We start from the raw sequence: 132,706 nt of genomic DNA, 5'->3' as shown, positions 1-132,706 counted from the left end.
TGTCCTCTGATACTGCCTTACTGCTCGACCAAGCTACCACTTTAGAGAGTAAGGTTCTATCTAACTTTAACCTCTGGAGACTCTTGGACTCTATACACACTGTACCTCACTTTGGTGCAGTATATATAGAGCCAGTTTCTTACAGGAGGTCTTAAGGCTTTTTCAAAGGCAGGCTGTCTTCCACGTTTCTGGAGTCAACAGCTGCAGGACGAGTCGACTTTGGCACACTTTTCGATAAGGGATGTAAACAGACCGGCAGGGTTGGTACCAGGTAAACTGCTGCTTCTCTGCTTTTGGAGCCCTTCGCTGCCCTCTCTCTTCTAAGGCCATCAGGATCTGCTTCTCTGGTGCCAGAGGCTCCCCTAAATACTGATTTAGTGGAGTGTAGGGAAGAAGACAATGGGCTACTGACCCTTAAGGTCACTACACCCCCTATATGACCAATTCCTGTGGGAAGTGGGCATAACCCTGTCCCAGAATTCCTAAGTATGCCATCACAAAGACGGCTACTTCTGAAAAACCGTGTCCACCTCACAGTGGCCCACTTTAGGGGTGGTACTAGCCTGGTGGAGGCACGCCTACCTGGCTAGTTAATTGTCCTGCCTGTCCAGGTGCCAAGGGGGCTCTGGACAAGGGGTGTGACTTCCTGTCCTGTGAGGAGAGCCAGATTCACATTTCAAAGGCAGCAGCATCTTTGAAGGTCGCCGGCCCGAGGGGACTCATCAGCAGGTCATCCTCTGGAAGGGGGTGTTACACCCTCATGTCGGACAGGCTTTTGTTCTGAGTCTCCTGAGAGCAAAGGCTCTCACTCTAGGAGGTCAGAACAGTGTCTCAGGTGACAGCCTGACAGAAACCAGTTAGCAAGGACACCAGAGGCTGGTTAGTGTTTTAGGGGGCACATCTAAGGTGCCCTCTGGGTGCATGTATTGGTAAATCCATTCCTGGAATCAGTGTGGGTTTACCAATCGAGATGTTTGATACCAAGCATGCTTATTTTTAGCAAGGCCATCATGTAGCTGGGGAACTAGTTTTTACCAGTGTCCAGCACATTTTAAAATGGCTTTCCTGGTCGCTTGAACTGGAAGTAATAGGTCAGGCGATCACAGGGGCACATCTGCTCATTCAGGTATGCCCTCACATGTAAAATTCAGCACCCTTCTATAGGGCTGTCAGGCTTTGTAGGGATGACTTATAAATATTACATGCAGTGTTAGGGTCATCGCACACAGGGATGTGTGACAAGTCGTGTTTCTACTTTTGTCTGCACTAAGGCACGCAACCTGCAATGGCAGCCTTGCACATGCTTGGTGAGGGGTCCCCTAGGGTGGCACAATTCGTGCTGCTGCCATTTAGAGACCCTCTTTAGTACTTCAGGCCCTAGGTATCAGGGTACCATTTATCAGGGACTTACTGAGGCTGCTAAAGGGTTTGTCAACTGGGGGAAATAATTGTAGTTTTAGGGAAAGAACACTCACACGGGGGTCCTGGTTAGCAGGAATCCAGTATACTTCAGTCAAAGTTGCACCAAATACCAGGCAAAAAGTGTGTGCAGGGAGGGGTACTGCAACAAAAACCCAGTTTCCTACATAGAAACATTACAACACATTGCAGATCTTCCTGAGATGTGTTTCGCAATTTCATCCACTCGATATCCGTCTGTTAGTGTTCAGCTTGCCCTCCGAAGCCTGTGTGAAATAGGTGTAGCTAAGCAATCGATGTGGCAATTATTGACATTGACTGCGGAAGCGCAAGTACCAGGTAATACTGCAAGCTCGAGTGTAGCAAAGTCGAACAGTCATGGCTTACTCTCGAAAGTTGGGGAGTGGTAGATATCTACATCAGAGAGCACATTTATTATGCACAAAAATAAGACAAAAATGGTGTGATCCTTTAAAGCAAATGTTGCCACTTTAAATTCAATGCTAAGTAACAAATAATCTTTATTGCATAATATTTACTGAATGCTTACCTTATTACACAGTAACCTCACTTACCACGGCAAGCATGCTCCTAATTAGAAATACAAATAATGGGATGATTATACAACCATAGCCTTATATAGAATCTGGCATTGGGTGCTCTCGCCACCACTGTTGTATTCTGGATTCAATTCTTAGTTTCTATTGCAGTTCATGTGGTTAGGTCTCACCTACGCAGCGCACATGCGCTGCATAGGAGGGTCTTTAGCCGTCCCTCTGCTCATTTTCAAGCACACACTCGTGCTTGTGGCAGCATCCACCTTGCGGGAGTGAGCAGGGGTGCGCCACAAGCACGAGTGCAGTGCTTGAAAATGGGCAGACTGCGCGCGCACGCACCACTCCCAGGCTCACCTCCTCCTCCCCCCCGCTCTCACGCAGATAAGCAGAACAAAATCAATTCTAAAACAGAGCCGTTTTTTCAATGCTAATGTCTGCCTCTGAAACAGACCTTGGTTTGCATTGTATAGTTAATTAATGTTTACCATCAGAAACATGTCAGAAAGGTTTCGCTGTTGTTTCACCAAATCCTTTATTTCATTACTGACAGAAGGTTCATAACTTGAACACACTTCAGTTTTATTCTGTTGGGACTCTGCTGTTCCATGAAATATCCTAGATTCCGAGTTTTGTGACTGCATGTATTTCACAGATGACATGGACATAGACTCCATGTGGTGGTGTAAATTAAGTTAATTCAGGCTGCTGACTGGCACATGCGGGGAGCTGAGAAATACAGCCAGGTTTCACAAGACAAGTCAGTACACAAGATTTCATCGAGCGCACACGCACCTGAACAAACTGGGCGTCTAGATAAAAGGAGCTTAAACCGACTGAACACCGGAGGCAAACTTGTTTCTTTTCTTTGTGAGCCACTCTCACTGCAGGCACGATGTGTTTTTTTTTTTTTTTAAATTAGAGGAGCATTACGTTTTAATGCGCTTTAAATTTTATTGGATCTAATATTCGGCCTCTTTCTGTTCTCCCATGTGCCCCCTTCGAGATCCTTTTCTCCATCCGCATTCTGCCAGCACCCTCCTACCCCAATAGTCGTCCACCACCACCACGTCCTCCACCACCACCACGTCCTCCACCACACACTACGTCCTCCACCACACACTACGTCCACCACCATGTCCACCACATCCACCACCATGTCCACCACCACGTCCAACACCACCACCACGTCCACCACCACCAGGACCACCACATCCACCACGTCCACCACCACCATGACCACTACATCCACCACCACCACCATGTCCACCACCACCACGTCCACCACCACGTCCACCACCACCAACCGTGACAGGTAAAGTGTCACTGGGGGGCAGGGGTAATAGGAGTGTCAACCCCGGCTGTACATGGGACATTTAAGGATGCATAGGGTGCGAGAAGACGGGAATAGGGGCTAAAAGTATTACAACAGACCCAAGATACATTTTGAAGAGGCGCAATGTCACAGAAGCTCATGTAAAAGCACTCGCAGCATCTCTACCTCACAGTGGCATACCTGAACGAGCCACTCACTCAAGACAAGCATTGGCATAGCCAATAGGTCTCGCCTTTAGGACCTTATAAGCGTTTAGCCATGCAACACTTGATGTTGTTGCACCAAGGATATTGTGCTGAATAACTAAACACTTAGAAGGTCCCAAAGGCGAGACCTATTGGCTATGCCAATGCTCGTTTTTCCCTTGCAGCCTGTTAGGTCACACTGCTAGGCACTGACAGGTGTGAGCAGCAGCAGTGTTTTCTTTTACCTCTAGGTGTGGAAATCACAGTTCGGGGGAACAAGCATGGACGCAATGGTGGAGGCACACGGATCCTCCCACACAAGTAGGCACTCGACAGGGGAAGGGGGTTTGCAGCAGCAAATTTGGAGGTGCAACACTTGGGCTGCACATGGACATCAGGTTGCTGAATAAGGGGTGCACAATAATGATGCAGCAACAAGTACTCAGGGCTTACGCAGACCTTCACTCGCCCGAAACAATTACGTGGACAGCAATGATGTGACAACAGAAGCACCTAGGGAGGAGTTTACAAAGTCTTACACAGCATCAGCACCACTTGCAAATTAGGTATTAGTTTAGTCTGGGCAGCAGGTTGCAGGCTTCCAGTTTTAGCAGATTGGGTCCTTCCTTCATCCTCTCAGCAATGCTCGCAATTCAAATTTCAGCTCTGGGCAGAATAATTGTGGTCTTCGTCATGTAGAACAGACAATGTCCTTGATACTTTCAGATGCAGTAGAAACAAGTTCTTTTTCTCAATCGCATGGTTAGAGTTCTTACCCCCTAAAAGTCAAACAACTAAGATTTCTGTCTTTGTTCCTCACCTTCCGCTAAACAAGTGTGCAGACCTCATTTATTGGCTAAACCAAAAGGGTCTGCTTATATCCAGCAGTTATGGGAGATCTGAGCACAACTGCCTACTCAAATCAAGGCTAGCTCCAAACCTTGGGGAGGACCAAGCATGTTTCTTTCAGATGTGAGGCAGCTCCAGGGCAACTAGCCACTTGGGAGCTGTAGCTCTCCCAAGTTGCTACCATACTGCATGCTTACCAATCATTAAAGTGTCTTATCTTTCCAGCAGAAAAGAACAATGGATGTGGAGTTGGGTAGGTAGCACATTTCTTTGTATAAGGAGTAAAGACTTTAACCAGGTGTTGTTCTTGTCCGGTCACAGGCTGACCTGCTGGAACTGGGTTGTTCCAGAGTATCAAAAAGCCCTTCCTGCTCTATCCACTTGGATGTACATGCAAGATACTTGCACATGACTTTAAAAAGAATTCTCCAAAAATGAAACAGGTGAAGACCCCACGATGTTGAAAAACTATAGACTAATCTCTCTTCTCTCCTATTTAGCAAAACTACTGGAGGCCCATGCGGCGCAACATCTATGTTCCTTCTAACAGGACTCTGAATTCCTCAAACCCTATTTGGAGGCTTTTGACCCACCCACTCAAAAGAAACTGTCATTCTCTCTGTATTGGACGGCATGAGAGAAGAAGCAAATAGAGGCCATACCCAGGCACTGGTCTTCTTCGATTTATCAGCAGCCTTTGACACACTGGATCATGCGATTCTGATCGACCGTGTTGAGGCCGCTGGTCTAAAGGGTGTTGCATTAGATTGGATGAAATCTTTTCTCACAGACTGTTCCAAATCAGTCGGTCTCTTTCTCTATTGCTCATTCAGGGTCTAACTAAATTGTGGTATACCACAGGAATCTTCCCTATGCCCTCATCTTTTTAATGTCTACATTCGTCCTCCGGTACAATCTATTCAGCAGCGGAAGGTGAAAATATATAACTACGTTGACAATATGCAGCGGATTTTTACCATTGATAACACCTTGGAATCCATGGAGCTCTTCCAAAATACTATGCTATGCATTAGAGAGTGGATGAATAGTCCTAATGTGAAGCTGAACTCAGACAAGACAGAGATTGTTGTTACAAACAACAAGATCATCCATTGGAATTCCTCAAACTGGCTGCCGAAATGAGATCCCCCCCCACCCCATAAAGAAGTAAAAAGTCTGGGAATCAATTCGATGAGGATCTTTCCATGAAGTCACAGATAGGGGGCATTGATTTCCACACGTTTTCTTGAACTTAGGAAAATGAGTAAATGTTTCACGTTTGAAGTCGCCATCGAAGTCATTATTGCCTTAGTCATATCAAGAATTGACTATGCAAATGCTCCCAATCTAGGACTTCCAACTATATGAGCTTCAGGAAGCTCCTGAAAAGCTGGCTGTTCAAACACGCATATGGCTAACTTCCTGCTAGATGTCACCTCTATATAACTCAGCGCCAAAAAACCTGTTTGGTGTTCGTGCGCTATACAAATGCCGTGTAACATAACATTAGGCTAGCTGGCTGGAGGGAGAGGGGGTTACATGCACGGATGAGGCAAGATAAAAGCGCTGATCTCCACTAAAAGCTATGGAGTGCCATACAACACTAGGTCTATAGACAACCAGGGGGCCTCCAGCCCACAGGTACCCCACCTTCCATGTACCCTAGCACTCATGCACACTCCATACAATCATGGGGAATCAGGTCCAGCAATGACATACTACCTGGATCTACCAGAGAGAGCCACCAGGCAGTGTGTCCACTGGGTAAAAAAGGATTATAGACACAAGTATAATCCGTACCACAAACCGTTGAAATGTCATGATCTTGTCACCCAAGTAGTATCCACCAATGTTAGGAGTGACATTTGGGCAAACCACTATCACCCAACAGAGGGAAGACCTGTTGGTAAATGCATGCCAAACTCATGTAGAGTATGACTGTCAAGCTACTCCTTGATGCATGCCGCCTGCACTAGAAAAATAAATTTGGCAGAATGAACAAATCGGTAAACCTGGTTGTCACATGGACTTTCTACCATACAGTGACAAAAAGGGAGAACCTGGTCACAAACGTCCACGAGGTGATCCAGGGTTCCACTCAACTATGCTAGACTACGGAAAGTCACCTCATCAAAAAACCCCATTTACATCAGCCTAGATTCTCACTGTATCTTTTTTTGATGCTGAAACCCAAAAACAAATCAGATTTCTAACCTGCAATCAGATGCTCTTTGCAGTAATGGTATTCAGTTGCTTAGCAACTCACCTCTCAATAACTCGCGATGACCAGGGCAAGATGGAAACTGGTCAAGCAGTTTAAAAACAGATCTACATGGAGATTGCAGTTTCCGAGAATTGGAGTGCTTTTTCTGATTTTTAGAGACTAACATAACACTATTTGGGAACAAGATGTCTTAATCAAGGCATAGCAGTAGGAGTTGAAGATATGAAAGTGGTCTTTGATGATATTAAGTGGTAGAAAGTCGAGATAATAGTTGAAGCAGTTAAATAATTGATGACAGATCATTCTTGCTAATTCCAATGAAAGAGTTTCAGGATTCTGTTGTTTTTGAGGAGGGAGTCAAGTAAGGAGAGGTTATTTCGAACTTATGTTGTATGTAAAATAAGAGGGGAATTTTCACAATTTGGAAAGATTCTGTTAAGAGTCCATGCTTCCTTCTTACTTGCTGGCCAATGAACATGACCAGTTGAAATAAGCGTCTATCAAGTTTATGAAGTCAAGTAGGTAGCCCCATATAGCAGGGGAATACATTCTGGAGGTTCACTATCCAAAAGTGTAGGTTGTCAGGACATTATTATAGAATCACATTCCAAGATCAGTCTCCATTACCCTGATGACTTGAGAAATTTCGAGCATTACAAACATTAGTTTCTTTGCCTTTTGGGGAAATCAGTTGTTTCAGCAGAAGGACAATTATCTATTTTCTAAATCTGAATTGCCTATTGAGCATTTCTTGGGTGTGTTAGAGGTAGGTTCTTTATAGAATCCCAATGCTTTGTAGTTCCTTGAAATATACTGCACTTATTTGTAGGAGTATATGCCTTCCAGCAAGCTTCCAGTTACAGGGAAGGTGGACCGTGAGTCACGCCGGTTTACCTTTCTTCGTTTTTTGCGGAGTAAGATTGTTTTCAGTCTACTGGTACCTCAGGCATATGTCTGGGTTGGTTGCTGACCATGACATTTGTACGAGTAGAACTTTCCCTGAATATCTTCCTCTGATACCACAACAAGTAATGCCTACTTGGATCAGGGAGCCTAACAATCAGATTGGTCTAGATTGCTGGTCTTTTTTCCAAAAGGTTCCGCATTGTCACACAGAATATCTATAGTACAAAATTCTATACCCACTGTTATTTACATGGCATAGTTAGCACCCAACTTGTCTTCTATCAGGAAACCACTTTCTTTTGCACTTCTCTCTTTTGATAGATAGTCCGGTAGGATAGTCATTCTCTTTCATGTTTCTTTATAATATTTGGTACGATTGCAAAAGGATTGGTGGCAGGACGGCAGTAGGTTCTGTGGCTGTTAATTCTTTTCTCGTCTGTTGGTAGAGAACACAGCTGACTGGTAAACTAACTACTCATACTGCAGTGATGAGCACCAAATAGATCTTGGTCTCACCTATTTAGGGTCAAGCTTTATATTTCATTGCGTTTTTCCAATGATGGTGTGCAAAATACAAGAAATATCCTGTAACCATCTATAGATTGTGGACTAACGGTTGTGACTCGAAAACAGCTTTGAACAAAAACAGCTTGGAAACGTCTGCATCCAACACTAGACGGAGTACGCAGAACATCTGTAGCCACATAAGTTATTAATTTAAATTTTGCAGGCTCCCTTGGGGCAATGTTGTAGAACTTCAGTCAAGGCAAGGGTAAAGGCTCTGCCATAGGAACATATATGAACTCACATTTTGCAGGTGTCCTTGGGGCAAGGTTAATAAACGTTGCTCAAGGCAAACATAAAATGTAAAAAAATAAATAAAAAAAAGGTTTTTCTGTAGGAACATATTTGTAGTTGTGTTTTTAAGTTTCCTACTGCACAAATCAACTACCTACTACTTTGACCAGTTGATGACTAAAGAACAGAAGGCAATTCTAGAGAAAATATACCTCTTTCAGAGGCCCAGGCAGTTATGTCTGGAAAGTTGTTGTGGACATCAATCAATCATGGTATTTGTAAAGCGTACTACATACCAGCGAGGGTCTCAAGGGGCTGGGGGGGGGGGGGGGGCGTGAGGGGGCAAGCTGCTATTGTTTGAAGAGCAAGGTCTTGAGAAGTCTTCTGAAGGTCAAAAGGTCTTCGGTCTGCCGCAGGCGGATGGGGAGGGTGTTCCATGTCTTGGCGGCGAGGTGGGAGAATGATCTGCCGCCGGCGGTCACTCTTCGGATGCGGGGGACGGTCTGCAGAGCGGAGCTGGCGGGTGGGGGAGTAGAGGCTGAGTCGGCTGTTGAGGTACGTTGGTCCGGTGTTGTGGAGTGCATTGTGTGCGTGGATGAGGAGTTTGAAGGTTATCCTCTTGTCGATAAGGAGCCAGTGTAGGTCTCTCAGGTGGGGTGTGATGTGGCTGCGGCGAGGGATGTCAAGGATCAGGCGTGCAGAGGCGTTCTGGATGCGTTGAAGCCGTTTCAGAGTTTGGCCGGGTCTCTTGCATACAGTGCGTTTCCGTAGTCCAGTCTACTACTGACGACGGCCTGGGTGACCGTCCTTGTTTCGGTGGGGAGCCACTTGAAGATCCTGCGAAACATGCGGAGGGTGTTGAAGCAGGAGGAGGAGACGGCTGTGACCTGCTTCGTCATGGAGAGGGTAGGGTCGAGGATGACCCCTAGGTTGCGTGCATGGTTGGAGGGTGTTGGGGGTGTTCCTAGTGCAGTCGGCCACCAGGAGTCGTCCCAGGCCGAGTGGGTGGATCCGAGGATGAGGACCTCCGTCTTGTCCGAGTTCAGCTTCAGTCAGCTGTTCCTCATCCAGTTGGCGACGGCCTTCATTCCTTCATGGAGGTTGGTTTTGGCAGTGTGGGGGTCCTTGGTGAGGGAGAGGATCAGCTGGGCGTCGTCGGCGTAGGAGATGATGTTGAGGTCGTGCCGTCATGCGACGTGGACGAGTGGTGCCATGTAGATGTTGAACAACGTTGGGATGAGCCTTGGGGTACGCTGCAGATGATCTCGGTGGCTTCGGAGCGGAAGGGGGGGAGGCGGGCGCTCTGTGTCCTGCCGGAAAGGAAGGAGGTGGTCCAGTCCAGGGCCACCTCTTGGATTCCGGCGTCATAGAGGCGTGTTCGTAGTGTGCGGTGGCAGACCATGTTGAAGGCGGCTGACAGGTCCAGGAGGATGAGGGCCGCGGTTTTTCCGTTGTCTAGCAGGGACCTAATGTCATCGGTGGCGGCGAGGAGGGCAGTTTCGGTGCTGTGGTTGCTGCGGAACCCAGACTGGGACGGGTCCAGGATGCTGTTCTCCTCGAGGAAGCTGGTCAGTTGTTTGTTGACGGCCTTTTCGATGATCTTCGCCGGCAACGGGAGCAGGGAGATGGGTCGGAAGTTCTTGAGGTCCTTGGGGTCCGCCTTGGGTTTCTTGAGTAAGGCGTTGATCTCTGCGTGCTTCCAGCTCTCCGGGAAGGTCGCTGTCTCGAAGGAGATGTTGATGGTTTTCCGGAGATGGGGTGCGATGGTGCTGCTGGCTTTGTTGAAGATGTGGTGTGGGCAGGGGTCTTCCGGGGATCCGGAGTGTACGGTGTTCATGATCTTGATGGTGTCGTAGTCGTTGACGTTGGTCCAGTAGATCAGCCGGGTCGTGGGAGCGGGGGTCTCAGTGGTTGCCGGGGTGGTGGTGGCGTTTAAGCGGTCGTGGAGGTCTGTGATCTTGCGAGGGAAGAAGGTGGCCAGCGAGTCACACAGGTCTTGTGAAGGTGGGATGTCATTGGTGTTGGAGCTGGGGTTGGAGAGTTCCTTCACGATGTTGAAGAGCTCTTTGCTGTTGTGTGCGTTGTTGTCTAGGCGGTCTTTGTAGGAGGTCCTTTTGGCGGATCTGATGAGGTGGTGGTGTCTGCGGGTGGCGTTGTTGTGGGCGGTGTAGCTTTCTGGTGTTCGTTCACGGATCCAGGTCTAGGATCACAAAATACTTTTTGAAGTCTTAGATTATTTTATGAAACAGAGTAGTAAACATCTGGAATAAGTTCCAATGGTTTCATGTAATAATGCCTTTTGGTAGTAGGTTGATCTCTCATTCTCTTCTGCACGGAGCACATGTTTTCCTCCATCCTGATCCTTCTTCAGATCCCACCTGTTTTTGTGGCTTTCCCTCATCAGGATTTTCATAAAATCATAAAGTTGGGGACTAAATTTTTTAACAAAGTGCTAGTTACATTTTGCAACATTTATAATGTGTATACCAACTTTAGTTTCATGTTAGTTTTTGGTGATTTTCACCTTGGCTTATTGCCGTACAATCCAAATTATCTAAATGTAATCTGCAAATTGACCTGTAATCCTGCTTTCAAATTCAAACTTGCATCTAGAGTTCACAATAATGTTTGGTCATGGCTCATTAGAATTGGAATAGATTTATTAAAGGGTGCAAGAGGTGTCCTTACATTCTTTGCATCAAGGCAGCCATCATGCTCTTACAGAAAAGGTTTGGCCTTAGAAAGTCATTGAAGATTTCTTTTTCGCATCAGGGTTGGAGGGAGTCTGTTAACCATTCTGCCAGGTATTATTTTGGCATAATACAAAGGGCAACAATCTTAAGTCGACAGTAACGGCCACAAAGAAAAACCTATATTTAAAAGAACTAGCCCCTCAGAATATCTACAGACCTGGTTCAGTGATTTGGGTAGCTAGCTGCAGCACAAGTGAAGCATGCAATATGGCCTTAGAAATAATTTTAAAATTTGAAAGAGGTTTAGGATTCTGAAAAGGTTGGTGGGCTAAAAAAGCAAGATGACGCTATAGGTAAGCAAAAGTTAATTAAGAGCAAAAATAGAAATCGAGAAACTGCAAAGCCACAAAGTAGTATATTCTAAGTACTTTGGCGAATGTTACCTAAAGGAAGACCGATGGTTATGGCTGCTTAACATATACTAGAATGTGATCAACAGCCACTAAACGCATGAGAAGAAAAACATGGGAAACTAGACAAATGTGAACAAGAGTCACACATTGGGGGGAGGGAGATATTAATAAGGAAAACACACAAGACAATAATTCACATATGTTTAATGGTTGCAAATATACAATTAGGGACTATAAAAAAAAAGTACATCTTGAATTTGCCTTTGTTCCACAGTTGATAAGATGAAACAAAAGGCTTTCTCTAACAGGGCGGCTAAAGCTTCTAGAAGAGGAGAACACTGCTAACCCTAGTGTTATGTAATGTTACACAAAAACATTCTCACATTTTTGACTAAAACATTTTCTAAAAAGAAAAATCAAAAACACGAAATATGGTCAAAGAAAAACAAACCATGTAGAGAGGTTGAGGTTCAAGTAATGCACCCACTTTATAAAGTACAGTCCAGCTACCGCCAGCTCTTAACAATGTCTTCCCCCCCCCCCCGGGCAAGTCTCCTTCGCAGTAAATGTCTGTGAATCCTACCATCCAATCAAGATCAGACAGCAAAAACTAGGCTCTGTAGGATGGCTTTACAAATACTGAAAACCTGCAACTGGGACAGTACATGCAGCTCGCTATGGCAATGAAGCCAAGAGGGGGCCTATACAATCTTTCAATAGTCCTGGATTCTTCAAGAAATTGAATGAAAAGTATACCCTTAGGTGCACAGTATCTGTAGTAATTGTGACAAAAATAATAAAAATAAACAATATGTACAAATGTGGTGAGCTTAGAATAGCAGAAAGAACAGAGTATACGGGAATACCAGGGCAAACTGGTAATCAGCATTTACATTTTATTCGTATTTTAATTATATTGTATCCTACCCGCTTATCTGATAAACTGGCAAGGAATTCCTGCATGTTAATGAGATTGATAACACTTGCTTTGGCAACATTGGCAATACAAGTGCACCCCTTAATGGCCTCACTTAACCGTAATATCAGCACTTCGCCTGTTCTCTGCATCCAAACACATGAAATTAAAAAGACTAACACTCCAGACACATATTCAAAACCTGAAGGTTATCTTGGGACTGAGGAGCCAACTGCCTATTTTCCAAAAATGTAAGTATCCTTGGATGACACAGATAATCACTCAAACAGCATAATTTAATCAGCCTTCACCCCAACTACAACCGGTTTTACCCATAGTAAAAGAATGTTAAAGTATGTGCCTCCTTGGCCAGTTGGGCAAGAAACAAGATACTAAGGCCATACCAACAACCCACTGACTTTCTTGAATGAAAGGGACGAGAGCTAATTTCTATTTTTGTAGAAGTAGACTATCCTATACAAAAAACAAATTTGCCAAAATCAGTGGCAAGATCCCAGCAAGAATGCTAAATGGAGGCTGGTGCCCTCAATCGCCTGGGTAACCCGAACCTAAGCAGAGAATGAAGTGAAACCCAGGACTTGAGGCTCGATTTGACAAAATTGGTACATTTTGAAGTGAAGATGATTGGATTTGAATTGCAGTCTCTCTACCTTCAAAGTTTACAAAGAATGCTGTCCAGGAAGCTTTATTTGTATACTCTATCAGTGAATACTTTGGGATAACTACAACATTAACCTCTGTGTACATGCCCTAGCACCAATATTTTGATTTCTTTAACTATCCATCCAACCTCATCCCACAGAACTAGAGGCCTTTGGGAAATATTTCTCACCTAGTTTACAGTTTTAATTCAATTAAAAAAACATTCATTTTCTAGTAAAAAATAAAGAGCCATAATATAATCACAGGTGAGAGCAAATTTACAGTCCAGGTTGTGTGGTGAAAACGTGTGGGCGTCTGTGTATCAAGCTCAAGTGCATGAAAACTTCAGAATTCTTCAGTACAGTGCTGCAGGAGGCGTCACAGTAGTGTTTTCTGACAATTAAATCCAGCTCTGCACAGTCCCGCCTCAGTGCCGACATCACCTTCACAAACAATATAGTCACTGTAAACTCCAGGGTCATCGAGCGTAACCTCATAATCTCTGTATAGCTACCTCCACTTGCGGGCTCTCAGACTTCAACGAGAACCCAAAAAGTTCTTAAGTTCCCAGGACGAAGACGACTGGAGCACTTAGAAGGAGGAGTAGAGGGACACAGAACTAGTCCAAGAGTGCAACGTAGGTACCAGCAACTTTACAGGAGTCGGCCCCTGCACTCTGTTGATCCACAGCAGCACAAAAGCACCTTTCCCTCGACGCTGCCGACATCATAGTTATAATCCCAGGTCAACTCAGTTCCTGCACGTATCCTCCTAATGAGAAGAAATAGGAATAGTGTTGGTATTTTCTTTCAATAAAAAGTTGGCTTTAAAGTAAATATGATTAACAACTGCTGTTTGCACAAACATTGTTTAAACATAAAATGACAACTAGCCATGGATTTTGTTGTTGTTGCATTTTAGGTTATTATATTAGGAATGGGGGAAAAAGAAATCAGTTATGTTTTTCACAAATGTACAGCACGAACCACAATAGTTAAGTTACTGTAGTGCATTAACTATATGGGCTACTTTGCAAGCGGATTTGGGAAGGCCCTTAGATGCAGTTTCTAAATGGCACAATGAGGGCAACTTTAACAAAGTAAACATTCTTTACAAAACAACCATTCTTGACATTTTATCTCTGAAACACATGAATTGCCCTCACTAGGTATAATGTTGAACCTTTGCACACACAAAAGTACTCTTGCTCCCTGCCAGCCTTCATATTTTAAACTCATTAAAAGGTCAAGAAGTGCCCCTAAAGGTAAAACTACTTGTGCCCAAAATTCACTTTAAGCTACTGTAAGGATTCTTCCCCTAATAGACTATGAAACAACATTTCACTGTTTCTATACCTCACACCTGCTGACCTCCACCAGCCGGCTATTTTTTAAATTTTATTTTAGGGTACTAGATTTCAAGTGCTCTTGCCAAGGTAAAAAATGCACATAGTTCGTAAAGAGTCAGCACCGAAACCCTTTATGCAGGTGCTGTGCACAGCTACCTACCTGGGAAGTACACAAGCCATTGTACGGGCTAGGTGAAGGAGAAACATTAGAACCTACAACTGACCACTATAGAAGCACAGGGCCATGACTAACGGGAGCTAGGAGCAGAGTGGAGTTGGGGTTTACACTAAATCTAAATTCCAGATTTGTAAAGCGCGGCTTATCACCCCTAAGGGTACCCAGGCGCCGTCGGGGAGATGCCGTTGCTCAGAGTCACATGATGCTGAGCTGCCGCCAGGGATCGATTTGCGAGTCCCGCGGTCTGGAGTCAGCCGCTCTGGCCGCAGCGCCACATTTCACCTGCGCAGAGAGCTCACTTGTACTGCTTGATATGGTGGAGCTATTTATTTAACATTAGTATGCTTTAGCAGAGGTGGTGGGGAGGACAAGGGTAGGTATGGGGCAGCAGGAAAAAAATGGAAAAATAGAAGTACAAAATAAATTATGCAGGTGGAGACAAATCAATTAAGGGTGAAAATAAAAATGCCCAACAAATCAGGCATATTCACGGTCCATATGTCTTAAATAGAGTGCTTAATTGGTGTCAATATTAAAGATTTTTCATGTAAATCTTTTCTGGCTTTATAGGCTCATATAACATTCAGAATTTATTTTTTTAACCAAAGAACAACCAGAGCGTCTTGTGTATGTTGCGGTCACATAAGCATGCTGGATAGCAGCACATTTATCATTGAATTTAAATATTGAATCCAATATAATAATCATATATGAGAAGTATCCTGTTACGCCAATAAATTATTTTTTTTTCAAAACTAACATGATGCACCAATGCCCAGTTTAGCCTTCAGGAGGCTGGTTCACTGCTAAATACGTGTCAGCTATGGCTGATCCTATGTTACAACGATAAATACATTTAAAAAGCCTTTCTCCTACCCTAGAAGCACATGGTAAGTCGCTTGATTGATTCCGACTTCTGCCACCACATCAAAGACTAAACAAGAATTTCCTCTAATTCTAGAAATGCCTTAAAACTCACCTCTTTACTGAGGCCAATGATTCACCTAATCTTTATTATAAGTAGGCGACTATTTACGGCTGACTCAATATTGCATACTTGATCTGATGCCTGAGACTGGGTAACTGCTTCTTCATCTAAAGGTAATTAGGATGCGTCTTGTATGTGCTAATACTTCCGCATCTCTTTGGCTAACAAGGCATACAGCTTATATCATCAGTATCACTTGACTGACTTCTTCAGCTGGAGTGTTAGTGATTGTACATAGAATACTGTTCTCAACTGGTCAGTATGGCAAATTTGGTTGAGTTCAGTTTGGTTACGGGATCCCTGTGAATCAGAAGAATGATGCCAGGTATTTGGAGACTGTTTACTTTTAGGGATGTGGTCTTCAGCAAAGTGGGGGGGAGCTCAGAGGGATTGAAACTATCGTGGGTATGATGGCACGATTTGAGGGGCATGGACTAACAAGTCAATGCCCTTCAAACCATGCCTAATGAGTCAATGCCTCTCAATCAGTGCCATCATACCTATGACAGTTGCATGAAAACTGCCTCATACATCTCTTTGCTCTTAGGCATTAGAAATAACCCTGCTACACTCCTCTCAAACTCACCTCCCTTTATTCTACATTTCTCCTAACATTCCTAATGATTCCTTTACTCTTTACCTTCTCTCGCACATCTCCCACTTGTAGAAAAGTGCCCCTTTTTAACATGGTCCCCCACTTTTTGCCTGGTATTTGATGTGATTTTGACAGGAAGTGCACTGTGTTCCTGCTAACCAGGCCCCAGTGCCACATCTTTCACAAAACTGTGCTATTACTTCTCCAATTGACAATACCTCTAGTACCCTCTGAAATCCCTTGTAAATGGTACCCCTGGTACACAGAGCCTGAGGTACTAAAGAGGGTCCCCTAAGGGCTGCAGCATGAATTGTACCATCCTAAGGGAGCCCTCACCAAACTCATGCAAGGCAGCCAATGCAGGCTGCGTGTTTTGGTGCACACAAAAGTGAAAACAGGACATGACATATCCCTGTGTGCCATGTCTCGTACCACTGCATGTAATATTTGTAAGTCATATCTACAGCAGGCCTTATAGCCCTAAGGCAAGGTGTCTTATAGTACATGTGAGGACATATCTGCATTAGCAGATATGCACCTGTGCTGGTCAGATCAATTACGGCCAGTGCAAGTGAACAGGGGAGTCATTTTATAGCATGTGCTGGACACTGGTGAAAACGAGTTCTCCAGCTACATGATACCTTCACTGAAAATAGGGATGTTTGATATCAAACACCTCATATTAATAAACCCACACTGATGCCAGTGTTGGATTTATTAATACATGCACACAGAGGGCACCCTTGGAGGTGCCCCTGAGAACCTACCAGCGTCAAGTGTGCTGACTGACTGGTTTTCCCCAGCCTGCCACCAGAGAAGAGATTCTAACCCCCAAGGATGAGGGCCTTTGCTCTCTGGAGGCCAGAAACAAAGCCTGCTCAGACAGAGGGTGTTTACACCCCCCTCCCATAGGATGACCTGCAGATTAGCAATCCAAGGCAGGGGTGCTTCAAAGAGCCCACTGCCTTTGGTATGCAAATCTGGCTTCCCCCACAAGAAAGGATGCCCCCCATCTTGTCCAGAGCCCTTCGGCACATGGAAAGGCAGGAAAATTAGCTAGTCAGATAGGCGTGTCCACCATCAGGCTAGTGCCAACCCCAAGGTGGGCTACCTAAAGTGGAGCAACTTTTCAGAGTTAGCCATCTTGGTGATGGCAAACTTAGGAATTCTGGGACAGAGTTATGCCCACTTCCCAAAGGAAATGGTCATATAGGGGGCATAGTGACACCAGGGAGTCAGTAACCTACACTAACGCCCCTAAATCAAGTGTTTAAGGGAGCCCGTGGCACCAGAAAAGCAGATCCTGCTGCCCTACGAAGAAGGACACTGAAGAGCTGCGAAAGCAAAGACTGAAGAAGGAGCAACCTGTCTGCTGTTGCATTTGAATAGTGCCAAAGTCATCTCATACTGCAAGCTGTTGTGCCTCCCAGAGCCTGGGAGGACGGCCTGCCTTCATCAAAGACCCAGCGACTCCCATGGAGCAGTAGAGCTACTCTCCTGCATCCTACAGACACCCACGAAGAACTGCAAGGACTCCGGACCCGCCAAAACCAGTCACCGCCAAGCACCACTACACGCCAGCCCAAGTCAAAGTGGACCAACGGTGTGAACATGGGCCTCAAGTCCTCAGGAGATAGAGTCCACTTTGATTTTGCCCCTTGCAAATGCTCAGATGCTGCCTGCAGCCTATGCGTGCAGGCCCCCCTCAACCGCGAAGTCCCCAAGTCAAACCACTCCTATACTAACCTGTTTAACATCTCCATTTTATCACTCAACAGACATACCTACCCCCTCTGCTTATAACTGGATAAGTTTCTTCCACTATACTAAAAACAGCCCTAGGTCCCTGGTAGTTTGCCCCTATTCCACTTCTCCACCTTATAACAAATTATGGTATGATTACTTTTTCAGCATCTCATCTGCATCATCATAACCTACAAGGAGCCCCTTCAGTCTGGATTCTGTGCAGTCTGCTCTGCAAATACTACCCTCTCCCACTGGTCCAACCTCTGTCAAACACAATCACTGCTCTTCTGTTCTCATACTTTCTGATGTGTTACTGGCATTTGATGCCATTCATCGCCTCACGCTACCGTCCATACTCACCAACTTTGAAATCAGATTCAGCACTCAAGTAGTTTTCAATCTCGTCCTCTGTCCCTAACAACTATGCCTTAGGGTGTCCTACAGGCTCTATGTCTATGCAGATGATATTTCAATCGTTCTATTATTTCATAGCAGCAGTGCTCACAAGCATAAACAGATCCCAAACTGTCTCACAGCCATAAACTACTAGCTTATCTACCAACTTATAGTGACTTTGACCAAAATTGAAATAATCTACATAGCTGCATCAAAACCTGCCTCCCTCTCTCTCTCTTCATTTCCCCACGACCCTCTGACCAATACATCTTCAAGTGGGATGGAAAGCACCAAACTGAGGACATCCTTCCCAACTTAATTACTAGTGTAACAGTCTTCTTGTTGGTCTTCTACATATTCCTTTACCACTCTGGTGGAGGTTGTAAACTTGGCAATACGGACACCTTACATTTTTGCCAGACGCTTACCCACCTTTCAGTTAGGTCACTAAGCTGGTCCACTGCCAGTTACAAATAGAACTCACTATAAACTACTGATCCCAGATTTCAAAGCCATAAATGACTCCATTTCGAACTACCTCTCTGTAAATTTGAGTCTTTATGCCCCAACACCCAATTTACCTTCAGCCAACAAAACTTTCCCACTGCAAACAAACCACAATGTGCAGCATCTACGTTCCGATAGTTTTACTTATTGGCTTGCCTGAATTCTACATTTCTTCATGCTGAATGTGCCCAATTTCTCTGATCACATTGTTCAAGCCTGCTCCCAAGGAACCAGTCATCAAGCAGAATCATCTAATTAACTGTAAAATGTATTTTTCCATACTGTAGATATGTATATATGATAAAAGTATGTTCTGTTGTGTTACTGGTAAACTTCCATAATTCATCTAATATATCACCTTTTGTACATGCAATCCACAATGCATGGTCTTTCTGGTTGAAATGTTCTAACAAATACATAATATAAATACTGTGTCGCCACACCCATTCATGCTTCTTTCTTCACCTCCTACACCATGCAGATTACAGACGTCCCTAGAGGACTAGTCCAGTGATACTCAAAGTACAGCCCGGGAGCCGCATACGGCCCTCCTGACCTTTACATGCAGCCCCATGGGCAGCAGCAGCACTGGACTGCTGTTTACTCGACTCAGCACTAACATGGAAAAAAGTTTTAAATATACAGCAAGCACTTAATTAAAGGTTAATTTCAGTTAGTAACTAGGGCCTTAACTTTGGGAACTCCTTGATTTTTAAGGACAGCCACTAGATATACATGGTTTGGTTCAACTACACACACTTTACACCCCCAGCTGGCATCAGTGCAGCCCTCGGGCACACCATAGACCAAACTTTGCGACCCCCTGGGAAAATGTTTGTGAGTACACATGCTCTAGGCTCTCCAGGTCAGGTATCTCTGCTAGCTCCCCATGGGTTTTTGGTTCCCTGGAAGCATGAAAATAACTATAAACATGCTCACTTTAGCTCCAAAAGTGATGATCCACATCCGATAGTCAGAATTAGTTGAAAGATGCAATATTTCAAAACGGACCATTTTGGTCCTCTCAGAGCCATTTCCTCAGGTCGTGGGTCATCGATTGTTTTGCATGAAAAATCAGACGTTCTCGCATGAACATGAATTACCTCTAAATGTTATTTATATCACTTCCCGCAGTGAATAAACACGTTTAAGTAACGTTGTGCATCTTCAAGTTCCCTAGTGTCAATCTTTCCTCTCCATCATCTCACTTACTTGCTCGCAAAAAATGCCACCCAAGGGAAACGCAGGTCATGGGTGTCCACAAAGACGTTCTGTACAAACAAGTTCGGGCTGCAGCTATGCTGTAATCAGAGATGGCAAAAAATAAAATCAGCATAGACAAACAGTTCAAATTAGTAAATAAAACATTGAATTTCATAAATAAATCATTTCACTGCATTTTTTCCACTCACAGGTAGCAAAGGTTTTAGATGAGCAGCTATGGCACAATTTGAGCCAAGATAAAGGTGTCCAAATTATTAAAGTGTCAGAAACAAATAGATAGTCTACCCCATCCTGCTCAACACATTTGTCAACCAACAGAAAATATGCTATAACTTCACACAAGGCATCTTACCGCCAAAGAGGCCCCCAGTCTAAAATACTACCCTTTCCTACATTGGCCAAACATCATTCTTGGAACAAATATTTACACAGAAGCTGCTCATATATGCAGATGGAGCACCACAACACCGCAAGAGGTGACCACATGTGTACCACAACAGAATAGGAGCTGTGTTACGAACACAAACTTACATTCAGATAACGGCCAAGATTCCCTTCCAGTTTAGCATCGATGATATAGCAGGATTCCTCACCGTCGTAGAACTGACGAGTGCTTCTGGGTACCTGCTTAGTGTCTCCCCGGTCTGCCAAAGCCATGTGGGTTTTTATGGTAATACCGTGCGTGGATTTTAGGGCAAACCCACGGGTTGATTTCACCGCAACCTGACGCTTGTTGGGATCTGTTGAGGAAGAGCTCATCATAGGACTCATCGATATCTTTCAGTCACAATCTTTGGCTTTGTCAATCAATTACACTGCATGCAGTTTTATAAACAATGAATAAATATTTAAAAAACCACCGTAAATACAATGGATAGATGCAGAAAACAAGGCATATGATGAGATAAACATACCTTTATGGTACCGCTGTGACTCAGCCTGTAGGCTTCCCCCAATGATCAACACAGTGCATATCACGCCATCCAACAGTGGATGCGAAACCTAGGGCTAAAACGGTTAAGCCGAAGCTTTACATCCTAGTACTGCACAAGCACACATATGTCTTTTGAGCTTGCTCCTTCCCTGATAGTATACAGGCCTTCCCCAGCTTCCTTCTGTAAAGAAAGGAGCTTGAGGCACGGATAAAAACTGTATGCAGGCAGTCTCATCCTGGATGGTGGAACATTTTCTGAAATTGAACGGGGAAAAGACCGAGGTCTTGATATTTGGTAACCAACTGGACATCTGGTCCAACGATTGGTGGACGGATACGCTTGGCAGCTGTCCCTGCCCTGTATCCCATGGGAAAAATCTAGGGGTCATAGTGGACAATTCTCTTTCTTTGAGCCTGCAGATTAGTAGGACAGTGTTCACCTGTTTTGGGATAATTAGGATCCTTAGAAAGATTTCCAATTTCCTTTTGTTTGCCTCACGAAAACAGCCTGTTATTGCCCAAGTAATGCCCAGTGTAATGCCCTCTATTTGGGCATTAACAAAGGCCTGGTGCGATGTTTGTAGCTTGTGCAGAATGCTGCAGCCAGGCTGGTGAAGAATCTTTCAAAATACCACTCAGTCTCGGCTTCCCTCATCACGCTGCACTGGCTTCCTCTGGACCGTAGAATTGTTTTTAAAACCGTTTGCCTGACCCATAATGCCTACTATGGCCTAGGCCCTGAGGGTAATAAAGCAATATTTCAGCGTTATGCTCCTACCAGGCAGCTTAGGTCCGCAAATAACAATCTATTAACAGTGCAGAGGTTTAAAAAGGTTAAATGGGGAGGAAGAGCTTTTTCTACTGCAGCTGCTAAGCTGTGGAACTCCCTCCCTGAAGATCTCTCTGGTCAGGTGTCACATTCTCTCTTCCGTAAGGCCTTGAAGACCTGGCTTTTCACACAGACTTCCATCTGAGCATGTCATCTTATGTCTGTACATTAGTCCCGCTATAGCACCTTGACGCCCTTGGGCTAAGTTAGCGCTCTATACGTTTAATATTCATTAATTCAGAATGGGGAAAGCCTGAAACAATGTACTCTTGCTCAAAACGGGTGTAAAAAGAGTTACCTACCTATAACAACTGTTTGTCAGCATTCAGTCATTTACATGTTCGAAATATTACATTGCATCAGAGTGTAGGATTGAAAAACTGTTTATGTGCAATAGTACAAACATGCAACTCAATGAAAGATGCAGTTTAGGAGAAGTAGAGTGTGTGGCAAAGGTGAGACTGAAAGTGGTAAACCACTTTTCTTTTGAAAAGGCTGTTTTTGAAAGAAGGGCCATCTAAGTATCTAAAGAGGAACACTGGATTGCAATGTGTTTCCAAATGCCTGAAAGATATTTTTGATGAATATGCAGTAATTCAGGTTTTAAAATTAAATGTTCGCCTGGTATTCTGATGTTTTGGTTACTGGAGGTGATGAATAAATTGGTAAAAAATAGCATTCAGTTGAGAAGAAAGAATGGATTGAACTGGAAATGTGTTGTGGAGGACAGCATATAGGGATCTCGTTACCACCATTAACCCCCTACAGGGCAGATTCTGTGGAGTTAATGAGGACTAGGTTACCTGGCAACATCTTGAAACAGGCAAGTGGCCTACAAGGGAAGGTGAAAATCAATGAGGACGTTTTTTTAAATAGGACAATGGAGATGAATACAGAATGTAGGAATGTTTTCAAAGTTAAGTATGGTGTGAAAAAATAAGTCATTTTTCAAGAGTGGATTAAAGTGACAATATTTATACAAGGGAGATCTAAGTTTTTACAAGCAGATAAGGTCAGCAAGGAGATCTGAGGTGCCTTTTGTGCTACAAATAAAATTGTTCAACAAAGGAACACAAACAAAGAGGCCTAGCAGAAACAACAATTAAAGAAAGGCGGTATTACAAAAGTTTCATGAACAAGGAAGGCAGAGCTGTTTCAGAGAAAGTTTGTATGCATGTTTAGGGGGCCCATGCAGATGATGTCAATCACTGCAATTTGGGAGATTAATAGATGTATTCCAAGTTGTTAAGCTCATTCCCACAGGTCTGCTACCTGCCTACATAGCTGCAGAGAGGGTTTGCACCACTCCCTCCTAATGTAGAAAAGGGGCCAAGCAATTGTCTGAATGGATCATGGCAACCCTAAATCTTCCCATTGGTAAGAAGGCTTTCGATGCTAGAAGAAATGTTATCAGCTGCCAAAGAACTATGTGGAGTTATAACCCTGACCTGTCCTACAAGGTGGCGATCAGGAGTCCTCCACAGTGAACTTCCCTCCAGTACTCTGAAAAGGTGGTCCTGACCACGAGCAGGAGACGTGTGTCTAGCACTGTAAGGTTGTGACCAAGAATAATAGGACTTATGAAGCCTTGAATTGGATGGAATCCATCAACTGGCCTCAGTGCTCTGCCAAATGGGGCTGCAGGAAAGAAGTAGAGATGCATAACTCTGACTGTCGCAGAAGGTTTCGGAATTATCAGTAAGTCAGGGTCTCTTTGTTCAGGGAGAGATCCTCATTTGGCTGTTGGCAGTTACCCTTTTAGGGGAACACAAAATAAATCTCCGAAAAACGTGACATCCAAACAAAGCTGAATGCACACGAGACCAGACTGCTATCTAGATTAATACCACAAAAGGCAACCTTACTCATACACTCCATGTCACCCTGAATCATAAACAAAAGATAGGCACATTTCCTAGCTTTAGGGCAATTACTAACAAATGTATAATGTATACAAATAAATTATAAGTATTGGAACACACACCCATAGTTAGAAAATTATGCATGCAACACTGACTGGTCAGCACAATCAAGGTCCCATAATAGGATAAGATCTAAAATACATTGTAACATTTTATGAATTCTGTCACGTACAAGTTTCAAAATTCAGAACAAAATACATTTTAAAAGTAGCACATTAACCCAATATCCAATCTCAAGGCTGATAACTTCTGTAAATGAAATATCCCCAAACATAACAGAGAAAGAGTTGACCTGTTGGAATACATAACTACTGTCGACAACGTTGGTATACAAATGGGGTAGACCGTTCCAGGTAGTGTGCAACGCTTTCTCCACCAGAATACAGAGACTCTACACCAGTGGCAAACAAGAACCTCTTTTGTGATCCAGAGTTGGGGTATCCATTGCCAATTCCCCTTGCTAGGTTTGAGACCCCTACATGTGAAACTTCGACATGGAGCGGGCACTGGCCTTTTTGGGTGGTGTGGGTTTTGTGTTTGGACTTAATGAAGAATGCAAGCTGCAAAATCCTCCAAGCTCTGAGGATCTCAACTCCACCACAGCCTCCTCAATAGGTACTGTTAAGGACATGGCACAGCTGACAAGAATCAAATGGGATTTCATAGCTACTAGAGCTGCGGCTATAGACCCCATTTGCAAAGTTGTTCCAATATATTGCATGCTAAAGAATGGTTTGAGATAACTATGAATTTGGTAGAAAGTCTTTGGGATGATGTAGTGTTGTAAATAAAAGCCAACATAGGATACATCTAAGAGGAATATTAAATCATTAAAAGCACAAAATATGGCATTAGCAAGGACACAAATAAAACTGTATCTCCATCTGTCCACTTCTCAAAAAGCCAACTGTTGACTCTGTAGAGTAAAAGAACTATCGTCCGATATCGAGACTTCCTTTTCTAGAGAAAGCACTAGACAGACATCTAAAAATCTTGCACTCTACATACCTTAGACCAGAATGGCCTTCTGGACAATACCCAGTTCGGCTTTAGGAAAGCCCACAGTACTGAAGCTACGTTGGCTGCAGTTTCAGAGGAGGTCAGGGACATACTGGAACATGGAGGCAAGGCTGTGGTGGTTCTTATGGACATATCTGCAGCCTTTGACAATGTAAGTCACAGGATTTTGAAACATCAGTTAATGTCCAAAGCTCTGCCTTCAAGGTAACTCTGCTCCTTTCTGGACGAAAGGGCGCGAACTGTCAATATGGGAGATTTCAGTTTCAAGTCTTTCACTGTATCCTGTGGTGTCCCGTAAGGGTTTTCATTAAGCTCCACATCATTTAATATATATGTGGATCCTCTACAGGGACTGATAAGGTCGTACTGCGTTTCTACAGTTTCCTACACCAACACCACCCAAATAATCGTCACCATAAACAATGACATAGAAGAGGTGGCTTCTCAATTAAACAAATGCATGAGCGCAATTTTCAACCAGATGAGTTCCGACTGTCAAATTCAATTCTGAAAAGACAGAGGTCCTCCTCTTTGGACAAGATACCTGCTTTCGGAATAAAACTTGGTGTCCGCAATCCCCTGACTCTCTTCCCAGCCCAGTAACCAAAGTGAGAAACATGGGAATAATTTTAATTCTTGTCTCTCTTTTAGAGATCTAACAAATAAACTTACCTCCTAGTGTTTCCTCTTTTTAAAAACTCGGAGGAAAATCCTCCCTTTCCTAGCATTCGACTTGCAGAAAATAGCGGGACTACAGCAATTGGGACTACTGCAATGCCCTCTATGTTGGAGCTCAGGAGGGCATTTTTGAAAGACTTAAGAGACTGCAAAATGCAGCAGTCCGTGTTCTAAAAAAGATTAATACGTTCAACCAGTCTCAGATTTACATGCATATACGGATATAGTTGCAAAGCTCTATGCAACTCTGGTGTTAGGAGAACTTTGTGTATGGATCCAGAATGTGCTGGTAGAAGCAAAATGATAGTCTATAGACGCACGCCTTCTTAAAAACACCACTGTGGCCCCGTCCCCTAGTTTACAAGTTCTCAACCCCCCCAATTTCCCTCACCCTGACCCAATTCCTTTTACTCCCACTAAGGGCCCCCTTCCCTAATATTTCTCCTCACTGACCTATGGATGTAGGTGAGTGTATGTGCTCTATAAAGTTCCAATAAAAGATCTGAACCATAAAAACTCTGCTGTGGGGAAAATGCTCTACAAGCTCTCACCATTAAAGGACCCCCTGTGCCTACATTTGGCGTCCATCGCCTTCTTCATAACAGGGACACATATGGAGGATGCAAGTTGTGTGTATATGGTTCACGGACAGACTGGTGAATGGTTGTTTTACTTGGACCTGCTGCCTGAAATGGTGGTCTCTGGTGTGTTGAGCAGGCTACACCCATATCGTACATACAAGAATGCACTTATACCCTTCCTGTTTCTTTTAAAAACCAAGTAGTATATTGGAGGTATCCAACCAATAACTTCCAGAATGAGCTTCCTCTACCTTATGTGAAACTCGCCCAGCCCAAATTCCTGTGTTGAGGCCAGGTCCTGTGAGAAGGGGAGCATAATCCACGCAGAGTCTTAGCACCAACACGCATATCCCCAAAACCAGTCAGAATTAGTCTGACCAAGGGACTCTGGGCTCAGAACCCTGAGAAATCAGCCCCGGAGCAGACAGATTGCTCCTCCCGAGATTTCAGGAGCACAATACTTTTCAAAAGTTGCAGACTCCCTGGTTTGATCTGGTATCCCACCTTGACACCACTGGGTTTAATGTCCTTGGCCCCTCAACAGGTACAGAGGTTGTTCTTCGTCTGGGCACCAAACAGGCACACAAACACAACAGTGAAAAGGGCAAAAGTACTAGAGTGGAACCACTGCTAGACGGCAATTCTCCTACCAGACTGGGTGTAAGTCTCAGGAGCCTGTTGTCGTGCATTGCTGCAGTGACATGCAAAAAGAAGCTAACATAGCTGATTGCCAAGGAGCTTGATAGAACCCTTCAAGAGGTGCAGAACTGAATCACATGAAGACCTGAACAAAACTCCAAAGACTATCAGACCTGACACCATGACAGATGGAAAGTCACCAGGAACAGCAAGGGCATATTTGATCAGTCTCCAAGCATTACGAATATATAAGATTTGGGGACATAAAGCCCACCATAAACTGCTAGTGCCCTTAGGTTTTCTAAGGTTTATCTTATATTTAACTGAACTAGCTACTTGTCTGTTAAATACAGCCTTTTTGTTTTTTCTTAAGAACTTGCTGTATAATTATGTTGAGTGTTACCAACAGTGTATGTTTTTGTCATAGTTTGGTTGTTCGTGCCATTTACTCGGGTCTTAGATAGCCTTGTTTGCAATCTTGAAACGGGAGTATAGAAAGTCATCTACCACACTATGTGAAACCTCGGCCTTTCTGCATAAATTATCTGGCGATCATCTAAGATCACGTTGCGTTTTCACATTATTGATTTGAAGTACTTTATCTATAAACTTAATGAATGGTGACTGAACATCAGAAGTCGTGTCAAGAATTTTATCGTATTCCTCGGACTCGAAGGCTGCATTGTGGAGCCAGGTGTAGTGCTAGAGGAAAGCAGCGTTCAGAAACTGTCAAAGTTGGTAAGAACAGCGTGCGTTGAACACATAAATGAATGATATAGATGTCCATTTCAAAACTGCTCTGGCTATTGACCAGTAGTTCTCAATAAAGAGAGAGCTGTTGTTCCAAAGCAACATCCACTTTTCACTTCCTTTATCTGGTAACACTGTCTATATAGGACTACAATGTTCTATATGGGGCAACAAACAAAGGTCTCCAGTCTGGTAGCTAATGTAAATTCTACAATTTGTGGCTTAAAATGAAAAAGCGAGATGAGATAGGATGCAAGGCCAAAGGGGGAAAAAAGCTTCTAACAAATCCAAGATGGCACCACAGACCAAACTTTTAGTGGCAAAAGTAGAACTAAAAACTTTACTGAGAGTGGAAAGCAGAATAAGTGCTGTTACCAACCTAACATAAGGTTGACAAACAGTTGGTAATGCACAAGGGAGGCGAGTGACACAAGACTTGAGTGCAGAGGGGTGCACTAAGGTAACAATAATTCAATATTTGTAAAGTCACAGATTTCATGTAATAGCTTATTGTTCACTATAGTGCGAACAATGCTCCGAATGGGGTAGGTAAGGAGAGGCAGAAACATTCTAAGACGTGGTCCAAAATGTAACCTGGTGGAGTTTTGGTTTACAACCGAGGGGTGAAGGTGATAATCAAAAAACGTAATTGATACTGGCACAAAAAGCATTTATTGAATCCAATAAAAATATCAGATATAGTTAAAGTCTGATGCAGCAGAAAACCATCCTTGACAACTAAGTAACAGAGCACCACCTACCAGCGTTGGCCAATTGATTCTTCTTGTCATCCCCTTCATCGTCTGAGCCAGAAGAGATGGTCTGAATATCATCACTATCATTGCCCGCAGTTGCAGCTTGCCCACCTGGTTTGTTCTTTGTGCCAACCTCACTGTCATCACTGCTTGACAGTGTCAACACATCCTGGGAAGAAAGTTAAATAAAGTTATTCTGTGTTCTCACGAAACCTCAAACTCAAGAAAGAACCTTTAAGGGTAACTGGAGTTATGTTTCATGACACTAAACAACATTTTGAGCCTAAACTTGTGTTACAGTTAGGAGAAATACAAAAGCTTTATCACCCACATGAATTTGCTATTTCCTATGCTATATGGCATAGCGTTATGACAGCCATGTACAATGAAGACTAAAAAATTAAGAGTCAATATGAACCACAATATTAGGCTGACATTTAAGAATGCATTTTGCTTCAGTTTCATCGTGAACCAGGAATATCCGAAAATGACAAAATTATTTCTAGGAACAACAGGATGATTTCAGAAACTGATAGAATTTCAAGTGTATTTCAAGTAATGGTCATAGTAAACTCAATAACTAAAGAACTTTATAGAAAGGCCAACGTGATAACTTATGATCCTAAAACAATTTGTAAGAACAATTCAAATTTATAATTTAAATTCATAGAATGTAATGTTTCGGCCCACAAATTCATATACAAGTACAAAGAACCACCAACTTCACTTACTCACCAGCATTCCTTTACTACAGTCATGAAAAATTACAACTCTATTAACCGTGGACCATGACAAATAGAAACGTCAAATTAAAACAGGGCTATTAACTTGCTCATCTTTACCTGTATAATGTCTTTGTGCCTTCCAGTATTTATCCTAATATACTTCGAAAGACAGCTTCAATGTAATGTCTTAAGAGTTAGAGAGGGATGTGGCACTCAATAGCCAATCCCCTGAAAACTGTAAACACGTCCCTGGCTCACTCTTGTGAGATTTCAAGTAATATAACCCAGGTTTCATTTGGGGCAAAGAAATTTAGAGTTAGCTCATAAATGTAAAATAAACCATGAGGAATCAGTACTGTAATGGCTGACATGGAGGCTTGGATAACACTCACATCATTGTTGGGCTGTGAGACAGAAGAGTGTCTTCTGTTCTGGTGCATAGTGGTTTTGCTGGGGGGCCTTTTAATTCCCTCAGGTTTCACAGGAGCTGGATTGTAGCCGTACATCCTACTGCTATCCCCGGCCCTGAAGAAAGAAAAGATCGTGGTTGTATGTGTAAGCAGATACAAATCCCACTCTACATTTATCTGAGCCTAGTATGTTTGAGACGGACAAAGAAAAGAGACAAAAAATGTGGGCAAAACCAACGCTGAAGAAGCCAGGAGAAATTTCTCCTATGTCCCCATCCCTATCTAGATGATCTATAAAAGACATGAAAATGTAGCTGAACCAGGTAATCTTGACACGCACATTGTGTGCACGTGCAACATGCACAGCATTTATAATGCATTAGTGAAATTTAAAATCAGTTTAAAAAAAAATAAAAAACTGAACTGTGATAATCACCACAAATCTAAAGCAACTTTTGTTTGCATTGTAAACTGTATGACATTTTTTGCACCTTAAAAATAGAAGAAAGGAGGAAATGTGTGAGGGTGGCTCTGTGCATGTGGGTTAAGAGTCTGAAAATGTTACAAGGGAAAAAAATAAAAAAACGTGGAACACACCAAGTTCTACCAAGAAAAGACAAGAGGATATGATCAAGATAAATACAAGTATGAAATAAACATGTCAGAATGGGCATAGCTTAAATGCAACCAGAAAGAGGTAGCTTCCACTCTAAAGACTCAGTGTGGTATCATTGCTGGACCCAGGATGTTACACCTTCCCACGCTGTCCAGTAAATACCCCAGTATAGGCTTTCCCGTGGGCATTCTTGAAGGGCATTTATTCATTCCTGATTCACATCCTTGAATTTCATAAAGTATCCTTCAGGCTGTAGTAGAAAGAGTGCACATGATACATTTATTCAGTCAGAAAAGGTAGGGTATGTCTGATAACTCACAGCTAAAGCAAGTACACGTCTAATATTAAACCTTCACGCCAGACGGCCAGAAGTTCAGAGAAAGGAGTGCAATTTGTGAAGCATCCCAAGTCTGGTTTATTAAATCATGATTCATCTTATACTTCTAGGACAGTTCAGCGGATGGTGCACTGTGGAGTGCCCAACTCTGCGTACCAGGCTCCACCACCAATCAGAATTCTATCCGCTTAAGATTCATGGAATTCTGTAGCAATTCAAAAGTCAGAGATGAGATATAGTTTTGAATGAAAAAAACATTATATATTCTATCTGTTCAGCAAAACAGAAGACAACTTGTGGCAGCCACGGCACACAAGAAGAGTAGACCGATCCTCCAAAGCAAAACAGGTCTGCAGTTTCTGCAAGGTTTTACAGTGCAAATAAAAAAAAAGAAATGTATTAAGGGTATTTGTGGGTTAAGGAAAAAAAAAATGTTTTTTTTATTTTTTATTGGGAAGAGATTAAATAAAAATGGGAAAATAAAAAGGGAAAGAAGGGTAAAGAAGGAAAAAAAAAAAGAAAAAAAAAGAAAGTAGGAAATAACCCAAAGAAAAATATCTTCTTCTAAGTTCCTCACTTTATGCTCCCCTGTGATTGTTTATTTTATGGGGAATCAGAAGGGTAGTTCGTGGATCATGCAGTGGGGGACGAGGTTACTGCTCAAAGATGCAAATCTGACAGTCCAACAGGTCAGAGGAAGTAAGGGAGGGTTTTCCAGGGGGGGTGGTGGGAAGGTGTGGGTGGTGGTGGGATTAAATCAAAAATTCTCATTTGTCAGTTCTCTTTAAGACTAAGATGTCCCCAAGCTTGGCTGAAATTTCAAGTAATTTTCAATCGTGCACAGTGAGTTAGATGGAAGGGATGGTTAGTGTGCCTGGGTGGTGGGTAGTTAGTTGGGATTATGGCTGTTGTACAGTTTTTATCCTGGAATGTTAATGGTCTGCGCGTGAGGAACAGAAGAGATCGTATTTTTCAGTATTTGAGAGATTCCCCCGCGCAGATTATTGTTATCCAGGAATCACATCTCCTTAGGACTGAAGCCTCTGAAATTCTAGGGAAACCGAGATGGATCGATAAATTTATATCCACGGACCATAATGCAAATATACGTGGGATCATTATCATCTTTAAAAAATCAGTGAAAGTCCAAATTTTGGACCATAAAGAAGACCAAAGTGGCAGGTGGCTTATAACTCGAATTCTGGTACATGGGTGGGTGTACACATTAGTAGGATATTATGGGCCCAATCAAGATGATCCCTATTATTTGGATTGTATAAGAAACCATCTGGTTACATCTCAAGACCCTATAATATGGATGGGAGATTTTAATATTGTCATCAATACCAAACTAGATAAATCAATCAGTTCCAGAGCCCAAGTTCTATCTAACTCCAGACAAACATTGGTGTCAATTATGACGCAACTGGGGCAAGCGGACATTTGGAGAGAGCGATCGGGAAACAAACCGGGGGTTTCCTTTCGGAACTCTAAGTATAAGCATAAATCCTGAATAGATTATGCACTATTTAGCTTTTCACTTAATAATTCGCTGATCTCAATAGACTATCTCCCATCTCACTTGTCTGATCATTCGGCCATATCTTTTTCTTTAAGAGGCGACCAGCAGCCTAGACATGCTATGTGGTCTTTCGACCGTACGATATTATTAGATAATGATGAGATCAAGCATTTAGCAGCTGAAAGTAAGATCTTCCTAGAGATAAATCTGGATTCTGCTGCAATAACTACGGTGTGGGAGGCATTGAAAGCCTTCCTTAGAGGCGTTATTAGATATATAGGGAGAAGCTTACAGCTTTAGAATCTGAGATGAAGGTAGTAGAACAAAATCTTGGCCTCTCTATGGGTTCAGTTGCTGAGCAAGAGAGGCTCTTGGATCTCAAGAATCAGATGGAATTTATCCTTCAAGAGAGAGTTACAAGGAGGTGGGAGGCGAGTAACCTTGCCCAGTTTGAGCTCGGCGAAGTAGAAGGAAAGTTGCTGGCCTGGAAAGTGAAAGCAGATCAGGCTAAAAACTATATTAGAGAGATAAAAGTGGAAAGGGAGACAGGCCTTAGATCCTCTAATTTAGACATTGGCAACGCTTTCCTGGAATTCTTTAGGGATATCTATAAAGAGGATATCGTTGAGGACCAAGATGTAAGAGATCTTTGGCTGGGAAAAATACTTTTGCCAACTCCTACCGAAATTCAAAGCAATTACTTGGGAGAAGGAAATCTAAGAGGCTGAAGTCATCAAAGCCATTGATTCACTTAACAAGCATTTACAATGCAATGGTCTCGGCATTGGTAAAGTTAGAGCTATTGGCATTGCTCATGACATTATTTTTGTTTATGTTTTTGTTTTTAAAACATGTTAAGAAACGGCATTGTTATTTACAATGTCAATAGCTTAATCACTCTCAAATGCGAGACCTATTGCATTTGCACCCACACACAGAGCCACCTACACACACACTGATTAAGCTATTGACATTGTAAACAACAATGCCGTTTCTCTACATGTTTTAAAAACAAAAACATAAACAAAAAGAATGTCATGAGCAATGCCAATAGCTCTAACTTTACCAATGCCGAGACCATTGGCTCCAAGATCTTGTGTAGCCTCAGTACTGCGAAACTGTCATTCAGTTGTAAAAAGCCGCACGTCAGAGAAAGTCGAAAGTAAAAGGTCCAGATCTGATAACAAGTGCAAGGGGGCAGGGTGTGGCATTTCTGTTCGGCAGTGCACAGCCCTGGTAAACATATTAGAGAGAGCTGCAGCACAATCTACACTGTGGTGGCATTTCCAGAATGCTGAATTTAACGAAGGGACAGTTTAGTCTGCTAGCAATTATAAAACCCCAAACGATTTGGAGAAAAAAAAGAGGGCGGAACACATTCAACCATGTATATAAACACGATATAAAAAAAAAAAGAAGCAAGCGAATGTACAGAGATGAGACTTCGAGTTTAACAGAGAATGAAGAATGTGCTATGAGCAGCCGCCGCCCGTGCAGGTAAGGGCGGTGAGGCCGGGTGTGGGGGGACGGGGGAATTTTGCCGGACGATGACGAGGAAAAATTAAATAAATAATTTTCTGTTTGTCGAAATCCCTCCCACCCGGCCTCACCGCTCTTACCTGCACGGCCTCGGCCGGCTATGAGAGAGAACACAGAGAAAGAAACGGGGGGGGGGGGGAGCAGACAGCCAAAAGATAAACAGCAGACAAATACAAAGACAAAGAGAGGCAAATTGGCAACAGAGAAGTGGAAAAGCTGAAGAGCCAGACATGTAGAAAACGAGAGCTATTCTGCTGTGTGTGGACAACAAGATGGGAGGAAGGGAGGGCAAGTGTTAGTTAACAGGACATCTCAAAGCAAATCCTGTCTTCGGCTCAAAACATTGTGATTCTGGACAAATCACGTAATGTACCTAAGCTAGTTTTCGCTAAATAAAAATTGCAAAAAAAGTTCCCAGAGGTATAGAAGTGATGTGACCTCTGTGCTGTGCTTTACGGCTCGTTACTCTGTGCACGTTGACATTCATGCAATGCAAGAGTCTGTTTCAATTTTTAGCATTCTCCTGACAAGTGCAGCAGATGGCTTGCTTTTTTTATGCACAGTGTAGTGTTTCGCGCTGCACTCTCCCCGCGAGCTACATTACCTGAAGATGTGTAATGGTTTTCAATAACAAGTGCTCCCTGTTCCCTTATGGAACAAGTTCCTCAAGAAGCAGCAATAATTATTTTTCATCTAGTAGTACCTTTAGCTTTAAAGTCCTGTACTTTTTCACAAAAATAATACACACATTGTTTGTACTAAAGAAAGCAAATTTCTTTTAACAGTGATAAAAGTGGAATGACGTGCTTTTAAGCTCAAGACATTAATAAACCCTCATGCTGTATGGCAATTATAGTTTCAATTTTCGTTGTGAGAATAATTCTAAACAAAAAATGATGTGCTACAGGCAGCATTCCGTCAAAACGGCTTCCTCTTGTTTAAGCTACGCTTTAAATCCAAAATGGCAATGAGATGGTGACGTTGCAAGAGCCTTCATGCGGGGAAGGAGAGCGAAGAGAAGGAAGAGCTGCAATAAGCTGGCATGTATTTAAAATGCGCGCAAACTCCAAATTAAAATAATTAAACCTGCGATGGTGAAAATAAAAGCAGGTGTGAACTTAAAAGGCAGTGGCCTCCAAAATAAAATAATGAAACCCGCAATGGTGAAAATGAAAGTGGGCGTGCACTTAAAAGGCGTGTGGCATCCAACAAAGTTTGGTTACACATGCTACCTTGTGTCAGCTGAGTGGCGAGCGTGTTTTACTCTAGAGCATTCTGCTGCGAGGCGTGCCTACCTTGGAGTCGTTCTCTCTCCTCAGAGCTCCCTGCGCTCATCTCCCTGCCATTACTGCGGGAGTGTAATTCAATCAGCAGCAAAGTGATTAAATAGAGCCACAGGCGTGGGAGGAGTCTGCTTTGGAGGAAAGCCAGTAAACAACATTTCAAGCACACGAGCCGAGGCAATGTAAAACAAGGGGAGTTCGACAACAGTTCAAACTCACCCCCCCCCTCCCACCCCCAATGAGAAACAAGGCAGAGCAAAAGGCACACCACCGCCTTTCTCCGAGGCAGAGCAGAAATGCCTCGGAGAAATGCAGCGGCATTTTCGGATTCGGGGGCGTGTTTGTCTTTTCTCTCCTCCAGCCATTGGCTGGAGGAGAGAATGAGACTTCTTGCAAAAAACACGCCCCCGATCCGAAAAGGACGGGGCCTGATCGGAATGACTGACCTCTTCTCCAATGGCTGGCCAGCATTCAAGAGGCCAGCCAATGGAGAACAGGGGAGAAGAGGGGCGGGTTCAAGCCCCTCTTCTCCAAGTCATTAAATCTCGCGAGCGAGACTGCGCAAGCGCAGCCTTCGCTAGCCGAGACCTAAAAAGGAGAAGGCAGCCGGTCCCGATGGCCTACCTGGTGAGATTTTCCGGGTGCTTTCACCAACTTTGGTCTCAATACTCACGGCCCTCTTTAACGAGATTTTAATAAAGGGCAAGTCTCCTCCTCAGTCTTGGAATGAGGCAATCATTGTGCTGATACTTAAGCCAGGCAAAAACCCATATGAGCGTGGTTCCTATCGGCCAATTTCGCTCCTCAATAGCGATTATAAAATCTTCGCAACTATCTTGTCAGCAAGATTGGGGAGTGTAATTGGGTCTATTATACACCAGGATCAGAAGGGCTTCATTAAGGGGCGACAACTGGCTGAGTTGACAAGGGAGCTGGTTGGCGCTATTGATATTGCCACCGCTTTCTCCATTCCCTCGGCAACCCTCACGTTGGATGCTACTAAAGCGTTTGACAGGGTTAACTGGAGCTACCTGGATGCGGTTCTGAAGAAATTTAATTTTGGTGAATATTTTTGTCGTACTGTTTCTTTGTTGTATGGAGCACCATCAGCTAGACTATTCATTAATGGGGTGTTGACAGAACCTTTTATAATAATGAGAGGAACTAGGCAGGGCTGCCCTCTTTCTCCCTTACTCTTCGATCTATATATAGAACCTTTTGCGCAGGTTCTGAGAACTGACGCGAACATTCCATCATTTAGATTCGAGGGGTGGGAGAGGAGGGTCGCTCTGTATGCAGATGACATCCTTATCTTAACATCTGACCCGGATCTAGCATTCCCAACTGTTATTAAAAGGGCTGAGGAATTTGGTCGCTTCTCTGGCTATGAAATTAATCCTGGTAAAACAGAAATTATGGCATGGAATATCGCCAGTGAACATCTGAAGACGACTTCCTCTATGAGATACCTTGGGATTTGGGTAACACAAGATATTGAAAGTATCGCACAAAGCAATGCGGACCGGGTATTCAAGGAATGTCGGAAGCTCTTAAAATCATGGGCCCATCTCCAACTTTCTATCATTGGGAGGGTCAAACTCATTAAAATGTCTATTCTGCCCAAATACATATTTCTCTACAATACTATCCCTTTGGTTTTTGACTCTAAAATCTTGAGTAGATGTCAGAGAGAGATTAATTCTTTTATTTGGAACTATAGAGCTACTAGGCTTGCATGGAAAAAGCTGAGGAGGAGAAGAGAGAAGGGGGGGTTGGCACTGCCTGACCTGGAATATTACGCATGGGCTTTTACGTTGTCTCATTCAAGGATGCTCTTGAAGTCTCCATCTAATATCTCAATGGGGTCAATGTATAAAGCAATGCTAGTTGGTGCGGATCTACCATTAGATGGATTTATGTTTAAATATGGAGACCAAAAATTCTTTAAAAAGGTGAAATTAAAAATCTTAAAATGTTTGGCTAAGGCCTGGGCATCGATTAGGAAGAACCTGGGGCTCTCTTATTATTCCAGCTATGCACCAATTTGGGACTCCCCAGGCCTACCGGCCTGGCTGAAAGATCGTTTGGCCACACCTTTGAGGGATGCAGGAATTGTAAGGTGGGGGGAACTTCTGTTAGAAGGTGATATTATATCTTGGGACGATTTGCAGGGTAAGGTCGGATCAGGACTGGCAAGATTTAAGTATATACAACTTGTAAGCTGGGTCAGGGCTCTTGGTGAAAAAGGAGTCCCTTTGGGGGTTTTTAGTAACTTGGAACAACTACTGGTAGAGCGGCAAAGGGGGGGCAAAGAGGTTACCCTGTGGTACTGGAGATTGCTCGAAGATATCGATGGCGAATTTACCCTCCCTGGCGATCTCTGGGGAGAAGATCTGGGCTCTCATTGCAAAGATGACTGGATTAAATCCTTCTCCATACTATACAAAATTGTGAAACCTGCATGGCTTAGACGGAATCATCTTTTCACAGTACATCGGGCCTACCTCTCCCCGCTAAGACTTTCAAAGTACCAGCAAAATAAAAAGTGCAATAAATGCAATCTTCCCAATGCATCGGATGTTCATATGTTCAAAGACTGCCCTTCTATTGCCCGGTTTTGGGAAGAAGTTATAACATCGCTGAATTCCATTCTAGATGTCAACCTGATTCTAACCTTGCCATTAATTGTTTTTGGTTTAGACCAGGCCAGGTTTTTTTTATTTTATGCAATACTCTTGGCCAGAAGACAGATTTATAAAGTCTGGGTTGACCCATCTGTGCTTCAGCATGCTGGCTGGTTGACGTCCCTGATTGAGACATCAAAGGTGGACTTAGCCAGGCCTGGTAACAAACGCAATCGAGCATTTTGGGCCTACTTGATCCATCGCAGATAGGGCGCCGGGGTTTTTTTTTTTTTTTCCCCCGGGTCCCATGATTATGCCTAAATAAACTCCAAGGATCTAGGGTCTCCAATCACCGGCTTCTCTCCATTTAGATCCTACAGCTGGCAATAAACCCAGTTGGGGTGTGTCTCCACTTCTGGCTTATCATCATCCGCCAATATGTTATCGTGCCTAGGCTCGGTTGAGAAATTAATCTTGTTCTCTACTGGAGGGCACGCTAGGTGGTCGGTGTACGCGGAGAATGAGGGATTTGGCAAATGAGGACAAAAAAAAAAAAAATAGAAGAAAGGAGGAAATGTGTGAGGGTGGCTCTGTGCATGTGGGTTAAGAGTCTGAAAATGTTACAAGGGAAAAAAATCAAAAAATCATGGAACACACCAAGTTCAACCAAGAAAAGACAAGAGAATATGATCAAGATAAATACAAGTATGAAATAAACATGTCAGCTCCCAAAGAATGGGCATAGCTTAAATGCAAGCAGAAAGAGGTAGCTTCCACTCTAAAGACTCAGTGTGGTATCATTGCTTGACCCAGGATGTTACACCTTCCCACGCTGTCCAGTAAATACCCCAGTATAGGCTTTCCCGTGGGCATTCTTGAAGGGCATTTATTCATTCCTGATTCACAGCCTTGAATTTCATAAAGTATCCTTCAGGCTGTAGTAGAAAGAGTGCACATGATACATTTATTCAGTCAGAAAAGGTAGGGTATGTCTGATAACTCACAGCTAAAGCAAGTACACGTCTAATATTAAACCTTCACGCCAGACGGCCAGAAGTTCACAGAAAGGAGTGCAATTTGTGAAGCATCCCAAGTCTGGTTTATTAAATCATGATTCATCTTATACTTGTAGGACAGTTCAGCGGATGGTGCACTGTGGAGTGCCCAACTCTGTGTACCAGGCTCCACCACCAATCAGAATTCTATCCGCTTAAGATTCATGGAATTCTGTAGCAATTCAAAAGTCAGAGTTGAGATATAGTTTTGAATGAAAAAAACATTATATATTCTATCTGTTCAGCAAAACAGAAGACAACTTGTGGCAGCCACGGCACACAAGAAGAGTAGACCGATCCTCCAAGGCAAAACAGGTCTGCAGTTTCACCAAGGTTTCACAGTGCAAATAAAAAAAAAGAAATGTATTAAGGGTATTTGTATAGGGTATATCAAGCCACACTGGCCACTGAACATTACACAAGTTTTGAATAAACTACAAGAGAAACTGTGGTAACAAACAGAGGCAGAAATAATGTCAGACGTTAGTGAGATGCTTTCGAAAACGCAATCAGGTTACAAAAGTCTGGAGATCTATCTTGAAATTGCCTTGAATAATTAAGATTGACCTTCTAAAGTTCTTTTTTATTCCTTTTCCCTCTTGCTCTATCACTCGATACAGATGGCAAAGCACACAGTGCATTTGAGCTTGAAAATCCATGTATTTAATATCAAACTGTACAAGACAAAAAAATTATTCATGAATATATGATGGTAAGCATATAAATACCCTGATGTGGTTTGGGTATTATGTTTTGAACCAGACTGTTCTGAGGTGGGCATATGTTAAACGTGCCAAACATATTTTAACGATTTTCTATTGTAATATAGAAGTTTGAATGAAAAACAAACAGTATGGGTGTTTATTTTCAATGAATACAGTCAGGAAGATTAAGTTTCCTATATGGGATTCATGATGGACTATGTAGGTCACCTTGCATTGAATTTATTTAAAGGCCTCTATTAGTACACAGCAGGCATCAATAGATCCTGCTGCATTCTACACTTCCGTCTCATAAACTGGACTGAGTGCTGATGTGCACAAAACCTCACTTTAAGATAAGGGACTGGTACGGGGAAGAGGATCTAGGAAAGGCACTAGCTTTATCTGTTGAACGGTCATGAGCAGGAACATTTGGATGTCTATGTCAAAAAAACACTTGGAAAGGCGACAACATGCGTCTAAAGTGTAATACATTATGATCAAATAACTAATGTGGCAACAGTGAAAGATACAGTTGCACTCTGGCTGTCACTGGAGATCATAGGTTTATTTTTTTTCTATTTTATTTTTACCGTCACTGTGCAGTTTGTTTGTGATATGGAAAAGTCAGACAGCTAAGAAAACGGCTGTGGTATGTCTTCATTTCATACATAGTGAAACACAAAAATACAGTGTAATCTTTCCTGCAGTTAAGAGCTAAAGCTATCTTCTTGATAACATGACTACCTCTTGTAATGTTCGGAGCCTTCTGATGGTAGGAAATGCAACATCACAAAGTGTGGGAATGGTAGACAATCACTCTACAATTTCACTTCATGGCCAAGCACCATGACCAAGTGGTCCCTGACCGGGGGTTCTGTGCTCTCCGCTTCCAAATCGGACATGTGAGAGAATGGATTATGCTTGTTTACAGATTCCTACACTTCCACCCTTTAACAGTTACTGTAATTGGATGCTAAATAGGTTTTTTTTTTTAAGCATTTAACCTCTTATAGTGCTGTAATAAAATGGTTTGCTGTTACTCAAAAGAATGTTACTTGTTTTACAGACTTACAAATGATGCCCCATTCACTTCTTTGCTTGATGGCTGCTCCAGATCCACTATTTAGGTTTGTTCCCACATCCAAAATGTTTCTGGGATATTACCTTTTCGCAAATCCCTTAAGTAAAAAAACTGAAGCTGTAGATTTCACAACCTACTCAATTCGATGTGTTTGACTTTGACTCTTCTCTCATGCATAAATTCTATTAGTTCCCTTTTTACGGAGATTGCCTCATAATTCCCTGCAACTTACATGTTCCTGCTCTTGTGACAGGTATAGGATACTACATTCGCTGATTGCCAATCATCTGAGACTGCTCCAGTCAGCTCTTCTCCGGTCTGCCTTATATGTTTATCGGCTTTATTTTAAGGCACTGAGGGACCTTTCAAATAATCTTTCTTTCAGCCTATTTCGTAGATTAGTTAAGCATGCATGTAAACTAGGTTGTTTCTCTGCATGATCAGAATATAAATTGGCCATGTTCACCGCACACACATACTAGTAAGATATGGCTGCATCACCTTGTTGATTTACTTATTCAATGAGTGATCATAGGACACTACTTTCGCTACCATGACTTTAAACAGGAACATCAAGATTTGCAGAAGTGTACTATATGCCCTGCAAAACCCCCTACCACACCATCCCCCCCCCCCCCCACCTTTCCCCTTCCTCCTCTTCCTCGGTACGGACCCCCCCAGGCGGGGGTATCAGAGCTGGGTGAGCGCCTGCCGCAGTTACATCGGCGGGGGTGGCCCTCCCGAGCAGCGGCACCAATGTTCTTAGTTGGTTGGGGAGTGGGGGGAGGGGGGTGGTTGTTGGGGTAGGGCTGAATTGCATATTATACTGATCTGCTCTCTGTCAGTGTAGTTCATACCACTCGGGTTACTAGTTGAGTGTCTCATTTGCTTATAACCATTGACAATGTGGGACAGGTCGTACCTCATCGTTGGAGGGGCGGATCTTTGTAAGTGGGATACCAGATCGTGGCTTCTTCTTAGAAAAATGCACAGATGACGCATGCATACGAGATGTAACTGTTTCATATTGTTGTCTGATGCTCAATAAAGATATTTTCAACAACAACAAAAAAACCCTACCACACCAAACTTCATTAAAATCTAAATCTTCTTTGGGGTATTCATGGTACACGTACAGAGGCCTAGCGTCAGGGAGGGTTTTACAAGTCTTATTGACCAAGCTACGCCCCTGCACACGTCACCAATAAAATAAAATTAGGCTCTACCACATTCAGCACTTTGGCAAGCAACAGCCAAGATAAACTAAAAACTTACGTTGGAAACTTGCTGTGGTCTTCAGAATCCTACAAAATAAAACCAGACACATTTAATAGCAGAATAGTATAAATACACACTGTGCAAAACCTGCAATGTGTACTTTTACATGTTCAGTCCTCGTTTAACACTTTCACAAAAACCATGCCGCATCTAAGAATATTAGGGATATCAGAGGTTGATGAGTAGATCAATGGTTAAAAACTATAACAGCAAGCTGGCAAACCTAGATCACTGTACAGTGACCACAACCAAACGTGAGCAGAGCAGTCCTCAGGGGAAGAAGGCGGAAACGTATCTGTGGCAACCTGAAAGAAGCAAGTAGGTCTTAAACTTGCTGCTGCAATGAGCGCTAAGCAGGGTAATGCAGTGCTCCGTAAATAGAGAAGGGTCCTGAACTGCACCTAACCCTGGAGAATAGTGCGAGATCAGCAGCGTCCAAGGACTCTAGAAAAATACCTGACATATATTACTGAAGGATTCCCTTTGTAGCTGGATTGTCAGAAAAAATGCTTTTCCAGCAGGGAGAGGAAGAACTTGTTCTGTACTACTGAAGGACATGCTCTACATCAGCATGAGCATGGCGGGTTCCACAGGACTCAGGTAAGGGTCTTCTGTACGCACCATGACTTTTGACTTTTTCAATCTCCATGAAAGTGATAAATGACTGACTGCTTTGAGACTTGCTGTGGGAGAGGCTGTGCTTGGGTAAGGATAGCAAGGGGTTCTGAATGCTTCACATTCTACAACTGATGTACATTAAAGCTGTGCATGTGTTTAATATAATACAACAAAAACTTAACACAAAAGGCATCAAAAGTCTAGACACTTACAAGGACAAAACATCATGGTGAGTCTTACCTTCCCTGCCTCTTCCTTTTTCACCCCCTTTGAGTGTGGGTCACCTCCCGTAGAGTCCTTCACCCCAAATCCGGAGATGGATGGCTTTTCTCCATCAGCTTGTGCCTCTACTTTAGCCTTGGATTCTCCCTCAGCAAGCCGGAATGAGGATCTGCTGTCAGAGTCCTGAAAGGAGTCAGCCATACTGTTCGAGCTTAACCATGATGCCACTTTGTTCTTTGACGTTTCCTCCGACACAGGAAGCTTGCATGCATTCGCCTCGTCATGGCTCACTTGCCTGGCAAGGCCTGAGTCCTTGGAGGCAGTCTCAGACAAGCCATTCTCTTTCTGCCCCCTGGTTTGCCTTCGTGTGGCATAGCTGCGCCAAATAGAGTTCGTGTTAAAGTCACCTTCCTTCCCAAAATTGTCATCTGAGCTTTCTTCATTGCTTTCTTCCTGCTCATCACTTCCAGTGTTCTCCTCTTCCTCTTCATCCTTCAAGTCTACGCCACTGCTGTCAGAAGAGGCTTTGGCATCACTTTCGTAGCCTTCCTTAAAGTTCTCCACACTCTCTATATAATCCAAATTAGCAAAGTACTCGTCGCCCATCTCCAGGCCCTCCTTGTCAGCAAAATCATCAGTCAGGATCTTTCCTGCATAAAGCAAAAAATATCAGGCCTTAGCAACACAGGAAGAGGAATGAAAATTGGCCAGGCAAAACTGGTAGGCATTGCAGCTACGACAAGGAACCAAGCTCTGGCCAAGGCCCAGAAGATCTGCTATATGACTCAAGTGCACAATGTTGCAGAACTGCTAAGTGGGAAAAAAAATCCTGCACTCCCATAGTACAAACAATATTGAGTTATATGACAAGCATAAGGCTCAAAATCCCTAACTTTCTTCTGCACAGATTAGTGCCTCCGGTACCTCTAAGGTCAAGTTGCTTCTGCACCTAAGTTTTAAACATCTTTATGTCCTTTCATTCTTCCATGGTTGGTGGATGATTGTCTGAAAATCTTACAAGAAAGCAGTATGCCAGATTACTTTACTAGGATACTTACAACTCAGAGCTGCCATCAACAATTTGGTTTTTACTATGGTACAGGTGAACAAGTTACTTACCTTCAGTGACATTTCTGGTGGATATTCTAACTAATGAACGATTCCCCACTTTTAGAATATCCTTAGGAGCCAGAATTGATCTGGAAAATTCTCCTAGCATTGTGCATATGGTTCCATGATGTCTCCATACTACACTGGAAATAACAAAGCAGAGCGACATATATGCATCACACCTGAGTGCCAATATCAGTTTCTTGTGTCCTTAACATTTTGGGCACTCAGACACCAAGCACAGAAAACACTGTCTGATATAGTGTACTGATTCCTAACTTGAGACTTTTTTTATAGTAATGAGGCAACTCCACAGAAGGAGGAGGTTAGAGGACAGTAAGGAGTGCCCACCAGAAAAAGCATTAATGGAGCTAACTTGTTCTTCTGACGTATACTTCTAATGACCGATTCCTGACACTTACAAATAGATTCCACACCGGTACATCTTAAAGTCAGAGGGTTTGGAGAGTGAATTAAGTGGGAAAAGACCAACCTGCATTGCAGAACCAAGTGGGTGAAGTGACCTTTCCGCTGGACTTGGTTGTTAAGGCTGTAGGGTCTTGTCTATGTATGCACCACCGCCATCAGCGCAGCCTGACGGACATCTAGAACATGCACCCCACGCACAAAAGCCAAAGGCCCAGGAGTAGGAGGAGTGTTGCTTCTTGGCCAGTGTGTACCAGATTTTAATAAGGAGGACTATCAACCTTGAAAGGGTCCTCTTTTGCAAAGTCTTTCCTTTCTTTGCCCATGAGAAATGCAGAAATACAGAAATAGCCGGTTATCCACTCAATAGTCTGTTGGTAGAGAAATAATAAAGTTCAGAGCCCTCTCAGGTTCACGTAGATGGAGCCCCTCCTCCTTATTACAGTGATGAGGCGAAGCAACAAAAAAAAAAAAAACACGGGCAGAGTAAACAATTAGCAAACGCAGAATGTCGTCAGAACCTTTGGTAAGAAGGCTGCCCTGGTCCTCTGTATCGTTCTGTCCGGAAACAAGGTTGTGTAAGGTCGTTGAACTGAGAGCAACTGTAGTCCACGCACGGACACAATGGCAATGAGGAAGTCCGTTTACAGTGTTAGGGGTAGTTAAGAATAGGCATACACAGGAGAAATGACAAGATCAAGTTCAGGTCCCAGTGATCCATACCAAACTGTCTGGGGGATACACATGCATGAAATAGTTTAGAAAATAAATCACAACCAATGACTTAATACCCAGTGTAGACTGACCCTGTGGACAGGCCCTTGGCAAATTGGACATCAACCACTTCCGTCAGCGAGTTAAAATCATTGAGCTGCTTCCTTTTAATCTCATGCATGGAGGTGTAGCTTATGCAAGATCAGATGTAGGACCTGACCCTGCCCTTCCGCTAAGACAGTGGATCCTACTGAAGTGGAAGCCTGATCAGAGGACAAATACTCAGGCTCCGAGTACCACACTTTCCTGGCCTTGTCCTGGGCAACGAGACTAACCTGGGCCTGGTCAGTCTTGATCTTCCTCAGAATACGAAATAACAGTGGAAAGGAGTTCAGGAACCCTTTCATCCATACCAGTCGTCATGTGACAGCTCACGAGCACCTTGGAGGATAGATCTAGCCAGGGCATGCCCCACCTTGTGATGGAGACACCATCCATGGTCTAACAGACTTGCATGCTCAGTTTGACCGCACTAGCATTCTGTGAACACCACTATCAGGTAGGTAACCAGGAATTTCTTCTGCTGTTACAGCCACCTCTAGAGGCATAATGCATTCTGGCACAGGATTCAGAACCCAACAGCGCACTGCTTGTTGCAGTACCACATGCCGGCCATGTTGTCTGTGAGAAACTGGATATTCCTCCCTTTGATGGACTGCTTAAAGGCTTTTAGGGTCATCTCCAGAAGAGTGATCTAAAGTGGCTCTCCCTCAAAGACCAGAGGCTTCTGATCTCCACTTCTCGCAGGTGGTCCCCAAACCAAGCAGTGAAGCGTCTGTCACAACCATGAACTCTGGGTGGAGGAGAGTGGCCTGCCTCACGTCATGTTAAAGTCTACCGACCACAACAGAAGATTCTGCGTTTTAACCTTTGGGATCTGAATGGAGTTATAGGGGCATTCCAGATGCTGGGACCACTGACATTCCAGGGTCCACTACAGGGCCTATTTCTGCCACCTGTCCTCAAAGCCATTCTCACCAAAACCAAAGACTGATGCCAAATCAATGGTTTCATATCCTGAATATGCCAGACTTGTGAGAAAGTGCCATCTTTCTTGCATGGTATGCCCCCACATTTTGCTGAATTGCTGAATGTACTTTGACTGAGTGTGCCCTGGACTCCTGCCAATCAGGTGCCCTGGGCCGATGTTCCTTCCCTAAAACCCAATTTGGCAAACCCTGGCCACATGTCAGCCCCTGGTAATGGGAACCATAGGTACCCAGGGCCTTGTGACCAGGGAAGGCCTCTAAGGACTGCAGCACTATTTGTGCCACCCTTAGAGGCCCTGTACCCTAACACACACACACTGCCCTTGCAGGCTGAGTGTCTGGGTACAAGACAAAACAAAGAGTCGACATGGCACACATCCCTGCGTGCCATGCCCACAACCTACACTGCCCTGGTATACATCAGCCACCCCTCTAGCAGGGTGCCCTATGCCAGTGGGTTGGGCACAGGAGCATGAGCTAGGTGCCCCTACAGTACCCAGGTCCATTCCTGGGCACTGTAAGTGTAGTGCTGCCATTTAAGAGTATATGGTGCTGGGAGCTCGTCAAACACAAACTCCACAGCACCATAAAGGCAACACTGAAGACTGAGAAGTTTGGTATCAAACTTCTCAGCACATTAAACCCACACTGATGCCAGTGTGGGATTTAATGTACCAAGCACTACAGAGGGCATCTTCGAGATGCCCCCTGAAACCTAACCTACAATCCACGTCTTGTCGGAGAGGCTGCCTAGGCTGCCGCACAGCAGACATGTTGCTGGACCCCTGAGTGGAGAGCTCCCCGCTCTCCTGGGCCTGCAACAATGCACATCCTGGGCAAGGTGCTAGGTCTCCTCCCACAGGATGGGCAGGGGGAAGCTTCAAAGGCATGCCGCCTTTGTGAGCTTCTCCAGGCCACTTGCTGTACGCAGCAACTGGCCCCCACCGGTTCTGACCCCCACTCTGGCGGGAAGACTGGCCGGAAACTCCAAGTAAGGACAGGGGATGTGTCAGCCCTGCCAACCCCATCCCTCAGGTGGGGGAGGCGAGGTGAAGCACATCTCCGGGCTCTCGCCATCTTGAAGATGGGGGGCTCTACCCAATCAGGACTAGGCCACTGCCCCCCTCCCACAGGAGTGTGGCAGGATAGGGGGTGTACCCACCCCAGGACAGGGACCCAGTGGTCTCTGCCCTTTACCTACCTGTAACGCCCCTAAATTTAGTATTTAGGGGCACCCTGAACCTTCCTTCCTCAGATTCCAGATACTAAACTAGCAAAGAAGAACAAGGAGAAAGACGACCTGCCGTGCAGCTGCTAAGAAGAGGAAGACACCAACTGCTTTGGCCCCAACCCTACCGGCCTGTCGACCCTCGAACCTGCTCCTGCTAAATTCCGGCACCTCCTGCGGCCAGCAACCTCACAAACGCCGGAGGACCTGGCTACCTTGTGACTCTGAGCACCTGGGACTCCCACGAGCAGTGGCTCTGCTCAAAGCAAGTTTCTAACCTCTGGCATCAGCCCGGAACCGCGAACCCTGCACACTCTGCACACGCCAAGCCTGGCCCGGAGTGTAATAAGACCCCGAGGACGTCCCCCCGGCGACTGTGACCCCGAATCCAGCACCCAAGGACCCACCTTGACGCTCCGGACGACGCCTGCAGCCTCAGAACCAAGGACCCCTCCAACCGCGACCAGCAGAGGGTAAGATTTCCTGACATCAAAAGGCACACCTGCACCCGGCGCCCTACGGGCCCCTGTGCCTGACTCCTGGGTACCTACCTATCCTCCAACTACCCACTTACCTCTCAAAGTGGTGGTGGCACCTGAAGAATCTTCGTCCCCGAGCTTGCAGCCTTTGTTCGTCCTTGAGCTTTCCCCATTGAAATCCATTGAGCGCCCGAAGGCTCAAAAGCACCCTGCACCCAGCCGCCCGAGGGGCCCTGGCACTGCAACTTCTACTCCTACCTACTTCCCCATTTGCCCTGAGCAAATGACCAGGAGCCCAGCTCCCACAGCCGCGTGGCCTGCTAGTCAGCAGCCACCAACCAAGGCCCCCCCCTGCCTCCCATAGGATAACATTGGGCCTAACTCACTCTGCACCCGGCTGCCCCTGTGCCGCTGAGGGTGTAACAACTGTACTTACCTGACCCTGGGAGACCACCGAGTCTCTGCCCAGGACCTTAACTCTGCCAGTCGAGTACTTACCCAAAAGCCGATAACTCACTTTTCTTCCATAGGGTAACATTGACTGGCTTCTCCTGAAATTTCTTCTAAGTGTGGAGTTTCTAAACTTTAAAATATTCACCTAAAATCAACCGAGTAACGAAAACGGAAATACTCACCTGCTATTAGGAGAGATCCCAGTGTTGGATCTTGGTGCCCAGCACTGACCCTGAAAAGTACCAACAACCGTACTTACCACTAACTCAATTTTCTCCCATAGGAAACCATTGACTGTTTTTCTGTGAAATTTCTTCTAAGTGTCGATTTTTGCAAACTACAAATATTCTTTAAAAATCGTACCAACTGTGAAAACGCAATTACTTACCTGTTTTAGATAGATGTCCCAGTACTGAGCCTAGGAGCCCAGCACTAAATTACTAAAGTAACGAGAACATACTTTACCCGTAACTTGAATTTTCTCCCATAGGAAACCATTGACTGTTTTTCTATGAAATTTCTTCTAAGTGTCGATTTTGCAAACTTATAAATATTCCTTAAAAATCGCCTGTGTAATTTAAACGCAGTTACTCAACTGCTTACAGGTGATACACTAGAGCTGGATTTAGGATCCAACACTGACCTAGAAAAAGTAACCATAACCCCACTTACCTGCTAAGTTAATTTCCTTCCATAGGATAACATTGGTAATTTGATTAGCAAAATTTCCAAGTGTCAACTTTTAAAATAGCAAAATATTGCAACAGTAACTAAAACGAATTTACTCACTTGTTTTCAAGAACTGTCCGAGGACTGAATCTAGGATCCAGTCCTGGAGTTAGAAAAGTAATCCTGAAAGTAATCAATTGCACATGACCTAAAATTCCCATTGAGCTCAATGTATTTGAAATTGCACATAACCTAAAATTCCCATTGAGCTCAATGTATTTGAAATTGCACATAACCTAAAATTCCCATTGAGCTCAATGTATTTGAAATTGTGTTGCTTATTGCAACAAAACTGTAACTATTATCTGCAAAAGTCAATTGCCTATTGCAAAGTATTTAACTAAAGCATCTCCTTCTGAGAAGGTATATTTTGATACCTATTGTTGGTTATAAAATAAAACAACTATATATGTTTTATATAAACCACTGGCCTAGAGTTCAGTTCTTGAGTGTGTGTGAGACCATTTGCTGACTGAGTGTGTACAACAAATGCTTTACACTGTCCTCTGATACTGCCTTACTGCTCAACCAAGCTACCACTTTAGAGAGTAAGGTTATATCTTACTTTAGCCTCTGCCAAACCTCTGTGGACTCTGTACACACTGTACCTATTTGGGAATAGTATATACAGAGCCACTTTCTCACAAGACTTGCATAGATGGAGGAAAGGCATTGAACGCCACCGTGTCCATTATTGCCACAATGAATGGAGGCCTCTGCGTGGGCTAAGGTGGGACCTCTGCTTGTTGATGGTAAACTCCAATGAGGTTAGAGGGAAAGCAGTCTTCCGGAGCAGGTCTTCGATGGACAGCAGTCAGCCTGCATTCAGCAACAAGTTAACAATATATGGGAATACACAAACTTCGGACCTCCAAAGTTAACCAGTGACCACTGCAAACACTTTTATGAACACCGAGGTGAGGTAAAAGGAGAGCATGTTGAACTCAAAGTGTCCCTGGCTTACTTTCAACTACAGGCAATTTATTTGGGACTGCAGGATGGTCATAAGGAAATGTGTCCTTCAAATCCAAGGACACAAGTACCCTGCATCCAGAGCGGACAAGATCTAAGACAGAAAGCGCATTTTGAACCGGTCCTTCCTTAGAAAGGCATTCAGTGCGTGGAGGTCCAAAAGAGGCCTGAGCTCGCTGGTTGATTATCTGCATCAGGATTGCCGATTGCTCCTTCAAGAGATGCTTCTGTGCAGGAGCAGTGGGGTGAGAGACAGAAAGAGCAGGGCATGCCCTCTTTGAACAATCTGTTGGAACCAAATATCTGATGTGATCGATTTTCAGCTTAGGAGAAAATTGTGTATTCTGCCGCTTACCAGCTAGGTATGAACCAGGGAGGGAAAACTAAGGTGTTTTGGCAGCCACTGTGGTCAGGGTGGAACAATTTGAGGACTGCTGCCCCTACTGGTTTGAAAGCAGTTTGCAGGTGCTCCAGGCCTGGAAGTACTGTTGCAGTAGAGGTTGGGAGGGATGGAGTGGTCTATATGCTAGCCCCCTGGAACTGGCTCTGATTTTTTTTTATTTGTGTGGGAAATTGCCTAGCTGGTGTCAATAGCTCTAGAGAACATGCTTTGGTGCGACTGGCCGGAATCGTTCCAGCACTGAATTACCTTATTCTCAGAAAAGCCCCGGCGATCGAAGGGCGTGCCTTTTAAGGATGCAGAATAAGTGTCCAGAAAAGCTTTGATCTCATCAAGGCATGGGTTTTGAGCACAACACTGGCGCCAATAGATCTGCAGTGTCCAGGCCAGCTGGGAGCACATCCCGACCATCATTTATCCTAACCATCATCTGGGACGGCCAGCAAGCAAATGCTGGCCACTTCCCATACTGCGTGGGTGTCCCTACCTAAGAGACAAGCTGCACAGGTACATCAAAGTCATTGAAAATAACCCCTTTCTGAAAGCATCAAGTCGTTTTTATTCTGTGTCTGGGGGATTAGTCAGAAAGGAATTTGGAATTGACCTTATTTGTTGAAGCTAAAACAATCAGGCTCTCTGGTGTAGTTTGCTTGGTCAGGAAGCCCAGGACACCGACAGCTAGTCTATGACGCCTAGACACAGGTCGCCTGAGAGGTGGGCATGTGCAGGACATGGACCATGAAGCCAGAATTGCATCTCCACCGCAAACAAAGCACTTTCCTCCGTTGGTGGCCCCATTGGGGAATCACGCTCTGTTTCAAGAGTTGGGTCTCGCTCACTGGTGTGTTGTAGTTTAAGAAATAATGCATCAATCATCAGTATAATGAGCAGATATTAATCTGCCCCCTCCTCATTATCATAAGTATCTGGAGAGAGATTGGCATCCTGCACCAAGTCCAAATCGGTGCCAGGAAGAGCCTGAAACCTTTGAGAGCAGAAGAACCAGAGTCACTAAGGGCCCAGTAGTAGGTCCTGGGGGGGACAAATGGTGCCAGGGGTAGACCTGCTGACAAAAGTCCAATTGAACAAAGCTGAGGCTCCCTGAAGTCTGAAGACGCTCCTGAGGTAGCTAGAATAGAACAACAATCTTCACCACATTGGGAGGTCAACAACACCACAGGAAAGATGGGGGGTCCGCCGGGTCCAACTGCAGGATATGTTTGGACCCAGGAGACACTGAAGTAGTGCAACCATAGTCATAGATCCCTTGCACCTTCTCACTTTCCTTCGAGTGGCAGGATGAGGTCTAAGATCCACTTGGCCTGCTTACGCTTGTGCAGAGACTTTGACTTACCAACAGACTTCAAGCAGAAAATTGTGTTTCTTCTGGAGAGGCTGCAAAACCAGGGACGCAAAAGAGTATGCTATGTGGGGCAAGACAAATCCCAAGATCTTGACGTCTTATGTGCAGCAACAGAGCTTAACCTTCCGGTACGGAATTACCTTAGGGTGCTTAAGAGCACACGTGTCTCACATCTTATAGCGGGGCTCGAGAACAAGCACCATAGTCATACCTCGTCCTGGTCTGTGACCAAGATATGCTTCCTGCAGTCTTGGTACTACTTGAAACTGGTAATTTTCGGTGGGGACATGGTTCACTAGCACAATGTGAAATATTTTTGAGGGTGGTCTGAACATTAACAAAATTAGAACTGCTACTCCACATTGTAGTCGAGAGGGTTTTAAAAGTAAGGTACGGATGTCAGTGCGCAGGAATGGTACTTATATGCTTCTCAGCTTATTAGGTGACCGAGGGAACAATAAGGTGTCACCTACTGGCGCACAGAACCACTGCTGCAAGAATTCCCTCCATTCAGTCTGGCACCTGCAGATTTTCTAATAGTAAGTAATCTGCGATTAAAAGTACCCAATTGAAACACAGAAAATATCTTATGCTTACTCCCATCATGCCATAAATGGCACCAGGACAGGATGCTGTCATACTGTTTTGCTTTCACCACTGACGGAAGATGCTACCCCCTAAGCAGAAAAGGGACATAACTGATTCTTAATCCTAGTTCTTCATAGAGGCTTTCATTTAAATCATGCGCACTGAACAGGTCTTCCTATGTGAGCGAGCAATGAACATGTATTCAAACAGATCTATTTCTCCCACAAAAGTATTTTAGAACCAATGGCCATCTATAAAGAACATTTTTTTTTGGGATCCAATAGGAATTAAAAAACAAAATTTGGGGAAAAATGCCTTTATATTAGTCAGGTTGATTAAATAGGTAGCTATACCGCTTTAAGGCAGCAGGCTGCTGTATAGACACTCAAAGAAGTTCAGTGTGAGGTAGTCACAATTCATTCAGAAATTAGGGGGAATGTAATCACCTCTTCTTTAATCTGGTTTTGCCTTTTGCTGAACTTTTTATTTACTTAAGATAACCAAGAAAGGTAAGGCTTACAATTAAGTTTCTTTACCTTTTTACAATGGCATATTCATTAAAGTTCAAAAATATTTTAAAAATAATAATAATGGCAAGCAAATTCCCCTCTTGAATGTGAGTAATTCAGTACAATTAGATTTTCTTTAAGCAGTCAAAATCTGTTATTACTCGAATGTCAAAAATATATTTGTTTCTGTATTATTGATACATTACATGAATATCATTTACCTTCGTACCCATTTAATTTCCATTAAATACATTAAATGTTATTCTAAATTTTAATTAAGCCTAAAATTAAATTACCTGTTAAATGACTAACCATCACACTACCCTCAACTGAAATTGCATTAAATTAAAATCCATCTTACTTCGTTAACTAATTTGCATTTGATTGCATATTAATTAATGCAAACGTATCCTTAATTTTAAAGTTAAAACTATTTATATTAAATAACTTAAACATTTACCTCAAATTTAATTTAATTAAATAGGTTTCCTTAATCATTACATCGCTTTTAAATGCTTGTCTATAAGATTATAGTGTGCTACTTTGTAATGGTTACACCGAGGTAATAACAGTGATATAGGTCTTAACCCCTGTTGACAATTACGTTAGTATAACTAGAAAGGCAAGATCATATTGTGACTATAAAATGTTTATCAACAGAGTCCAGAAACCTGCAACAACGACTGCAGTTTGTCGATAAAACTAATTAACAAAGCATGGAAATGTGAAATGGAATATATGCCTCCTCAACAAAGCTAAAACAACAGTTGATGAACAGAATGCTGAACAATGTCATTCACTCACCCCAGTACAGAGATCTGGGCCTAAATCCATCGTTTTTTGCTCACCATGCCGTTCCAGTTTGAACCCAGCCATATGCAAATCAGTCTTGACCCTGTGCCTCATGGGTACAGTCCAGCCCGAACTACCATCCAGGTCCTCCCTGGACTGGAAACAAGCATCCTAGGACCGGTTTCGGGCTTTCACCCCTCTTCAGCCAGGATAGCTTGAGTCCAGTGGCATGGAGCGCACGGGAACAAAGCTGGCCTAACATGTCAACTACATGTGTGTTGGTGAAAGCAACAAGATCCTGAAATGTAAGTCTTGCACAGTATCCATGCTGATAATGTTCAGGAAGCCTCGGACCTTTCTGAGCCCTAAAAGTAACAAGCTTCTAAACAAAAATGAATGGATTACCAACATGGTTTTCAAATCATTACTTGAAAAGCTTTTTGTTTGAAAAACAGGAGACAGGCTATATATCTGAGACCATATAAAAACAATTTATCGCGCACTAAAAATAGCTAATCGGACATTATACAACTCTTGCTGGAGTTTGTTGTCGTCTAGCCACTAACCTTTTTTCATTCCCTTCCCATTTTGTTGTGGGAACTCGCCTGCAATCGTCTTTTACTCCTTTTTTCGGCATCAGTGGATAGAGTTCAAAATATAAGAACATTTTTGGCGTAAGCTACACTATAACCTGCACATTTCCTTATTGTTGAATACTGTAGCCTTCTATGTAATACTACAATGTATATATACTCTGTAATTGTTATTTGTACATGTATTTGGAACAGTTTAATTTCGTGGAAATTACTCTCGAACTACAAAGCACAAGCTGTTTGGAAAGTGGCATTGTGTTACCACAGCAAATGCATGGTTACCACAGAGCCCAAAATTTCCATCTATTCCACATCACATACCATTTTAGCCATGATAATTCCTTATTTCAATCTTTCGATCTACCCCCAACTGGGAATGGCATGGTTACCTGCATAGATGCAAACAAAGGAGCCTTTGGCAATGTCGTCTAGGCATCGGATTCCCCAGCCCTTGTTCTGAGTTTTAAAGAGCTGTAGGCGTACATGCAGTCCATGCTGTACTAGGCGGTTCGTGCACATATTCATGTTGCATTTGCACCTCTTGTTGCACTCATACACCCTGCAAAGGAAACCAGGAAGCAAGAGTATTACTGACAGGTAGAGACTTGCTGGAAGAACAGAATTCCTACCTGTAATGCCAAATCTCCTGCCCTTGCATCTACCAGAGTCCCATGCTTTTAATAATATAACCCACAGTGAAAAAGAACGGCTTTTGGAAGATTTAGAAAACAAAAGTTAATTGATCACAAATTGATATTGCTCATATGGAATGGCATGTAGTTAGGCAGATGAAGGCTTACAAACTCAACTACACCATTTGTTTGTTTAGTAGAAGGAAGAAAGGCAGGATAAACCACATTATTCCAAGAGGGGTGAGACACATAACAGGCTTGGTAAACAAAGTATACATTGCCTAATCTAGAAATTAGCACTAGCTGTAACTTCCTTCAATTTCTCCATCAGCAGGATTTTCTAAGCCACATGTTGAGATTTAACATCTGTTGGAGGATGGTTGACAAGGAAAGGCACCTTACACTAAGTTATTGGCACTGATTGATCCATCATGTCTCAAAGGAGAGTAGCACCAGGAATGCTGGCAAACAATGTTAACAGATTGCTGTGTCATAGCAACATGGAGCTCATTGTGAATGATGTCACCAAGGGTAAGAAAAATGCTTAGTGAGCCCTCGAATTACTTCAAAAAAGAGACATTCCATTAGTCGTAGCAAACAGTGTTGAGAAGCCACTTGACAGGTTTCGGAGTTCAGGTGCCTATCAGAAGAACAACTTTGTGCCATTTCAAATTAGGGGTAGAGGAAATGGAACCAAAGAAATGAAAATTAACCCGTTTCTTGCAAAAACAGGAAAAGCGTTTGATATAAATGGTGGATGAATTATGGTGTGTCTGAAGAAAAAACAGAAATGGGCATGTTAGCACACAGAATGTAAACTTCATCAAGACAAATTAAGAAAATTCCAAGGCAGTAAATGATAGGTGATGGTCCTGGTCTCCAAAAGCAGATCTACTTATTTGTGCCCCACGACTTGTCAAAACTAAATTTCATCTCGGATTCTGCAGATGAAGGAGCAGTTTACAACTGCAATCAAGGCCTTTCTGCTTTGGTGTAAAAGTAATTAGGTGCAACCTGTTTTTGGAGGACCCATCCCTGGGATGGGCCCCAACCAAAATCCATCTAGGTTTTGCTAATCCTCGGCACAATTTTAACACTAGCTATACAGTTAAAGCAGAGTCAGCCTCCTCTTGACAGTGGCAGGGGAACAAAAGAAAGCTTTTTTTTCATCTTTATTGTAGGGTTGAATAGATAAAGGATGTGGCGAGAGTGAAGAACCTCACACAACAGTGATAATTCTTGAGTTTGGTAGGTACTGTATAGAGAACAATATTCTAATATGGAATAACCACATTACAACAAAGGCATGATACAAATTATATTTGAAATAATTTTTTGTACATGCCAAAAATCAATTTTTTGATGAAAATCGATGATCCCGGACTTAAGGAACTTTCTCAAAAAGGTCAGAAATAGTGATTTAAAAAAAAAAAAATGTTTAATCTTTTGACTGTAAAGGACTGACAGATGTGAATCTTCACCTTTGGAACTAAAATAAGTGCGTTTAGAGTCATTTTCATGCTTGTAATGGGTCAAAGAAAAAGCTTCTGAGTAGGAGGAAAGGTCTATAAAAATTGCATATTTGGTCACTCTGAGGCCTTAAAAAGTGGTTATTCAACATGAGGCACAATACAACTCACAATTAGAATAATGTTTTGTACATGCCAAAAAAAACTCAATTTTCTGATGAAAAGCAATGACCAGACATTAAGAACTTTCTCAAAATGGTCAGAAGTTGTGTTTTTGCAAATGTTTAATGTTTTGACAGTAAATGACTGCTGGATGTTAACCATCAAATTTGGAACTAAAATAACTGTTTAGATTCGGATAACGAGAGGGAGTTGAAGCCTTCTAATGCACCATGATGCCAATACCACACACTGCAGAGTCATGCAAGAACACCCGCAACAATATACAGACTTTGTGAAGTACCATGACAGACACTTGTTCACGACATCCGTTACAGTAATAAAATCCTTAATACTTTAGAGGTCACATGGTACTGGAGAAAGCAGGAAAATGCACACAGTATGGGAATCCAGATTTCACTTTTGGTCTCTCAGACTCTGCAAGGTGGCATGGTACTGCAGAAGAACAGCCCAGATCCAGTCTGTCGCCAGGAGAGATGCTTAACACAAGAAATCTACAGGGGTGAATACCCACTAGAATGGTAGATTATGGAAAAAACTAGAACTGGACCACACACAGCTACAGATAAATAGGAAGACATCAACATTGCAAGAAAGGTCTAAATACATCTGACTCCAGGCAACATGTCAGAGGTCACGCTATAAAATAAGTGGAAACATTTCAAACAGATACCTCCTCGCAGACATCTCATGCTTACCCTGTTGGAAGACATTCTTCTAGTCTCTTGTGATCAAAACCCACCGAGCCGGTGGGAGGTCCACCAGGCAAGCAGGTGGATGCTTGCAGGGTCATCTGGTGGCAAGCGCACCTTGACCTGGAATCATAAAACAAAGGGCATTGAGTGATTGAAGAAAACAGGACTGTTAACTGAACAAGAAGCACTAACACCACATTACTTGTACTAGTTATTACTGGGGATAAAAACATACAATTTGACATATCTAGAAATAGCAAGCACAAGATTGCGGATCCTTTTTGGCAGATGCCTAGATTTCCTACATGAGGGAACCAAAGCAAAATTTTGATCGGAACTCCTGAAGAGAGAGCTACCACCCAGGTCCTGAGGGAGTTGGGAAAATTGTGTTGCTGGTCCCTCAATCGGGGAATTGACTGCCTTTGATCATTGTGTACTTTTTATTAATCCATGTACTAGGTCTGCAAGAAGTTTGCGGACATGACCCTCAAATTCAATATTGAATGCTGATTTATTGTACAGCTTCAAGAGATCTACAATCCTCAAGCAACTGGTAATTCCTTGAATCAATTGAGCTAGGAATAGAAGTTGTTCTTTTTAGCAGGTATTAGGTGGAACAATATACCGGGGGTGTCTAACAAATCATTCTGACCACTGGCTGTTTAGATTAATGATGAAAACATGGTATTTTCTGTGAATAACCAGGTCCCTTCTTGCACCTCAGCAGGACCAAGAACCCCTTCACATATTTTGTAAGAATGCGTGTCAAGCCACGCCAACAAACTGGTAGAATCCCTCTTGAGAATCAAAAATGCATGGCACGTCTGGGAGATGTAAAGGGGCGGAGGATCTTAACCTTTTGCACACCCCTGACAAAACAGTTATGTCAGATTACTGTGGCAGGGTTTTGTGTGATGATAATGCATGTTACATGCAAGACTGACCTCACTGCATGTTAACATGACTGCAATTAATATTAGAGAATGTAACAGGTATATGGTCCAGAAGAGCAGACTAACCTAATTGTTTGTAACATAAATGTTTGAATGGTAATGCTAAAGAGCTGTTTGCAATCTAAATGTCTGAATGGCGATGCTAACGCCCGTGTTTTCTTGCCATGTTTTCAGTCTAAAAATGTTTTATGATCCTGTTCAAACTAACAGGCCAGAGAAGAAGAACATCCCACTTTTCTGGAGCGCTTGTTGTAACATCATCAGCAAGGGAGAACGACCATGGTGAGATCTCTCTTGTAAGGAAGAAGGTCAAGCGTCTGCAAAGGGCACTGTTTGCACCTTTTCGGAGCATAGCTATAAAGAAAAGCTCCTGGCTCCATAAGGTATCATTAGTGATAAAGGTTTACAAGATACCAGTGCGGGGTGAAATTCGACACATGGACCAGCTGCTGAGAGAAGATGCTGAGTGGTGAATTAGGACTGTTGCCCAGATTACAGCATAGATGCATAAGGTAGGTTTGGAAATTATGCATGGTTTTACATAATGTAGGCTTGGCAAAGTAATACACCCATATAAACTTGATAGATGACAACATTAGGGCTCTTTGCATAGGAAACAGACAAACAGGTTAGGGAATGTGAGATGAAATATGATTGGGAATTATTTAACCATCGCTCTGATCTGCAGATTGTCTGTCGAGCTCTTCGTAATAATTAAGGTAATTCTGACAGACAAGACTGGTGGAAAAATACTGCAGTATAAATAATCATTACTCCATTTATCATCACCTACAGAAAGAAAGAAAAACAGGCCTGTAGAGCTAAGCGATTTAAAAGGCACCAACACATTTATGCGACTTTTCATGTGGATACCAGCAAACCAGAGTCGATTATTTCTGAAGAAGAATGGCACAACCTTCCAGAGTTGCGCTGGTTTCAGGAACTGGATTTTATATCGGACCTCGAGGCAAGGAATAAGGTTTCAGCTCTGGATTAGCAACTAGCACAAATCAGTGTGACAAAATTAAAACACAGAGGAAAATGCTAAGCCTCCCCATGTGCCATCTCCTAATCCATACAACATACAAAGGACTACTGATATTTTAGCTGCTGGAGTAGCAGTTCAGTCCCACGAGTTGCTGATGTGTATTGTTTTTACATATTGTTTCCCCAGCACTGGTTCCTCGTGGCCTGGTTGTAGGAAGCTGGCTCTTAATACAGTGGGCCAAAAAGAGGTACCATGTGTAAAGAGTCCAGACAAACCCCGAAGGAATTACAGAGTCACAAATGACACCCCCAAATGCTCTCTTTTGTGGTAGTGTAGGAGAGCAGGGAGGCATACCGGAGGGTAGTGCTAACCATTTATTTCACAGGCAATAAGTGAGACACACACTCAGTAAAGAAATTTGACACCAATTTATAAAAATAACACACGCTTATTTGAATTTAGATACCAAGATCATCGGAATAAGGGAAGTACTTTTACAGTTTTTAAAAATAGGCACTGCAATTTCTGAAGCAATAATGTTATCCTACGGAGGAAAAACATACACTGCATACAGGTACTTCAGAGCGAAGTATGCGGCCAATCTCCTGGGCTAAAGTTAAGTATGGAGCAGGTACCAAGGCAGCACCAACAGGTCACCTTGGGTGGCACTGGGACTGCTAGGTGCAGAGGTGCTTTTCAGCATCGGGTGCCCAATGTTATCGTATGGGGGAAAACATGTACTGCATTCGGGCACTTCACAGCGAATTACGAGACCAGTCTCCTGGACTTAAGGTGAGTATGGGGCAAGGGGCAAGGTCACACCAACAGTTAACCTCGTGAGGCCCTGTGAAGTCCGGATGCAGAGGTATTACGGTGCTGGGTGTCCCATTCATTTAATGGGAAACGGTCCGGTTGCGAAAAGGCTGCACGCTGGGACTGGGAGACTGGTCAGATGACCCAACTAGAAGGCACAAAGAGGCTGCAAGAGGCGGGGAGTCCACTGTGGGCACACCCCAAGGTGGGCTTTTTCTTTGGAGGGTTGGGGGACCATGCTAGCAGTGCTGGTCCACTTGAAGTCTTGCTAGGAGGCACGGGTGCAGTGGTGCTTTCCGGTGTCTGGTTTGTGGTGGTCCGGAGTCCTCACAGTTCTTTTGGAGTGCCTGCAGGGAAGCAGCTCCACTACTCCACAGGAGTTCCTGGGTCATTGTTGAAGGCAGACAGTCCTCCCAGGCTTTAGGACGTACAGCAGCCGCAGGACTAGACGACTTAAGCGCAATCTGGCAGGTACAGCGGACAGGGCGGCAGGATTGAGGCCAAGTCAGTTGCTTCGCCACAATCCTTGCTTTTTGCGGCTCTTCTATGTCCTCCTTTTTAGGTTGACAGGAATCGGATTTCCTGGTGCCAGGTGCTCCCCAAAATACTAGATTTAGGGGTGTTATGTGAGTGTAGGGTTCTAGCCAATGGGCTACTTACCCCTGGGTTCACTAAACTACCTATATGACCACTTCCGGTGGGAAGTGGGCATAACCCTGTGTCAGAGTGCCTAATTCTGCCATCACCAAGATGACAGACTTAAATTTCATACGGCATCAGGTTGTCCACCTTAGAGGTGGAACCAGACGGAGGATGGCCATGCCTTTCTGACTACTAATTTTCACCAAATGGGCCTTGCTCCAGGGGGTTGGTATCCCCTTACCTCGGAGGCAAGCCAGATTCGCATACCAAAAGCTCCTTGCCTTGGAATGCTAATTTACCAGCCTTCCTGGAGGAGGAGCAAAATACCTCCCTCCAGAGCAGGCACTGTTCCTGACCTCCTGAGAGCTTGGACCCCTAGGGGTCAGAAACTCGTCTGTGGTGGCAGGCTGGAATGGACCAGTCAGCCAGCACACTAAAGGGCTGGTAGGGTTCAGGGGGTACCTCTAAGGTACCTTCTGGGTGCATGTATTAATACATCCATCACTGGACTCAGTGTGGGTTTATTAATACCAAGTGTTTGATACGAAACACCATATGTTTCTGTGAACCCATCATTCCATTATGTAGCTGGGGTGGGAACTCATTTTGACCGGTGCCTAGTACATACCTTTAATGGCTTCCCTGCTCACTTGCAATATCCAGTAATAGAACTAGATCTCACAGGGGCATATCTGCTCATGCAGATCTGTCCTCACATAAAACATAATGCACCCTGCCTTACGGCTCAAAGGCCAGCTGTAGGTGTGACTTACTTATATTAGATGCAGTGACTTTGGCATGACACACAGGAGTGTGCCACGTCATATTTTCACTCATGATTTGTACAATTTCACACAGCCTGCAATGGCAGTCTGTGTGGAATTTGTGTGGGTCACCTAGGGTGGCCAAAGAACTGCTGCAGCCCTTTGGAACCCTCTTCGCCACTCACGCCCTAGGTACCTCGGGTACCATTTACTAGGGACTTACAGGGGTGCTAAAGTCTGTAGCCAACGGTAGCACAATTAGATAACACCTTGTTTTGGAGAAGGAGCACTGGCACTGTGGTCTGATTAGCAGACCTCAGTGTACTGTCAGAGTTGATTATCAGAATCTAGTAGCTAAAAAGGGGGCAAAAAGTGTGGGGGATAACTGCAACAAAAGCCCAGTTTCCTACACTAGTCATCAGCCCGCTTCCTTCGGGAGCTTGCAGATAGTCTATGAGGAGGTGCAGTGAGGGGTGTCGTAGGAGAGTGCCCCAACGGTAGGCCATACAAAGAAAGGTAATTTTGCTCATCCAGCCATCATGAGGTACATCCCCAGCATGCACAGCTTTCAGCGGACTGAAAAGTAGCTACCTGTCACCAGTCATGCACGACAAGTGACAGTGTCATGTTGGACTTTGGCCTGAATGGTCAACTCCAATTTCCTGAGGGAGGGCATTGGAGAGGATGAATGCATGCCGTTTTGTAGTATCCAAGTCTGCACACAAACTGCACTACTATCTCTCTGCACATATGAATTGAAAAGAGGGTGCCTAGTGGTTTGCAATGTAAATAGTAGCACATGTATACTCAAGGCTTTTGTCCCTCCCTCTACTAATATTAGCTTTGCATTTAATTTTCCCCAATTCATCGTCAATGAGGAAGCCTGGGCGCAGCAGCCAGTTCTGAATAGTGTTTGGCAGTTATGTCAGAGCACAGCTCCTGACAAGCTGATAAAATTGCCAATAACAATCTTTGTTGCTTTCTCCCAATTTACAGTGGATCAATATGAAGAAGCGTATGGAGGGTTCAGGCCAAGAAATATCACAAACGACAGAAGACTGCACATGCACAGTACAGTATGGTAGCCTTTCAAGGGTGCCCTCTGAGATCAACAAACTTTCTGGACACCACTATGTATCGTGAGTCCTAAATGAGACCACCATCCTCATAAATAGACTGATAGGAAATATCTAAAACGGCAGGACCTTCAAAGACGGTTGTTAAGGGTATAAGACATGATGCCCAACCGGCTGACAAGCAATAAGGGAGAAGGGTTCAATCGACAGCTGCAAGCCAACTCAGACTCATTTTCCCTTTTCTGCTCTCTCCCTGTGGCAGCATATGGTGCCTGTGCATTAGAGGCCCTCATCTTCAAGCTACATAAGCACTTTATTGGGTCTGCCCTCTAACTAGCCAGTGTTTCATAAATTTCTCAGCAGCATGCAACGATTCCACCTAACCCCGGGATCACACACTAATACCATGAAATGTTAAAACGGGGAAATTATCTAAAACATTGTGAAGCTGTTCCTTAGTTCATCCATTTTGCTTCCATTTTCAAAGCCTCTGCAGGAGACCATTAGAACCAATGTCTGCAGTACACTCTGCTTCACTATTGGCACATTTGGCTCTTGGCTCTTTCCCCGTTCCGTGATCAGACTATGACATGAAAATCGGTGCATGGAAAAGGGGACACAGTGTGCAAAGCGACAGTTTTCACCCACGTACCCACTCTGTACAGATGTCACCATGATGTGTCCTCTAGTTGTCAATGGTTCACTCAAAGCTCTGTGACTGTATTAAACAAAATTGGTTTTAACCGTTTTGTTGACTCATAAATTTAATACAGCATGCTTAGTTTACTGCATGCGTCATGTACTTTAAAATTAACCTTTTTGACCTTGCCCGTTGCACTGCACCCTGCATTCCTAATGGGAGTGTGTGCACTACTCTCTAAGCATACTGCCGAGTTACAAAACGGACTAGACAAGTCTGCCTCTTTTAAGGATGTCGGTCCTTGACAGGCAGGTGCATCTACAATGGTAGTGCCTTTAGATCACACAATCATTTGGAGCTTTTGCTAAGATTCATCTAAAAAGTGTTGTTTCTTTCTTGAAGATGCATGTCCACACCTTCTGCATGTGATGAACTCTGTGGCTGGAATACTCTGACAAACTGATGGTCGGCATCTAAATTGAATCGCTTACTGTATATTCCCTTAAAATTACAGCCATTTCTCTCTTTTTAATTTTTTGTACTTTGCCTCGTATGTTGAGGTGAAGCTAAAATTGATGTCAAAATGATTGTAACTAGTTATTCCTCAGCCTACCTCGAAAAGTCAATGCTCTTTCAGAAGTCTACGGAATAGCAAACGATGAAAAATTGAAATAACTGCTTCAGTTAAAGAGCTGCTGAAGAGATCAAATCAACACATAAGGTCAGCACTTACATATGCCACAGACAAGACCTGCCTGCGCTGGGCATGTGGTCTTAGGTGTAGGACTTGGTTACTACTTTCAAATCTTGGCGTAAAGGATTAAATTGGCCTTGAGTCGTCTTTACTAATAAATATATTATCTCAGAAGGTCCTGATAACACATGGAACACAACACAGATTTATCATGCTTATCTTTTAACTCTCTTTTAGCTTTTGGTAACCACACTACAAAAGGAAACCTCAACAGTTCCACTGCGCTTATGTACTGGAAACGCAGATAGGATGCTATTTCGATACCATTTAAAAAACAGAAGCGAGTCTTTTGCTTATTTCTGAAATCATGTCAGCAGAAAATAAAATGTTCAGTCAGATACCAGGATTCAAAACTACATGCACAATCAATCAAGTATATCGGCAAGAACACTGGTCAAATGGCTTTTTAAGTACAACTATGCGGCACTCTTTTCACAGGCTAATAACTTCTAAATCGAACTAAATTACCGCCATCATTCAAGGGACGAATTCAATTAGACAAGATAATGAGCGGGCCAGAATCCCTACATATGTATAATGCTGGCCAAAGGCACGTACCCGCTTCGTTTTTCGACAAGCGACAAATCTACGGAACGGTTTTATTAGGAAACATAAATCAGGCAAGCAGCGGTGGCAGCATCTGCAATTGCCTTTACTAGAGGAGGCTGGCAACTCATCCGTTTTAATATTGATTGTGGCTCGCTGGAATCTGGAACACAACCACGCTATTTTCTAGGCACCTTTTCATCAAAACCAATAGGTCTCACATTTTGGTTATGCCAATGACGTTTGCTGATGCTGCGCAACATTTGCAAATAGCATTTTTTGTCGATGCTGTGCAGCGTCAGATATGGCTGCTACATTTCGCATGATCACACATGCGTCATCACGCATGTGTGCATGCCAATGAACTGGCCCATGAACTATTAGTTATTTTTATTTACAGTTACAAGATGATTCGGTAAGTAAATTATTTTAAAAAATATTAAACTAGTTCGAACGTGCCGGCAGCAATTTATATCATGCAGTTCCTCCCAGAAATTAATAGGAATTCTATAAAATAAAAAAAAGGGAGGACCAAAGGAATGGGTGGTAACAGAGGTGGGCATTTGGAGGGGAAGCAAGGGACTCTACTGGGTGTGGAAATAAAATGTAAAAAAAAGATGTTTGGAGTATATGAGGAAAAACAGCACATTATATAAAGAGAACAGGAGGGCTGGGGAGAAGCATACAGGGTAAAGAGCAAGACAAAGCGATGGGACAGGGGAAACAAGCAAGAGAGTGCAATTCACAAAGGTGAGAGCAAAACTCAGCACGGAGAGAGGATATTTGCTGGGGGAAGCACACAAGGGAGTGACCTGGAAAACACATGCACTCTCATGAAGTGCTTCACCACAAAGAAAGTGGTAGCTTTCTAAAAGTAAGAAGGGAAAAAATAGAAGGCAGTGAATCAAAAGAATGGTAAAGAGGCAATGCTCCAGTGGAGGGAACAAAGACAGTGGGTGGAAGACAATCCATCAAATAATCAAAAAAACATGAGTGACAAAGCCAACAAATGGTGAATAATGGGCATGCTGTGATCCCAATGCAAGTTCTTGGTAAACCCACATTAAGTCCTTTGCAACCAGAAAGTTATTTCAAGATTAGTTCCAAGATCACATATGAACAGGTGAGTCTCCGGCAGGTTGCAGCAACTTCTCACAGTCATAATTACTCCATTAACTATTACAAACAAATACAAGGGTGGGTTTCCTATTCATGGAAACCTAATATTCTTCAAACTTAAATACTACAAATGCAATAAACTCAGCCGGTATCACTGAAAGCGCTCTATGGCCGAATAAACACAGCTATGTCTTAAATAAGAACATTTAATCTCAGCTTGCAATTTTACTGTTACCGAAGGGTTATCTTCATGGATGTGGTAGTTTGAGCCAGCTTCATAAACCGAATAAAATTAATCTATCTTTCAAAACTTACTCCACAATGGAGAACAGAAAAATAATAATGGCTTTGCTACTCACTTGTCTCTGCAACCGTCGGTGCAGTCGCAACCCACCAGGAACTCCCAGCTGGTGTTGATGTAAACACCTTTGCCCGGGATCCTCTCCTTGCTATATGCCACCTGTGGTGGAGGTGTGGTGTCAATCTCATTCACACAGGAAAGCTGAACATCCTCACGGCCATAAGTTATGTCAGGGATATAATAGTAGGGTTTTTGGGGCTGGAACTTGCGGTCAACCAGCACATAGGGGTCCAGGCAGAACATTTCCAGGAAAAGGAAGTCACACTCAGTCTCAAAAAGATAGCGCTCTATCTCCAACATTGTGCGCATGCTCAGACCGCACGGAGTCTTGTAGATGACATGAAAACCCATCTTGCGGTTTACACGCCGCCGGGCTGTCATGCGACGGAAGTCATAGAGAAGTGGCACAAGAAGTGGGTTTTTGCCACGATGCTGGTCTTTTTTCCGGGGCCGCACTTGGGAAAGGCATGTATAGTTACACACGTGAGGGATGTAGACCAGCTTCTCTGTCGGGGCACGGTAGGATACATCCACCGGGACCCGATCCGTCATCCCAGGGAATTGAGTAGGAGCACCAGGCACAGTTGTATACCTGTGTGACAGAAAGAACAAGTGAGGACATTCCTGCAAAGCTTACAGACCAAAAGTCAATATACAGTTGTGTTCATTGATCATTTGAAATGTGTTCAACTGACGAGTAAACAAGGTTCTCCAGTGTTAGTACACCCCCCAGATTCCAAGGGTGGGAACACTGGAGAAGCCAAAGCTGTATGCTTCCTCACATCACCCACCAATGTAACACCAGCCTTGCTCTGGAGGGAACTGCTTCTGGCAGGGCCAATCATTTTCTTTTCAGTTGGCAATCGCGATGCTTAATAATACAGTGCACATCGCAATATGAACAGAGGCTACATTCTCACTTAAGAACTCTTGATTAATCCAGCCTGCTCTTTCCTTCCCAGCACCCAATTGGTAAGGGCCTATTCAATACTATAATTGAAAGGTTCTGCACATATGGGGAATTCAGCCCTCCGCCTATAAAAATCCTTACTTGTTCAAGCCTTTCTCAAATTCAGAAACAGCACACGTTCTCTTACACTGAGCTACTACCTTCCCCTGCAGCAGTAGGTTTCACCCTAATGTTGCAAAAAAGTGTAAAACTTTCCCGAGATCTACCACTGGAATCTTCTATGCTTTTTTTAAGGTGGCATTAGGTACAACAATTAAAATGCCTTGCTAAAAAATGATGAAACAATGCAAAATCAAATACTTTCAAAACAAGTTCTTAACTGAGATATGGTGGAGAATAGTTGGGGTGCTTCTGTGAATCTGGTACTAGAAACCCACTATAGGCATTTCCTCAACTATTAAAAGGCAGAATTTCAAGGGTCGGCCAATTCCACTGGAGCTCTTTATCTGATTCCAAACGCCTATGCACCCCTGAGTGCTCAACAGTGACCTACAAGTCCACTTTCTATTCCCATTAGTAGAGAAAGAAAATGGGCTTATAGGACAATCTGGTGCGAGAATTGTAATGACTTCTCTGGTAGTTTCTAGAGTCATCTAATTTGGGAAGTGAGTAGGCTGCAGAAAGAGAAAACAGGACCTGGTAGGTTCGAAAAGAATCTGCATACATGCGGTCTGTAAACTACTTACCAGGAAATGTTGCAACTTACCGATACTGCTGGCTGACCATGGCTCTGCTGGTCGGCATTGGGGTGGGAGTGAGAGCTTGAACCGGTGTCAAGGGAGCCTCACTAAGAACAGGGGATGATGGAGAGGACTGTCCAGACCCCACAGACCCAGGACGGAATGAAGTGCTTTTCTTTGCCACCTGCTGCTTCCTTGACAGGGACATTTGACTTTCTGGACTTCTTAGTTGAGAAAAGGTAGCAGAGGGGAAAAAAAAAAAAAAGAGTACATCAGGTTAGCTGCTAAAGAAAGTTTTGCACACATAAAGCCCTCTCTTCTTGTAACCATTTTGTAGTGGCCATTCTGTACCCTACGATTCTCCTAGTGATTAATTGGCACCAGGTGGCAAAACAAAACAAACTGTTGCACTGCCTAGAGGCTCCGTGAATAAAGGTGGAATAAAATAAATAGTACGAGACTTACTCCATTTCAACCAGTTGTGGAGAATCAGATGTAGGAGGCGGTAGCAGCTGGAATTGGTCAACGGCTCTGCCCGATGTTTCCGCACCAGTTAAGTCTTGAGTATACTGTACTACGGGCCCTTTACTTCGGACAGCACCTAGGGCGAGAAAGAAGCACAAATCAAGCACAGAATAACCCAGGAACACTAATTATATTCTGAGCAAAGTGCCCGCATTTACATGATCACCCCCACTTTTTACCTGGTAAATGACGAGATTTCGTTGGATCAAGAGAAGGAGTGGGCAAAGAAAAGTCCAGTCATGAGAACTGAAAAGCAACGACTGACTTAGCAACAACTCTGCCAGCCTGACTGCTGCCCCCTACAATTGTGGGAGAAGCGGGCTCGTCCTACTGCTGTGCAGACTCCAAGAAACCTGGATGGCTGCCAGGGCTTTGCCAATTGCCTGACGAAACTCCCTTAAAGTAGAGGAGCTACTCCCCTGCAGCCACAGGCACCAAAGATGCAGGGTGAGGTCCACCGAGTTGCAGCTCCCCGGCCAGTCCGTCGCAGCAGGTCCCCATGAAGATGACCCTGTGCTCCTGAAGGTCAGATCTGTCTCTCCAAGTAAGAGGACACCAGAACCAACCAGAGCCACACAGGACCAACACTCTGGTAACGGACCCCTTGCAGGCTTGTTGTGCTTAGTCTGGACACCAAAACCTAGGAAGACCGACTTGCAGGTCGAGGGACTTCAGGGACAGCGAGACCCACATCGTGAGTGGCCCAGATTTGCCCCTCTTCTGCAAAACTAAGACACAATGTTAGTCTGTGACCACCGCCACCCGAAGACTAAGAGCACCTATGCACCCGCGCTCCAGAGCCCGAGGGAGGTGACACGCCCACAAGAGCTAAGTCCACACCACCTGCAGTCTCTTTCTGTAAGCCCCTACCAACCGCGATAAACTCCAGCACCGGATCCAACTCCAAAAGACACAGTTGCATCCGAGCCCCTCAGCCCAAGGAGAAGTGAACCAAGGGTGTCCCTGTGTGCCCAAAGATCACAGAGGTCGAGCTACCCATTGTGAGTTACCCTGGACTGGTCCTCCAGTCCCAGCCTCTTTGTAACCGGACCGTTCTCCAACTGAAGAAAATGGGATACACAACGCCGTGACACGCCTCTGCACCCGGATGCCCCAGAGCTCCCTGAGGTGACCTGTTGGTGTGGACTTGGACCTTGCCCCATACTCACCTTATGTTCAGAAGAACAGTCCCGTAAGTCGCTGACAGGTGCCCGAACGAAACACATGTTTTTCCTCCATAGCATAACATTACGGATCCAGAAAATGCATTAGGTGTCCATTTCAGAAAACTGTAAAAATTCATAACTCGAAAAGAACTTACCCGATTCTGATGATCTAGGTATCTAAATGTATATAGAAGTACACCTATCTTGATGCCAAATGGGCCCTGGGCAGGGGGTGGCATTTCCCCTGTCTGGGGGAAGCCAGGGTCGCACATCAAAGGCAGTGGAGGCCTTTGAAGCCTCCTGCCTTGATATGTTGATTACTAGTCATCCTACTTGGAGGATTGTTATAACACCTCCCACCAGAGCAGGCATTGTTTCGGACCTCAGAGAGCGTGGGCTCTCACCTCCAGGGGGTCAGAAACGCGTCAGTGGTGGCAGGCTGGACAGGACCAGTCAGCCAATACACTGGAGGTCAGTAGGTTTTCAGGGGGTAACCCTAAGGTACCATCTGGGTGCATGTATTAATAAATCCATCACTGGAATCAGTGTGGGTTTATTAATACGAGGTGTTTGATACCAAATACCATAGGTTTCAGTGAAGCCATTATGTAGCTGGGAAACCTGTTTTGACCAGTTCCCAGTAAACACCTTAAGAAAGCTTCCCTGTTCACTTGTACCATCAATAATCGAACTAGCCAGGAGAGGGGCATATCTGCTCATTCATATATGTCCTCACATGAAACGTAATGCACCCTGGCTGTGACTTACAAATATTACATGCAGTATTAGGGGCCATAGCACACATGGTGTGTGCCATGTCGTGTTTACACTTTTTAGAGCGCCTTTTCATGCAGCCTGCAGTGGCAGTCTTCCTGCGTTGGGTGAGATATGCTGCAGCTCCTAAGTGCCCTCTTTAGTACATATGTCCTAGGTGCCAGGGGTACCACTTGCTAGGGAATTACAGAGGTGCTAAAGGCCTGTCCAATTGGGGATCAACTGACCAGTTACCTTATTTGGGGGAACTGATGACCTGGTTAGCAGGAATTCAGTACACTCCAGTCAAAGTTGCATCAAATACTAGGCAAAAAGGTTAGGGACTACTGCAATGAAAACTAAGCATCCTACAGTGACTGCTTTGACAACATGGAACACAGTTAATCACATACCAACATTTGGACGGGTTCTCAACTGCCCAGCCTGCTTTTTCTCTTGGGTGGAGGCAGTAGAAGTCTTCATACTGAACATTGGTTCTAGCCGGGTGGATCCCCGGTAAATCCACTCACAACGCTTGTCATCCTGAAGAGAGCAGAGGGAACATAATATTATGGCATGAAAATATTTTACCCAACAGATAGCTTCTCATTGATTTCATATGTAACTTCTGAGTTCCCTACGCTCTGGAGTTACTCACGTATACTGATCGCTTGTAAGCAACTCAACCCATCATGTGTGTGCATTTGCTTTGGAATCATCCTTGGTGCAATCTTTCAAATCTGCTACTGGCAATGATTTCCCATCAGCAAAGTTCACATCCCTCAAACTCAGATTTGAAAATTAAAGCATAACCTAATAGAGGACTTTTGCACTGTAATTGTAACCAATGGGTAAAAAAATGTAAGTCCACAATTACACAATCTTAGTTGATCCCAAAAAGAAGACCACTAATTAAATAATCCACCACAAACTCAGTCTTTTGGAACCTCAAATTTTGGTAATGTTCTTGGGTTGCTAGATATAGGCACGTAAATGCCAATATTATAAAATGGTCAAGAAATATGCAAATTTCATAATCGTTCAACCATTGTGGAGTTAGGCTTTTACATCATTTTAATTCAAAAGGCTGGAAATTCTGAAGACCTCAATACTTATTTGCTGTCTCCCTCAGAATCTACTCAGTTCTGTTGTAAAGATCTCCTTGCTAGAGGCAAAGAACGCTTCACCAAGCCTTGTTGTGGTATTTAAATGAGGTTTTGTAGAGCAACCACTTGACAGATTATCCTCGAATACAGCATTCACCAGCACAGCTAAAAAGCTAGACTAAGCTGGACTAAGTGGTGTTTACGGAGGTCACCAGCACATTCGTCAGCTAGGCTAAGCTGGAGTGAGTGGTTTTCATTGAAGGTCAATGATAAAACGGACCAGGATCAGCTACTAGAACACTCTCCGCCTCAAAGCACAAAAATAATCACAACATTCCATTGATCAAAGCCCTCATAGTAATAACAGATATAGTCCACAGGCAATCAATAAAGGCCCATGAGGGAAAAAGGGAGGAAATCAGAGAGACAAAAGAGAAACATCAACAAGTAAACCCACACTGAACAGTCCTTGCAAGGGCATTAACAACACTCCAACCAAACTGAGGAGCAATGACTAGACCATCTCCACATGTATTTCTCTCTTGCGACACTGCCACAGCCGACCTCACATTACACTGCATAGCGGGTCAATGAAGTCCAGTTAAGATGCTCAGCAGCTGCTCCCCACGCTGTGCCACAGAATTGTACCTTCAGCTGCATAGAGCTGGCTCGTGCTGCATGGTGAACCAAAACATCAGAGCTCTAGTGGAAGTCCAAAGATGATGCACCATCTTAGGACTAGGGGTGGGTGGAATTTGCGTAGTTGCCCTACGCAAATTATTGCGAAATTGCTCTAAATCCCTGCGAGCACGCGGAACTTTCGCGAAAACGCGGAAATTGCTTTTCCTGCCCGCTCGCAATGTGTTTTTGCGTGCTCGCGGGAAATTATATCTCTAACGGCCATCTTGCTCGCGATGCTGATTTCCTGTTCCGGGTCGAATGACGTGTTCGCGTTCGCAACCTCTCGCAGGATTGCGCGACCGGCTACCAACAATCCAACATCTCGTGGCCCACGCGAACGGATAGGAAAACGTGTCGGCGAACGCAGGGATCTGGTAAGTCGCTACCACGCATGCGAGAACGCATTTTTTAAAGCGCAAACAAGAAAATACTTCTGCTTTTGCAGCGGATCGCGGAAGTTTCGACATCTCAACGGAACGCAGAAATGCCAAAACTTCGCAACTTCCACGAGCGTAACGGAAATTTTCGCCCAGGCCTACTTAGGACCTAGTCGGCCCATGCACAACATAAGAGTTCAAAGGAGGTGCACTCAAAGTGTGCCCTCCATCAGAGTGAGGGAGGGGCAGTCTTTCACCAGAATATGAGCAACTGTACAGGATAGAGGGTCAAAGTATGACTTTGGGTATGTATTTCAACTTGTGTTCAATTTTGAGATTACACTGGTGGTGTCCAATTTGGACACCATATGCAAGGCTGCACATGATGTAGGGTGTCCTTGTGGATGTGAAAGCTTGACTGTCCCTCTAGGACAGGCTCCACGATACAGGAAGTACTTGGTTATTGTGGTGAAAATTACTTTTCCTTCCACTGTAGGAATAGGTTTCACCGGCTGCGATGAAACAAACAGGTAACTTACTTCAGCTGAATTGCAGAGACTTGGAAAGTGTTGTTGGGAAAGATATTTCTTCTAGTAATTCTTCTCTTAAAGGAATGTGAATATTCTTTCAACTTAGAGCGAATCTCTGCCGCCGTGACTGACCTAAGCAGCGGCAATGACCTGATCTCCATAGAGAAGAACCGATTTGGTCTTACAGAAAGAACAGAATCATGCCCAGTTAACCAGAGTTGTGGGTGGAGGTCACATCAATGAACCGAGCTGCCAGAATGCAAGAGATCCCAGCAACGTCACTAGTCCATGTCAATCATGTCTAGGCATGACCTTTAAGGGGGCCGTAACATTACTGTACTCCAAACTGGAGACCACAGTTACTCTCTTTTGGTACAACTCGCTCAGAATAGTGAAGGTAAGCAATTAAGGCTAACTCCAGAATTTGGTCAACTTGGAGTAAAGTATAACACAGTTGATAACGGTTAATAATGGAAATGTCGAATCAGGGTTTTACTTTATAATAAAAGAAAAACTACTTTAATAACAAGTAAAATGTTGCATTTAAAAATACAATAAGCAAAGAAACTCTACTAGCCTTGCACTTTCTGGACCAGAGATTGAACTGTAAAAGCTTTTTGCAGCCGGCTTGCACTTGGAGCTGGATTTTTGACTAACATTAAGTCCTATAATCAAAATTATACTATGACGAAAGTCTTGGCTGATCCAAATGACAACCTAGGTGACATGGTATCCTGTCTCTGTGCCGGGATAAGGGGAGCACTGCAGTCTGGAATCCAGAGTTAAGCTAATGTCCATGGGATGTCTTGTAGTGGAAAGCGCTTGTGGTTCGTTAAACAACATTCAGCATCAGGATTTAACAGTGGAAAGGTGCAGCCACTGAAAGAGGGCACCCACATGGTTATTGGGAAATACAAGTTCCTTGAGTGTCCTCATGATACTCCTTAGCATCAAATGGGACTGGGGCATTTTCCCCTGTGGTCAGGAGCACTCATGCTTGTCATGCAAGCAAGTCATCTTTCTCTTCCTAGGTTGAGCACCAAAAGTGACATCAGACTTCCAGGGCAAGACTTAGGCTCGGTCTGGCTGGAGAACTGTAAAAACAGAAAGGGTCCACTCATGCTCCTGATCGGTCTTCCTTCATTTTATGGGTATACCAGTCTCTATGGTATCCATCAAAGACGAACCTCTTACTGAATGACCAGGGTTCATGCCAGAGCAAACTAAGCAGTCAGTCTTCAAAGTTCAAACGTTCTTCTAATCCTGAAGGAGCGTTTTTTTTTTTTACAAATGCTGACCAAACTTGCTGGCTTCCAGTCCACTGTTGACAATGCTACCAGTTTTAACAGGCTCAGTTGCAATGTGTACGGATCTCCTATCTGGAGAGCCTCTGTAATGGGAAAGGTCTGCAAAACAAGTAAGCGTTTGGTTTTTACTCTAGCAGGGAAACCTGGACTAACGTAGAAGAATGTGGGAAATTTTCTTTCCCCACCAGTCAAGTATTCCGACTTGGAATGAGGGACAGTGGAGAGTGGACACGCAGGCAGTAATGTCTGCCATGGACACTGCTGGCACAAATACCACTCACTATCTTCCACAACATAGGCCTTATGAAGGACAGCAGATCTGAGACACACCAGTGAATTCACAACACACTAGCTCATAAATATAAAGACAACAGAAATATTTCATTTGAGTGTCAGACATTGTGAAAACAGTGGATTTAAGTTAGGGGAGGATTGGCATGATCCTTTTTAGAGTAAAAGGCCTTTACCACTGATGATAATTATGCATCATTACCGTCAGAGTCTCTGCACAGCTTTACTTGAGAAGGCAAGTAGCTACCACATACAAAAGAGTGCCCTGAACAGACGACAGCAAAAAGAATAAAAGGGAGGACCTCCAGCCGATCCACATGATTGTCAAGCTCACTGGGGTAAAACACAACAAACTCTCCAGAGTTATTTAAAGGCAGGGCAGAACAGTTAAAGAAAGTTAGCTTTCATCCCAACATTTTTGCTACCCCTCTGGAATAAAGTACAAACGAGTAACCTTCCAACCTATTAAAGTGCGATAGCCTTAGTACCACAAGAACAGCAGTGATGAAAACAGGTTCATATTTTGATTGCAATACGTACCAGGAATAGGATTTTGACAAGACTGCCGTCTACTTCTTCAACTTTGGACTTCCACCATGTTCCCTCCCACTCAGTTTTGATGAGTTGATTGTTTTTGAGTAACACCATTGGTCGGTTTGGATATGCAGTGATGTATTCCTCGATGAAATCACGGCAGGAAACATCCTCAATGTCTTCCCAAGCCTTCCTCACTTTTCAAGGGAAAGAAAAGAAAAAGTGAGACTGGATATATCACAGAAAAGAGTGCAAAGTACACCCCCGCCCCCCAAGAATCTACACCTGTAAATAATTTGCTGCAAGCGTAGGCACCTACTGCCACCCTAAAAGTCATACATCACATTACACATATGCAGTCTTCTACTGCATTTAATGCTTACTTGAGGCGGATAACCATTTATCAAAAAGCATCATAAGCACACTAGTACGCTCTGAACCTCCTTCGTGCGCCTTTTGAAAATTAATTCATAAGGTAACCCCATCGATGTAGAAATTTAATCAGCTGAAAACTCTGAATCACTTGCTTACGTACTTCTGTTTTCATGTCAAATCCTAGAAAACAGGTTCAGTGCAGGGTTTTCACCACTGATTAACGTTGACAAGGTGTGGCATGTACATAACTGCTTCAATGCCTAATTTCTAAAATGATAAGTGCCAGGGCCCTCATCAGGAAGCCACTATATCTTGGATCACCAATTCCCCTTCCAGTGCTGCTAATGGCAGTACCAACACAGTTACTAACCATCACCCTCCTTCTACAAATGTGACATTTCAGACTATTTAAGGACTTCAAAGCTTTAAGAATGGCTTAGGTGGCAGTTATTAGACATTTTAATGCATATTGAATTAATAAACAACTGCTCATCTCTAAGTTAGACAAACCGCTCCACCATGTGGCAGGCTGTCGTAAGTGCTGGTGTTAACATTTAGGTGCTGGTGCCATGCACCACAAACCACTGGCTCTGAGCACCGGAAAACACTGGTTCAAATTAAGCACTGAACTGCTCAGATGTAGAAAAACTCTATCCTACAGACTGGTGAAATAGACCATTAGCATGGGATATCATTTGAAAAGTCTGCTTACCCTGTGAATAAAATACTTTTATTTCCTTTCATCTTCAGGGCAGGGTTGAACATCTGTTCGGGAACCGAATGGTCAAGCCCCTGCTCACATAACACTTAATAAAAGCTTTGAATGACAGATCCGAAATCTTAGCATGGGAACCATAGCTTTCATTAACTCGATCACGTTAAAACTTGGTTTGCTGCTAAAACTCTGACAAAATATCCGATTAGGCCACTCTCTTTGGTTAACAGTTATGGCAACCTGCAAGTCGAAAGAGGTGGCGAGTGTGGAGGAGGGGGCAGGGTTTGCACTGAAAAGGTCTAGAGCAAAATCTTGCAAAAATACAGACTTTCTCCGATCATGACGTGTGAGCCTAACAAGCAAAACTCATCCATGTTTTAATCACATGTAGCATTTGAGACCTAATGGTACCAGAGAAAAGAACCAAGGTAAGGCAGTACTTTAACCTTTAACAATCCAAAATAGCTGTTGTTATCCATTGAATTAAAAGAGCATGGTCAAATTAATTCATTAGTATTAATGTTTTAACTCCCAAGTGAAGAGTATTTTCAGATAAAGGAGGAGGTGTAATGGGGCAGAGGTCCGAAAGAGTTTAAAGAAGCACAACACAAATTAGACCAAGATATTGCTCCTTTTGGACCCCCAAATTGTCCCTCTTCTTGCTCCAAAGCACCCCATTTTTGTAGGGTAATTTCTATTCTATCCTCATGGTTGGTGAGGGTAACCGGGTCTTCATGTTTATGATACCACTGCCACGGAAACAAGAGTTAAAAATAAAAAATACTGAACTGAAGTTTTGAAAACAAAGAGCAGAAGCTAAGAACAGATAGTTGACAAAGCAGGATAGAAGACCCAGGTACAACCCTTCTGACGAGAAGAAAAGCCACACCATTATCTGACCATGCCATTATCATGAATATTGTAGCGCTCAGTTATGTCTGAGCTCTTACTATGCTGCAGATAGCAGCTGGTAGGAGCTTTCAAATGTAAACTGAAGGATCAAAGGACATGTATTTAACTAAATATAGTCTGGAACATCCCTCAAACGGCATCTGGCTCGATCTGGAGCTCTGTGTTGGTCAGCAAAATAAAGGGTGCGTTACATCCCTAACTAGGATTTCGTTTGACAAGAGGCTTAGGAATGAAAAGGTACAAAAGCACCATTTACAGTACCAAATGGGTCCTTTTTAATAAGTTAGAAATGTGCCAAAAAAATGGGCAGAGGTCATAGGATGCATTCTCTCTCCCAACCTTTCGAAATGCAATTAAAACACACCTGCCGGGGGGATTTATGGTGAAGGACAATCACAACTTCCTCCTTACTCCCCCCCAACCTCCAGGGTACACACTGTGCCTGTTTGTCTGTTGTTGTTTAAGTGTTTCTATTAGTTAGATGAGCAGTCATCGGCTACCATCTCATCAGTCTGCTCAGTACTTTAAATACACTCATTCTGGCAAAAATTATTTTTGATGAAAATCAAACTTTGTTGTGCCAGTTATAATAATCAAAAATAATCATGTTGTCCCTTAGAGCTCACTGTTGAAAAGTCCTGGGGAACATAACATCAAGAAGTCCCATAGAGTTACCGGTTACGGTGTCTGGTACGAGTCTGTGATGAGCAAAGCCCCTCCAAGCTCTTACCCCTCAGTCTGTGATCCGAATCAGAGGGTTTGCATTCTCTGTTTTACTGGTAGACTTTGTTGTACTTAGCAGGCAAACCTGTCCATGCCTCCTTAGACTCACCTCCATGAGCAGACCATCTTTTGCTCCAGACCTGCTCTTGCTTCCTGCTCAGTGGAAGCAAGGGGCGCTTCTTTGGACAGATGCATGACATATTCACAAATCCTTTAGAAAAATCACACAATGACAGATGGAAAATTGGCACAGCAAGCTTAAGCTCAGAGCAATCTGTACCAAACGGGTAAAAAGAACCAAATCTTTCAATCGTATCCCCAAAAAATTATTGCTTTAGAAAGGAAGGGTCAGTAGAGCTCAGCACACCATCTTTTAACTCACAGGGACTCCTACTGAGCTTCGCCAGAATCATGCAGAGCTTCTGTTTTCAGGGTCTCCAAGCAACAGTAAAGTCATAAAGCCAGAGCATCAAGAAGGCATTGTGACCCGTCAACAGCCAAAGTAAAACAAGGTGGGAAGTGACATAATCGGAATATATGAAATTGCCAGGCAAGAAACATCAGAGAGGTCATCTCTGGGGACTCAAGGAGAGAAGTCTGCCTGGGTTAATCAAGACTCATGACAAGACCAACAGTGTGCACATCTTTAAATCTAGGACTTACCACAGACTTAGTCAATGGAGGTTTGAAAAACACAATGGCTTGGCATAGAAGACTAGATACAGCAATGTATACAAACATATTAACAGCTTGTGAAAAATTAAGCTGGAATTGTATTTTCACATTAGGAATGTTTGCTATTTTTTACTTGGTTTGGGATTTTATGTACTTTACAAATATTATCTCAGATGAAGTGAATATCCAAGAAACTAAATTGAAGATCTAAAGTAAACTTCAAAACTGTGATTCTTAAATATAGTGATTTAAGAAGACTTTCTGGGGCCTGTAATCTATATCATCCCTCTCAACGTCTTGCTAGGAGTGAGGAAAAGAAAGACCTAAAATGCTGTCAAACCAACGAAAAAAGTTACCTGTAGCAACAACATGATCCATGGGTAAAAATAGGGAAAAAAGGTAACCAAACTGGGGAAAGAAAAAAAAAACAATCCAAAGAAATACCGTTAATTCAACAGATTAAGAGCCCAATTTACTTCTTGGCAGTAAGGATACTCCATAGCAATGGAGTAGCCTTACCTTCAAAAATGCTGTCCGCCTGCCACATTTACATGCGGGCGGACCTTAGGGTTAATCACGGCGGAGACTACTTTGTCTACGACATGATTAATCCCATCCGACAGTCCTGGGGAGTCAGGGCAGTCGGAGAAATGACTACATGTCCGCCCATCTACATGTAGTCAATTTTTACTGTTCCTTACTACCAGGAAAAACCTGGAGCTAAGGAACAGTAAAAACAATTATAATGCTTTCCCCGACTGGAGGGAAGCCTCCTACGGCGAGGGGAGCATTCCTTTTTTTCTTTAAAAGAAAATCATGTTTTGGGATTTTCTTTTTGAAAGGAAAAAAGGAATACTGTTTCTATAGGGCTGTGACCTTTCGATATTACTGCTATGACTAATACAAGCCCTACACAACATCAAGGCAGCAACAAGAAACCATGAAGAAAACCAGAGTTATTATACAAAGGAAAACATCAGAAACAGAAATACAGGAATGACCTCAATCAGGTATCCGAGACCAGAGTAGCACGCTGAAATCCAGGTTTGCTCAAGCAACAGAAAAAAAGCTGTCTTGTGGGCTAAGCCACACAAATGAACATAAAGGAATGCAGAAAGGCCACTATGGAGGAAAGAGGGGGATATGGAACTAACAATCTCCAGAAAACCACGCAAGACCAAGAAATGTCTGGGAGTTGAAAAATGAGAATTTAGATGGTGCAGTTTCATCGAATAGACACAAGAATACATCAGTGACAACAAACCAAGAGAGCAATCCATTATTTTTCACATTTTTAAAGAAGTGGCCCTACGTTCATTCACCTCTGCATGTGTAACATCTGTTGACTCCAGAGTTTCACCAGATACAGTAACCTAAGCACAATGGTTGTAAGGAAATTCCCACTACATAAAAGATAGCCAAACCGTAATATTCTCACCTGGGCGTTACAGGCTTCCACCATGCTTAAGTACGTGGGGCTCATAAAGATCTTCACCTGTTGACTTCAGACATACCAATGCTTCAAGAGAATCTTAAGAAGCCTCAACAGACAAAGCAAGGTAAATAAAGGAGCACTTGCACACACCTCAAATCCTTTCAGGTGTCACAATATACTCCAATAAACATTATAACTACCATCATAGTAGCGCCCTATAATGAAACAGCATTGATTTCACTTGAAAAGAAAGTGGTCCATGGAACCTTGCAAGTTATCAAAGCTGAAGTAAGCAGTTACACATGATGCAACTCACACGGTCTGCAGACTGGATAAAGTTCGGACTGAATGACGTAGGAAGCGTAACCGTCGTCAAAGAATACAAGGAACCTATGTATTAAAATAAAACATATGTCAGTGTAATAATACTGATACGCCTTTACAATTGTAAATGATGGTAAGAATGCTAAGTTGTAGCACAAGTATTGCACACACAAGAGAATTTGCACGTAAAGCATATAGAACAGATGGTAGAGGAGTACGCTTCGCTCACACGCATACTTCAATACAGAAAACGGTACAGCTTCATGGGCAAGCTTCGCTCAAACATGCCCTAAACAAGCAACACACAGACCGCAGGAAGAGTCTGTCGTGCTGCATCCAGTTGGAAACCGGGCAAACTGGTTATGCCTAGCAGCAACACTGATGCATTCATTAAATGGGCTTTATCGGCCGAAAAATCAAGAGTGTAAGAATTGGCTACCAGCCCTAATGCTTGTAAAAGAATTGTGGAAAACTGTGGGGAAAAAAATAAACAGAAGCCTCGTTTGCAGGCCCACAAAGATTGTCACACTCGCTCAGAGGCACTCAATGGTCTTGGTCAAAGTTAGTGCTCTATGTCTAATTAACAGCTGGCACAACATGCATTACCTCAGTAGCATTAGTTATTCTCTGAACAGAGGGCATTAAATAAAGGCGTGCTGATGTATAAACAGAGTATTTCAATGCTTGGTAGGGGGAGTTAAGTCAATATGTGTGAAACATATTGGGGTTGTGGGAGAGTGGAACTGGTAGAAGATTCCAATACCTCATTTTATTTTTGATGTTTGGTGGCTCAGCTACCACTCCGGCGTAAAGCCACACTTGATTTCCATCCTTGTACTTGGCTACCACTCGGCTACCTACAAAGAGCTTCTCTGGGAAGGGGTGATAGTCATAGGCAATGTGATTCCCGGACAGGAGGCTTTTCCCTTTGTTGTCAAACTTCACTTTGTATTTCTTGCCAGCACCTGAAAAGGAAAGGCACAGAACAGTGATTAACCCTGATCAGACAGCAATAGGCTATGTAAGGAAAGACATTAAAATGGGTATACTTTTGTGGATTACAAACTTGTAGTTCATAAGTTGAAATTCAAACAGATCAGGTCTTCTGTTCCATGGCGCAGACATCATAATATAAACCAGGAATTTGCATATGATGTTCAAAGACAGGTAAAACTTATACATGAAAAATGTAGGCAATTTTCATTAGAAACCATGAGGTTAAATCGGACCAACAAAACGACAAGGGGAAATACTGTTACTGAACAGCACCATATATTTCCCTAGAGAGATTTTGCCCCAGATTCTCATCTTTTCCATTGGAAACTGGGACTAACTTACAGAAAGTAATTTATGACTGGGTTTAATACACAGTATTTCCATTTTCAACCAATTATACTTTGCCAAATGTCTGCAGGTATCTTCTGAAATGACTTTTGCATGCACAGCATGCAAGCACAATTCAAATGAAAACCGCGATTTCAACATTGGGACAAAAAAGGTTTGCACCAGACTTGAATTTTAGAGCAGCGCTAGTAATGACGATGATGGCATTTACGTCTGTTATGTTAAGTGAGAGCTACCCAACATAGGACAAAAAAGCAGGTACACATACTAAGCAAACACCAGCTTAGACGAGAAATAGCAATACAGTATTTCTGGGAAAGGGGCCGTACAGGACTGTGGGGGAAAGGATATACTAGCTTTGCTCGAGACGTCCTGCGGCACATAAAAAGGGGGGATGGAGATGGTGAGGCAGTGCCACAATAAGGTCAAATAAATAGGGATTGAAGTTAATGAGAGAAGTAGTGCAAGGGGAACACTATAATGCAGCCACAACATTGAGCTACAGAGAAGACGAAAATACTAACAGCAAACCCGCTCGACAGTACAAATAATGAAAGCCCTGCTTTCCTGTATTAGGAGTATCCTTGACAGTGCATCTAGTCTGTGAGAAACTATGATCTACATATATTACCTTAGATCTGAATATGGGCACTCACATCAGAGAAGTGAGAGAAACTAAACAGAATTCTAATGTGAAAGAGCCCAGAGTTATTGTCGTCACATTTTCCTGGCATCACTGTTTTATCTCACCCTACAATGCTGATTAACAGTGCTTGTCGCTACCCTTCCTCACTATTTTCAAGGTAATGTGTAATCTGAGACAGTGAGCCACGTCATTACTTGCAGTCCAGGGCAGTGCAAAATTATTAAACCCTCCAAATAAATCAGTCCACTACTAAAGGTCTAAAAAGCGAATTATTTATCCATCAAATTGAGAACGAGACCACCTAAGCTTAATTGCTAAAACCCACAAGCAGTCCACATCAAGTTTTCAGTTCTTAAACTGATCACAAAAAGCCCATCAATCTATAGAACCCTTTCTTAACGTTTAATGATAGTGTCTTCAAGTCACCTGGCAACTCTGGACTTGGGTGTTACCAGTGTGTGTGAAGGTGAAAGCGGCACTACTGTTAGTATTCTGCGTTGAAGGGAAGACTGCTGTGCAGTGGAGCTGGGGCTGTTCAAGGTGTTACATTTTAAAGTCAGTTCCCACTATTCATCCTCGCAGAACTCACCAACATTCTGGATGGCAATCAGTGTTCCTTTGTGCCAGGTCTTGGTCCTTTTCTTTCCTAGGATACGCATGCCAACTATAAGGTCTCCGTCTTTGCTAATGTCACCAGCCTGCATTCCTCCCAAGGAGCTTGTGGGCGAGGATGGAATAGAGGACACCTTAGATGGATGCGAATCTGCAAAGAAAAGATGTGTTATTGAGCAGAACTTAGTTCACGCTATCTTTACTTTCCCTTGTTACTTAACTCCGTTTCAATCACAGGTGCTACTCCTTTCACGCTGCAACAACCCTCCTTGGACAAGAGAGATACAGGCAGAAACGACAGATAGGCCTAAATTCCATAATCCACAAAGCTCCTTACCGTGGATACATCAGTCCAGAGAGTCATCAGACCTGACTCACATGGATTCTAGGGCATGAGGTCTATATAGGTTACAAAGCTTTCCAGTTTTAGCATTTGATGTGGGAGTGATGTTTCCCCTTCATATTCTACCTAGCTGTGGGTTTTTGGCACAAGGTTAGAATTTGCCACCTCTAACACTGGGTTTCTCACGGGTTTGTCAAAGGATCACAGCTTTCCCTTTCAGGCTGGCACAGTTACAGAGCTTTTCCCAATTCAGGAAGGACCTCAAGACCTGGCTCTTTGAAAGAACCCAGCGCTCAGACAGATCTGCAGCACCCCCTCTTGAGACCCTCACAGGTGAGTAGCCACGCTTTATAAACCCTTGATTGATTTCACCACTAGGGGTGAATAGCATATCGGTTTGGCCTCCCATTACTGAAGGATATGTCTTTCACCTTTGGGACATGATGATCCAAGTGTTTAAAGTAGGTCTGAAGGGGTTGGACAAGGAACAGCCTACTGGAAGAGCAACGGCTTGTGTAGCTTACACATTACACACACCAGAGGATAGGCATGGAATGAGTGTTATGTGATGGGACAGACCTTTAGCAGAAGAGACAGTCTCACTTCAATAGTGCAGGTTCAAAGGCCCATTTCGCAGTAGAATGAACTACCCTGCTATCACAAACCAGCCATCTCCTATCTTCAGAAGAACGTTTAGTAGTGTACTTCTAATTAGGAACAACAATGTCAAAATGCGGATCACTAGAGGCATGTTCTCAAGTTCACTGGAGGAAAAAACTGATAATAAACATGGGAATACTCATTTTTGTTCAAAATCCACGGTATGCAGCACACACATTAGTTTTTGTTTTGTGTGCTATAACTAAGGAGTTTGACTGATGATGAGCTTGGGCTGAAGGATTAGGTTTCTCTGCATCAAGATATGGATAAAGGTTGACCAAGGAAAGACTTGGACAAGTCTTCAAGTTTACATTGCTTACACTGTTGAAACACAAAACAGCATTTGGTGAACTGCCTCTAGTGGGTGCAAGGTGGCAGCAAATGTAATCTGTTAATAAGGATTACGCTCCCGCAAGTGAAACTGTTGCACATGCATTTAAGTTTTTTTTGACTGGCATCTGATAAGCCGCATTTGTGCGCAGGACAGGATATCCTTGGCGACAGCTGCACATTCTGTTCCTAGTCACTAGGTTCATAACCGGGACCATCGATCTTAACAAGTCCTTAACTGATTAGAAGGAGCTGGACTACAAGAAGGAAGCCTATTTGGATGAATTACCTTCAGAAGATGTTGAGCCAATATCATTTCAATGGGGCGGTCTTGGGTAAAAATGTAGTCTGTGCTGTTAACCATTAGCAACAATTAGAATAGTGTCTTTCCTGTTGCCCACTCAGTGGAAGGATCAGGGTGATGCAGCGGTTCCCGAAAGTTTCTGTAGTGCATATTCCAATGAAATCCTGTATTTCAGAATGTCCTAACACAGTGAATGCACACTTCTTTTTGAAGAGTTCCTGCTAGACTTATTATGGCACTCAGGTGCTTTTTTTTCAAGTTAAGTCAGTTCTGCTTTTTCCTTCTATAATGATGATGCATGTTTATGGTTCACCAATACAGCATTATCAGATTGCGGTAACTACAAACTGTTTCGGCAACATCTTACATTCCTCATTTATCATTTTGCTACATTATCACGGACCTTCCATCCCATCCCCTGGTTTTTGTATTGGATTTGCATTTCAAAGGAATTGTCTGATACATTATTTGACATGAAGCTCCACCCCCCCCCCCCAACCCCTCTATAACAAGGAATCCAACTTGTTATGTAATAAGATCTGCTTATGTGCAGTGAACATTCTACGAAGCTACTATTATTAGAGATCAAGAAGAAACCACATTAGACGAGATTACATTAGGGGCCACCATTTGCAAGATTGCAGCATTGATCACCTCCATGCATCAGTCGTGGTTGCCAGCAATAATGTAAAAAAAAAGCTGTCAATGTGGAAAGCCTCTACATGGGTAATACATTAACAGCCATAGCTGCAGTACCTTTCACTCCAATTCAATATTATTATTAATAGCCTCTCCAACATAGTATTTTTTATCACTAAAATATCTGCTTTAAATATACTTTGGAAATTCTGCTGTTTTTCTCCGCACACAAACTATGAATTCTGAAATTACACACATTTTCGCTTCAAATACATGCTTTTAAAATACAGTTTTAGCATACATCTATTAATTCAACCAAGCAAAGTTACTAATTTAGTTCATTAGGCTACAAAAAGGTGAGCTACTTACAGGTAGTCAGAGAACTAGCAGTAGCTCATGAGCTGCTCATTGGAGAAGCTGGCTCTAAACTATTACTTCAAGGGGACTTTAAACCCACTGCCCAACCCCAGAAATATCCATTTAATCCAAGGAACTCTATCTTGCTGCCAGCCTCTGAGACTACCCCCTAACATCCAATATCCATAACACACACACTGCAAGTTCCTCGAACTATCTGTAACGTACACCTACACTACCCATGCCACTCTACTAGGACCACATCAATGAATCAGTTGGGAGAAAGCTAGACTGCAGTAACAACTTACTTTGTTTCCTAATAAATCTTTTTTCTCCTTCCAGACAAAGATTCAACTTTGCTACCACTGTCCTTCCTGATCGACCTACCATGCTTGGAATGCACCTGTGGATACAGCCACCAAAAAGGTAGCTTCATGTTGCCAGAATAATTCAATAAACATTTACTACACTGAGTCGCTCTGCCATCAGAATCGCCACCCATCCCATTTTTGTTGAAAGGTCCCTTTGATAAGAGCGACGCTTTTAGTCTAACATGGAATGCTGAATCCTTAAAAAAGAAACGCAGACTGACGGACATGAGATTTACATCCAAGCAATACCAATATTGTGCACTACAGCTAGATTTGGGAACAAAAAAATTGTTAGCATACACGTTTTCCCCCTCATCTCTGGCAAGGCAAGAAAGAGTAGTCAAAATGAACATGGAGCAACTTCCTACAGCAAGTTGAGGAATCATAAACCCAAACAAACTTTACACAAGCACCACACGAAGAAACGTAGGCTCTGAAAATTGTATGTACATGCAAGCTGGTATGCAAACTCTGATTATTCTGTAGAGTGAGGTGCACATGGACGTGATGATACACACACTGCTCATTAGAGTGTTACCCCAATGTTTTAACCACGGTAATTACAAACCATCTCAAAGAGCTTGCCTTGCACAAATAAGCAAGTGCGCTCTTACATTCTCCTTGAAAACCTCTCCATGATAATATCAACAGAAAGCAAACGTGCTTGGGGATTGTATTCTCAACAACGAATACTACCCACCTCCCATCGAGACACTTCATGTTTTGCTTACCTTTCTGGGCACTGGATTTCTTGGTGACTGCTTCCATGAATTTTTGAACATCTTGAGCAGATTTCCTCATGGCGGCCATCGCTTCACGTAACTGACATGGGAATGATAACAAAGAGACAATATGTATATATTATCGACGCACACTACTGAGTTAATTGCTATGGGTGCAGTTACAAAAGAAATCACATATAAAACTCTTAACATATCACTAACAGACTTAAAGTAGGAACAATATGGACAGTAACTAAACGTGCGCACAAGAGAGGCACATTTTCAACTCACCAAGCTCTGGTCTTTCGAAACTCTATTAACTGCATCACCTGTCAGAAACACATATTAAAATAACATTAATTAAATTGCAAAATGTTGCATTTGTCCGAAAATAGCTGATTTACACCATAGTCTGGACTTGCTGTAAAAGCTGGAGGTCAAGTTCAAGGTCTCTGGGCAGAAAAATATAGCTAAATGAGCAGTTTACAACATACTAAGGGCAACATCTATTTGTTCCCTGAAAAAACTGCAAATCTGGAGAAACTGGAGACTATACTGTGTCAGATAAGTCAACTTGAAAACAATTTTCGTGGGTTCAGTTATGCAGCTGCAAACAAAGAAAGAATTGTGAAACATCTCATGACACAGCTGATATTCTTAGGACCTTAGCATGAGCAGACGGACAGAGATCTGAGCATAAGTGGTCCATTACACTCAGTTGGACTTCCAACAACTGGAGTTGAAGACAGCTTGGGAGACTGACCTGTCAGTCCAAACACCCAATTAAGTTTGGTCTGGTCATAGGGAACCAGAACGAGGCTTACAGCAGACCATCCGTCACATTGTCTATTGGGTCCTGACTAAGGTCCACAGAATAGAAAACAAACAACTCAAAATATTTGAAAGAGGATGATTTGGTGCAACGATAGAGGAGTTCGAACTGCAAGTGTGGGTGTAACATGGCTTAAATGATTTTACCACTGTAAAGGATTACAGAATGCAATACATCTGAATGAAATAGAACAAAGTATAAATATTCATAAAATATATATATATTTTTAAATAAATCACAGCTTTACCACTCAAGCTCTTCTGCAAGGTGGACAGTGCGACAAGTGCTTTGCTCTTTGTGAACTTCACCAAAGCGAAGCTGAGCTGCAGTTGGCTTAAAACTCCAGTACAGTCTATACTAACAGACACTCTTGTTTGTATCAGGCTTGTTTAGATGAGGTCACTAACTGAACTCCATTTTAAAGAACAACTACCCACCAGAGCCGATGCTGAGGACATCATCATCTTCATCGGGGATCTCAATGACTTCCGCAGGTCTGCCAGAGCCCTCGTCCTCGGAACTGCTCTCACGATAGTTCAACCCCAGCTTGTTGTATAAATCTTTCACAAGAGATTCACAGTCATCGACGGCACTAAAGAGACACAAAACAGTCGATGTTAAAAATATAAGTAGCAATACACCCGATCCACCCCGTAAACTCACTGCCAGTGTGACAGCATAATGCTGGATAAAGCAAAAATGGACTTTTAGACTTTATAAAATTGAACAAACCTCTACCCAGGCCTCCACCTGCACTGCCCTAGTACAATAATATACCCGGATAATTAACACTGGCAGCGTCAGTCTTACATAAGATCTTCTGCAGTGGTTTACACCTGTTCTCAATAAGATTTCTAGAGGAGAAAAACCACTTCCTTGTTTACATGAACTTCCAGCAACAAAGGAAACCTTGGTTACTCAGCTATATCACAGGCATTCCCACGACTTAAAATTCAACAAAAGGGAGTGTCTTCAGTGCAAGCCTAATAGGCAGATCACAGGCATGTGGATTCAGTAGCAACAAAGAAAACAAACAGCTGACTTAGGTCAAGCACTTAAAGTTCCATGGAGCATCTATATAAGTGTACGAGTGCAACAACTTCCAGTATCTGCTGTTTAAAGATACTTGTTTCACACTAAGTCCACAAAAAGAAAGGAAGGTGCACTCTATTGCGAGTCATACAAAGCCAACACTTGTAGTAGAAATAGTTTTCTTCTTTTATTTGTAGCCTTGCAGGCTGACATTGATGGAACGAACAGCTATCATACTGCTTCGTGGACAGATAACTGAATAGAGATAAGTTTTGGAGATTTCTCCCCTTTTTTGCTTGTTTTGGAAAATATAGAAGTAGCGGTGTATTGAAGGCATAATCTATACCTACTAAGAATTATATGTATTTGCAACTTTGAAAATAAGATTAGACTCCTGAGATTCATTGATTAGTTACCTCACTTTGCGTTGTTTGAACATTCCTGATACATGTAGTAAGCCCTGACGAAGTTCCCAAGGCACAAGGGAACGAAATGTGTTGGCTGTGTGCCTGTGTTTTTTAATCAAGACTACAATTAAAAGAAGAAAACTATTTCTACTACAAGTGTTGGCTTTGTATGACTCGCAATAGAGTGCACCTTCCTTTCTTTTTGTGGACTATGTGGATTCAGTAGGTTTACACGGCACACAACGAACGATATAAAGCACGCCACCAGCTTGAATTGCTTCGCCCTCCCAATTAATAGAAAATACCACACCCCACACTGAGGCACACACACGGCGAAGCAATAAAAACACCTGTAAATAGATTTCACTCTCATAAAATGAGGCACATCAAAAGACTGTTTTCAGAATAAAGCAAGGGGTTTTAGTTGTGAAATACTCTAACAAAAAGGCTTTCTCGGATGTCAAATGAACAACATTCAAATGTATATAGAAATATATATGTGCAAGCGATAATAACACACTTATAAGTAGGCAAATGCAACTGTTAAATGCATGGAATAAAATACATGGAATAAAATACAAGCAAATAATAATACTGGACGTCCACTGCAAGAAATCGAAAAGATATATACACTAAATACATCAGAGGAGTATAACCACTTGAGACTTGAATGTGCACACAGAGACACACATGCATCACAATGCCAATTATCAAGAATAACACATCAGATGATTATAACCACGGGAGACCTGAATGTGCATACAGACACACTCACACATCACAATGTCAATAATCAAAAGAAAACACCTCACCAATCACTCTTTCTCTGCATTCTTAAATGGAGGAGCCCTTAAAAGTCAGGCAAAAGCTTTGATCGGGACCCTAAAAACAAGTTCCATGTGGCAACAGGTCTGTTCCACAGGGAGCTCCCGTCTGGGCACCAAGATTTCCTGCATTTAATACCTTTTATTCAACCTGAGGACAAGGTTCTAGAAACCTCGCCTCCTTTCTTTTGTTATGAAAAACCGAGCTGACCGTACTGGTCTGTGTCAAGGTCAAGACAGAAGCTGGCCAGGCCCCTGTATTTTGACCCCGAGACAGAGCTGTACATTCCACACATTTCTCTAGCAACAACAATCTCTGCTCTGAAAGGTACCAAGCATGCATCCCACACATTATTTCAGTGAAGCTTATCAAAGCCTCCAAAAGTACAGAAAACAACTTTGAACGTGAATAGCCTAAACAACTTGAGTGATCTGGGGGCCTGCCTGTGTGCGCAAAGCTCAAGCTAGACAGAGTCAGAATTCAAGATGGCATGAGGGATTGTCAAAGCCAACAGTAAGAACTTTATAAAACTTCCCAATGTACAATACAATGCACATTTGTGCACCACTGCCTATAGCATCACACCCTTCACTTCCCAATGTACAACATAATGCACATCATAATACACATTTGAGCACCACTGCATATAACGCTGCACTCCGAGACCAAGAAGTACATTCCACACCTCTCTCTCTCGCTCTCTCTCATGCTTTCAAATGCACATGCCACCCGTTCTGTTCCTGGCAAGGCTGTTCTACTCTGTGAAAGTACTCCCACTCTGCAGCTACAAGGAGACACAAAATTAAATCTTCAAGGCAAAGTGCACATGCAGGAAAAATGGCGTTGTACATTCAAGAAAACACCTAAAGTCAATTAAACTAATGGTAGTCAAAGGTCATCACGTGGTCCCAATATATGGGAGTGTCTCTGGCACTACACTGCAATACTCAATTCACCACATTACCAATGGCACAGAAAAACGGATGACTGCAAAGAGAAACACATGGTGGAAGGCATGAGTTATGGCATGTGCTGAAAAGCATAACTAGGGGATTTCACTGGTTTTATGGGTTTAAATTTGCTAAACCATAACTAACATTTGCGGCTAAGGTTAGATCTAACTAATCACAGGTTTGGCTCAGATACATTGTTTTCCTAATAACTTTGGCATTGTACAACAAGTCTGCACAAAACGTTCCCAAAGAAAAGTTCATGCGATTTGCTTTCTGCAGATCACATTTCATGCAATTTTCAAGCAGGGAGCAAAAAACATAAGGTTTGGAGGGGCAGGTCAAGAAAATGACATTTGCCATTTTAATTCCCACATGAAGATTGTGACAGCGACTTAGAAAAAACAGTAAGCGGAATTATACCGAACTGATTAAGAAGGAAGAACATTTCCTCAACAAATTGCCTTTGCATGCTTTGGTATAAATCTGTCAGTGGTTTTCAAGGAATTAGCATTATCAAAGTGTTTTTGGAGGCGTCAAACTGAGCAAATCTATCACTCAAACTTAAAAAACATATAGATGTGGACCGTTAATCTGCAGATGGTCTGCCTGCCTAGGTTCAGGCTGCCCATCCCCCACAGGCCTAGCGTATTGGGGGATGGGCAGCCATGGCTGGAAGGTAGCAGAGCCTGGCCAGGCCATGCACCCAACCCCCGCTTCACACAACCAAAGGCCATGCGCAGCAGTGAAGTACGTCATAAAACAAAACGAAAATCACAGAAAAAGCTTCAATTAAAAAACGATTTCTATTTGTAGTTGAAATGCATAAAAAACACTGAAATGTGCCAGTTTTGTTAATGAGTGCACTCGAAACACGACATAACTCACAGTTGTCCACCATGTTAACTATTTTTGTTATTCTGTGCCATGGGGTAATAGGTGTTTTGTGCAGAGCAGACAACTAGGAGTTATTTTGTGTTTGAATATACATAAACATATATCCATATATTCAGAGAAAAACACTTTTCCTGGGTAAAGAGCTAGGTTTCTGCCAAATTTGGTGTAATACTGTTCAGCAGTTTTGAATGTAGCTGGGTCTAATTTTCCAATGGAATGCGCATCTTGACCGACCGACCCCCCCCCCTTGTTTTTTTTAAGGCCTGCAGCTTGACAGATCACACTGAAACCTTAAAGGGAGGGGCTGAGGTGGATAAAAAAAATTGAGAGTGAAGATTCATTAAACGGCACCAAATGCTATTCCTATGGAAACTTGGTCCGAACTATAACCACTCAATGGCGACTGCCACCGAGATAATATATTTATATATTTATATATATATTTTATAAATGTCTACGCCATGCAAGCGGCGTCCTGCAAGGACTGGTGCAGCGTGATGGGAGCTGTTAAACTGTTCTTTTTCCATGATTCAGAGAAAAAAAAATTATTTTAATCCTTTGCCACAACTCATGGAGTGCAGTGATTACTGACAATATATAGAAATTAACATAAACAGTGGATGCAGACCATGTAGCTCAGAGGTACAAATTATAACTGCTACCGCATCCGCTATTTTGGAATGTCGTTAAAGTAAACAAAAGCATTAAGTCCAGGATTCCTTTAGCGTTTGCAAAATTCCATATTTCACATTTTGAAGTGAACTTAATACAATTGCCATGGATCGCTGCTGTGTGCATGACGCAAGACATTATTTATATATTTGTGCGCAAGTCAGTAAAATTACTGGGTACCACTCATTCGAATAACGAGCCCCAAGACAGAGTCCCTAAAGTTTTAAGAAGATTCACAATCTCCACATAGGAGGATCCAAATCCAGAGATGCAGGAGAGTGGGCCAGTAATTCCAAAAGCTGCTCTGTCACTATGATGAGAATACTAGTAAGATATGCCTTGAAGGACAGAACTACATTTTTGGAAGAAATTGACAAACTAAGCCAGGAACTTAAAAATGTGGTGTCTAAAGAAATGTATGAGGAATTCATAGTGAATCTACAGTCACGAGTAGATAAAACAGAAAAAGAAATAAAAAATAAAAAGCAAAGAAAATTTGTACAAGACTAGAAGGATTATCAAGCAGGAAGAAAACGTATTTTCAATAGAAATGACAATTTATAAACAGAAACAGCCCAGTGAACTGGACCACTGAGAGAAGGAAGCAAGAATCAATCTGCAACTCAACTGGAGGCGAGACATCTCAGAAAGCAACGTTTCGAATATATCAAAAACAACACTTACACGTGGTGAATCTTCAGAACCCCACAGACATTTTTTCCAAGGAGTTTGAGCTAATAAATCAAGGAAGGACAAAGTACGAAAAGAACACTTTCGAAGAGGCAGAGGTTACAGAGGCAAAAAGAGGATCAAACAAGCCAAAAAGAGTGCAAAGACAAGATAACAAAACCCCAGCGGGAATGATGACAAGGGGAAGACAACAAGCACTATGAATGTGGTGAATCTATTAGACCGCACATTGTCCAAAGAGATGGTGTTGCTTTCTTTGGGCCTTTCCTTTCGTCCCTCATCGGACTTAAATTATGCTCAGAGTAGAATTGACTGATTTAATTTTACACGCAAATTAAAATTAAAGAAATTGTATCATACCAAACACATCAAGTCAGCTAACACTGATATATCACCCAATGACAGTAACTTAAGTATTGGTGATGTGGAGTTACTTTATACTTTACCTAGTTTAGATGATGAAAATTCATTCTTAAAATTTGTTAAACTTAGATGTAGATATTGGCACAAGTTGCCCAAGTGGCTTTAGACCCAAATCCACTTTTCTACCAAGCCTAACAAAAAGATGTGATTAATGCGTTTGAAAGAGGATCAAAAAGATCAGAGACAGACCCACATACAAAAGCTGAACAATTTGACGAAGACGCAATTTCTAGCTTTGAATCGTTTGCAATCGGACGATAACAGTGATTCGCCGATCAGACAAAGGTGGCAATGTACTTGTATTGTCAAAACACACATATTTACTAGAAGGCAACAGGTAACTACAAGATGAGTCATGTTACACACCCACCACCAGAAACAAGGAAAATAAAACCAATGCTCGATACATGGAAATGTTGACAGACTGGATGGCAAAGACCTTATAGAGCGGGAGGAATTTTTGTTTTTAAAATTTGCATTTCCAAACATTCTAATTTAATATCTGCTTCTCAAGCTACAGAAGAATGAAAACATCCGCCCAGGTTATCCTATTGTATCCTCAATAGGCTCCTTGCTAGAGAACACCTCTAGAGAAGACCGTTTGTGTCAACACTTCCAGCATATATCAAAGATCCCTGACACTTTTTGACTATTATTGATGGAATTTACAGGGAAGATTACCCACGGATGACCCCAGATGCCAACAGTTTACATAAGTGCATGTGTGTCCTCATGTAACGCAACTGGTGCCCTGATAGACGATACTGGGTCAAGTTTGCGCTATATAAAACTCAGTTAAAAAAAAACATGACCTAGGAATAGAGACCTTCGGACTTTTCATGAGGGCAAGGCCCTTATAATTTCTTTTACACTCAGAAATTATCACAGATATGATGTCTTATTGTCTGAATAACAACAACTTCTTTGATAATAAACTGTACAGACAAACCCAGGGCATGGCAATGGGTCCCTGCTTCGCACACAGCTACACAAATTTATTCATGGGCTGCTGGAAGGAGCAGGTGGCCAGTAACCTAATGGGATATGAAGATCAGGTTGCGCTCTGGCTTAGATTAATTGATTACATCTTTGTAATATGAATGAATGAATGAAATTGTATTTGTATAGTGCATGGCTACCCTGAGGTCTCCCAGCGCTGTAGACAGAACAGGCAGACGAGCCGAGATGTTAGAGCGATGTCTTGAAGAGGTGAGTTTTTAGAAGTTTACAGAAGGCCAGCAGATTTTTTTCCTTCCGTAAAGTAGAGGGAAGCGTATTCCAGAGTTTTGGTACATTAAACTAAAAGGAGCGTCCGCCCCATCTAGATCTTCGTATTTTCTTTGGAGTGGCCAGAAAAGAGAAGCTGGAACGCAGATTTCTGGAGGGGTGATATGGAGTGACAAGGGAGCGGGTGATGACCGGGCCGGTTTTCCACATGGCTCTGTGGGCCAGGCACATGGCCTTGAACTGTATCCTGGCCGAAATTGGGAGCCAGTGGAGGCTCCTCAGTGCTGGTTTGGCAGATTGCCACCGGGGCATATGGAGAAGTTGACTGGCAGCGCAGTTCTGAATTATTTGCAGTTTATGGATGATGAATTGGGGAGCTCCCAGGTATAGGGCATTCAAGGCGGGAGAGTAGGAGGGCCTGTACCATTACCCTTCTTGCCTGGAAGGGAAGGAGGGGAATGATTTTCCGCAGCATTCCCATCAGGCTGTAACAAGTGGCTGAGAGCTTAGTGGCCTGGTGGTTAAAATTGAGGGAACTGTCAAGCCACATGCTTCATTTTCTGCTGCTATATTCATTCACATTCACAATGAAAATGGTACAATTTAAAGTTCATGGACAAACTAGTAGTACCTGTATTGAATTTCTGGACATACAGGTATCCTGTCCAAGGAGGCCAGTTAGAAACCAAACTATTCTACAAAATAACAGCGAGAAATAGTTTACTACATGCCACCAGTGCACACCCCACCAATTTGATCTACAGCATTCCATACGGTGAGCTTCTACAAGCAAAAGAGAAATTGTAACACAGTTGAGATGCTTGTAAAGGAAAAGAAACTAATGGAACATGGATTTAAAGAAAGAGGATATAGCCGGAAAACGATTCAACAGGCTAGCACAAGAGGGGACCGGGTCTCCAGACAAAAACTCTCACATCCTGATACGTTAGTGGATGACCAAGGGGATAAATAAGATTTATCACTACATAGTCCAATCAATCAATCACAAACAGTCAAGAAAATATTTAAAGAATTATTGGCATGTACTCAATATTGATGAGATCTTGAACAAATATTTGGGTTCTTCTCCTAAAATCACATTTATGTAAAGCCACTTTTTAAGGGACAGCATTAGCCCTAACATCATTACTGAAATCAGTTCCAACAAGCACTTACTGACTAAATGTTGTTTCCTTTGTTGCAGAAAATGTAAAGCATGCAAAAACCGCTATGACGTTTCTGAAGTTCTTATTTCTATTACTTCTAGAAAATTCAGAATCAGAAAACGATTAACTTGTAATACAGAGTGTTGTATATATTGCTTAATCTGTCCCTGTGACAAATTGTACTTAGGCAGTACGATCCATCAGGCAAAAAAAAAGTCTGGAACATCGGAGGGCAATCCGCAATAAGGATAAACAGTACCCAGTTGCCAGGTACTTTGCAGAAGCAAAGTACCAGAATTGTGATCTACTGAAATTCCGAAGTACTGGATTCAATTGAAGTTGACATTAGCGGGGGCAACAAGGAAAACAAACTACGGAAATTAGACTCAAGATATATTATAGTTTTTGATACTTTAGTTCTGAGGGGCTTGAACTCCGAGAACGAACTAACAGTTCATTCAGGAGATTGAGTCTTTGTGTTTTAGCTATCCGCTTCTTTCTTTTGTTACTTCTTGATCGTAGTTGTTTTTAATCCTTGGTTTTAACAGTATTTGTTTTGTTTTCATTCAGGTAATCCATTTTTAACCAGAACTTACCACATGTCAATCAAGTAATGATTCACCAACTTAAATTTGGGATTTCATTTTTCACCCACAGGGTCTGAATAGCATTTGAGGTACCAGAAATTAAACTATTGTTGAGTCACATATGCTTGGTTATATTTGCCCACTTGGGCACAATTGTTTTGACTTTTGTTTTTAGTTTATTTTCGATTCCATATTGCCGCACATTGAGGATGAACAGGATTACTTTTTAACTTGGTCTAGTTTGCATACTTGAGCATGACAGCTATTTTGCCAATTCCGTGGTGCTTGTATTCATCAAGAAAGTTTTCACCCATTAGGGTTTTGTTTAATTTATTTGCAAATTGAGGGCAAGTCACAATTATGAATGCTACAGTAGCAATATTACCAGTTGTCATATAAACATGAGGGTATCATAGGATACAAATGTGCAGGACGGATTTGATACTGTCAAAATGCTCTCTCTCATGTTTATCTGATACTTCAAAATGGTGGCCCTGCACATGTTAATCTTCAGTGGAACTGTAACCAACTTGCACTATATTTGGCTTGTGTTTACACGACATGGCAATGATGGTTTGGCATTTTGCCTTTGTTTATTTAATTTATGTTATTCAAACAAATGGTGCCCAGTAATTCCACAGACTTGTGCACGAATATATGAATAATGTACTGCTCTTGCACACAGCAGCGATTCATGGCAATTGTATTAAGTTCACTACAAAATGAGAAATATTGAATTTTGCAAGCGCTACTTTATAAAATGAACCATGGAATGAATGCTTTCATTTACTTTTCTGACATTTCAAAATAGCAGCTGCTGTAATTATTTGCTCCTCTGAGCTACATGATCTGCATTCACTGTTTATGTTAATTGTATATATATTGTGCGTAATCGCGGCACTCCATGACCCGTGACAAAAGCTATGGTCAAAACGCGTTGGGAGGAGCTGGTTTGCAATAAAGTCACTTGCAGCAATTCGAGGTGTCTGGGAGTTTCCTTATTATTGGGAGAGACAAGTGTTTTCAGAGTACGGGCTGCAGGAGCGTGACTCAGACCGCCGCATTGGAGACATGCCCGATATTTTCCAGATCCCAGTGGTGATCGAATATATATATTTTTCCGAATCACAGTGGTGATCGAATATATAATTATATATATTTATTTGTAAAAAAAATTGTGGATTTGCATTGGTGTGCCACACTACACCCAGACAGACACTGGATGGCAACACCAACATGTTTCAGCTCTATAAGTTTTTTTCTTGTCGATTACCAAGTAGGATTAAATCTCACTGATGAAGCAACAGCAGATATACGTATCCACCCTAAACCTACACCTGGGTAGTTATATATACTTTCCAAATTACATAATATGAACGATTCCCGCCATCCCATCAGCTCTGTCAATGATACAGCTGCTGAGAGAATATCTTTTATTAACTGACGTGCACCATCAGACTATTGAGCAACATTTTCCACAATGTGTTAAGAATATCAGTCACTTCCTTCAGACTACTGAACAATTAAAAGCAAACTTACACATTTGATGAGGACACTCTCCTGGCACCATTTTATGTTACAACCCTATACGACAATATACCCCATGAGAGTTATCTTGTTACACTATCTGAAGCTCATTATAAAATTATTATAATTATTAAAAGCTGTCAAAGTGCCTACTAACTTAGCATGACTTTTACTTAAATCCAACAAGTGTACACACTATCTGCAGATACATGGCTCTTCTATGAGCACTCGGATTGTTCCATCCGATGTTAGCATCTCTGCAGGCAAACTAGAAGATGATGTACTTGTTGCCTCTTCCAGCATCACACCACTGACATGGCTAAGATACATGGACAACATTTATAGTATGGAATGCAGGAAGTGGAAAACTGGAAGAATTTACAGTAAGTGTCTATCTGACCATCAAATTCATTAGCATCAATACAAAATACAAGAGTCCACATTTCTGGATTCGCCACTAACAATTCATGCAGCGATATTCGTAAGTGATCTGTACAACAATCTTACAGGTGCTTATCTGTATTTACACTGAAGTTCGCATCATCCACGCCACACAACTCAGCATTATCTACTGCCAAGTGCTCGGAATCAGATGCATCTGTAGCAAAAATGAGGACACTTATAAATAACATTTACAGGTTTTTTTTTTTTAAGACTTGCCAAATGTGCGACTATCCTCTGCATATCAAACAGAAGTATCCTGACAAGTCCTTTCAGTTGCAGAGGCAAGCATTTATTTGGAATACCAACACCGGAAATAAAAACAACATACACACATTTGTGGTAGCATCATTCAGTTAGAAAAACAATGCAAAAACATTTACCTTGTGATAAGCCTATGAAAAACTTCATTTTTTCCCCCAAAACTGCCAATGAATGCTTGTTGCGAAGCTCCCCATTTACACAATCTAGTTGTGAACTGAAAGTTGAGAGCTCCAATCAAACAAGCTGTAACAAATGTAGTGGCTCAATGCTGGGATTCAAACAAATGCATCACGTTTGAATTTATTTTACCATCATCATCAATAAGTTCTGTTTTAGGAAGAACCTATGGCATTAGACAACATTTACATAAAACTTCACGTGCCATTTATATGATTAAGTGCCAGTGCCAAAACTAAGAAAACTATTTGGAGGCCAAACAATAAATGACCGCCGTATATGCTTACGGTATAACAAATCAGCCATAATAAATAAGAAACTGCATTAGACTGCAGCCAATCATTTTGACATTACTGACTATTTGCTATAGGATTTGAATATTTTCTCTGTGTAACATGTCTTAAAGACAAAACTATTGGACTTCAGTGAAAACTTGTGGGTGTACAGTTTAAATTCTTGGCTTCCAGATGGAAAGGATTTAGTGACAATACTACTTGAATACTGCCCATCATAAGAGATCTAAGGACTGAGTGGATTCCAAAATCCAAACAGAATCTACGCTCATGAGGCTTTTTGGAAATTTAATAAGGTCAGTGAGCAGTCACATTGCAAACAGTCTTCTACTAGCTGAGGAAGAACGAAGAAAATCATAAGTTTGTGTGTACACACACACACACTCTTTAACATTTGTTTATTCTGTGTGTGTTAAAATATTAACGTGTGGTTTAGTTAGGTATGGTAACAACACTGAAAATCACCAGTTTTATTTGTTTCAAGTAACTATAACTCGCGCCGCCACCATTCCTAGTGTTGTCATCAATGTCATCATTTCACAACTCATCAGCAATGTTGATGAATATCTTTATTCGATTATAAACATATAATCGTAAAAGAGTAAACAAATGTTAGGATATATGAAATACTTTCAACAATTTCATATAAAATGCTTTAAAAAACAAGGTAAAAGATCATTCAAAATATCAGAATCATATGACATATCAGCTCCACATAAAAATATTCCCACTTCGATGGAGAGCACTCAATATCAAAGTATTATCAAAGACAGCCAAATAGCAACTAAGAAAGTGCTTCCAGAAGAGAATAAATAAAACAGTACATTGTATCTAAAAGGCAAAGAAGTCACGCCAATAAAGTTAATTTTTCAGAAAAGCTCCCACAGAGTGACATACATCATGATTGGGGAGCATTCGAAGAGAATAGAGGGCAGGCCTGTGTTGATAAAAATCCTGATTTTTAAAAATTGGAAATAACATTTTTTGCCTAAATGCTTTATAAAATTTACAAAAAAATATAAAATGATCCAGAGTTTAAGGTGGAAGATTACTCGTCACAAGGACAGAGCAAAATAGACTCAGGGTCGAATTGGCCAACAGGGAAAATTAGTGGCATATTATGGATCCTAGATGACATTTTGTTAACAGTGCCCTTTCCCTTATGTTATCAACATACAGGAGATATGGCTCAAAACCTTTGACTGTAAACAGATCAATTCTCTTAGACTTCATAACCTCTCTACCTTCCTTGTTGGACACTGCCCTTCTCAAGAACAAATCTTTGATATTCCTAATGTCCCACTTCGAGATTACATGCGGTTTGGAGAATAACTTTGGTATTCCCTTGGCTTCCACTGTTTTCTGTATGCTATTCAGCCATGGGATTCTTAAACCATAATCACAGGGCAGACAGTACTCAATGATTTCAAGATTAAAAGAGGCCTCTGGGTTACTGAAAATGGAGGCCCAGAGAAGAAGTGGGGCAAACCTCACCAAATCAGTCACATAGGCCAACCCCAATTATTCATGTATAAAATACTGTAAGCTGTCGGAGCCAATGTCCAAGCGACCACCTGCAAAAATGATTTTCTGCCCTCTGAATTCTACTACAGTCTCTAAACCCCCATATGCCAGCACCGTAACTTAAAACAAGTAAGCATTTTAATTTGTCAACTTCCAGCCAGGGCATTATGGGTTTACTGCACACATCAGTGGATACATCAAACAAAGCCCCAACAGCACGACTGAAGCATGAGTAATGACTGGAAAGACAGGGTGGAAAACTATCATTGATGTCGAAAAATCACTCCCAAATAGGAGAATTTGCTGACATTTGTGGTGTTACTTCCCTTGATAGATATGGTTCTAACCCAGGGGTCTCCAACCTTTTGTGTAGTGAGAGCTACTTCTGGTCCGTGAAAATTGCCGTGAGCTACTAAACCCGAAGCAAGTCGCGCATTTTTCCAAGAGACCCTCCAACGCCAAATCTAATAGCTAAAAAGTGGGCCACATTTGCAAATTAGGTTTTAAACTGTAATGTAAAGACATTTCGTAATAGGAGGTGTTTTTCAAGGTATGGAAGACTAGCTATTTGTGCTTGCAGCACGCAATGTTTGGCAATATCAGAAAAATTAACAATAAAAACCAGCCCACCAGCCAATGAAATCAGCCCACAATAGCCAAAAAACTACAGACAAGCATTGGCACATCACACCAGCCAAAAGAATCGGCCCACAAACAGCCCAAAAAACAACCAATGCACTGATCTGTCAGGCCAGCCCTGCTGGTATGGCCTGGCTCACCTGTAGGACATTCCCACCCCACTGACCTCTTGAGTGCAGTCCTATCAAATGGCGTCAGCCCCATCATGTATATATGGCTTAATGGTCAATAATGTCGCACATTTAACAATTGTGGCCATATAGAAAGTGCATATTACAAACAGATATACTTTTCTGGCTCATGGCAGTGTTGTCAGGGCATTATAGGTGAGGAAAAGTTTGTTTAAAAACTTCAGTTTTTACCCAATTATGTCAACACTGTGATATAACCCACTGTAGATACCATCTTACATGCTTCTCTGATCAAATATAAAGGTGACAGGCTGAAAAGGCAGGTGATCCTGTTGTTCAGTACAACTTGCACCACCTGCACCAGCCCTTATTGCGCACAATGAATGAGCTGTCACAGGACTCAACGAGGTGCCATCAACAAGATATGAATTCACTCTGCCCTGTGCATATGTCTCTTTTAGGCTTTCGCCGGAGCAAGCGAGGTAGAGCCACAATTCAAGGGATCATCAGGAGGCTCACTGGGAGCCAGAATGTGAGGCCACCGACACTAAAGCACTTAGTAGCACTCAAGATGAGGGGGCTGGCCAAGAGGGCACTTCACCCTTTGGTTCTGAAGCCTCCAATTTTGGCTGGTCCCTAGTGGTGGCAGATGAAACTTCAAAGGCCACTACCTCTGCTCATGTGGCCATCACTATCACCAGCATTACCTTCAATCCTGTCCCCAGTACCAAGCCAGCACTAGGTAAACAAATGGACTGGTTTCTCCTTTATCCCAGGCATCTCTCTATTGCTCTCATCCCAGAAACACTGGAGGGCCTTAGGAACCTCCCTGTGGGGCAGACACATTGTTTTATTATGCCATCCAAGGCATCAGTCGGCAACTGCCTCAAGTCATTAATATCCTCGAAGACATGCACTCTGCCTTGTCTGCCACATAGAGAGGTCCTATCTCAACTAGTGGTTTAATAGACACCAGCGCTTCCAGCAAATCTGCCTCAATTCCTCCTTCTGCCCTAGTACCACCCTAACCCTCTTCAACTACATGACACCAGCCCAACACTTTAACTGTTCCAAACGCCACTCAGTTTCCCTTTCTGACCAAATTCCTCCACCTCCTTGCACTATTCCATCTATCCCTAAATCACCCCATATCCCAAAATACTCAAACCCACTAACCCCACCATTGCCTCAAACATTTCTCTACTCTTACCGGCTTAAGTGTTGTGGGTCCAGGCTCCAGGGTGTGCTCTCACGGCTTGCCTGCTGCTCAGATGCAATATAAGGTGGCAGGCTGTACTGCTGAAATCAGCAGATGGCGGGGGTCCCGGCAGTTCTATGCCGCTTGCGCGACCTGGAAACCAGCTGGTCTGCCCTGCTATGCCTGCTTCAGCTCCGCACTAGCACCTTTCGCGCTCGTGACTCAAACAATGCACAGCGCGGTGCCAGTGAGGAAAAGGCAGGGGGCGCATAGTCCACTCCAGAGTGACGCTGCTCTCCACGTAGAAGAGGAACGTCATCCTCTTTGGCCCAACCCGCCCTAGCTAAGCTCAAAGCCTATCCGAGCTGCTGGTTTGGGTGAGGGCGGGCAACGCAGCCTGAAAAAAGCCTAAAAAGCCCAAACAACACTAAAGGGATACTAAATTGAGCAGCAAGTGTCACGAGCTACTCACAGGGTCTCGGCGAGCTACCGGTAGCTCGCGATCGACCGGTTGGAGACCCCTATTCTAACCTTAGTGCGCTGCGACCCACACACCATATAGTGGAATTTAGCAATATTAGCATCGAAGTCTAGATTATCCATAGAAGGTAAGAAATTGTCGACCAGGGCACAATAGGTGTGTTGGAGAGATAAACCGCATCATCTGCATATAGCAAAGCTGGCACTGGATTAGAGTTTATCCTGGGAAAGTCATTACAGTTGCTAATAAGAACAAGCATTGGAATAGCCAATAGATCTCGCCTTTGGGACCTTGTAAGTGTTTAGCCGTTGATGTTGTTGCACCAAGGATATTGAGCTGCATAACTAAATACTTAAAAGGTCCCAAAAGCGAGACCATTTGGATATGCCAATTCTTGTTTTGCTAAGGGGAAAACAAGCAGTTCTGCAAAAAAAAAGTGATTGCCACAGACTGGATTTTCTTGTCAAATAGCAGGAATTCTGTCAAAGGCTTTTTTGATGTAAGACTTCCAGTAATTTGCAGACTTCGGCATTGTTTCTCGTTATTGTGTTAAACTTGGCTGTGTTTTTTACATTTCTTCGCAGTGGGTTTGTAGCGCTTTGTGCGCCACATTGCCACCACCTCAGTCACACGCATGGAGTGGTGAAATACACCACTGGAGAGGGAATAAGATATTGAGCGGTGTGAGTGGATAACATTTACAATAATTATATGCATGATTTATGCAGGGTTGTCCTATTGCCCTGGAGGACTGGATCCAGGCCAGATTTTCAAGATGCCCGTTGATTATATGTAGTCCTTCCGTACAGGTTCGAAGTATGTAAATGTTATTTGGATATCCCGAAAACTTGCCATAGCTCCTGAGTTGAGTTGATGGACCGTTTACGACACCAACGTTTTGTTGTTAACCTAGCTATTGGCTACCCCTAAGGCTTGATTAGTGTAATATCTACAAAACTCATATGCAAGTGGGTCGGGGTGTGGGGGGGATTGGGGCACCATGACCTCCAGAAAAAGGCGCCGCCTCTTATTAAACTCAGGAATACAGATTTGTGGGTTTTTTTTTTAGGAGTATACTTATGTTCTCACAACAAGTGTCAAGTGTTGCACTTAGGTGCAGTAGTTCAACTGTCTGTGTCAGCTTATCCTGTTAGTGGCACTGGGCAAACTTTCCTGTGGGTAAAACCTGGCATGGCTCCATTTTGATGGTGATGGCACCATGCCTGCATGGGTGTCCCCGTTGGTCAGATTGCTGGCTGTGGTGCATTTGAGTGATGTCCCAAGCCACCTCCAGTGTGCGTGAATCCTGCTTGTTGTAGGGTACTGAGGGCCTGAGCATGCATCTGACCCTAAAGGTGTGGGTTTTCAGAGTAGCAGTGCCACTCACTTCACCGAGAGAGTAATGGCAGCTGTATAGTACTTCGCGACCAGTTGGCAGCGCCTACCTGCTGGGACTCCTGAGTCAGGAGCTGAAGTTCTTTCCACAAAGTTAGCTTAGACTGAGCTTGAGGTAACTCCGTGGCTACCGGCGCACTGCGCCTTGAAGAATACCTCGTGCCTTAGAAGGCAGAATGAACTAGGGTACAAGCTTTATCTAAGTGCAGGGTTCCAGATGCCGGTAGGAGCGTAGAGGATATGTTTTTGTGCCTTATATGGAGGGCAGAGCCATGAAGACACTTGTAAAACAAACAACTGCTTGTAACAGGATATTGCAGTCCATGCGAGCCTTCCTGGGGTTTTGAACGGCCGGTCTCGAATTCCTCAGATCCTGTCTGAGAATGAGTCACTCTGAATCCTGAGGTACTTTGCATTGGGGCTGCAGAAGATGATGAACCAGTAACTTAACCCAGCAAGATGCATTCCCACCTGTAAAATGTGGCAAGCGGCCTCTGAGATGCTGGCCCTCACACATTTTATTTTTATGTAAGAGTTATAGATAGTGGCAAACACTGAAAGGTATGATCACTTTAAGAAGGACAGCAGTGACAAACAGCCAAACACTGAAAGGTATGAGCACTCTAAGGACAGCAGTGACACAAAGTGCAAAACAATTAAAGGTATGAGCACTTTAAGAAGGTCAGCAGTGACACAAAGTGTCAAACACTGAAAGGTATGAGCACTTTAAGAAGGACAGCAGTGACACAGTGTCAAACACTGAAAGGTATGAGCACTTTAAGGACAGCAGTGACACAAAGTGCCAAACAATTAAAGGTATGAGCACTTTAAAAAGGACAGCAGTGACACAAACAGCCAAACACTGAAAGTTATGAGCACTTTAAGAAGGACAGCAGTGACACAAAGTGCCAAATACGAAAAGGTATAAGTACTTTAAGAAGGACAGCAGTGACAAACAGCCAAACACTGAAAGGTATGAGCACTCTAAGGACAGCAGTGACACAAAATGCAAAACAATTAAAGGTATGAGCACTTTAAGAAGGACAGCAGTGACACATAGTGCCAAATTCTGAAAGGTATGAGCACTTTAAGAAGGACAGCAGTGACAAAAAGTTCAAACAGATAACCGAATAACACAAATTAGATGGTCAACGCGACAGTCTTAGAATTGACAATAGTTACAACATAGCAAACTAATTGAGAAGGGGAACCAGGAAAGAGGAAGAAGTAAATAATAAAATATAAAGGTCAGGCTATTCATTGGAATATTCACGTACATAACAATACACCGAATGCCCCTCTTCCAAGCGTTTCCCCCCACAGCCCTGGAGTTATGCCAGATTTTGGGATAATCAAAAAGGGTGTGGACCCGAAGGTTCAGACAGAACCTGGTGCAAACTAATGAATGTTTTTTTTGTTCTTGAAGCAATAACCATTTTTTAAAAATGCTAAATGTACGCTCAAGTAATCACAATAGGGCAACCCACTATTCCCCAAGGAATTGGGTGAATTAGTTAAATAACAATAGATACCTTGAGGATTTATTCAGTAGAAATTAATTAGTTAATTAGGTAGTCACAATAGTGATCTTAATTTCCTTGAACTCAAAACAGCAAAAGAGAAACTCACAAAGTGCAATAATCGAAAAAACGACCCAAGTTCATTTTTAGTTTTTTAACAAAAATAAATTTGTATTTTCAATTTCTGAAGTAGTGAAACAATACACTTTACATTTCATGTACGGCAACATAAAACTACTGTCTTCTTTGGAATCTCATTAGCAATAGTCAATGACATTTCTTACAAACAAAACAGAGCCAACCACATGTTTGGCTATATATTGAACTTAATCCATATACACTGAAAGGATTTTTTAAAGCCACCAATGCTTTTTAGTTGTGTAAGAAAATGTCGCAGCGTCGACGTTTCGGTCTCACTCTTGAAGAACAATCACAGAGACCATCCTCAGGACCGAAGTTGCACCATGAATCTATTAAAATATATACATACATTCTATTAATATACTTGAGTTCATAAATTTGTAGTGAATATACACGAAAGGAAAACAGGTGTGATCTGTTCCAACCACCCAAAGTGTGGTTGCTATTTAAAAGAAGTGGTATTTTGACAGAACCGTACGCTCAGGCAGCATGTGCTGTTAGAGGGACGGAGAAGCAGCTGCTTGTGGTAGCATGCCCTTGGAGTGGCGAGACAGTTCAAGGTGTGCCTGACTCACGCCAACAAATGACATCTGTCTGCGAGCTCAGAGGCCGACTGGAAAAGAGGATGTAGACCCAGGGTCTCTCTTCTGGAGCCGTGTGTAAAGTTACCCTCACCTTCTCCACCTCTGTTGACTATAGTCATGTTTTGCCTGCCTGTGACACCTGTAAAAGCAGCACTCACCTGCGTCAGGCAGGGCCAGACTGGCCATTCTGTCACCTGGGCATTTTCCCAGCAGCCTCGGAGTGCTGCCTTCAGACTGGGTGGGCGGCAGTGATCTAGCTACAAGCAGACTCGGCGGCTGCCTCAGAGTGGATGGGCCCAGCTGTGAACCCCTCCATCGCCCCATTCTAGTCACTGCCTCCTGCCTTGTGGGGGTGGTTTGAATATTGTGGGCGGGCCGGTGTGGGTTTCCAGTCCAGCAAGGATTGCTTGAAAATGGCTGTTGGTGCATGGAGGCTCAGGCGCGCGGAAGCTCTGGTGATGAACCCTTCAGGTTGACTCAGAGCGCTTTCTCCTCGTGTACAGAAGGCTTTGACAGTAAAAAGTTGAAATGTGGCATGAACGATTTTTACATTATGCCCAAAAGAAAGTAGAAGTGCAGCTAAAACGTGTACGATTGTGCAATATGTATGCAACAGTAAGGGGCTGTAGTTAAAAAAAAAACTTTAAAAAACAGACGGCACCCCAAAAAAAGTTCCTCTTAAGAGCATTTAGAACTGTAAAGAAATACCATTACTCGAGAATTTTACCTTCACTTCCCAGCTAATCTTGGGGGTTGTGCAGGCCATGTACACATTAAGCAAATAAGCAGGTAAACATATGTCAATTAACACAAATGTGGTAATTGGACACATGCATAATAAAACGGTGATTTGCATAACATTTATTTTCACCCCCCCCGAAAAAAAACTGACAGCACCCCCAAAAAAAGTTCCTCTTAAGAGCATTCAGAACTGTAAAGAAATACCATTACTCGAGAATTTTACCTTCACTTCCCACTAACCTTGGGGTTGTGCAAGCCATGTACACATTAAGCAAATAAGCAGGTAAACGTATGACAATTAACACGAATGTGGTAATTGGACACATGCATGAGAAAACGGTGATTTGCAGAACATATTTATTTTCACCCAAACCTTTGTGGGTCGGTCCCAGTATTTATCGGGTATGGGGCAATTAGGGGCGCATTAGCAAAGACTGAAAGTAGTTTGTATCTGTGGGTGCTAGATTGGATCTGGAAACAGGGTGACTGAGAGGGAGGGTGAGACAGGCAGGGAAGCGAGTGAAATGTAAACAAGCGCGCGGGACCACACTAATTAGAAAAACAGATGGCCATTGCACGCCGCTGCTCGCTTCCGCAAGGTGGATGCCGCCACACGCACGAGTGTTCGAAAAGAGCAGACCGATTCCAAAAGGTCATCTCCTAGAGCAACACATGCGCTTAGGCTCGACCTAAAAAGGGTGCAAGTTATTGTTAATTAGCCTGTAATGAAGAAATGACATTGCCACTTAACTGTAATAACATATTACAGTTGAGTTCTAACATCACAATGCTTGCTGCCATAGCAAGCAGCCAAGAGGAAAGACAGGTACCAGAGTATAATGAAAGCCGAACTTTAAAAAATGAGATTCGTGGCTTTTCCTAGGTCTGCTCTGTTTTTCTAGATGAACAATAATAACGTAGAAAGGAGATATTTATGACAACATCTTTATTTTTTCGCAGATGTAATTATTGTAAAGAGACTCTTTACATGTTTCTAAGCAATTTGAGCAATGCCTTTTCTTTCATTTTATAAATCTGAATTGGCCAAATCTCTTTGAGTACCCCGAGTGATTGCCAGTGGTTAGACAAATTGCAAGCATTCCTCCCATCACCTTTTGTGTGCTTCATGTATCGCCCTAAGTGGCATGGGTATGCGCAGACTTGGTCCATTGCCCACACTTTCACTGAAACCAAGCTGTATCTGGCTGATGAGCCCATAACTAGGGCGAAACCGACCCTGGGTTGCTTGTGTTCTGCATCAGGGAAGGCCTGGCTGGACTGTTCCCACGAGGAGCAGGGTCAAGACAGGTTTTCATATAGTTGGGTCCAAACTGAGGAGGCATGGTAAGCAAAAGAACAAGGGGTTGGGATACTATCCTGAGCGATTGCCAGTGATTAGACAAATTGCAAGAATTCTTCCCATCGCCTTTTGTGTGTTTCATAAAACAGACCCTACATATATATGGCTGGCCTCTTCCAAGTGGCAAGAACTTTTAAACTCTATGCAAATAAAAACACCATCATCAAAATCTAGCATAAAAGGGCTGTTTCTTTGTAGTCCCATCCCTAGCACTAAGGATGGCGAGCATTGAAAAATCATGTTTTCTACTGCTGTCCTTCCAGAACCTAGGGATGAAAACAAAGTGTTGAGGTGTGGTAGCACCTGCCACATATGCTGTTTAAGTCACGTTATAGTAATTACATCAAATTAGAAAGGAAAGGGAGAACCCCAATGCAGCTCTCTGGTACATTACAGAAGGGATTGAATTTCACAGACAAAATATAAAAACATAGCAGAAGCTGCATACCACTTAACACAGCAGCATGGAAACGAGCCATCCCACTTCCAACACTGACTAACTTCACTGTTAGTGCGACCATTCTTCCCTTTCGAAACAGCACATTCACACACAAAGCCCTTACTCCTCATTGCAATGGACTGCTGAAACAAGATGTGTTTTTTAAGACCAAAGAAGTTCCACTTTCAGCCATTTTGTATTTAGATGGACGAGGGCCAGGCACCTTCCCAAACAACAACGTTCTGCAAAATACATGACAAAATAAAACAAGAGGCTGGCAGCCAACGTCAGGCCTATAGGCTTTGCCAGTGCTCGTTCCCTGTGGTCATTTGAGGGTATGGATTCACAAGCAATAATGCTCAAGAAGCACGCTGGTGAAGCAAACCTAAATGTTTATTTAGTTCATATAACTATCTTTCAGCAGGTGAATTCGTTGAAACACTGACAATTGGAGTTAAGCTGCACAGAAAGACAGACTGAGCAGCGAGTACACTGTTGATATATGATCTGAAACTTACCAAACACATTCCAACAGGCTTAACAAAGAGATTATTACTATGGCCAAGCAGAGGTAACAAACTAAGATCTTGAGCAAAGAGATGAAACAACACGCAAGATTCAAAGAGCCATGCAATGACAAGGCACAAAGCAACAATCCAGACACGCACGCGGAGATCAGCAAAATCAATGTCCAAAATAATTTCAAGTGTGGAGACTAAAGACCAGCAAACAAATCTGGCAAGTCTTATATTGTGCAGGTGTCAGATCAAAGTACAAAACCATTGACTTCAACGACCGAGACAAAAGAAACCAAATCAATTAAACGAATGTGCTAAAGTAACAAGATAAATGTGCAATACGGACTAAAGCGCGAGGTAATACAGGCAGACACCTCCAGATAGTGCCACTTGACTCACCTGGAAGCGCTGTCAAATAGCTTGTCCACGTGCGCCACTTCACTCTCCTTCTGCTGCACCCATGTCTCTAACTCCACCAACTGGGCCTTCCGTTGTTTCACACTTTCAATCTTGTTCACTTCCTCATCAATGAACTGCCGGAGCTCATCCATGGAGATGCCCAGCTCATCCACTACTGCCTGCTGCAGCTCCAAGATGTCTGGCGACTCCATTGTGGCTGGTCCTGGGAGAGAAGGATACGGTCAAGCTCTGTGGAGCCACCTGGCAAACAGCTGTCTCAGGCTTCCTCAACATGTATTATTAGATGACTCCTCCGGCTAATGCTGTCCATCTACAGATCAGATTGTATTACCCGTGCCCACATCCCTCTGGCCAGCCCTCAAATTAGCAAAATATACTTCCCACGTTGCCAAACTTTAAGCTCCAACGTCACAATTTGTTGTGGTCGGGTACCATCCCTCTCTCCAAATGTGCTGCCCCGATTGGAGTCGCTTTACCTTGATTTTAAACCCCACCAAGATCTGATGCACTTGGGAGAATCTCATCAAATCCACATTGACATCTATCTTCCATCATCCTACATTCTTTGGACTCTACAGATGTTTGTCAGGTGTACAAGCAACATGTTACTACCTCTCCTGTATGTTATTCAACTCCCGATGCTTAAATAATTCCCCCTTCCACACTTCTGATCGCAGCATCCTCAGAATGCTGTCCCATCACAGAGCTCCCTTGACCGTTTCACATCCTCTTGCTCCTTGTCTCGATTCCATATTATACACTGCATTGTCCCCATTCAGATACCTCCGGCCACATGCAAAGTCCTATTTGCCTTCTCCCATGTAACTGACCCTCGTAATTAAGCCACAGCCACACAGTTGGCTGCACCCCCCATATTTATTTTAACCCTCCTTTTGTGTATCCCCACCCTCCCACCACAGAACCCCATCCCACTTTTCCGCACCTCCTCCCCGGGGCCCTCTGCTGTACACGCCCCGCCTCCCCGCTTCTCTCCGAATCCAGCGATACCGCCGAATCGCAGCTGCCCCGGAAGATTTCCCCACCGACGGACGTGACGACACAAGATCCACCAGGAAGCGGCGATTACTACAGAGTACAGTAACAACGGCGGTGGCTGTTCGCGACGCTGCCTGCAGGAGGCAGCGCAGACAGAGACGGGAGAAGGGAGCGCCGCATCTAGATCAATACAGTGTGTATAGAGGGCGGCCATATTTAGAGGGTGGAGAGTGCGCTACCCTCACATTAGTTTAGGTTTGAGGGTTATGTTTACCCACGCTCCCTGATGTGTCCTTCGATAGGTTACTAGCCCTTAGTTGATGAGGCGTTTCCCGACCCAGTGGTGACCATTTATTTATATTGTGGTCCAGCGGTCGAAGTGCCTAAAAAAAGTAGGGGAACTGTGAGGCTGCATGCTGTGGGGGGCGGGGTCATTACGCGTGGGGGTGGGGTTAAAGATGCGGCTAAAAATATATATCCAGTATGTTTTTTTTCTTTCACTGTCAGATAGCTACATATAAAATAATGTGCATCTTACATTAAAAATGAATGTAAAAAGTTGTTACTCGTTGTGAAATGCACTACAGTATATTATGAAGCCTCTATTAGTTAATGCACTGCAGATGTTTATGTGTAACCAGAGAGCCACCAAATTAAATCTTGGTTGGTGCAGTGGAGAATAGTGACTTGTGCATTTTTAGTGCTAGGAGGTCACAGCCTGTGACAGAAAGCTCTGTGAATATGTTAGTTATTATTTTAAATTTGCATCACACACGGTATAAGACTGCTACAAAATGCACATAAAGGTTTAAGATAAAATGGTTCTCCCAAAATATAGATTTTACCTAGCTGCCAAGATTTCAGATTTATTATGTGTGTCATTTTCATAATTTCTGTGTAATTATGAGTGACATTCAACGACTATGAGTGACACTTTCTCGGGAGCAAAAATCAAGCAATGAAGAGGGAAACATATAAATATCAGAAATTACACCCATTTGAGTAATCAAAAACTCTAAGAAGATCTTAAAACTGCTGCAAAGCATCAGAAATGAAAGGCCACTAACCCACATGACACACAGAGAGTCTATCAAGGATCTCCATGTCGGACCCGACTGTAACCAAACTGAAACAGGATGTGAGAGAGGCCCCAGAATGTGAATCTCAGCTGCCTCAGCCTGCTAATAAATCATAATAATTACTAGTCACACAGGCTGATAGACTGATTCGGTCTGCAGCACAGCATCAACAGTTTGGACTCCAGGCTGCTCTGTCCCACATGGGACTAGGCTGACTCGAGTCTCCCAAACAGGATGTGACCCAAACACGGATTTTCAGCTGCCTATATAATAAATTCTGCCCTGACAGTCTGAGTCAGCTGAGTCACTCACGAACTTGAGCCACCACAGATGCAGCACCGGGCATCGATTCAGGGCAATCCTCAGAGTGAGGCTCAGTCTGGACTGTTACTAACCATGGCTAAAAACTGTTGAGCAGACAGATGTAGCACTACATGAAGAGTAATTATGACTGTACAACGCCTGAAGGCAAATTTTATTAGCATTAATAACCGCATAAGCAACTAGGCTTACAGTAACCGTCACTCCAGGCTCTAACGTTGAACCGATTGTCAGCGAGCGAGGCGAGGAGCGGCCTATTAAGTAAAACGCTCTGCCTGGTAGCCGCAACGAGTTGGACCGACTGACTCTCCAGCCCTGCGGCAACCAACGCTGGACATGATTGTTTCACTGTTCTGAAAGGGCTTGTGTTGTGCTCTGGACTCCGGCTGCACTGTGCAAGCTGCACTTACATTGCTGCCAGCTGCCATGTGTTATCATCATGAATGCCTGCCACACGCTCGCGCCATGGGCAGCAGGACCGACCTGCCTATAAGTGTGTGTCTGACAACTCATGTGCTGACCACACTGTCTCGGTATCAGCCATTGATCTGCTGACTCCTGATGTTAATTGTAACAACAGCAATGTGCCGTGGCGCGCTCTGTCGCGTGAATCAGCAATTCATTTACTTTCAGTGTTTATACACTGTAGCAGCAGCTAGAGCTGCGAGCAGCTCAGCCAGACCCCAAGCCTGCCCGGAGCAGCGCACACGGTGACAGCGCTGCTACTCCAGCCTAAATTCAGTCAGTAATGCTGCATGGCAGAGCTCTCGCTTTGACAGTTGAGGAGGCGCGATAATACATGACTTTGCCTTTCAGTGCAGTGATGCAGACCATCACACTGAAATGCATTAGTTTTAAAACCTGATGCGTGGTAATCGGTGTGACAAAGTAGAACTGACACATACGAGTGAAGTTAAGTGAGGCTTTAATATATAACCCCATCCATCGGCTCACTCACACCAACTGCCTAACTCCAGAACCCTCAGTAAACCTGGTTCCATGCTCGAACATAGAATGTGGAGCCAGGCCATATCACACATCTTCCCTCTTACATTTGAAATACAATTTTGCAATGAAAAATTAACAGCAAATAACAATAAGAACACAAGAAAGTAAACCCAATCCTTCATCCCCCTAAAATACATAAAAGAGGGAAACACTAAAATACATCAGAGATGAAAACACTATGTAAACTGAAAAAAAAAACCGAATTAAAATCTCACAAAATCATGCAGATAATTTGGGCTTTTGCAGACTCTATTACTCTTGCGAGTAGGCTCAGATTTTGAAGAAGCATAAGACGAACCCCCAATAGTAAATTCAGGCTCAGGGATAAACTCTTTATCAAATCCAACATGAACAACACGACTATGGTTCCAAATGCGACCATTATCGGTTTTTACAGTATTTTTGAAAAGTTTAATCACACTTTTTACATTGGTAAATTTGGACCAGTTCTGACACCCCAAAGGAGCTTTAACTTTGACTTTGACACCAACTTTGAATTTAATAACCTTACTGGACCTGCGGGCATCAACATAGACCTTCCTTTTTTGTTGAAGAGATAACTCCTTATCTCTGCATTTACCAATGTCATTGCTTGAGACCTTTATCCAGAATCATCCACCCTGGACATAAAAAAGTATTTGAAGATATTTCTCTGAATAACTCAAATGGTGTCTTTCCAGTTGAAGAATGTGGTGTAAATCTATAAGCAGAAATGCGATTTTGTAACTCATTCCTCCAGTTTAAGCAGTTTACTCTTGCCAGTTGAATGCTTTCCTTCAATGTTTTATTCAGCCTCTCCAGAGCACCATTAGACTCTGGATGATATAGCGAAATTCTTTTGTGTTCAATACCACACTTAAGCAAATAATACTCCATTTCACCAGAACAGAATTGTGGTCCATTGTCCGAAAGTAATGAATTAGGAAAACTCTCTCGTTTAAAAATAGAATCTAAAAACTTAATTATACATAGAGTTGTTATGTCCCTCACTGAACTAACTTCAATCCACCAAGAGTATTAATCCATCAAAACAATTAAATAAGGAGTTTGTTGTTCACCATGAAGAGGACCCACAATGTCAATGGCTACTTCGTCCCATGGACACATGGGTAATTTCCTACAAACCATTGGTGGTTGCCTTGGTTTGAAAACTTTATCACTTAAAGAACAAGGGACACAATCACGAACAGCATGTTCCACCATTAGATCCAAACCAGGCCACCAAAAATCTTGTCTGATGCGTTCTTTTGTTTTTGAAATACCCATATGACCCTTGTGTGCCATTTTTACAATGTTACTCCTTAAACTCTCAGGTGGAACTAATCTCGTCCCTCTAGTTAGGATGCCATCGACAATGGCCAATTCATTAGACACTAACGACCATGGCTTAACAAGACTGTTACTCTTGTCTTGTGACAACAAATTCATCACACCCAACAATTCAGAATCTTTATATAATTCATCCTTCCACTCATCTTCTTTTATCGCACCTAAAGTTATGTCACACACCTTTACATCAAACTCTTCATTCTGTTCTTCCTCACACAACATGTCCATTGAGTTCACAGTGTCCACTAAACGCGAGAGGCAGTCAGCAGAGACATTTGTACTTCCAGGAATATATTCAAAAATACAAATATACTCCTGCAGGGAAATGACCCACCTTCTGATCCTAGATGAGATAGAATCAAGGCCCTTTTTTTCAAACATTTCTTTAAGGGGCTTATGATCAGACCTGACTACAAAAGAGGTACCCCACACAAATTTCTTAAATTTGTTGAGTGCCCAAAATATGGCAAGAGCCTCCTTTTCAATAACGGAGTAGTTTAGCTCAGCACCTTTTAGACACCTGGAAGCACAGGCAATTAAATCCTCATGACCATTACGCACCTGGAAAAGTAGTGCACCTAGACCTGTTTTACTGGCATCAGTTACAATATACGTGACATCCCCTGGTTTAAAGGCCTGTAAATTTGGCGCATTTTAAGATCTTTCTTAACATGTACAAACTCTTCTTCACAGATTTCATCCCACACAAATTCAGCATTCTTGTGCATTAAACTTCTGAGATGGACAGTTTTATCAGCAAAATTCCTAAGGAATTTACTGTAAAACTCAGCCATGCCCAAGAAGGAAGATAGCTCTTCCTTTGAACATGGTTCCTTCAACTTTTCTATTGTCTCTACCAACTCTTTTTTGGGCCTTACACCACTGCTGGAAATATGATGCCCAGATAATCAAGCTCAGTAACACCAAATTTACATTTTTCACGTCGTAAAGACAAACCAGCCTTAAGCATTTTTCCCAGTACCATAGCTACTCTGCCATCATGTTCCTCAATGGTTTTGCCACAGATTAAAATATCATCTTGGTAGCATCTGACACCGGTTATGCCCTTAATAAGATCATTCATAATTCTCTGAAAAACAGAGGCGGCAGACACTAACCCGAAAGGCATCCTTAAGAACTTAAATGCTCCCATGGGGGTTATAAATGCAGTAAGATCTTGTGAATCTTTACTGTGGGTGACCTGGTGGTATGCTGATGCAATATCTAAGGAACTAAAATAACATGCACCATCTAAAGTGAAAACCATTTCTTCAATATTAGGGAGTGGGAATTTGTCCACCACCAACTTTTTGTTAAGGGCGCGAAGATCCACACATAAACAAATTTCATTGTTGGCCTTACGCGCTACGACAATGGGAGCCAACCACTCAGTTGCTTCTACAGGTTCTATCACCCCAGTGGCTAGTAACTTGTCAATTTCTTTTTGTACCGCCTCCTGCACACTGATGGGAATGCGCCTCACCTTTGCAGCAATAGGCTTGGCACCAAACTTGAGTTTAATCTGGTGACTATAACCTTTTAGGCAACCTAATGTGTCACTGAACAAACCTTTCAAACCCTTTTACAAATTTGTTATCTACATTTTCTATGGACTGTACTTGCACAGATCGTTTAGCATTGGGGTTGAGAATGATTCCCAAACGTGCTTGATGAGTCCAGCTCAACAAATGGTCTCCTTTCTCAGCCACATATATTTTCGCATCGGAAAATCTCCCATTGCATTCTATACAACCCATAAAATATCCCAACATTTTTATTGGGGTTCCACCATATCCTGTGGGTCTAACATCTGATTTCAATAAATTGATCTTACTTTAAAAAAAATTCTGAAACTCATGCTTAGATATAAAGGTGAGGTGTGAGCATGAGTCAAATTTCATTTTAATCTTTACATCGTCCACCATGACCCACTCTGAAGGATGTTCCACACCACATTCATTCACTTGAAAACTAACTTCTCTTATTTCATTCCTACTGTCTCGTTTGTTACGGAAACAACAATTTTTCCCGAAATGCCCTCTTTTCCCACATACACTGCAGATCACCTTGAGGGCTGGGCAATCTCTTGCATTAGCCATGTGACCAAATTTACCACAACGATAGCAGGTACCCTGAAATGTCATGACATTTTTTTTTCAAATTGCAGCTTATTCGTCTTATTTTCATCCTCTTTACTCTTGCACTTGACGTTGTCAGCAATTTTTACAGAATCAACTTTCTGTTCCACCTGATATTCCACTTCTTCTACTTTTTCTTAAATACCTGTTTGTTTACTAACTTTACTCAATTCCTACACAGTTTCATCCTTTCCTTGTTCTCCTAATCCAAAGTAATACATTTCCATGATGGTACTCACCTTTGGCAGATAATGTAAATCTAATTGTTTTATGCAAACTTCATATTCATTCAAACCCCTTTGAACTGCAGGACTCAGTTGTGGCAAGTTCTCCAACACTTCTTGTCCCTCACCTCCTAAACAGTGAAGTAATAGTGCTTGTTTCCTCTCTGCACTCAAATTTGTGCCACACACTCTTGCATAGTTTTCAAATATTTTTTCCATTTAACTGGAGCCTCCCCTGGATCAGATAGAAACAAGCATTTACAATGCAATGGTCTTGGCAATATTATAGGTAGAGCTATTGGTATTGCTCATTATTTTTTTTAATCATTTTTGTATCCCTAAATAAATGGCATTGTCATTTCTATTGGCATTAGCTTTTTTTTTGCATATGTGATACCTATTGCATTAGCAGAGAGAGAGTGAGGTAGTGAGATAGAGAGAGAGAGAGTGAGGTATTGAAATAGAGAGTGAGGTAGTGAGAGAGAGTGAGGTAGATAGAGAGTGAGGTAGTGAGATAGAGAGGGAGGTAGATAGAGAGTGAAGTAGTGATATAGAGAGTGAGGTAGATAGAGAGTGAGGTAGTGAGGGAGAGGGATGTTGTGAGGTAGTGATATATAAGCATAGAGTGATGTTGTGATGTAGTGAGATAGAGAGAAAGGTACATGCACCAGAGTGAGACAGAAATAGATAACACTCTGTCACGGCAGCGCTCTGAAGAAGTCACGAGCGAGAGAATACGCCTTCAGGCGTTTTACTTCAGCGACCAGCAAATGAATGAGCAAAGCTGCTCCATACTGGAAAGCACATACACACCCTGTGATTGTGGGCAAATCACTAATCTCTCCTTGCTTTTCAAAAATGAGTGTCTCCTTGTGTAGTGTAGCTGGTGCTCATGTTAAGCGCTCCCTATGCCTTCGGGTCGAGTTCTTGCTATAGAAAACTGCAAGAAATAAAAAAAAATCTGGATCTGTAGAAATTATAGCTAACTAAACGTCCCAGGAGGGGAAGGAGGCAGCCCCGTCAGCCTGTTCGGAGGAGTTGGACGTTTTGGCCGGATTGACATGTTAAACAAGAGTCCCAAACAGCACTGGGTAAGTGGGTGGGAGAGGGGGACACGGTGGCTTAGAGGGGGCGTCTACCTTTGTCTGCAGATGAAGAGGTGAGCTATGCAAATGGCGGGCATTAGCAATGAAATAAATACTCCCGATCTTCAAATGCCCCTTTGCTGGGGGTTGAACCTCCTGCAATTAACCTGTCAGTCAATCCACAGAGATCAAACATTATGAGCTGGAATTGGAAAAAACTCACTTCGGTGCCCATGCCACGCCCCATTTCACCTAAACCACCACACATCCTTCAACATGGTATGGATGAAAGGGGAACTTTAAATTAAGCATCTCCTCCCACAAAAAGTGAAAAACATTTTTTTTATTGAAAGTTCATGGGTGGCCCTAATGAAGGGAATTCGTGCCAAAGACAGAAAGGACTACTACTGGAGCCATCCTCCAATGGGTGAAAACATTTCACTTTATAAGAGAGGAAAGAAGACGCCCGATAAGCGTATGCACTTTTCAATTAAAAAGGAAATGGCTTTCTTGGTTTCAGACTTTTTTTGAACCATAAAAGCCATTCTGAAAGAAAACGTTTAGTGTTTGGAGGAACAAGTCCAAAGCCTACGGGGTAAAGTGATTACCGTACCTACAGGCCCGCCGTCCTGGGAGCTCAGAGGTCGGTGCCGTTCTAAAGGTGAGCTCCAGTCAGTGCACTCCTTCCAGCCACACCTGAGACGCTTATATGTCCAGCCCTGAAAGAACAGCCGAGCTGGAGACAGACTCTTCTGCAGCTGTCCCTTCGGGGCCTGGTAATGACAGACTGGCGTCAGGGTAGATACCTGTGATTACAGGTAACAGGCGTGTAATGAGGAGGTGGGCTGTTGGGCGTGTAAACGTGCACTTACACTCACACTCACACACTGACAACCCCCAGCCAGGACTGTCCTTTAGACTGGCAGCCGCTACCACCAGAATGAGGGGGCTCTGTAACAGCAGCGTCTGCGTTTACTTTAGAAATTAAGCATCTTTCTACAAAGTGGTTCACGGAAATTACAACAGGAGGTAGACATATTTGATGTGTCATTTGTTGTACGCTTCTTTCAGAGTTCCGGAACAGAGCATATTTCCAAACCCTTAAGCAGTGAAAACGAAAGGACATAGGAAGGGAAACATTCCAGAAAGCTAGGCTGGGAAATTAAGCTGTATGTTTTGGGGCTCAAAGAGAATGCTCTTGAGAACTTTCACAAATCGCATCAGCATATATTCGCAAGTGGCCCTGTTATATTCGGGCTAAAATGCAAATAAATATTCACAGTTGAAGGTTGTACCAAATATTTGGCCGTAGAAGACAGCCAGGTCGCCTAAAAATGTGTTATTGTGTTAAAACCTTAAATTCCACCAATCCGCTGTGCGTTGCTCTGAAATGGGTGGGGGCATGTTATCTCCCTCTTGATTGGTGGAGCCCCACATACTGCTATGCTGCATGGCCATACATCTGTGATATACCGTATAACACAGGTATAAAGCACATTCCACATAACAGCAGGGCTACGTAGCACGAGGCAAAGGATATCACTGGTAATATATGTAAAGTAATTATGTTTATAGTATTAAAAACACGATTAGTGAGACTGAAAGACAGAGCTTGATAGACGGATATCATAATAAGCCCTGTGGGAGCCTGCCTTCCACCCAGGAACATAATTCTCTGAAGCCACTCTATGAAGATACGGCATTTACATCAGTGATTTCCAGCACAGGACGAATAAGGAAAGTGAAAACAGATGGATGAAGAGTTAATTTAAACAAGTCTTACGTGCTTGAGGGAATCGTCGTTGAGGGAATCGCCCTGAACACCACCGCCTTTCTCCGAGGCGAAGCAGAAATGCCTCGGAGAAACGCAGCGGCGGTTTCAGATTCGGGGGCGTGGCTAAAAAGTGGAAAGAACAGCACGGAACACGCCCCCGAATCTGAAAAAGACGGAGCCTATTTGGAGGGACGGCTCTCTCCTCCAATGGCTGGCCTCCGTTTAGGAAGCCAGCCAATGGAGGAGAAGCAAAAACAGAGGCGGGCTAAATAGCCACTCTAAGAAACATTTAATCTCCGGACTTCCGGTTCTGCCTTCGGCAGACCGGACGGTCCCTCGACATAAAAAAGGTGATGTATACGGAACCAGAAATTTGTGTGTTCAGTGAGTTCACAGTTGGGACCTACAATAAGACAAAAAAACAAAGAGCACCAATGGTGCAAGTGCTTGGTTATGCCACATTCAGATCAATAGCCTTTTAAATGCCCAGTGCTGGGCAAGGCAAAATTGCATGTATTGTAACAATGGTAAAAGGCAGCACTTACCTATTTAGGTTGACATAGTTACTGCTTCTGTCCGGGGCTATTTTAGCCAGAGGTACGTACGCTAACCCAGAAACAAGAACAAAAACTTCTCCCTAAACCTTAATGCAAAGGTCATAGATCTTAAATATGAAAACAGTATCATTGTCCCACAGAGCAACTATTTATGATTTTTATTATTATTGTATCAAAATATATCATTTTTTTAAAATATATCCACAGAAAGAATACCATACTTGATTAAAAAACAGAAAGACCTGAAAACAAAAACAATACAAAAAATATACAAAGACAATTTAGCACCACACATCACACAACCATCAGTCATACCATACACATCCCAACTAAGCAAAACATAAGTTGTACACAACACTCTAAAAAAAACAATTGCCATATACATTATACATAAATAATTGACATAAACAGAATACAAAAATTTCAAAACTAAGAACAGCGCAGACGTGCGTCTCGGAGTGCAACCTTTTTCCAACAGTTCCCTCGTCAGGGCGCAGCTGATAAAGTTACACTTTGTAGTCAGAATTCTGTCAGCGGATCATAAACAATTTATATAAAGTGGTGGTACGGGGTCTTTATAGCATTACATTCAAGTATATAGAATCTGTGGGGAACAATGAAACAAGGTATGAGTAAAAAAGTTTTATTCAACAATATAAGGGGGCGCTGTGGAGGACAAAGGGGGCTAGAAAAGTCGGAATACAGCGGTTCAGATAGGACCACATGGTACGTGCGCATGGGATCAATGAAACAATCCCACACAGTGATGAAAAGAAAAGAAAAAACAGTATGCAAATTAGCGTGGATTACCAGAGAGTAAAGTGTGAAGAAAATAGCCATTCCAATCAAGTGTTAGCAATAAATATTAAGGTCCTAATAAAGACCTGCTGTATATATGCAACGCTGAAAATGCTTGACAGCCGAAGGATTCTTGAGTTCATAAGACCATCAATCAGTGGAGGTCTTCTCTAAGTAAGGAGCTTTGCGGTCTACAGGGGTAAAAAAAATAACCGCTAAAGGGTATGGAAGATATAGTTACGAGGCATAGCAGGAGGCTAGATGGAGAAATGCATACTACAAGCGTACAGATAACTAAATTGGGGCTATGCTATGGTAAGAAACAGAAGACCGGTGGCTACAAAGTATATCCAGAGGAGCACCAGTAGGCAACAAATATGGCTCCTCTAGCGGACCTGATAATTAAAAAAATGGCATACTGGACACACGTCCATGAGCAGAGAAAGTACCAAGATTTAAATGACTGCTTTGAGGTACAAAACAAAGAGATAAGGAAGACTTCCTCCCAAAGTATATAACGCGAATAGGGAAGAGAAACACCACATGGGGGGCTTCTCACTGTAGTTAGGACAATGCTTCAACGACCACAGTCGTGGTGGCAGGTGAATCAAAAGACCTGTATAATAAGATAAACCGGGAGTATGATATAAGTTTCCTTCAGCAACTGGAAGCACTCGATAAAGGCAGTGAGGGAAGAACACATCAGAGGTAAAACTATCCTACATACTTACATGGGGCTAAATCAGAACTGTCGAGGTGGCAGGTGAATCAAGGGACCTGTAAAATAAACCTGGGCTGTGATATAAGTTCCCTTAAGTAACTGGTAACGCTAGATTGAGGTCAGTGAGGGAAAGACTGAAGGTAAAGATATCCTACATCCTTACATGGGACTAGGTCAGAAATGGAGTGCCATATACCATACAGAATCCGGCACTGTAGACGTCCTGGGCTTTATCAAGTGCAAAATAGAGTGCCATATAAAAAATCAGAAAGCGGCACTATGGATGTCCGTTATTTATCATGGTGGAGCTTATGAAAAAGAAAAAGAAAAAACAAGGCCGGGTGAGATTACTAGCTGTAAGGGGCCCCACCTACAGAGAGAGTCTAAAAAGCGCTATGTCGTACTGGGTTCACATACCTGATGTGGCTTTCAGTGTCACACGAACAGGGTGTCTATTCCTCCGACGGAGTCAGCAATAGCACTACAGGAGAAGTGCCCACTTATAAGGGCTGAACGCTGCTCCCCGAATGAGTTGCACATGCAATGCTTCCCGGGCCGAAAGCATAGTGCGGCGAGGGGCGCACATAGGTATAGATAAAAATATGCGCCATGTTGGAATAGGTCCGTATGAGGATATCGGCTGCCATCTTCAGATTGATGCGCACTGGCGGACCCTGCGCCGGCTTTATCGAAGAAATTAAAGGATCCGCCGATAAAGAGAGCGGAATGGGTAACAGCGGCGCCAGAAATATGAAAGCCAACCTGGAGAGGAGAATGGGTGGTATCAGCGATGAGAGGGAGAGAGAAAACAAGGGGGAAAGGCGTCCAAAGCACGGTGCGGATCCCTGTTCGTCGAACTGGAGCCTGCCCCGGCAGCGCCGCCACCAGCACAACAACACGGCGCCGGACGGATGGATCCTCACGGCCAAACGACAGCAAAAAAATGGCGGATGGAAGCTTCGAAATTTTTTCGGATTCGGGGGCGTGTTCCTGCTGTTCGAAAAAGGGCGTGGCTAAAAAGTGGAAAGAACAGCACGGAACACGCCCCCGAATCTGAAAAAGACGGAGCCTATTTGGAGGGACGGCTCTCTCCTCCAATGGCTGGCCTCCGTTTAGGAAGCCAGCCAATGGAGGAGAGCCAAAAAGAGAGGCGGGCTAAAGATCCACTCTCAGAAACATAAGATCTCCGGAATTCCGGTTCTGCCTTCGGCAGACCGGATGGTCCCTCGACCTAAAAACGGAGGTGCTGTTACATTTTGCATCTCTCAAACTTCGTCTAAAAACAAAGATGTGAAAGTAAAACACACAAGTTGTGTTGCTAAACCTTATCCCTATTTTGTCAAAATTTTCTACGTATACCAACCGTAAGCAAATTGTCTACAAAAAAAAAACGAAATGAAAAATAATAAAATAATATATATCTTTTTTTATAATACTCTATAAGTCTTGTATACAAATGTTTTTATATAGATTCAAATATGTTGTTATGCAGATAGTCTCAAACATATAACATTAAAATAGTTCTAAAGTTCACAGTGTACCAGATGTGACTTATACTGTGTCAACAAAACCACTTAATACAGATCTTTAAATTAAATGACACCAGGTGTGCTTGTCACTGCAAAGACAAGCTGTTGTTTTCAATTTCAAAAATTTCCATAAGAAACCTTCTTTCCTGATTTTCTCATCAGGAAACTTGCAGGCCTTCAATTTTCCGAATATCTTCCAGCTTGAAAATGGCCCCCGTCGACGTTACCTAAACCTTTGTCTCTCTTTCTATAGCTGTTTGGCTTGCTTTCTCCCAGGAGACTGAAACAGGTTTAAAATGGCCGCCGTTGACGTCACAAAAACCGTTGGCTCTCTTTCCAAAGTTGGTTGGCTTGTTTTCTCCCAGAAGACTGACTCCGCTTTTCTTCTTCTTTTCACAGGGAGTTGTGCACATCAAAATGACGCTCACGAAGCGTGACACGCAGATAGGCCCATGCGTGTCACGAACAACACCAAACCTCCGCTAGTACCTGGAATCCTGCGATCACGTTAAAGCGCTCCACTCTGTTCCCGCCGACCTTTCCATCCGGTACTTTGCGACAGGCTTGCAGTTTCCAACCTCCTCTGTCCTGGTAAGTTACTTCTTCTTGTGAAACTCTGTCAGGTTTCACAATATTCTTCGATGTTGGGGTTACTTCACTTTTCTTGCCCAGACACGCGATCGTCGCCAGTGTGACAAAGTAGAACTGACACATACGAGTAAAGTTAAGTCAGGCTTTAATATATAACCCCATCCATCGGCTCACTCACACCAACTGCCTAACTCCAGAACCCTTAGTAGACCTGGTTCCACGCTAGAACATAGAACGTGGAGCCAGGCCATATCACACTCGGCAGGGCTGATTTTAGAAATACAGAAAGTTTGTAATGCATTTTTTCTACATTACCCTCCCTTCAACTCCTCCAGCGATAGTAAGTGTGCTATAGAAATACAATTACAAGTAAAAGCATGCACTTCACAGCTCAGTTGTTAACTCTTTGCACTACCAGCCCAAAATAATATTTTTTTGTCATCACAAAGCTCCAAGTGATTAGAACAATTAAATCCAGTACCAACTCCAAAGCATCCTTTATATTTGCAGATTAGCCTTTACATTTGCAGATTTACTTATAGCGAACATTAACAGTTATTTCAGGCAAACAGACAACCTGGCAGGAAGGTTTGTTTAACTGTCCGGCCGGCTTTGGTTTTACAGCATAGGAGACTCACTGAATGAAACTGTTAACATAGTTGCCATCTTCCCCACCGAAAATCAGTGAGAACAATGACAGCTATGAGTGAGAGGGTTTAAGAACATGGCTCTCCCCGTTATATCATTGATCTACAGACTAAGGCACCTAAAGGACTGAATTGCGGGGAGGAACTCACAGTACATTTAGGAAGCTGATCTAACCGAATATTCTTTGTGTTCTTCTGTTCCATGTTCTGCTGAAAGTATATTTCATCATGGTTGATTTAACATCCTAGGGGAGAGCCATGTTCTTAAACCCTCTCACTCATAGCTGTCATTGTTCTCACTGATTTTCGGTGGGGAAGATGGCAACTATGTTAACAGTTAATGTATTATGCAATATTGTGAAACTTTCATATTTGATTCCAACCGATACACGGTGTGATGTTGTTTATGACTGATCTATTGATGCCGATTATGTGCTCTACATTTTAGATCCACTATAGGAGGTAATATACTATTAAGTATTTACACTGAGATTGTCGTATCCAATTGTACCCATACACGGTGTTATACTGTTGATGAATGACCCACTGATGCCAACTTCGAGTGGTTTACTGATTAGCCACGATAGGAGGCAATACACTATTGAGTTCTCACTGCCTCATATTTTGACTACACCGATACACGGTGTCCTGTCGGCTGTAACCTTTCCACATTAGTGGATACCGAATGTGCTAAATGCGACAGTGGAGTATTCACAATTGTGCATATATGTATATTTTCATATACTGATATTTTTCCATGTTCGTAATTTTATGTTGGGATTCAGAGAGGGGCGTTTCATGGATTCCCCTATTATTTTGTATATATTGTATATATGATATACCATGCAAAGATGGCCGCCACTTTCACATACAAATTTAAGTAGTCTTTGAATACAAATGTCACTTCCGTAATCACGTGCTTGTTAATTTAAAAATGCTGCTTCACCTTGCTTTCTGCGAACACTGACGAAGGAATTTCCGAAACGCGTCTGTTTTCTTGTGTGGCTCAATAAATATCTATGAAGCGACCCTCCGAGTGCTGGACTTTCACTGCGAGTTACGTGAGTCTTGGAGCATATATATATATATATATATATATATATATATATATATATATATATATATATATATATATATATATATATATATACACATATCCACAAAGCACCAAGTCAGCGCGCTCTCAGCGACAAACGGACTCCACAGCTATCAAAGTATCCACAAGGCGTTTATTTCACCACAACGCGTTTCGGCTTACAGCGAAGCCTTGATCACGTGAAATGTGCACAAAAACATAAACTGCATATAAGGCATACATTCTACTGGCAACATAAAAGGCGGACAGTAGTAACTTCAAGTGTTGTGGCAGACATCTTGGAATAGGCAACAAGGACGATAAACAATAAGCACTTTCCTTTTTGTGTAATGATCAAATGATAACCATCCTCATGGATACTTGCCATTTCCCCCAAGTTGTTTACAAATTACGGCGTATGTATTATACCCTGATTTGAAATATAAAACGCCGACTGCACCAGAAGTGCTGTATTCTATCACATTCCAGATAATACAATTATAATAAAGTTATCGATCCGATGTTCAAATGCAATCCAACCAGTTTATCATATCTACTAATAGCATATCAACATTGCTATTGAAATACATAATTGTTAATACATGAAATCACATGTCATGCGAAATGGTCTGCCTGATTAGCCTTCTTGATGCTTTATCACAGGTAAATCCAACTATGAAGGACAAGTGCCTGAAAGTCGAGTTCCCAGTTAAAATAACAAAGGGAAAAGAGAGTAGAAAAAAAATAATAAAAAAATAAAAAAGGGGGGAAATCTAAAATAGAGCTCACATACTCAATGCGCAGGGCTAGCCAATGTCTAGTAAATTCATTCATGGCATCAATGCAGCAACTAAGAAGGAAAGTTGACAAGGGTAACTCACATGAAAATTCATGGTATGTTATTGAGCTCATATCTATGCCTAATATCACGATTGCTGAGCTAAACAAGCATTGTATACATGTATTAAAAGTAATTCCAGGGCCAGTGCCCAATTGAAGCAACAGAAAGTACACATACAAAAATTACAAGTCTGTCCACAGTATTGTGTATAAATTGACAAACCCTGTCCAACGCAAAGTTGCCGACGTATCCTCACAGTAGTGCAAAACTGAGGGGAAAAGGGTAGGATGCCCATGAATATGGATATCAGTGAGTGGGCCCCTTCCTTTCCTCCTGAAAAAAACAACAAAAGCATAAAATTAATAACATATCATAAAAAATATTAGACAATACTAAAATGCAGTGATGCTTAGTTATCTTCCTTAAAAGGAAAAAGGAGCAGTAAAAGAGAAAGAACAAGAGCGGACTAGACTGATCTACAACAACAGGGAACATGATTGTATTAAGGGCAGTCAAACAAGTGGTGCCAGAATGTTAATCATCCCTTAGATGGATTGCTAGTTCCTCATCGCAGTTTAGACCTCCCGGTTGTTTGGTTTGAAATTCTATAATCAGTTTAGATTCTCTCTGTCTAAGTTTCAGAGTTCTATTCCCCCCCCCTGGGGTTCCTGTCCACCTGTTCTAAAATCAAAAAGCTCAGAAGGGCAGGATTGGAGAAATGTTCATTATAGAAATGTCGTGCCACAGGATATTTTTCATCGTTGTAAGCTATGGCCCTGCTGTGTTCTAAGATACGTTTTTTGGCCATGCATGTCGTACTGCCAATATACCAAAGACCACAGGGGCATTCAATCGCATAGATAGCAAACATGGTACTGCATGTGAGGAACTGAACTATATCCTTACTGATGCTGTTATATGTGACCTTTTTACAAAATGTACTGTTCCTGCATGCTTTGCAGTGGCCACAAGGGAAAAAAACACGTAGCCCATGTTCGTTTTTATTAGGTTGTATATTGATGTCACTATGTACCAGGAGATCCCCGAGGTTCCTGCCTCTTCTATAGGTAATAATGGGTCTGTCAGGAAGAGTTGCTCCTATGATGTTATCGTTTTTAAGAATATCACATTTCTTGCCCAGAATCTTCTTGATATTACCGGAGTCTGAACTGAATGTCATAATAATTCTAGTTTCATTCTCTGTAATGTCATCAGGTTCAATGATGGTGGTAGCGATTGTTTGTGTTCCAGTCACCCCATCTGCCCTTTCTTTGGCTTTACGCAGAACCCACTTGGGATAACCCCTGATCTCAAAACATGTCATCATAGCTTTGCTTTCTGCCTGATATGTTTCTTCAGAACTACAGTTTCTCTTTGCCCTCAGTAGCTCCCCATAAGGAATACTCCACTTGAGTGCCTCTGGGTGGCTACTGAGGGCATGCAGAATGCTATTGCCGGCAGTGGATTTTCTGAAAAGAGTAGTTTGAATCTGTCTGTTGACAATGTTGAGCCCAACATCAAGATATTCTGCCGTGATACTACTGATATTGGCAGAAAGAATGATATTACGATCATTGATGTTCAGTTGATCAATAAACTCCCTGGCCTCTTGTTCAGTACCCCTCCAGATGATAAAAAGATCATCAATATATCTCATCCATGTCGTCACATGTTCGAGATGTATGGCATACTCAGGATTGGCAAACAGTTCTTGCTCCCAGCGCCCCATGAAGAGGTTCGCAAAGCTGGGAGCAAAGCAAGATCCCATTGCTGTACCCGTGACCTGTCTGTATAAAATCCCATTGAACAAGAAAATGTTATTCATAAGACAGAATTCTATCATATCCAATAACATCTGACTATGTTCTAAGAATCTGACATGTCTGTTCTTCAAGTAATAGTTACATGCGTCTAGACCTTGGGTATGATCAATGATGGTGTAAAGGGAATGAACGTCCAATGTGACGAGAAGGGAATTATCTGCCAAATTGACATCCTGAAGTTTATTCAGGAAGTCTTTGGAGTCCCTAATGTAACTGGGTAATGTGTTGACAAAATCTCTCAAAAAGTGATCCACATATTTGGAGATATGCTCAGTTACACTGCCTTTAGAGGAAACAATGGGACGCCCAGGTGGATTGACGGGGTCCTTATGGAGTTTCGGTAGCAAGTATAACACAGGAAGTACCGATGATCTTTTTTAAGGTAACAATACTCCTCCCACTCCAATAAGCCCTTATCTCTCCAAGTGGTAAGCTTATCCCAAATCTCAATGATACTTGCATTATAAACCTCCATATTTATTGGAAGATAATATTTACTATCGTTAAGTTGTTTCATGGCTTCCATGATATATTGGTCTCTATTCAATATGACAACATTGCCACCTTTGTCCGCTGGGCGGATGACAATGCTGGCATCTTCAGTAAGAGATTTGAGTGTTTGTCTTTGATGGAAAGATAGATTGTTGGTGGTTTTGTTCATAGTGGGATTTTTACATTTATAGGAGCAGAGAGCCTTGCTGACAATGTTGTGAAAAGTATCTATGTTATCATGTGGTAACATTGGGAGAAAGGTCAATTTAGTTCTGAACAAGGTGTTAGCAGCAGCATTAGGGGTAACCTCAAGGGTTTCAAGAACTTGTGTCCGGCTGAGTTCAGAACAAATCCCTTCATTCTGCTGTTCCAATTGCATCATGGTAATCAATGTGGTCACAGAACTCAACCCAAAGTTCTAAAAGAATGCTTGAGATACTTGTGAAATACGCCTGGATTGATAAGAGACATTTTATTTATACAAATTCAGGAAATAATGGAAGATCTAAAAAAGAATATGGATTCCGATACTTTGGATAAGGCATTATTGTCAATGAAGGAACACCTCAAAAAATATGAGGAAGATATTAAGGCGCGCAACAACGTAAGCTTAATAGGGATTATGGAGACTATGAAAGCGGCCGAATTCTAACGTGTAGTCGCAAATATGACCATTTATATACACAACAAAACTCCCAAGAGAGCTACAATGAAGACAATGAAGAAAACCTTACAACAGCGGTCTCTATACCCAGTGAGACGGAGTCAGATATCTCGGTGGAGATTGTTCCCAATGAAGAGCGTAACCCTCGCCCTATTACTTTTTTAGACGAGTACTGGCACATGCGCCGAGGAGCCGAGGACGAATGACAACAAGGGATACCCCAATACCGAAAACACGGGGACAAAGAGGATGGGGCCGGTGCAGAGGAGGAGGAAACGTCGCAACAGACAAAAACGCATCATTCAACGCTGGAAAAAGAGGCAGGGGTCGAGGCGGTATGGGAAGCAGCAAAACCCACTCCAGGAAGCCATTTTAATGGATCAAGAGATGATCAACAAAACGGTGATTAATCTTTCTAAATGATTAATGAGTGACTCTGAAAATGTCGAGAATAAGTCCCAGTTCCGATACTCCTCAGGATTCGGGCGACGCTATATGGGGTCCACCTCTCGACGTCACCAACTTCCTGCACTAAAGGCACGGAAGACTGGAGCAATCAAGCGAGGGAAGGGAAGGATGGGAACAGCGGGGAGTAGAACCTGTAAAGAAAAATTAACATACAGACAAGAACAGAATACAATGCCAGACCAATTATCTACTCTCAATAATTCTCGCTACATGTCAAAGTTCTGATAAATGAGCTTCCTTATTTCCTCATAAACAAGCACACCACAACTCGATTGCGTAACCATACACAACATGCACAAGCGGACCAAGCAATAGATAACCCCAGTATATTTGGGTTAGGACCTTATATATTGTTAGAGATACTAGAGAGGATTGGCGGTCTCCTTCTCTACGTTTGTTTGCGTGAGAGGCTCTGGTCCTATCTGTAGGCTTCACCCCCCTTTAAGGGACAGTTTACTCCCGCCACTGTGGCGATAGCTTTTTTATTCCTGTAATTGCCCCCTGGTCTTTTGGGACGAGCAGGACATTCACGGACGTAGTGCCCCTTCTTACCACAGTACATACACAAGCCTTGTGTTCGTCTGCTCTCCCTTTTGGTCCTTGACAATTGAGCACGGACCGCTCCCACTTCCATGGGCTCAGAGGCCGCCTCACTGCCCGTGGCTTCCTTCCTCACTCTCTCTCCCCTGAACCTATCGCCCCCCCGGTCTGTAATCCGACTGTCCAAACGTAAGGCTAGACTAATTAGAGCCTCGCATGTTCTGGGCTGAGGATCTATTCGAGCTATAACGTCCTTTAATTCGTTGCATAATCCCTGATAGAAAAGAGACATTCTCTTCTCTTCAGGCCACGCCGCTTCCGCTACCAAACGATTAAACGTGGTTAAGTAAGTTACTAACTCGGTTTTCCCTTGTTTTAATTCCAAGAGCTCCCTATCTGCGCTGAACGTGGTAGTTCTTCTGTCAAAAACCCCCTCCAAGGCTGTTCGGAAATCGTCCCAATCTGATAAGACCGGATCGTTATGGCGTACTAAAGGAACCGCCCAATTGGCTGCATCTCCAGCCAAGTAGGAGATAGCAAACGCCACCCTAGAATGATTGTTAGGAAAGGAGGAAGGCCTACAGGAGAAGTGCATCAATCTGAGTGAGGAACACCTGTATCTTATGGGGGTCTCCGGAATATCTCTCAGGGTTGGCTAAAGGAATGGGGGGAGGTACAGTGACCTGAATGGGATGCATACCTGATCCTACATCAAAGGGATTCCTTGACAGCCTATCCACTTTGTCACGTAAATCCGCCGTTTCGGCCCTAGAGGCCGCCAACTCCCGCTGTACTGCGGCAAGTGCAGCTAAGACCTCTTCCATACTGCGTCTCTGACCACCCCCCAAACCGGGAGGAGTCTCAATACGTGGGTGCGTAATTCTGTCGAGAATCAGTCCCAGGTCCGATACTCCTCAGGATTCGGGCGACGCTATATGGGGTCCACCTCTCGACGTCACCAACTTCCTGCACTAAAGGCACGGAAGACTGGAGCAATCAAGCGAGGGAAGGGAAGGATGGGAACAGCGGGGAGTAGAACCTGTAAAGAAAAATTAACATACAGACAAGAACAGAATACAATGCCAGACCAATTATCTACTCTCAATAATTCTTGCTACATGTCAAAGTTCTGATAAATGAGCTTCCTTATTTCCTCATAAACAAGCACACCACAACTCGATTGCGTAACCATACACAACATGCACAAGCGGACCAAGCAATAGATAACCCCAGTATATTTGGGTTAGGACCTTATATATTGTTAGAGATACTAGAGAGGATTGGCGGTCTCCTTCTCTACGTTTGTTTGCGTGAGAGGCTCTGGTCCTATCTGTAGGGATATCAGGACACTGTGGCGGTGCACCCTTATAGCATCCAATACCCACGAGAGTGGTGCACCCTGTTGGTATACCTTTGGTGGGTAAAGTTCTATATTTCCGGTTACGGGTTTATCATGAAGTCTGCCGGATTGTCTCTCCAGCGATTTTCCCGTACTATATATAAGTGACACCCAGCCTGATTCTGAACCTGACCTATTTCTTAAGCGCTGTCCAGGCGGTTTCCTCACCGTGTTTGATATCGAATACTAAACACTGGTCTTACTCCAGACTCTTCGGGTGTTTAGGGATTTCGTCTAATGAACGGAGTGAATTGCAAGAGGCCCCCTTGAAAGGGAAACAATAATGTTGCGCGAGTAAATGTCCTTCTCGGAAATCTTGCGCACCCCCCCCAGATACTTGCAGTTTGGGGTGTTCACCGGACTCTGCCTTGGAGCGACAAGCTAGCCTTCGCGTGTACCTCTGACTCCTCCTGAGGTCTTTACGGGTGCCTTAACGAAATCAATAATGCCTCCAGTCCTTGTCTCTCCGCATGGAATCAAGGACTTCTGGAACTGCACTCAAGGAGTCCCGGTCTCATTCCTCGAGACTCTGATGCCGAATACTCGGCCGAAGCTACAGCAATCCCCGTGGCTCTCAAAAGCAATGCGGGAAAGTAGTTACGAGAACTCAGCTCGTCGATTCCAAAATCGTCAATTACGCACAACGTCGTGCGTGCGTTCAGGGCGTTTTATGCCCGTGGCTCCTCCCACTCAAGCACAGGGAATTCTGGGAGTCTTTGCAGGCGCGTTGTGCCCGGATCCTGACAGAAAAAGCAACATTGTGCTTAGGACTATCCTTTTGTCCCACGTATCGTTTTAATTATGCTGATACTCGTATTGACTTATTCAAATTTGTGAGAAAATTGAAATTAAAGAAATGGCACAAACTTAAGAGATTAGTAGAAAATAATAACAACAAGAAAACGAAAACAAAAGGATTTTCTCCACTAGTTGAAGACAATACCAGAATAGGTGACATAGATACATTGATTACCATGGTACAATTGGAACAGCAGAATGAAGGGATTTGTTCTGAACTCAGCCAGACACAAGTTCTTGAAACCCTTGAGGTTACCACTAATGCTGCTGCTAACACCTTGTTCAGAACTAAATCAACCTTTCTCCCAATGTTACCACATGATAACATATAGATACTTTTCACGACATTGTCAGCAAGGCTCTCTGCTCCTATAAATGTAAAAATCCCACTATGAACAAAACCACCAACAATCTATCTTTCCATCAAAAGACAAACACTCAAATCTCTTACTGAAGATGCCAGCATTGTCATCCGCCCAGCAGACAAAGGTGGCAATGTTGTCATATTGAATAGAGACCAATATATCATGGAAGCCATGAAACAACTTAATGATAGTAAATATTATCTTCCAATAAAATATGGAGGTTTATAATGCAAGTATCATTGAGATTTGGGATAATCTTACCACTTGGAGAGATAAGGGCTTATTGGAGTGGGAGGAGTATTGTTACCTTAAAAAAGATCATCGGTACTTCCTGTGTTATACTTGCTACCGAAACTCCATAAGGACCCCGTCAATCCACCTGGGCGTCCCATTGTTTCCTCTAAAGGGAGTGTAACTGAGCATATCACCAAATATGTGG

At 42.9% G+C, this 132,706-nt stretch overlaps 1 protein-coding gene across 3 annotated transcripts; it reads right to left on the bottom strand.

Moving 5' to 3' along the window:
• Nucleotides 1-11,564: 11,564 nt before the first annotated feature.
• Nucleotides 11,565-110,098, bottom strand: SETDB1 (SET domain bifurcated histone lysine methyltransferase 1). Of its 3 annotated transcripts, none has more exons than XM_085639153.1 (22): nt 109,949-110,098; nt 108,985-109,207; nt 86,774-86,928; nt 85,796-85,833; nt 85,514-85,604; nt 81,756-81,929; nt 79,940-80,141; nt 79,169-79,242; nt 74,024-74,214; nt 69,605-69,734; nt 67,213-67,348; nt 66,774-66,971; nt 65,096-65,689; nt 56,445-56,561; nt 53,855-54,024; nt 42,079-42,710; nt 41,218-41,246; nt 29,164-29,296; nt 28,053-28,215; nt 20,470-20,678; nt 19,927-20,015; nt 11,565-13,727 (listed from the first exon to the last, which is right to left on the bottom strand). In XM_085639153.1, the coding sequence occupies exons 2-22, from the start codon at nt 109,194-109,196 to the stop codon at nt 13,610-13,612; spliced, it is 3,855 nt and encodes a 1,284-aa protein (XP_085495279.1). In that variant the 5' UTR covers nt 109,197-109,207; nt 109,949-110,098; the 3' UTR covers nt 11,565-13,609. The 3 variants fall into 3 exon arrangements, with proteins under 3 accessions (XP_085495279.1, XP_085495278.1, XP_085495277.1); XM_085639152.1 differs by having other exon boundaries at nt 66,774-66,968; nt 109,949-110,073; XM_085639151.1 differs by lacking the exon at nt 109,949-110,098 and adding an exon at nt 109,618-109,724.
• Nucleotides 110,099-132,706: the final 22,608 nt, after the last annotated feature.

The sequence above is a fragment of the Triturus cristatus genome, chromosome 12 (genome assembly GCF_964204655.1).
Source record: "Triturus cristatus chromosome 12, aTriCri1.1, whole genome shotgun sequence".
Classification (NCBI taxonomy): domain Eukaryota; kingdom Metazoa; phylum Chordata; class Amphibia; order Caudata; family Salamandridae; genus Triturus; species Triturus cristatus.
The sequence above is the reverse complement of the archived record's forward strand: the minus strand, read 5'-3'. Positions and strand labels throughout refer to the sequence as shown.

What these genes read in the sequence shown, in the direction of transcription:
- SETDB1 (XM_085639153.1), bottom strand. Translation starts at nt 109,196, where the DNA reads ATGGAGTCGCCAGACATCTTGGAGCTGCAGCAGGCAGTAGTGGATGAG. An exon ending in TTATCCAGTCTGCAGACCGT is followed by an intron (nt 74,215 to 79,168) that starts GTGAGTTGCATC and finishes TCCCTTGAAAAG; the next exon opens with TGAGGAAGGCTTGGGAAGAC. An exon ending in AAAAGGAAGAGGCAGGGAAG is followed by an intron (nt 41,247 to 42,078) that starts GTAAGACTCACC and finishes TTTATTTTGTAG; the next exon opens with GATTCTGAAGACCACAGCAA.